Raw genomic sequence first — 130553 nt, 5'->3', positions numbered from 1 at the left:
GGAGTCTGTTTTCTGCCAGCTATTTGTGTGTAGATTGTCTCTCTTCACTGACATAGATTGGCAGCTGTGTTAATGGCTTCTAGGGGAAAAATAACATAGCGAGATCCTCAATGTATGATTAATTTCTTTGTATTTTCCTAAAACAGAGAAAAGAATTAGCACACTACGACTAGCTGTTTCTCCAGGAGATTCAAATAAAAACGTTCCTTTGTTTGGAAACCTGCCAATCTATCTCAGTAGCTATGGATAGGTTTGTTATTAATGCCTGGTTTTGCAGGGGTTAAGAGATGGAATGGAAAGCCTTAGTAAGGTCTGTAATGAGCTGCTCCAGGACATCTGGGAGCACTTACTCTGAGATGATAGGCTGTGTCCTAGAGCTTTTAAACACCCAAAAGCTGTATTCCCTCCCTCTCCTTGACAGCACCTCCAGCCCAATGCCCAGTGGAGAGAGGAAATGAAGACACTTGCCCATCCATATATCTCTTCCAAGGAGCGTACTGAGAGTTAAAGGAAGATTGAACTCCCATGGTCACAGGAAGTAGAATCTACAATTTTATTTAGTGTTTACGTTTTCGATCTGCATGACCTGTGTGTCTTGGGTTCTTCCCTCTCTGAAGCAAGATGAACCCAGCCTCTAGTTTGATTTTTCCAATCATAGCTTCAAAATGAACTTTCCTTCTATCCTAAGTCCTCTAGGAGGCTGTACAGTAATTTCTAGGCTCAAGCAGTTCAGACTTGTCTATGGTTAGAACCAAACAAAGAAGGGAAGATTTTCCTTCCAGTAGTTTGTTTTCTGGATGGATCCTTCCATAATAACTTCTGAGTGGGAAAAAATGGTACTGGAAATCCTTGCAATTTTAGGAGTTTTTCTGACCAATTTAGTTATTTACTGTACGTGCTTCTAGTCCCCCTTTTTCCCCTTTAATCTCTACATCTGGCATTAAGACTACATTATAAAGAAGATCAAAGACACTAATGCAATGTCTGGACAGTTCCTTTGTTCTACTTACCATTTCATCCCTTTGAAGAATTAATTGCAATTTAAATTTGTAAACAAGTGTTTTCCAATTTTAAATAAGAAGCAGTTCTGCTATGCTGTTAGCTGCAATATAACAACGTGGCTAAAGAAGCTGTAACGTCATTTTGTTTACTAGAAGGGTTATACAATTAGAAGATGTTTTCTCACTATTTGATATGAATATTAGATAACAAGGCAGGTATGTTATTTTTAACTGGTTGAGAAACAGAAAAAATAGAGCAGTAAAAGGGCCTCAATTCTTAACAGTTTTGTTAGAATAAAAGATCATCTATGTATTTCCCTAAAATGTTGGAGAATGTACATGAGCAAAAATTTGGTGTTCATGCCTTTAATTTTGCTGTCATTATGGTTAATTCAACAGATATCACTACCAGTAGTGTGGGGTTTGAGGTTTTTGTTGTTGTTGTGCTTTGTTTGTTTGTTTGTTTTAACAAGGTCAACATACAAAAATTAGCCTGATACCTAATACTCTAGAACATGAGCCTGAGATGAATATGGAGAAAATACATAACAAGCACTAATTAAAACACCTTTATCAGATACCTGAATGAGTCTAAAAATCTGTCTTGGATTTTATCATTGTATTCTTTGGTTAGTATAAACTTTGTGGAATAGTTACAGATCCTGTGGTTTAAGTGGCTTATATAATTGCCTTCCTTACAAGTCTAGTAGCAAATGTATGCACAGGTACAGATCAATGCTGAAACAGTTTCTTGCGTGAAATGAGATTTAACAGCAGACTCAAAACTAGTTACTAGGCTCAGCCACAACTACCATGGACTTTGGGAGAAAACTCAAAAATGCCTGTGAAATGTTTCATCATACTGTAACTCCTTGTGCGATTGTTGTATTATCTTGTCATATGAATCTTTCAGAAGATCGCGTTAGATGTGTTCCCCCAGCTATCCACCTCCTACTTTTTCTGTATAAATATCCTAATACAAAGGGTTGTTCGCTCAATTGTTTTGAATTGGATCCTTCTGTGTGACTTGCAGTTCCTAATTACTGATAATCTTATACTTTTCATATTTCCTGCGTGTTTTATCTAATTATATGTGACAGTAAGTACTAAAACTTTCTTTAAAACAAAAGCCAAACAGCTTTTGCACAGATTTATACCTGCTATATGCTTTCCCATGCTTAATGGGGGCTTTCTTTTTTTGTCTTTTGAAGTAACATATGTCCAGACAATCGCTAGTCTGCCTGTTTGTGGAGGATAAATGAGTTAGACATAAATATGTTCTTAATATGATTTGTTGTAGGAATATAAGGTTGTATGAGACCACAGGAACCTTGAGATCTTGTCCCCAGCAATCTTAAGCACCAAGAAGAGGAGCTGTCTGGAAGAGATAATGAGGAGTCTTGCATCTGCCTCTGAGCAGAGTCCTGTGATGGCACATCCCAGAGCTAAGTCTTGACTGAGTCCCTGGACTGAGCTTGATTGCAACTGGAAGAAGTGGAGAGAAGATAATAGGCAGTGAGGACTTCTCAGCTGACCATGGAGTATGAGGGGTGGGAAGTTCATGGAGTAGATTCTAAGACGGCTTTTGCTCCATTGATGCCTCTTGTGTGATTTTTCTGTGGAAGAGAATTGCTGGGCACCAGGCACAGCAACTGAAATTGAATTCAGGAGAATCAGGATTGGTTTGATCTGGATAAGATGTAGGAGGAAAAGAAAATAGATGCTAGTAAGTGGTGGTGTGTGGGCCCTATCCTCATGTCCTGTTAGTGGCCTGTTTGAATGAAACTTGGAAAACCTGTACTTTAGACGAATATGTTGAAAGTAGTGTGCTGTTAGTAAAGGACATAAGAGATACAGGACATCACCAATGCAATGGGTACTTGTGATGGCTGATAATCTGTTGAAAGAAGCTCCTAATTCATTCTAGGAAGCTTGCAACACCTATGCTATAACAGGAAGCGGAAGCTATTCAACTGCTCAGCAACTAAATTGCTCTTCTAAATGACTGGAAAGTTAATTCTTGATTCCACACATGGATATTGGTATAATTTTGAAATTATAGCAGCTGTGCATCAGAACAATTTTAATAACTATCACCATTCCAGTTTTTCCAGTTTTGACCACAGCTAGAAACAAGGCATGATCTTCAATGTTTCTGGCAAGAGTGGGGAAGGGGAGCTGAGAATGCAGCTTTAATGTGCCTCCTCCATGAAGAATCACAGAATCACAGAATGTTAGGGATTGGAAGGGACCTCAAAGGATCATCTAGTCTAATCATAGAATCATAGAATGGTTAGGGCTGGAAGGGACCTTCAAAGGTCATGTAGTCCAACCCCCCTGCAAGGAACAGGGATATCTCCAACTAGATCAGGTTGCTCAGTGCCTCGTCCAACCTGGCCTTGAACGTCTCCAGGGATGGTGCATCCACCACCTCTCTGGGCAACCTATTCCAGTGCTCTACAACTCTCATGGTAAAAAATTTTTTCCTAATATCCAATCTGAATCTACCTCCCTCTATTTTAAAACCATTACCCCTTGTCCTATCACAACAGGCCCTCCTGAACAGCCTCTCCCCATCTTTCCTGTAGGCCCCCTTGAGGTACTGGAAGACTGCTATAAGGTCACCCCGGAGCCTCCTCTTCTCCAGGCTGAACAGCCCCAACTCTTTCAGCCTGTCCTCATAGGAAAGGTGCTCCAGCCCTCTGATCAGCCTGCCTGAGCAGGACCACCTAGAGCAGATCACACAAGAACGCATCCAGGCGGGTTTTGAACATCTCCAGAGAAGGAGACTCCACAACCTCTCTGGGCACTGTTCCAGTGTTCTGTTACCCTTACTGGGAAGTTGTTCTTCCTCATGTTTAAGCAGAACCTCCTATGTTCCAGCTTATATCCATTTCCCCTTGTCCTATCATTGGATGCCACTGAGAAGAGCCTGACTCCATCCTCATGACAGTCACCCTTTACATATTTATAACCATTAATGAGGTCCCCCCTCAGTCTCCTCCAAGCTAAAGAGACCCACCTCCCTCAGCCTTTCCTGGTAAGGGAAATGCTCCACTCCCTTAATCATCTTTGTGGCTCTGCGCTGGACTCTCTCAAGCAGTTCCTTGTCCTTGCACATACACACTAGTCAGGAAAAGGAGAAGCATTGGGAACCTCAGATGGACCTTTTCTTTTTTTCTCCCTTTCTTTTTTTCCTCTTCCTTCTGCTACCAAATATCCATCAAGATTTTGTTCATCTTGAAAATTTCTCAGCTACTTGTAGAACTCCCTTCCCAAAGTGACCAAACCTTCCATGGCTCATAACTAATACCTATGCATCTTCAGGCAAAAACACCATCTCTGGCAGACCAGCTAGCTGTGTGTTGTCGGGTTATGTAGCTGGGCAGGAGAGGAAAATGCCTGCCCAGGATTTTGAGACTGTATGAGAGCAGTACTTATAGCTGGGCTTATATGACATTCTTTGAAGTGCCCTGGAGGGTGCTAGGCTGCTCCTTGGAAACCTGCCCGTAACGGATGGCTACGTCGTTGTCAAGGACTCGCAGTACTCCCCTCGGTCTGGAGACTCTGGTTGTAAGTGTGTGAAAGGACAGTATCTAGAGAGGGAAAGCAGTAACGACGAGAAATGTTCTGTCTTTGCAGTGTAGCACATTGCAGAGATACTCCCAAGCTCTGAGCCACTGGTGTTCCTGTGATCCAAAGCAGAGGTTCTAGCTCGAGGCTCCGGAGCAGTGTGTTACGTTCTCAGCGTGCCTGAGCTGATAAGCTGTGTAACTTGGCATGGCTAACTCGCAGAGAACAGGTTTGTACTGGTGCAACTGTAGCCTGAGTTGGAGCTGGTGGATGCTGACCTGTATTGTGCTCCGTTTCAAATACAATGATGTCCTAATTGTAACTGCTCTGCTCATTGTTGCTGCTTTAGCAATGCCACTGGGTGTGTAGAACTGGACTTTGGTTTAGCGGGATTAAAGCATCATTATGTGTTTGTCTGGGGAGTATCAGATATCTTGCAGTTCTACAATTACTGAGAGTCTCAGTGCAGTGAAGTCAGTTAAATTTAATAACCAGGGATAGGAACCCTGACAGACTGGGTTCTTTTAGTGTGTTTGCTTTTGTGAACATGCAGGTAAAACTGCTTTAGCTCCCTGCACATAAAACCAGTTGGTAGTTTGACAGTAATGATTCTGACCAGGCATATATTTATCCCTTCGTATGGAAAACTAATTTAGCCATTGGGAAATGCTTCACTTTGAAATTTTATACTTTCTATATTTTGTCAGAAAGAGCCTTAACTGAGAGTTAGTAAGTAATAAATATTTTCCCTGATCCTGTAAGTTAGGAGAAAGAATGACAAATTAATTTTACAGCTTCCCCATACTTTCAGTAAGCTATTGGGAAAGCAGGCCTTTGATGTATTATCTGGCCAGATTCACAACTTCCCAACAAGCTTATTTTAATCAACAGCTAATGATAATTTTAATACTGTGATTTAAGATGGCCTAAATTTAAAAGAAGAGATGAGTTTTGCGTAGAGATCAGCAAATGGAAATCGAGGTGCACTGTAAAAGCTGTCATATTCCAATGCTGCAGGAAAGATTTGCCTTGGACATCTCATCAAAATGCCATTCTGTATTTTAGTTTCTGTGAGAAGTTACAGATTATTTATATAACTATAGATACATTATGACTATGTATAGATCTATAGTTACCTATATAGATATATACTATGTATATATATTTAATTCCAGGTGAATTGGAACCAGTTAAGATCCTTCTACCCCCAAAGGAAGAAGCGTGAAACTAACAAGAAGAGCTGTGTTATGTGCTCATAAACTGGATATCTGTACATAACACAGATGAATGTTTGCATTGCTAAAGTGCAAATTTCTTTTTTTCTGGATGAAGTATGTATTTGTTGCAATTGAATGTACCTGGCGAAGTATAAAAATGCAGTGTTATCTTAAAATTCTGGCTTTTAGATGCCTAAATCTGGCACACTTCTATATAGTGTAGAAAAATACTTAGATTCTAGGACTCAGCTCTGACCGTTTAGCTGAATCAACTCGTTCTTGTGTGTGTTTTAGGAATTGTTAGATTAAGTGTGTTTAACAGAATGTGCAGCTAGATTAAACACACTAAATAGGATCCTGCCTTGTTCCTTGATTCTTAAAGAGTTACTTATGTGGTAAAGTCAAGATATATCAGCGATCCCACTGAGCTCTTGTTTTCTATTATCCTTCTGTACTTGGTGCATCTGTAACCAATGTCTGAAAGGACCCTACAGGGAAGGCTGAGAGGAGGCTTTGCTTTCTGCACCGAGTAGAAGGTGGCAGAATATTTTGGGGTCAGCAATGCTAGCAGTAGGAGCTGCTTTACTACCAAAATCATTACGATTTTTATATATATTGGGGTGAATTTTGCTGCGGGTTCCTGTTCTCCTTGGAGACTGCAAAACTAACAAGTCGTCTTATGAGTAGGATAATGTCGATAGCCTGATTTCCTATGGTTTTGTGTCTTGTGGTTGGCTGGCTTCCTGGAATCAAGTTAATACTGTAGTTCCTCCTGAGGCTGTGCTGAACTACTCTGGGTGAGGTGCTGTAAGAACCTCACAGCAGGCGTGCTTTGATGGAATGGATGCTATGGTGCTCAGAAGTACAAACTTGGACTTTTTTTTTCTGTTGCTGTAAAACAGATTTTATGAATGGCCTTTCTTCCCTGTCTGGTTTCTCTGATACCTCATATAAGGATGGGCTCATCTAGTATTCTGTCTGCCTGTGAAATTACTTTAAATCTTCTCTACCAACTGACTGTTTTCATTGGACTTGCTTTAAGAGACCTCTAACTCTGTTTGAAATCTGATACAGGACTCAGTGGTGTTTAGAGGGGAAATAGGGACAGGCACATAAATAATAATTTAAAAAACCACTAAGAAAAACAAAGTCTTGGGAACCTTACCTGCATCTTTTGCTGTGCAGTTGCTTGAAATTGTGGATGCTAAATTCTCTAGGATATAAATCACAGGGACAGAGTTCTGTGTTTACATTCTCGATAGATGGAAAGAGTTCAGATCTCTTCAGCCTCAGGAAGCCTGTTTTCTTCCTGATATGTTATTTTTTTTTATTTTTCCCTTTCCTAAGCTGAAGACTAAGACAGGCAAATTGGAGAAATGGTCTGTGAGGGTAGCCCCAGACAGTGATGAAGAGATCTTTTCAGGTCAGATTCAAGAAATTAGTTTCTGTTGCTCAAGTGGGGAAAAGAGATTGAGAAGTTCTGATGACCTAGCACTAGAAGTGAAACATACTACCGGTACTGATAGACCTGGCGCAGAACTGAAATGGTCAGTCATACGTGGTGAGAGCGTTGCAGTGAAGCTGTCTTCAACAAGGTAAAATGACAGCAGAAAGTGAAGTCCAGGACTGAGAGCTACTAGATGTGGTTGGATCATGAAAGAATGATGGAGGCTGAGAACAGCAAGGGAAGAGAGACACAGTAGGTTGCTCTTGAAAGTGCTCACGTGAGGAAGTTCAGAGCTGACACTGACTGAAAGAAGACTGTGACCCACAGTATGTTGGAGAGATGTCCAGACTGCAGCTGTGAGGTGACTGAAGTGAAGCCTTTGTGAAAGATCAGTGACCATTGAGGAGAACTCTGGTAGTGGCTTGAGCAAGAAGGTGGAGACTGAAGGATCAGACTAGATTTTAGAGGACTTGGATGAGAAGCAAGAGACAAGAATTGGAAGTGGCACTGAATGAGGTTGCAGACAATCATGCAGAAGATTGACATGCATGTGCCATTTTGGAATGGATTAATTTCAGTTCAATCTTGAAGTTTGAACTTGCCCGTTGAGTCTAGTTAAGTATTTTTCAGTTGTCTTTGGTGATTTTGGCCCATGTTAGCTTCCATAACTATCTAACCATTGCCCAGCAATTCTGGCCTCTCCACCTAAGTAATCTCAAATTAATGCTGTTCCTTGAGCACAGATCTGCCTTCTTTTTAGCTCAGTTGCTCCAAGATCGCCTCATCTCACATCTGCCCCATGACTTTCCTTAAGGGTTTTCAGCCTTTACCCTGTCGCCCCTGAGATTCTTTTTGATATTCCCAAGAGTCGCCTTGTACTGCTGCTCCTCTATCCATGAAAAAAGAGACTGCTTTCAAGACCATGGGGACTAAGTTTAGCCTTATTCCCATAGCAACACTATTAATCCTCAAACAAATACCAACAACTGTGTTCAGGGATGGAGGAGTGTTAATAAAGGCAATCTAGGAGTAGTCCTAGTGAATAAATGTGCTTTTCTTTTGTTGTGACTTTGGCAATCTCGGTTTTCCTGGCAAGCTGCTTTGGGTAATAGCTAAGGTATCAACCACTTCTGTATGCTTTCATGTTTTTCTAATGGTTTTGTGCTTAAGGGTGGTGCTGTCTTCTTGCATATAGTGCCAGGCAGGGGTTCAGCACCTGTGTTGCTGCTCTATATCTTCCCACTCGGGGGAGTTTGTAATTAACAAGGCTGAGTTCACCACATCGTGCTCTGCAGTGAAGGCGATGCTATGAATCAGATCAGTTCTGTTCAGTTGAATAGGAGGAAATCCAGCTACACTGGGGAAACTCTAGGTGGAAGAAATGACAGAAAGCTGGAGGGAGCTTTGCTTTCTGCATGAAAATACTAAGTACTCGATTTCAAGTTATTAAATACTCCAGACTTACTGCTTATAACCTCTGTTCCCTACTGCCAAAACTTAACAAAGTTGAATTCTAATCTCTATGTAATAAGAGTATACAGGCCTCTGTAGAACTGGGAAAAAGGCTGTTCTCTTCTGTATTAAGTGGTATACAGATGTCAGGAGTCAGCTGAGATGGATGATTACTCCACTAAGGAACTGAAGTACAGGGAACAGTGTTGTCCCAGATGTGGCCTGAAGGAGAATTTTCTTCCACAGCAGAAACAGATTGAGTACTTTAAAACACGTTCTAAAGAAATGAGAATGTTTTCTGCTATCTCATGTCTTGCATTGTTTTGTTTGCAGACAGTGAAGAATGAAAGGCTCTTAATGGCTGGAACCCCAGCAATCATTCTTCTCTTTACTGAATGATTGGGAGACAGGTTATATTTTGTTTCCTCTGTATGTATTTTACCAGGCAGGCCCAGGTCTCGCAAACATTTATGTGTGTGCTTATCTTGGTTATCATACATACTGATCCTGATCTTGGACACACAGAAGAAAGAGGTAACCGGGTTTGCTTCTGCAAACCGTATACATCTGTGAGACTCTCAAATTGCTGCCATCAGAGATACTTTTAAAGCAAATTTGTCTCAGTAATATACTTCCTGTATTGCTCAGTGTACTATTGCCACTATTCACATCAGTGATCCACGTTAACTAGCTTTCTTATTTTAAAGAAAAAACTTTCTTTTCCCCTTTTTTTTACTTCCGTATTGTTAGAAGCAAGGAAATGACTCATCAGGGACTAGAAGGGTCCAAGGAGATTGTTTTCTGGGAATGAGTGGTGCTTTCACATATTAAGTTGCTTCTGTGCAGACATTACCAACTGATACTTCCAATAGCTTTTCAGAAGCAAAGAGGAGCAGAATCCAAATGACCGTTAGCAGGAAAAGGTTGTTTTGTTTATCTTTGTTTTTTTTCCTAGTGGGTGAATATTATATAATTCTTAGATTTTAGGGGAGGTCAGTATCATAGCTGAAATAATTGATAATGGTTGTCTTGACTTTTTAACTCTTTACTTTAAGGCCTATTGGAAACCCAGTCTTTGCATGAAGCAGATGAAGATGTGGTCACTGATGTTGATTTCACCAATATGATTTCTGAAGAAGAAAAAGAAGAGTTAAAGATTGAGCTAGCCAAGGTAATGAATCTGAATTTCTCTGAGAGTTACTGTTCCTACTTCCTTAAACTGGAAGATCTTGTAGGATGAAGTACACATCATAAAGGTATGCTCTTCCTTTTAAGTAAAATTTTTCTGGGCTACAATAATGTGTAACAATCAATTTCCCTAGATATTTTTTGAAGATTAAATATCTTCTACTTGATAATTGTAGAGAGAAAGTTAAATATACCTTACCATTTTAGTCAAGATGTGTCTTTATAAACCTTCCTTTATAAAGAATGAATTGTGTTCTTCTTACTAGATATATGGTATTGTTGTTACGGTGGTTGTGACACCTGATGGAAAAGATTCTTTGTGTGGTGCTCAGGGGAAAAGCTGATGATGCTGGTTACAGAAGAGACTGATGATGATGGATACAATGATTTCACCACATTTTTGTTTCCTTTGGCACTGATGTGTTTGGAGAGGGTTGTATTTTTGATTTGCATTTGTTGTTTGCTTAAGTAAAGAACTTAAGGAGATGTCATGACACGATGAAGAGGTTTTAAAATAGTACTCAATAACAAGGAGATGGAAGGAAAAAGATGTGAACTATGTGGTTTTTTTATTACAAAGATTACAGAGATTGTCTGGATTCAGTCTACAGTGGGAGAGTGGATTCATTTTTAATTACCGCTGCTGAATACTGCAGAAACAGAAGTGAAACGCCGAAAAGGAAAATGAGAGAATGGGAAAAAGTGAGGGTTTACTTATGAGACAAATAACAGAAATTGCAGCTGTATGAAGGGAGGAGTTGTTTTTGTCTTAATTGAAATAATGAATTTTTAAGACAGTGGGTTGGAACCTTCACATAGCAAGAATAAAATAGCAACCCATTTGAATGCTAGGAAACCCAAGATTTGGGACTGTGAGCGTATACCCTCAAAGTGTAAACTGGCTAGGGAAAAAGCATTCCTTCTAATTGTTCTGCAGTGCTCTGTGAACCATTTGCTGATTTTACACATAGAATCCGTGCACCCAAAGAACAGTTCTTTTGCAGAGACTAAGTCTTGTCTTTCATACAACAGAAATGTTTAAATTGATATTAAGTTGCAATATTAAATACTGTAAGTAGTCTCATTCTTAATGACTCTCAAGTCATTTACCCTGAGTGCTGATTTAGGATTTTCTAGTGAAACAAACCCCAAAAGATTGTTTTTTCACTTTAGTATTTTACCAAGCCTTGTGTTTCTGAGTTGCTAGTTGATCTTTACTTCTTTGCTGATCCTGTCACATCCGTAAATAAGGAGGAAGCTGAAACTTTACATGTTCAGTTCATCACATAGTGATGAGACAGGAGTTGAGATGTTCATTATTGTCTTTCTGTCAGGACCAGAGGCACTGAAACACAGGAGGTTCCCTCTGAACATCAGGAGAAACATTTTCATTGAGTGTGACTGAGCACGAGTGCTGGTTGCCTAGAGAGGTTGTGGAGTCTCTATCCTTGGAGATATTCAAAAGCTGTCTGGTCACAGTCCTGGGCAACTGGATCTAGGTGATCCTACTTGGGCAGGGGAGTTGGACCAGATGACCTCCAGAGGTCCTTTCCAACCTCAGCCATTCTGTGATTCTCTTCTCTTTTCTGGTGAAAGGGACTTAAGAGGCAGATGAAAACAAAGAAAAGAAAGAAACAAAAGGAAAAAAGAACTTTCTGCAACCACCTGAGAATGATATGCTTCTCTCAAGAGAATGAATCTCAAGAGTTTCTGGGCATCCTTCCTACTTGCTGATTCCTGTGGGAGCAGAGAATTCTCAGTGGCTCGTGGCAGAAGTGCTTTAATTCATGTGCCAACATAAGTGAGAGATTGCCTTTCAAATATTATGATCTTGGCTGACCTAGAAATTATTTTCTGAATTGCTCGCAGCAGTTTACTGGCATACAGCTTATGCTTAAAAACAAAATAAACCTGATAATTATGCTAAGAAAGGTTTGGAGAACTTGAATTTAGAGTGAACAAAGTCTAAACTTAAATGAGGCACATGATTCTTAGAAAAGACTGTAAAAAAACGTGTAGGACTGACTCTTTCAGAAAGAAAGCTCTGTGGGAATTGGCTAATGTTTCCTTTTGAAAAGCTGTTAGACTTTACTTTCAAGCCCCCTCTGCTCTGTGGTAGTTTTGTTTTCTTCCATGTCCTTATGTGTTAGGTAATACCTGTTTGAGCCGGTAGGAACAAGCACCTTTCTTCTTATTGTTCTGAAAGGATCAAATCTCTGCAGTGACTGCAATCACTTAATGGTTGATATAACGGGGAGCTGTTGTGAGCACCTGTTGTGCATGTATTTATGCAGAAAAAATACGTTCCATCGCTGTGTTGTGTATCTGCTGTATATATTACCTGTCTTTTTCCTCTTCCTTCTTCCTTCCCCGGCATTAGGAGGGGAACTAGCACTACTGGTTTTCTGACAGGTTTCTCGTATACTCTTTTCCTGTTCTCCTGCTAGTAGTCTCTTTGTACTGGAAGCTTTTCAGAGTGTGGACTAACTCTGTCCTTGTATTTGCCGTCTGCCTAATGCAGCAAGGCTCTGACTCTAATCAAGCCTTGAAATTTCTACAGTGCAGGTGAAATGAGTAACTCCTACAGGGACTTCTAACAGACATTTGAATTAACGGAGGTCAGTCTGACACTTCGGAATAATAACAGAAAATTGTAGCCTGAAACTTTATATAAGGCCAGAAGCTTGTTAGCAGAACAGGTTTTTTTTTTTCTTTTTTCTCTCCCTCCCTCAGCGTGGGGAGCGTGGTACAATGACTCCTGCGTCATGACGGGGGCTGAGGTTTTGAGCTATCTCACTCACTGCTGTCAGTTGTCCTTCCATTATGCTCATCAAAGTAGTCATTTACTCTTTGCTGTCTTCCCCCTCCCATACATTCACAAAAGCAGCTCTCTGGTTTGATCTACAAGCGTTCTAGCTGATGTGCAGGTTCTTAGTTCAGCTATGTGTGTTACTGCATGTTTATTCCCGGTTTGAGGAAAGATGTGAGTACCTTTTTCTGCAAACTTACAGCTCGTTTTATTTATGAATGTCCTTGATGTCTCTGAGTGCTCTTCACCAAAAGAAAAACTTACAAATCAACAAGTACTCCGCCTGCAGGTGTAAAATTTGAGCTGTATGATTTTGGTGCAGAGATGAAGTGCCTCTTATTTTTCGTTATTCTGTTCAGTTACAACTACTTCTCTTTAAAAGGCTACCGTAATAAGGTGCTCAGATTTCCTTACAAATATTTTATGCATTTTAGTATACATGTTATAATACTCAGCAATTTTGAAAAGGCATAACAATTGAATAACAATCACTAGTTTGCTAAATACAATAGCTAATCAAAGTGTAAGAGTCCCACGGATTTGCTTCATTGAGAGACAGTTTTTCTGTATGTTTGCTGTAACTTTCTTTGTGTCTTCTGACATAGAAACGATCATGTGAAAGAACAGCACAGAGAAGATGCAGTCTTGTGGCTTTTTTTGGCAAGCCAATGAAATGAAGGAAAAGATTTCCTTCCTTACAAAGTGAACATCTTTCTGTTGCTGAGTACCTTCTCATAGTTGATCTTCCTACCAGTGATAGGGCTGGTCCTCCCTTGTTACGTTTTTTACCTGTTACATGTTTTCCAGGTTTTCTTGCAGGACACAGCTATGCAGAGGGTCGATGCTCAGTTCTAGCACAGGTGGGTGGATGCATGCCACAGACTGCCTGCCATGGTGGTACCTGTGGTGGTGAGGCGTGTGAGCCTGCCCTGAGGATCCAGGGTATTTCTGAACCACGGCTCCGTGATGTGAGAGGTTTTGTGGCACTGCCCTTTCCAACTTTCTACCTCTACTGTTTTCACCTGCATGCCTCCTGGCTGGTTTTGACAGCACGACCAGGGGGTGCTGTGCTGTGAGCTAGTGTGACGCAGCTATGCAGGGGTGAATCGTGGTGTTGCAACCAGAGACGTGTGTAGCAGCTCACAGGAGCCAGTGGGAGTTCCGTGGGACAGCGCTGGCTCCCAGACCTCCCTGCTAGGGGACCGTGGCCTCTGCTTCTCTGCTGGCTTTGCTGTAGTTGCCTGCTCCTTCTAAAGTTTTTGTCAGCAGATTGTCACACTTCCGGTGTTGGTTGCGTAGCTCGCTTTTTATTTCCTTAAACAACACCTGACAAAGCCTGTCCCACAGGTAGTCCTCACTCCTAAACGGTCATGTCTGCCTTCCTTTCAGCAGTGATGTTTGCCTGTGGTGCATGTCACGGTACTCAGTGGGTGTACTGTATGGGCTGTTTTAATTAATCACTGCCTTCCTCTCTTCATAGAATCATAGAATGGTTAGGGCTGGAAGGGACCTTCAAAGGTCATCTAGTCCAACCCCCCTGCAAGGAACAGGGATATCTCCAACTAGATCAGGTTGCTCAGGGCCTCGCCCAACCTGGCCTTGAACGTCTCCAGGGATGGAGCATCCAACACCTCTCTGGGCTACCTGTTCCAGTGTTCTACAACTCTCATGGTAAAAAATTTTTTCCTTATATCCAGAACTGGACGCAGTAGTCCAGGTGAGGTCTCACGAGGGCAGAGTAGAGGGGGAGAATCACCTCTCTCGACCTGCTGGCCACACTCCTCTTGATGCAGCCCAGGATGCGGTTGGCCTTCTGGGCCGCAAGAGCACATTGCCGGCTCATATTGAGCTTCTCGTCCACCAGTACTCCCAAGTCCTTCTCCTCAGGGCTGCTCTCGATCCATTCACCACCCAGTCTGTATTTGTGCCTGGGATTGCCACGACCCAGATGTAGGACCTTGCATTTGGCCTGGTTGAACTTCATGAGGTTGACACGGGCCCACCTCTCCAGCCTGTCGAGGTCCCTCTGGATGGCATCCCTCCCTTCCAGCGTGTCGACGGCACCACACAGCTTGGTGTCATCAGCGAACTTGCTGAGGGTGCACTCCATGCCACTGTCCACGTCACCGACAAAGATGTTGAAGAGGGCCGGGCCCAACACGGACCCCTGAGGGACGCCACTCGTGACCAGTCTCCACTTGGACATCGAGCCATTGACCACTACTCTCTGAGTGCGGCCATTGAGCCAATTCCTTATCCACCGAGTGGTCCATCCATCAAACCCATTTCTCTCTAGTTTAGAGAGAAGAATGTCATGCAGGACAGTGTCAAAAGCTTTGCACAAGTCCAGGTAGATGACATCCGTTGGTCGACCCTTGTCCACCGATGCTGTCACCCCATCATAAAAGGCCACCAAGTTGGTCAGGCACGATCTGCCTTTGGTGAAGCCATGTTGGCTGTCACCCACCACCTCCTTGCTCTCCATGTGCCTTAGCATGGTTCCCAGGAGAATCTGCTCCATGACCTTGCCAGGCACAGAGGTGAGGCTGACCGGCCTGTAGTTGCCCGGGTCCTCCTTGTTCCCCTTTTTAAAAATGGGGGTTATGTTCCCTCTCTTCCAGTCATCGGGGACCTCGCCAGACCGCCACGACTTCTCAAATACAATGGCCAGTGGCTTGGCAACTTCATCCGCCAGTTCCTTCAGGACCCGCGGATGGATCTCATCAGGTCCCATGGACTTGTGCACCTTCAAGTTCCTCAGCTGTTCCCAAACCTGCTCTTCAAGTACAGTGGGCGGTGGTTCATGGTCACAGTCCCTGCTCGTTCTTTCCACAGCTTGGGTGGTAAGACAAGAGGCTTTATCAGTGAAGACTGAGGCAAAAAAGTCATTGAGTACCTCAGCCTTCTCTATGTCGTGGGTAACCAGAGCACCAGTATCCTTCCGGAGGGGGCCTACATTCTCCTTGGACTTCCTTTTGTCCCCTACATACCTATAGAAGCTTTTCTTATTGCTTTTTATATCCCTTGCCAAATTCAATTCCTTCAGGGCTTTAGCCTTAGTTGTCGTCCACGCGTTCTAGGAACGTCCTGGACTGCCTGTGCCCTGCCATATTGTCTCTCCGACAGATGTCAGGGTGTCTTAGAATCATAGAATGGTTAGGGCTGGAAGGGACCTTCAAAGGTCATCTAGTCCAACCCCCCTGCAAGGAACAGGGATATCTCCAACTAGATCAGGTTGCTCAGGGCCTCATCCCACCTGGCCTTGAACGTCTCCAGGGATGGAGCATCCACCACCTCTCTGGGCAACCTGTTCCAGTGTTCTACAACTCTCATGGTAAAAAATTTTTTTCTAATATCCAATCTGAATCTACCTCCCTCTATTTTAAAACCATTACCCCTTGTCCTATCACATCTGGTCCTCCTGAACAGCCTCTCCCCATCTTTCCTGTAGGCCCCCTTGAGGTACTGGAAGACCGCTATAAGGTCACCCCGGAGCCTCCTCTTCTCCAGGCTGAACAGCCCCAACTCTTTCAGCCTGTCCTCATAGGAAAGGTGCTCCAGCCCTCTTATCATCTTCGTGGCCCTCCTCTGGACCCTCTCCAACTGGTCCATGTCCTTCTTATGTTGGGGGCTCCAGAACTGGACGCAGTACTCCAGGTGAGGTCTCACGAGGGCAGAGTAGAGGGGAAGAATCACCTCTCTTGACCTGCTGGCCACACTCCTCTTGATGCAGCCCAGGACGCGGTTGGCCTTCTGGGCCGCAAGAGCACATTGCCGGCTCATATTGAGCTTCTCGTCCACCAGTACTCCCAAGTCCTTCTCCTCAGGGCTGCTCTCGATCCATTCTCCGCCCAGTCTGTATTTGTGCCTGGGATTGCCACGACCCAGATGTAGGACCTTGCATTTGGCCTGGTTGAACTTCATGAGGTTGACACGGGCCCACCTCTCCAGCCTGTCGAGGTCCCTCTGGATGGCATCCCTCCCTTCTGGAAGACCTTCCCAGATGGTCTTCTCCATCTCCAGCCACTTGTTCCTGCCCCCTGCGCTGTGCCTGCACAGGTACTTATGCGCATCTCTCCGCTGGATCTGGGAACTGATCTGGCTGGAAAATAGCCCTTGTTTTTTCTGTGGTGGCTTTTACCTGGCTCAGCTCTCCCTGGTGAGAAGGGCTGTGCAAACAGCCAGGCCAGGGCACTACATATTTGAGTGGTGTAGCAGTAGGGAAAAGGGATATTTAATTTAACTAAGAAGTACACGTTTAACTGTGCTGGCTTTTGTTTTCTGTTGGGGCCTCATAACGTTTTAATCACTTACTGCCTTGATCCTTAAAACAGGCATAATAAATACGCAGTTTACTGTTCAGCTTACCGTTCAACACGTCCATCAGTATTATTCCAACCAATAGCTGAATCTTTCCGCCTCCGCATTTTACATAGTAGTGTGTGTATCTCATAATATAGATAATACCAGCTGACATTTTTTATTAATAGCAGTTTATCCAAAATGCTCCATTTCACTGAATAAGTACTTTCTGGTTCGTTTTTTATGAGCTCTTTTGTGAGTGTCTACTGGAAAAAAAATGGGAAAGGTTATATGTTAGAGAATTACTGGGATGTTTTTTTTCAGGCATGCCACCATCTCAAAAGGATGTTCAACCCCCTAAAACATACAATTTGCCTTAAAATAATCAAAAAATACAAAACAAGGGAAGATACTTTTTTGTGTTTGTGCACTGGATTTATCTGGACTTCACTGTCTTTCTTCCATATTATTAGTCTGTCCCCGATTTTGGAGACATCTGTCTTTAATTGTGGATTTTTTTCTGGGGTTTCACCTTTGGGTGATTTACATGTTATTCATGTCGGCTAATCCTGGGAAACATAATGTCTTAGGTGCTCAGCTACCCTTCTTGCTTTTGCACATCCTACATAGTAATAGCGGAAAGAAAAAATGGCTGTTAAGCGATTCCTAAGCCCACAAAAAGGAAGAGAGGAACTTTGTATATGATGCATCTTTCCTTATCTTATGTGTAGATGTCACACTTAGGGACATGGTTTAGTGGTGGACTTGGCAGTGTTAGGTTTACAGTTGGACTCGATGATCTTAAAGGTTGTTTCCAACCTAAATGGTTCTATGATTCTGACTCTGTTGTACTTAGAAAGAAGGGAAACGTGAGGACTAGAAGCTGTTGACTTAAGCCCTAGATTCATAATGGAGTCTGCAATTATAAGAGTGGACTTTTCAAAAATGCCTAAGCAGGTGATGCCTGACTTCCATGGGAGTTAGATATGTAACCTGCTTAAATGCTTTTCAGGATCCCACTATAAGTCCCTAATCCTTTCTGCCTGCTTCACAGTCTTCAATCACTGATACCTGGAGCACTTGAGGGAAGAAGGCTTTGTATCTGCCATTATTTTAAAATGATGGAACTTGAGAAGGTTTTTGTAAATTCAAAACCAGACTCTGATCTCTAATTAAAAATAATTTATTATTCTTCATACAGTCAAAAATGTTGTTCATACTTATGCCATTGAGCATATGGTTAATGCTTGCTTAGGGCTGTACAGCTTTAGGTGTCTGTTCAACAGAACAGATGGAAAGTAATTTTAATAGAAGCCCTTAAATGTTTACATATCCAGGTACCTAGTGATCAGCCTAGTGCTAGCCCATATGGAAAGAATTAATGTTTAAGTACCCGTAAGCATACTGATCTTGGTTTAAGTTAAGTTCTTTAGCAGTGTCGCTCAGGTGGACTTGTGCACTAAGGAGTTTGCTGTGGGTGGGAAACAGCTAAAGGGAGCTCTGAACTGCCACTCGAGGAATGCTGACGTTTGTGATTCCTTCTTTCTGAAAGCATTTAACCAGTTATCCTCTCAGAAGAGAAACTCGTGCTGCCTCTTGATAGTGTTTCGTTTGCAGGTTAGGAATATAATGAAGCATAAAGGACATGGCAAGGAATAAAAGAATTTTGGATTATTATGTATCCTACCAGCGAAGTGTTGGCATCACAGGCCAGTGAATACCGGTATCTGCTTCACTGAGGTCATGATTTTGCTTTGTGTTCATAGTCTTGCTGCTTAATTTCTTAGCTGCTTGAATAATTTAGATAGCAGGTAGTGACAAAAGACAAACAGATAGCTGGAGGATTCCAGGGTTAGACTTTTCCCAGAACAATGAGCTTGTAGCCGGTTTTACAGGGAAGCAGAATGGGTGAGTGCGTGAAATAAAAATAATGCTGGTATTAACGTCCTAAATATAGCCCTGGAGGTCAGCAAGTGATTCAGCTGGTGCTTGCCTCTTTCTCTGCAGCCTATGGAGCTAAATCACAGGGAGACTGTGGTTCCAGGGAACTTAACATATGGTAATCAGATACATTACCATATGTTATTCTATTAGCATATGGAGGAAGGAGCACAGTTGGTAAGGGAACTTCTAAACCTGAAGTGAAAGGCAGCTGCTCTGGTGTTGCTTGCCCTTGTTAGCTTCAGTAGCTCTGAGTGCTGCTTGTATTAGTGGCTTGGGAGGCTTCTGAAGGAGGAGTGCTCGCAGGAGTGCTGCCTGAGGTGGGGTCCGGAGCTGGTGGCAGGCTGATTCAGCCGTCCCTTTTCTCTGTCAAGTGTTCTGGTCCTTGCCTTGCTAAAACCCTGGCTTGGTTTATACGTTTGAAATAACGTCCACTGCAAGGAAAATTGTATCCCTCTGTTGGGGCTGAATGGTGTCTTTACAACTTCTCCCAGTTTGGTTAATGACTAGGAACTCTAAAAAGACTAATCTGCTGTGTCATTTGAATGCTTCTATGCTTTGGATAGGACCTGTTCACTCATGTTAACAGTCCATCTGCTACATGTTTTTATTTTACAATTTTGAAATACGTAAGGCTTGAAATATACAGATAAAATTCATGTGACAAGGACGTAACTTTTTATGATACTCAAGTCTTATGCTATCATGCGATTTTTATTTTTTTAACCCGCTCCTAAGAATTTACATCTATTTTTTTCGTGAGTGGATGACTAAAAAGCTGCAAATATGAAGTTAAAAGCCTATGCATTCAAAGAGAGATATCTGCCTGAATTATCCAGTCTTCTCTTGTTCTGCCCATTCCCATTTCACTAGTGAATGGAAAGCTGATGTTTGAGACTTCTAATGTTCTAAGGCAGACTTTGGTCAAGTAGCTCAATAGTCATTTCTGAACTGGAGAATTCTCTCTTATCGGATGCGTGTGTGTGAATGATGGTGCACATATATGACATAGTTTGAGACATTCACTTAATGAAGTGTCAGCTCTGTTCTGGGTATATCTTTGTGATCTCCATAAGCACCTGAATCTCTCTGTCTCTCCAGGCACCTATGAAAAATGCAAATTTTTGGATTAATTTGATCTCTTAACATCTATGTGTTTATCGTTCAGTGAAAACAGGCTAATACCTTTCTCTTTTCTCCTCCCTCTTTGTGTCTCTTAGCTAGAGGATGAAATTTCAACTTTGCGGCAAGTCCTAGCAGCCAAAGAAAAACACCTGGTTGAAATTAAACAAAAGCTTGGCATAAGTCTGATGAATGAACTGAAGCAGAACTTTAGCAAAAGCTGGCATGACATGCAGACAACTTCTGCGTGAGTACAGACCTTGCACAAATTCATTCTTGTATGTTATGTGGCATGTTGGAGGGATTGTCTTGAACCCTGCTATGAAATTTAGCAATCGAAGTACCTGCCGAGAGGAGGAGATGGCGGTGACAAACATATCAATCTTCTTAGAGCAAGGAGACCTGAAAAAAAACCTTCCACAGCAGCAATGTGCTCTGCTACTGGGTTGTATGTCACAAAAATCACAACTAAAACTGTCGTGGCACTGAGAAGTTTATCTTCCTGTCCCATAACACATTCCTACAGTCATGACTGAGGAGAGAAAGGACATTTTTTAATCTCAGTGTATTGTATTTTTCAGCTTCCAAAAGAGATAATGTAAAAAAAAAAAAAAATAAATTACTAAAACCTTAGCAACTATCAAAAAGAATAGTACCATCATCTGAATTATAAAGAGTACTGGCCAGATCAGTTGATGTGTAACTGTTTAATTCCTGCTTTTGGTTATCCAAAAGAAAAAAAAAAAAAAAATTATTGGAGTAACTGTACCATCTTTGGGGTTATCGTAAGTCCTGTGTATGTTGAGTTTTTTGTTATTGTCCAGCAGTGTGTTCTTGGGCAACTCCCTAGCACCTCTCACAGCCTTGGCTTACTACTGTGTGTAATGTGTAACTAGTTCACAAGAGTTCAGTGAAATTCACCTTGTGCAGTGTGTAAGCAGCTTTCGGTTCCCAGGGTGAAAGGTCATGCAGAAATGTGAAGAACTGTTACTCCACTTCTGTTGTTGAAATGATTTTAACTTGAATATTCGATTTTTTTTTTTTTTTTTTGAACCAGACCAAGTATACTGTGGAAATCTGTAGTCTGAGTCAGTTGCTGCCTTCCAGGAGGGTGCCTTTTAAAAATGTATTGTGGTTTAACCCCAGCCAGCAACTAGGCACCACCGAGCTGCTGGCTCACTCCCCTGACCAGTGGGATGGGGGAGAAAATTGGAAAAGTGAGAAAACTCATGGATTGAGATAAAGACAGTTTAATAGGTGAAGCAAAAGCCGTGTGCACAGGCAAAGCAAGACAAGGAATTAATTCACTACTTCTCATGGGCAGACAGATGTTCAGCCATGTCCAGGAAAGCAGGGCTCTGTCACACGTAACTGTAACTTGGGAAGACAAACACTGTTGCTTCCAAAGTCCCCTCTTTCCTTCTTCTTCCCCCAGCTTTATATGTTGAACATGATGTCATATGGTGTGGAGTATCCCTCTGGTTAGTTGAGGTCCGCTGTCCCAGCTGTTTCCCCTCCCAGCTGCTTGTGCACTCTCAGCCTACTCGCTGGTGGGGTGAGAAGTGAAAAAGGCCTTGACTGTAAGCACTGCGCAGCAATAATGAAAACATTTCTGCATTATCCACTCTGTTTTATCACAAATCCAAAACACAGCCCCATGCTAGGTACTGTGAAGAAAATTAACACTATCCCAGCCAAAACCAGCACAAAATGCGCCAGTTCTTGGATGAAGAAGTACGAGAGGGAGGTTATTTGGGCTGCAGCTTGCTGTTGGGAACTAATGGTGCAAAGTTTTTGTCTCACATGAGGAAGGAGTTAAAAATACACTTATGGACATAGTGATGAGACCTATCCTGAATCTGCCACCAAAAAATTTTCAAGCCCAGGACAGGTAGTGTTACTTGTAAGCTTCGGACACTTCTTGCTCTGTACCTCTGATGGAGTATCACTGAAAGAGAGATAGTGAATAAAATTATGAATTCTAAAAGTCTAGGAAGACCACAATAATTGCTGAGGGGCTGGTCTCAGCTTCATACTGATCTTTATACTTACATGTATGAACATACCATGTTCCTCTAAAACATTTTGAGCTGAATTAATAGCAACATTGGTAGAAAGAACCACCCACCTTTCATCAAGTGCTGTCTGAGAAGTTTTCGTTTATTTTTTTTCAGTTGACAACTGAATTTGACATTTAGGGAGAAGCCAGAGTGAGCTGCTCCACAACAGAGCTGAGCTGGGAGTCGACAGCAAGGTAGGCAGGGCAGTGCCATCACCCATGAAGGAGCAGTCCCACAGTACTTGAACAAAGAGAACAGAGCAGGTCCAGTAATAGTAAACGAGGTCAAGCCAAGAGTTCAGATCTGGAGGTGACTCTGTGGTGATAAGCCAGGTCCAAGGTCAAGCCAGAAAGTCAAATCTGTGGGTCAAGATCAGTGAAGTACCTGGTCAGATACAGGCACACCAGTAAGTGTATCTCAGGCAAGGACCAAGGGCGTAAACACAGACTAGGCTTTAGTGTAGCTCCCAAGTGAAAGGGAGATGTGCCTGGCAAGGCTTCTGCCACCTCTTTCTTGCACAGCACTGTCACCACAGTCTTGGCCAAGGTTGCAGAGTTTTGCAGTCGCAGAGCTGGCCTTGAGCCCAGGCAGCTAAACCCATGGGATTGGAGGGGTAAGAGTTTGCAGTGCCTCTTGGTGCATTCAAGGCCCTGACAGAGACTTGGAAAAAATATTTGATAAAATATTTTATAACATTTTTACAATAAAATATTTTATAACATTTTTAAAAATAATTATTCTTTTTATTTTAATGAGAAGTCAAATTAGGTAGAAACCCCTTAACAGAAATGTAGTTTGTATGTCTCCTACCTGAAACTTTTGAATGGTTTCTCAGCTGGGTCTTATATCTCATGACATGTCATTAACAGGAGCACCTGTGCTGGCTTGGTGAGGATGTCTGGCATGTGATAGGAGAGAATAGTCTAGAGGCACTGAGCTTTAGAAGAGAGGAGGGACACAAGACACCTGAACTACAGTTACTGGAAGACACTGGCAACACTTTGAAACAGAAACTTTCGTTTTTACTTGAAATTTGGTAGCAAATTCCAAGACAGCTTTTCATTTTCATTTCACAATGTTGGCAATTTTCATAAGGACAGGAGACTTAAGAGCCTTTATCAGTATGGTGGCTGCTACTTTTTATTTAAGATAACTTTCAAAACTAGCAAGCCATTAGGTGATGAGTGTCCACAAGTAGTTATGTGGAACTGAGTAGCAGGAGTCCATTTGGTGTTCTTGAAAATCCTGATGTCGGTGGTCCAACTGCTGTAGAATTCTGTCTGCCACGCATGCCAGTACACTGATGCCAGTACAAATCATGGTAATCTGGCATTCTTCAGAATGGATGTGTTAAGTAATAAAGGTGATTCATGGCTGCTGCACCAAAATAACAACGGGATAGCATTACTCACCAGGATTCTCTGATTTAGTAAGGATGAAAAGCCTGTTTAAAAAAATAAAAGCTCAGAATATTTACATGCCTGTACTTTAGGCTTCTAAATCCACAATCAATAATTTTAAATTTTAACAAGACCTGTTTTTAAGGAGGCAAATTTCATTTTCACTCAAGTTTTCCTGGGTTTTGTAGCTACTGTGCCTTTCTGTAAGTTAAATCTGCTTGTACTAGGGAACTTTTCAAAGCCATAGAGAACAATTAAGCAGCAAATTTTTGTCCTCTTATTGTTAATAATCTTTTCAAGCTCTCCATTTAGGGATGCATTTTTAGAGTTAAAATGAACTTAGACGCAGAGAGATGGACTTCTCTCAGAAACAGATTATGTTATGATTAAAAAGAAAAAAAAAGTCATAGTTTTCATACTGAGGGAAGGTAGAGCTGGCGGTCAGTGGGCTAATGTCCTTCATAGATTGAAGATTATGTCAAGCTCAACATTAACAGTTCTGTACAAAGTCTGTTTCCTTGTCATTAATTCACGCTTTAAGGTATGCAAAAGCAGTTCTAACTGCCTCTAGTGAGACATTCTAACTGCCTCTAGTGAGAAGGAAGACTCGGGTGACTATAGACTGGTCAGCCTCACCTCAATCCCTGGAAAGATAACGGAACAACTTATCCTTGGTGCTGTCTCTAGGCATATCAAGGATAAGAGGGTCATTAGGGGCAGTCAACATGGCTTCACTAAGGGGAAGTCGTGCTTGACAAACCTGACAGCCTTTTATGAGGACATCACCCAGTGGGTGGATGATGGTAGAGCAGTGGATGTGGTCTATCTTGACTTCAGTAAAGCATTTGACATAGTCTCCCACGGCATCCTCACAGCTAAACTGAGGAAGTGTGCTCTGGATGATCAGATAGTGAGGTGGATTGTGAACTGGCTGAAGGATAGAAGCCAGAGAGTACTGGTCAATGGGATAGAGTCCAGTTGGAGGCCTATATCCAGTGGAGTCCCTCAAGGGTCGGTACTGGGACCAGTATTGTTCAACATATTCATCGATGATTTGGATGAGGGAATAGAGTGCATGGTCAGCAAGTTTGCTCACGACACTAAACTGGGAGGAGTGGCTGACACACCTGATGGCTGTGCTGCCATTTGGAAAAACCTGGATAGGCTGGAGAGTTGGGCAGGGAGAAATTTAATGAAATACAACAAGGGCAAGTGTAGAGTCTTGCATTTGGGTAAGGGCAACCCCATGTACCAGTACAAGTTGGGGAATGAACTGTTGGGGAGCAGCACAGAGGAAAGGGACCTGGGGGTCCTGGTGGACAGCAGGATGACCATGAGGCAGCAATGTGGCCTTGTGGCCAAGAAGGCCAATGGCATCCTGGGCTGTATTAGAAGGGGTGTGGTTAGTAGGTCAAGAGAGATTCTCCTCCCCCTCTACTCGCTCTGGTGAGGCCGCATCTGGAATATTGTGTCCAGTTCTGGGCCCCTCAGTTCAAGAAGGACAGGGAACTGCTTGAGAGAGAGTCCAGCGCAGAGCCACAAAGATGATGGAGTGGAGCATCTCCCTTATGAGGAAAGGCTGAGGGAGCTGGGTCTCTTTAGCTTGGAGAAGAGGAGACTGAGGGGGGACTTCATTAATGTTTATAAACATGTAAAGGGTGACTGCCATGAGGATGAAGCCAGGCTCTTCTCAGTGGCATCCAATGATAGGACAAGGGGAAATGGATATAAGCTGGAACATAGGAGGTTCCGCTTAAACATGAGGAAGAACAACTTCCCAGTAAGGGTAACAACACTGGAACAGGCTTCCCAGAGAGGTTGTGGAGTGTCCTTTTCTGGAGATGTTCCAAACCTGCCTGGACGCATTCTTGTGTGATCTGATCTAGGTGGTCCTGCTCAGGCAGGGGGATTGGACTAGATGATCCTTTGAGGTCCCTTCCAATCCCTAACATTCTGTGATTACATTTGCAACAGTAATATGTAGCTTTTTTTTTTTATCAAGCCAACTTTATCAGCTTTTTTTCTCTAAAGACGACCTGTAATATTGTGTACATTTTTCAGCCTCGTATGAAATACATCTGAAAGTCATTCACTTCTTATGATGACCAGAATCATAATACATTTTTCAAGTTCCTTGTTAGTCTCCTCTGCTATTCTTCAGTGTAAGGATTTTTAGTATAATCTATGTGTTTGGGAAGGCAGGGTGTTCTACTGTCGAGGATATCAGTAACTAGAGAGCAAATGATTGCCTCAAGTTTAATTTGCTTTCATGGTGGTGAGGCATTTAACTGGAATGACTTCCCCCACAAACCTTTTTAAAGATCAGGTTTCCAGTGAATAGAGGTGGGTGGATATTCACTTAGCTTCTAGCAATGCAGGTTTTTTTATTTATATTTTAAACATAGATAATTCTTTCTTATTTAGATTCTAGAAGTAGTGAAATGTTGGCAGATTTTGAGATTATTTATTTTAGCTTAAGAGGTCATTAAAAATGCTTTTACAGGGATATTTACAAAGACCATAGTTGAACTTTTCTAATTAGCGTTTTGCTACAAAGGAAAGGTTTTATGTTACCTGAATGCAGTATGTTTACTTAGTTTAAGCGGTTCGATTGGTGATGCTTCAGTAAAGTTCCCACAGCTCTCTCTAGCCTTCTGTACTTCAGATTTTCACTGCATGGTGCAGTAAGGTAAGAAGATAGCTTCTGTATAGATTGACCTAGTTTTATACAGAATGACAGAATAGTTGAGGTTGGCAGTGATGTCAGAAGACTGTCTAGTCCAACTTCCCCTTTCATAGCAGGGTCAGCTAAAGCAGGGTGCTCAGGACTTTGTCCAGTCAGGCTTTGAGTATCTCCAAGGATGGAGACTCTACAGCCTCTCTGGGCAACCTGTTCCAGTGTTCAATTACCCTTACTGTGAATAACCTTTTTCTTTTGTTTAAATGTTTCTTGCATTCAATTTGTGCCCATTGCCTCTTGCACTTTCACTAGATACCACTGAGAAGAGTCCACTTCTGTCTCTTTCATCAGATTACTTATACACATTGACGAGATCCTCCCATGAGCCTTCTCTTCTCTAGGTTGACCAGTCCCAGCTTTCTCAGCCTTTCCTTGTATGAGAGATGCTCCGATTCCTTAGACATCTTTGTGACCCTTCGCTGGACTTCCTTCAGTGTGTCCTCGTCAGCCTTGTACTGGGGAGTGCAGAACAGGACCCAGCACTCCAGTTGTGGCCTTAATCAGGGCTGAATAGAGGGGAAGGGTCACTTCCCTTGACTCGTTATCACTTTTCCTAATGTGGCCCAGGATACTGTTAGTCACCTTTGCTCTGAGGGCACATTGCTGACTCATGTTCAACTTGCCTACTGGGACCCCAGGTCTTTTTCTGCAAGGCTGCTTTCCAGCTGGTTGATCCCCAGCCTCTACTGGTGCATGAGGTTATTAATCCCAGTCTTCAAGACTCTGCATTTCCCTTTGTGGAACTTTGAGACTCCTGTTGCCCCATTTTTTTCAGACAATCAAGATCCCAAGAATTCAATAGTATTCTTCAATGCAGTCACAAAATTGCATTGCATTATATATGGAGAAGGTTGCAAGGGTTCATTTGTCCTCCTCGCTCAGAGGAAGCAGTAAGAGCATAGATCCACAAGATACTTTGACCTTTGCTAAGCATAGATGTTGTAACCATGCTCAGCTTTTTCTGTCCCTCAGCTTTTAAGTTGGTGCTCTTCTATACACCTTTAGGAAAAAACAGTAGAGTGTTACGGTGTTGTCCTTTTGGAGGTGTTTTGGAACTACTGAGTTTCTAAGGAGCAGTTGTATCTGTAAAATTACCCACTGATAACCTTACTCCAGCTTAATAGTTCCCAGAAGTTCCTTTGTCGTTCTTTCTTGAAATGTTAGTGACTGTTAGAAGACATAAGCTTTCTCAGTTTTAAATGGATAACCTTTCAGCAGAGATAGCTTATGTCTGATTAGTGTTGCTACTAACCTCCCCCCTGCCCCCCAATGCTCTAGACCTTCAAACCACTGTAAGCAGCAGTTCTGCTATGGCAAATGAATTATTAGAATACCTAAAAACTTAAAGAAAACTAATTCTTTTTTCGAGGGCGGTAGTGGTGAAATACCTCAAAGCCCTTATATTTAGTGATTCCAACAAGAGGACTGAGAAGCCTTTGATGTGATGGAAAGTAGACCCATGCAAGAGTGCCATCTAGGATAGGAATCTCACAAAGCTGTGTTTTCAAAAAGACTTTTCAGCTTTTGCCCTCACAAACAAAAATTGGCACTTTGCAGAAATGGAAAATCCCATGAATTAGTGGCCGTAATCAGGAGAACTGTAAGTATCAACTCCAAACAGCATGTCTCCGAGACAGTGCCTGGTGCTTTCTCAGGTGATGGCTGTCTTTTGAAGCCTTTTTAGGAAGGTTTCAATATTGCTCTGCTCTTATGTGTAATGCTGACCTGAGATTCAGGACAAGAGCATTGAACATGTGCTTGGCCTTTCCCTCCAGAGATAGCATAAAGATAGATCTCTTCATTGACTACTAGTTGAAAAGTATGCGAGAAAGCTTAGCTCTGCTGATAGGGAACCTGAGGGCAATTGTATAAGTTTCTACAAATAGTGGGAACTTAACGTTTTGTAGTTGAAATTTCTGCCAGGTGATGAGAAAATAGAAAGTAATTGTTGCACTGCATGTGTTTTAGACTTACAATCTATGGTACCTGCAGTATTCATTAGTATAACTTTAAATATGTAGCAATATGTTCCAGAGGTTCAGAATTTTCTCAGGAAGTCAGATATAATTTGTGGACAACCACAGTCCTACTGTGACTTTTAGGAATTCAGTATACCATGTTCCCACACACATACTTGTTATGAGTGGTCGTACAAGAAGTGTGGGTGTTTCTGTTCGTTGCAATGTGTAATCACCTTTTGACATTTTCTTCTCTAAATTTGCAGGTAAATGTAGCAGTTGTGTAAGTAAAGAAATTGCACGTTGGCTTTAGCAAGCATATTACCTGTGTGTCAACCTGAGCTACGTGGAAGTAAAGGGAGCCGCTCACTTTCACTGAATTTATGTCCTTTGGGTCAGATCAGGCAATGTTCATGCCTTCTTCAAAGATAACTTTTTAATACTTTTCCACAGGTATCTCTGGCCTTGCATTTGGAAGGGTGGAGTAATAAGCTTGGAGAAAGGACTTTGAGAAGTTAACTTAGTTTGTTCTTATTGTCCCTTCTAAAAAATGTATTTCTGCTTGTTTACACCAGAACCTTCAGCTAATGGAAATTCTCTGGCAAGGTCAGGTGATCTGTTCCAGATCAATGAGAATAGTGTTAGTTTCTCAGGGAAAGAATCCACTATAATTATCATTTGACATCAGAAAATATATACACATATATTTATCTGTATGTATGTACACATATGTAACTGTAAGGAGGGCAGGGGAGGTGAGGGGAAGCCTGAGTGTAAGCTGGAATCTCTGAAATGACCAGGAATAAATATATCCAGGAAAAGGTCAGGGGAAAGGGAAGGAAGAGAAAAATAAAGAAAAAGAGGAAAGGAAGTAAAAGGAAAAACAGAAATTGAGCAAAAGGAAAGAGTAATAAGGAAAAGGAGGAATGAAAGGAAAAGGAAGGGAAAAGGAAAGAAGAAAGGGGGAGGAAGAGGAGAAAGGAAGGGGAAGAAAGAAAAAAGAGGCTGGTATATGTTTAATCTGCATAATTTTGTTGATCTAATATATAGTACAGAGCCCATGGGCAGTGTTGTTGGCATAGTTTAAGGTGTGATGAACTGTGATGACGTCGCCTGGAATGTGTTAAGCTCATCTGTGCTTAAGCCAACGTGCTGTGGCTTTTCTACCTGGAGATGAGCTGTACCACAACTGCTTGTTTTTTCCCTGTTCTGTGCTGCATTGGACGAATTCTGCCTTTCACACAATTCTATCCATCATTTTTCCCAAGTTTTTGAAGATTACAGTGCAGGACAACACGGAATTTTTGTCACCTTTGTCTGGCACGTTTCCTGACCCCTGACTCTCTCCAGCCTATGGAACAGTCAGCTTCCATGTGCTGCGCACAGATTTCTGGCTGCAGACAGGTCTCCTACAAGCTGCAGAGGTTTGGTTCCCTCTGCTCTGCCCTTCCTCTCTCTGTGGGGGAGGAACTACCTGGGGCATGCTTCCTTTGACTGGTTTAGGCATATGTACCCATTCAAGTGCCAGCACAGTTTCAATAAATTCTTAACATACCCGGCAAAGGGAAGAATGTCCAATAAGGTACATCTGTCATCATTTCTTTTTGAAGTTAGAATGAATTTCAGGTGAACACAAAAAAACTCCAGCCCCACAACACCTTAGAGTTATTTGTGGGCGAAATGGCAATATGAATGCTCTTAGAGAATGTTTTATGGACGTGTTATCTGCCATTCATACATGCATTTATTTCATTTGAGCATTAGCATAATTACGTTAATGCTGAGCCGTGGTATTCACAGAAGATCAACAGAGAAATAGTTAGAACTGAGAGTTTCTCAGAGACGCAGATGCTTTACATTGATTCCAGAAACACCATTCTTAAGCTGACTAATGGTTTGAAAACTTAAAGCAGCAAGCTCCATAGGGCATGGCTTGTGCTACCAGGCTCTGCTTTACTGTATGGTTTTGTTGTTAGTTGTTTGCATTTTGTTGAATCTTATGTAAGCTTTATCACAGAAGAGGGTTTCTCAAATGGATTGATTTTGCCAGTGAGCGTTGATGGAGAGGCACAATGCTAAATGAAGATGTACTAATTAGCAGATGTACTAATTTTACAGAAGCTGAATTTAAATTATTTATGATTTATTGTAGTAGTTTGAATATGCAGCTTGCCTTGCAAAACATGAATATTATATTTGTAGCCTGCTTCTGCCAGCAGTCCGTGTACTGCACCTATGAAGGAAGGTTAGATTTGCCATGTGAAGGGCAATTCTGTACTGATTTGAGATGAGATCAAATAGCATGCAGTATGATTATCCTGTTTTTTTTTTTTTTTTACCCTGCAGATGATCTTGGTCATTTAAATGTCTTGTTCTCTGACCTCTCTGTATGTCTGCTACCTGGCTATACTCTACATGAAGCACCATTTCTTTCACATGTTGTGTTTTGTGAAACAGTATCTTCTTTTATTTGCTTTCACTGTCTGTAAAAATCAGCTAGTGAGACCTAGTTGTCATATGATAGTACAACCTAAAGGCAGTATACGAAACTGTCAAGTGAAAATGCAGTCAAAATATGCTGCAAATCTACTTTGCCTAATTACAAATGTCACGGTATGGAGATGTGAGTTATCTTTAAAGCTTCTTTTAAATGTGTTGGGCATATTATTGGAATATAGCATATTTTATGATAACATCTAATAACCAGTTTTATAAAAAATTGCTTTTGTTGAAGAAATACTCTGTTTTAAAAAACAAATTGTAATCAGAAGTTGATGGATGAAATTCTTAAGTTAATGCCATATAAAAAGGTAATAATCAAAATGACACAGGTGAGTTTTGTTTACAAGTTTACAATTGTGACAGCAATTCACATTCCTTATTTGTTTAATCCTTCTTGTCTATGCAATACATTATAAATATTTACTGTTAAGTGCTAAGTGAAAAGCATGGAATATGATCCTTGTTAGCCACTACCAGAAATAATTCTGTGCTATGGAGTATGTTTAGATGCCACAAAACCAGAGAAGGTGTTCCTACTCTAACTGCCTAAGTCAAGTAGCCTGTTTCTACTTTTACTAATGCTACTGGTCATCTGGCATAGTGCTGTTAAACTCAGGGAGGCTGTGGTGACTTTGTGTTAGTGTAAGGAAGGCATAGAGCCTAAAGATGTATTTGTGTAAAAATGCACACAGTGGGTTGGGTGGAAGGTGAAGTTTCTTCAATCTCTGTGTCCTAGATTCCCTGAGTTTGTTTCTGCTGGAGCATTTCTCCCTTGAAATTCAGGGTCACTAACCTTATTTCAGCCGATGGATGACTGACTGCTGAGATGCTGTCACCTGTCCTGATGGGCTGAGCAGTCGGTCAGTACTCGCCTAATGATTGCCAGTAATGGCTGCTCAAAGGATGGGAGAGTACGGGTATTGTAGGTGACTTAGCACGCTGGAGCAGTTGGTGGTGTTAGGAGGACTTAAGCCAAACAGTACAGCACTTTTCCCAAAGAATAAATGTTAGTAGGTTTTAACTGGAACAGCCAACTTTATTTCTACTCTGAAAAGTTTCTGAAAATTATGTAAGCTGTGCAGTGCATTAAAACAACACTGCAAACTGATGTGTGTTACATGAGGACATGAAAACTGCTGCTTCAGGTTATTAATGCCAAATACAACTGAGAAGATTCCCAGAGGTCAGAAAGAATATATTGAGGAGATCATTATTACCAGAGTGTTTGGCAAGGTATCAAATGAATGCTGTAAATAGGACAGAACTATGATGATAAAAATATCTGAACCAAAATGCTGTGCTGTATATCAATACAGAACATAAACTAACTACTGAAAGGCAAAGTGCTCTGTGGAAAGATAATTTATTTATGAAAAGGCATAGGGAGGTGCATAATGGTGGAGAGGCAGGGATGAAGGGGTGCTTGATTTTTAAGCTATCAGTGAGCTCTACTAAGCTCACTGATAGCTTCAAAGCGCTACTGCTTCTTGTCTCTGCTGGCAGGTATTGCATGTTGCACTGCATTTTTACCTTTGTTATTCTTTTGTTCGTTAAAGCTCCTCTTCGACGCTGCTGGAGGGAGGGGGGCTTCGTGTCAAAGGTCATTTTTGCTGAAGTTGGTGCTGAAAAAAGACCAGTTGTGTAACAGCGTTAGCTGGATTTACGCTATTATGTAATTTCAAAAGCATTAGGAGCATAAATGCAGTCTCCACGTCTTCCATGAAAGTGGAAGTACTGGGGAGTATGTTGGATTTATAGGATTTACAGAGAAAACAGAATGTTAGCTGGAATGCCAAAATCAGTGTCATTTTAGGCAATTCCCAGAAGGTGTGTTCTGACCCATGTAATGTTCAGAAATACATAGGGGACTCTAACGTTTCTCAATTAAAGTTGAGTCTGTCTGCTGTATGGGGTATTTGGGACTATTCTCTTAAGAGTTACACACAGTGTGAAGAACCTGCAGCAGAAAAGTAATACATGGAGATGTTTTTTCATAAAGCTAAATATGCCCATGAATAAAATGAACTCCAAGGTGTTTTTTAAAAAGAATTAGTTCAGAAGGATATCTGCAAAGTATTTTACTATATACAGTCAACCTTTACATAAATAGGTTGTGCTACCAAGGACCTTTTAGACTTGGAAGTCAAGTCTTGGATTTCATTTTGTCATCAGCAAAATTCCACTTGTGCTGAATGGTTTGGGAAACTTCACTGTTAGGAAAATGTCTAAAGATTTGTGTGCAATAATGTACGCACTTTAAGAAATGCTCATATATATATAAAAACCCCACAGGCATTAGAGTATTAGGGTTTTTTTTCAATGTGCAACACTTATCAAAAAGCTACATGCTCATAGTTTGACTGAAGCATCATGAATGTCAATTTTAAGGATCTTATCCCACTCTAGTTTGTCTGAGAGTGTGTCCACTAACAGCAAGAGAATGACAGCTATTAAACTAGCTAAACTGGAGAATGAGGCCTCAGTGAAATAAGAGCATTGCTGTCTTGCTCTGTCCAGAAACAGACAGCAGGGCTGAGGAGAAAGGAGAGACCAAGTGGAAACAATCTTTTCGGTCTTCTTTGTATTCTGCCAGAAGAAATAAAACAGGCATAACTAGTGCCCCTACCTTTCTAATTATAGATTGTGCTCCTTCTGTTACTGTTGCAGTGATTTTCCCCTTTTTATCGTTCAACATTGTGCATGTGATTGATTCAGCTTATCTAACTCCAGTTTTCTAGAGGTTTGGTACCCTGGTCTAAGTTGCTCCCTGCAGATTACCTTTCTAGTCAGTGAAAACAGAGACAATTACCTTCATAGAAGGAGCCATTTCACTTGGCAGTTTTAGAACTTGTTAGGTCATTAGTCTGTAAGATATTTTATGGCTTAGGAACATAAAATAAAAGTATTTGAAGCGTGGCCAGCAGGTCTAGGGAAATGATTCTGCCCCTCTACTCTGCTCTTGTGAGATCCCACCTGGAATACTGTGTTCAGCTCTGGAGTCCCCAGCACAAGAAGGACGTAGAGTGCTGGAGCGGGTCCAGAGGAGGGCCACGAAGATGATCCGAGGGCTGGAGCACGTCTGCTATGAAGACAGGCTGAGAGAGTTGGGGCTGTTCAGCCTGGAGAAGAGAAGGCTCCGGGGTGATCTTATAGCAGCCTTCCAGTACTTAAAGGGGGCCTACAGGAAAGCTGGAGAGGGACTTTTTACAAGGGTGTGTAGTGATAGGACAAGGGGCAATGGCTTTAAACTGAAAGAGGGCAGATTTAGATTAGATTCATAGATTCATAGATTCATAGATTTCTAGGTTGGAAAAGACCTTAGAGATCATCGAGTCCAACCATCCCTAATCCCCATTAAACCATATCCTCAAGTAGCTCATCCACCCTATTCTTAAACACATCCAGGGATGGGGACTCAACCACTTCCCTGGGCAGCCTATTCCAGTGGCTGACAACCCTTTCAGAGAAGAAATACTTCCTAACATCCAACCTGAATCTCCCCTGACTAAGCTTATGCCCATTTCCTCTTGTTCTATCTCCCATCACTAATGTAAAGAGCCCTTCCCCTAACTCCCCACCATATTTTCTCAAGTATTTATAGGCCGTAATCAGGTCTCCCCTCAGCCTCCTCTTCTCCAGGCTAAACAGCCCCAACTCCCTCAGCCGCTCCTCATAAGTTTTATTTTCCAGCCCCTTGATCAGTTTAGTCGCCCTTCTTTGGACTCGCTCCAGGAGCTCAATATCTCTCTTAAAGCGAGGGGCCCAAAACTGGACACAATATTCCAGGTGCGGCCTCACCAGTGCCGAGTACAGGGGCAGGATCACCTCCCTGCTCCTGCTGGTCACACTATTCTTGATACACGCCAGTATCCCATTGGCCTTTTTGGCCACCTGGGCACACTGCTGGCTCATATCAAGCCGGTAGTCAACCAACACCCCCAGGTCCTTTTCCGCCAGGCAGCTCTCCAGCCACTCCTCCCCGAGCCTATAGCGATGCTTGGGGTTTTTATACCCCAAGTGAAGGACTCTGCACTTGGCCTTATTAAAGCTCATGCCATTGGCCTCAGCCCAACGATCCAGTCTGTTCAAATCCCTCTGAAGGGCCTCCCTACCCTCAAGCAGATCAACACAGCCTCCCAGCTTGGTGTCGTCCGCAAATTTACTGAGGGTACATTCAATCCCCTCATCCAGGTCATTGATAAAGATGTTAAACAGAACTGGACCCAGCACTGAGCCCTGGGGAACCCCACTGGTGACCGGCCTCCAGCCGGATTTAGCCCCATTTACCACCACTCTTTGGGCCCGGCCAAAGATAGATTAGATATAAGGGAGAAATTTTTCACTCTGAGAGTGGTGAGGTACTGGAGCAGGTTGCCCAGAGAAGTTGTAGATGCCCCATCCCCGGAAGTGTTCAAGGCCAGGTTGGATGAGGCTTTGGGCAACCTGGTGTAGTGGAGGGTTTCCCTGCCCATGGCAGGGGAGTTGAAACAGATGATCTTTGAGGTCCCTTCCAACCCAAACCATTCCATGATTTGTGTCGGCGAAAATTATTTGTTCATAGAACGTTGTCTGAAAGAATAGAGCATTACTTGCATCTGCCTTCTGACCTGTGGTTTGTAAAACACAGTCCTAAACAGAGGACCTTCAGCAATAGATACTGCTGAGGCTAAAAAAAGGACCTGACGTAAAATGCGATGTGCCACATGGCAAATAGGAATCTTATCTCATTTTCCCTCCTGCTGCCACAAAATTATATTGCTTTTGTATACCTAAAAGTAAGAAGAAAAGACTCTGTTCCAGGAATTAGGCAGTGGGATTTTTTAATTAATCTCTAGTGTATTTTGGTACACACTTGCAATCTTACAGAGTTTGTTCAAAGGAGAATTAGAACCACTAGAATTGTATTTCTGAATTTTTCACAATCATTTCTTCAGTTCTTGTCTGCCAACGCGCACTACAGGATACAAGACTGATTATAATGTGCTCTCCTTTTGTTACTAGGTCAGTACTTCTAATTCTGAGCTTGTCTGCGTCACTGGGAGTATTGGATAATTTACTCGGAAGGAAGCCTCCGACATGCTCAGAGTTAGTTTACTCAGCAAGAAAGCATCTGTGCAGAAAAGCTTATTGATTACTCTAAGAATGCAATTTAACTGTTCTGAAGAGTCTATGTGGGCCAGAACATATATTCCAGATCAGTAAATTAAGATGATTCTGTGTTTGAATGTGTATGCTCTACGTGAAATGAGTGACTTCTAAAAGGTTTCTGTGCTATTTAGACTACGTGTTCACTGTCTAGATTTTTTTCACCTTCTTTCTCTGTCTTTCCCAAGACATTCTTCCTTGAAATAAATTAAAAAGAAAATAAAATTGTAGCATATGGAAACAGATTTGATTGGTTTTGTCTAATTTGAAATATCAATAAATTATTTTGAAGTGCATCTTTTAAATGTACCTAATATGTGTCTTTTTAAATACTTATCACTATTTCTGTTCTATTTTTTGTTTCTAGTTACAAGAAAACACATGAGACCCTGAGCCATGCAGGACAAAAAGCAACAGCAGCTATCAGCAATGTAGGAACTGCTATCAGCAAGAAGTTTGGAGATATGAGGTATAGGGATCTGCTGCTTCTCTGGTCTTATTTTGAGGACAAAAGTATAAGCTGTCTGTTAGCTCTTCTTTTCTCTCTGTGTTAGTTTGTAAAGGTTCAAGTAGTTTGCAGTCAAAAGTATTTTACAACATTCATGGTTTCGGCCAAAAAGAAAGGGTAATGATGGGTAAAGATATAGTTCTTATTGGAGTCCTGGTTAAAAAAAAAAAAGAAGTGCAATTTGAAATCCTTTTGGAATAACTTTGCAAGCTCAAGGAAGTGTACAAGTAAAATGGAACAAAAAAGTGCTGTTAGATCTTTATTAATCCAATTTTATTCACACATGAATCCTGGAGACCAACATCATCTGAAGAAAATAAGCCTGCCTTGGAGCTGCTTGTGGAAAGAGAAGTCAATAAAATGTTTCAGGCTGTTTTTTATCAGCTTTTTAAAGATGTGCAATGGCAAAGTTTTGTTCTGCGGTTGTATTTTTAAAAAAAAGATGCAATGAAAATAACAGGAGTTGAGGTCAGGAGAAGAACTGAGTAAGTACAACTTAAATGTCAGGCTTTATATGTTGATGTATCTTTAAAAAATGTTGATCTTAAAGTTCCTCAGAATGAGAGCATAAATGAAGAAATTGTACGCTGTAAACCAGCACCTCAGTTTTCAACTTGGTGGCAGGATTACAGGATTTCTTCTCAGGTGTTTCAGGGAGTTGATTTTTTGTGATGAAATAAATAGACATGGGTAACTCTATATTGTTTGAGCTGCAGAATTAGAGTCTCACTTATTAGAGATGTTGGTATGTACTCACTTTTTGGTTATTTTGTAATGAATGAGGTAACCATATCCTAAGAACTGTGTGAATCCATTTTACAGTATCTTAAATATATATGCAGGTTTTTTTTGCTGCAAATGGGTGAAGCATAGCTCTTGGCAGGTAAAACTTTTTTTTTCCACTTTTAAAATTTTTAATCTGAATCTTAAGCCTTTAGAGCCCCTCCTTCATACCCTACCTTTTACATACAGCTTAATAAACCCTCCACAGAAGTACTACTGTTTTTCTAGGTAAAACTAAGAAAGAAAAGTCTTCATCACTGCATTATCTGCTTTACAATGTCTTTTCCCATGTTGCAGTTTGAAATGGAAATCTAGTGAGTCACTTGGAACCAGAGTATGAACATAAACTAAAAATTGTTTGACTCGATGCAGTTAAACATCCATAGGTAGCATATGCCCAGAAAAGGATATAAGAATAAGGAGGTGTGCAGTTACAGTTTCCTAGTACTTTTTTTAGCATTCAGCACTCTGAGAGCTGAAAACTTTCTAAAACAGAGGTTTGAGCTTTCATTTAAAAGTCTTTGAAGGGTTTTTCTTCATGAATTTGCCTTTTTTTTTTTTTTTTTTACTTTATTTTAACTTGTATGAGCTTTTGACATTTGTAACGCCTCCTGTCTGCCCAGATGAACAGATAGTTACATGGTAAAGCATGTCGTTAATTCATTCGTTCATTCATTCCCTATTCTGAGTCTCCCTGGTCTTTCCTTTGATGCCTTCTGGCTCTTCTATTATGAGAAACAGTGAGTGTAGTCCTTCTGCTGTCCTTTATGTCACTCAAGATTTCCTGTGGTTTTATCATATTTCACTTCAGTTCCCTCTTTTCCAGGCTGAGGCTCCAGTTGCCTGAGTTTGTTTCACAAGCCTCTTTCCTACCTTTGTTTATTCTTATTGCCTTCTCTGCATTTATAGTTGTATTCTGTATTTTTGAGAAATGCACCAGATGCATTAGCTGCATGTGGCACCAACATACCCTCTGTTTCATTTTATATTCTTTCCTAACACTACCTCCTGTAACAAAGACAAGCCCAGTGCTCAGTGAACAGCTCCTGTTGCTGCTTCCATGCTTTAGATGCTACAGCAGTGACCAGAATTGGTGTGTGCAAATACCTTGAACGCTGGCTCTTCATCATAGAGGGAAGGATGGCTCTCACAGTTCAGTACTTCTCGGGTTCTGATGTTTGTGCTTTGCATAGGGTGTGAGATTAACTGCAAAGGCAGAAATACCTTCACTGTAATAGAGCATGTTTTTCCTTTAATATTTCCCTTAATTAATGACTGCTACCAAATTCCTTTGTCCTACTTGTCAGTACCAGCCCCCACCCCCGTGGTGATCATGCTTCTGACTAGCGCTTGGAAAGCAGATGGGTGGTATTTATCCTGTTAGCCCTTTAGCCAAGGGCTCAAAGTAGAGGCTAAGTCCATAAGCATTTTGATTAATCGAGAAGCTTGTTTCTAGTAGCTTTTTCTGATCAAAATGGTTACCTTGAATCTGGTTGGGAATTTTTCAGGAAAATATGAACTACTAGCACCACCACTTTTTGTGGACACTTGCTGTTTTCAGTTAAGTTCTTGGCACTTGATGATGAAGATGCAAGAGCTATAGCCAATATCCCCTGGTTACATAAAGCATGGAGCGACTTGGGCCTTCTGCACCTGCTGAACATCCTAAATCTGGAGTTATGGTCCGTATGCTTCCCTCAGGCGCAGAGCTGGCCTGAGGTCTTGCCTCAGCTTGGGAAGGTGCAGTTCTGTGTGGGGTCACACTGTAAACCTTATCACTTCAATGACCTGGTTTTAATAATCTTCCCCTCTCCACCTCCAGTGCCAGCCGTGTTTGAGGGAACAAGCTGTAAGGAGGCATGCATTTGTTGTTTCATTGTTTGCTTTTTTGCTAATCCAAATAATTTTATTTCAGTGATCTAGTATATGGATTATCACCGCCCCCTCCCATAATGCTGATTTAAACACACATCAGACTCTGGCTTAATTCTCTTGCTGAGGCATTAAGGCTGATAGTCATCAATGGCATCCAGAACCAAATCCCTGTTCTGCTTTCATTCCAAGCAGGCACTTGAAACTGATTTCTAAAATCCAGATGATCAGCATAATTCCCAGTATGTTCAGCAATCTGGTGTGTTTGACCTTTACCTGCTGCCTGTGGCGATGGTAGTTTTGAAAGGGCTTGTAGTCAGCCTGACTTGAAGCCTTCCTTCTTACCATCCTGGAGGTGTTTAAAAGACGTGTATATGTGACACTTAGGGACATGGTTTAGTGGTGGACTTGGCAGTGTTGGGTTTATGGTTGGACTCAATGATCTTAAAGGTCTTTTCCAAACTAAATGCTGATTCTAGGGTTCTATGATTTGTGAAACAAAATTATGTTTTCCAGGTTGCCTGCTATGTCAATTGCACAGAGCACCACATGAAACACATACATCTCTGTTCTGAAGATGCAGGGTCTTAGTTACTAACCTGAAAGATATTTCACCTTGTATTATCTCTAAATATACTAAAATATCATACATCAGCAACAGACCAGATAGACTCCCCGGATGTGCTATTTTGCTGTGTTAGAATTCAAAAAGATGAAATCTACAAGAAAGAAAGAAAAATGACAGAATTCTGTGTATCCCAGGGAACAGAGAAGCCATCCTTTGGGGACAAAGTGCTTTTGATGAAGCTGCTGTGCTTCTCTTTCATCCCCACCCCAGCTTCCCAGTCTTGCAACTCTCTTAACTTATTTTGTGCATGAATAATCATTAGCATTTTACATCTTCTAAATTTTGTATTATTAGTGCTTGTAAGGTCTCTTTACAGTTGTAATGCATTCTATTTAAAATTACCGTGTTAATTGAAATACCAGAAATGCACATAAAACCAGTATACACATACTTTTGCTTTGGGATACAAATCAGACACTAGTAGTATAGCTAAGATAATAGATTCTTCGTTAATAGCTCTTGTGATTAATGATATGCCATCAGGATTTTTGTTGCCCCTCCACCCCCAGCTCATCTTGTCTCTTTTAACACTTTCTGGTGTGGAGAAGGAAGGCAGAGGGGAGCCTCAGGTCACTCAAGGGCAGTGGCATGGGCTCAGACCTCAGAAGTAGAGGTTACACTAACGTTTCAGTATGTCTTTTGCCACGTGGAACACAGATGTGATATAGGGTTGAGGGTCTCTATCCTTTGCTCCTTTGCATTACTGGTAAAGCTTGGATCTTTATCCAGCAGTCCAGGAGTCGGAAGGCACATGTGAAAAAGGAAAGAAGACTGCAGGAAGGGAGAGCTTGGGGGCATGACTGTGGCAGTTGAATGTGCCTCACAGAGATGACAGAAATCTGGGCAGAAGGCACACGAGGTCCCAGAGGGGTGGAGGAAGGCAAAGGTCATCCCTCTGGAAAGGGGCAAGGAAAGTTCTGGGAAATGCAAAGCAGATACTGGGGGAACACATTTATCTATTATTTCTGAAGCATCTAGAAGTTAGAATGATGGCAAAATCATGAAAGTGTTTGTATGTTGAACTGACAGCACCTGTCATAGAGGACGGAGGGGAGTCAGATAGATGTGATAGAGCTTGACTTTGGTAGGGCTGTCCATACTGTTTTCACAGAACTAGAGAAATACAGTTTAGGTATTGCTGCTTTAGGAGGAAGAGTGCATAGGGAGCTGAAAATTATGTTCAAAGAATGGGTCTCAGTAGCTCAACATAATGCAGGATTTTGCAGGCATCTGTCCTGAGTCTGTTACTCTTCAGCATTTTCATTACTGGTTTAGATGATGGCATCATGTGTACACTTGAAGTCCGCAGATGACTGCAGTGGGAGGCAATACAAGAACTTCAGACAGCAGGAGTAGAATTCAAAATTATTTTACATGATAAAATAAAACTCAGTGTAGGAAAGTGTTAGATCCTCTACTGACAGTTGGAAAAAATTCAAAAGCAGAGATAGGGTGCATTGACCAGCCAGCTTTGCAGATAAGGGCCCAACAGATGCTGGGCTAGTGGCTTAAAGGCAGCAGGAGTCAATGCTCTCATGCTGTCACTGCTGATACAAACTTAATTCCAGCAAGTATGACAGGAGTGTGGTCTGTAAGATTCGGGAGAGAGTTGCTTGGCTCAGCTCTGATGAGGGCTCCGCTGGAGTATTTGGGCCCATGCAAGGGCACCGCCCTTGGAAGGATGTGCAGATGAACTGGAAGGAGTGGAGAGAAAATAACAAAAAAATCATCTTCAGAAAATACAGCCAATGAGAGTGTTTGAACAAGTTGGCTTTTGGGCAAGACAAATGTGGGTGAATAATGAAAGGAGAGGGGGATGTAGTAAGTTAATGTGAGAGGTCAGAAAAAGTGTTCAGCTATAAAGCTGAACAGAGGCACAGGCTATTTCCAAAATCTCTGTATTGGAGGTTTTTAGAAGCAGGTTAAGCCAATATCTGTTGGAGGTGACTCAGGTATAATTGCTTTAGTGCTGTGGGAGTTGATTTTTGCTATGCCTTTATTGTTCTGCCTTTTCGTGGTGTTTTTTCTTTGGGTTTTTTTTTTGTGGTGGTGGAGTTTTTGTACAGCCATTTGCTGTGCAGTTCCAAGATTTCTGTGATCTAGGGGTGTTCTGAGCACTTAAAACTCATCATCATTGAGAGATGAATTCCTTGAAATATTGTAGCTGTCATAGCCAAAACTACCATTCTTAAACATCTGTGTCTCTGATATCCCCTATAAAGGAAATAGTAATGTCTTGCTTCAGAGTGTAATTTCAAAAGCATTTCTTTTGTTGATGGGTGAAGCAGTTGTTTTCACTCATTTCTGCTAACACCCCTTCATTTGTGCAGATTTAGAGCTCTGCGGTAACACAGATTCCTTGTCGTGTGGCGGTACAAGTATCTGCATTCACGTGGAGAAGGGGGTGAATGTTACTGGGAGTCAGCAGGTAGTAAAAGGAGGCTACGTATGGCAACAGAATTACTTAAACTGGTTTAAGCAGAAATGTGTTGTGAAGAGAAATCCATGAATGTCTGAGAAGCACCGATATACGTGATGATGAGCCCTGTAAATAAGCCCTGAAGAAATCAATGCTTTTCTTCAGAGCAAGGTTTGCATCTTGTGCAGTAAATAATGCATTGCACCACGCGTTGAAAAAGGATACGAAAAATAAGTATTGAAGTGATGTTCATTAAGCATGCACCATCTATCTGGCTCACTGCATGAGACAGGTGCTCCCTTGAAGTGGTCTGTAATTAAAGACTGCATCAGTAACACACAGATGAAGGAGAGGCTGTCTGCCTCATCATTTCTCGACTTTGGAACCCTAATGACATCCTTTGAATATTGTATTTCAGTGTGCCTCTCCCAGTTCTGCTGCCTTAATTAAGTTTCTTGTGAGCTGGCAAACAGTGTCAAAGTGTTTCAAGTATTGTTTTCAACAAGGAAGAAGTATTTTAGAAAATGTCGGTTTAGGAATTGAAAGCCCCTTATTTTCTGCATATTGTTCTCAACTGAGGGATGATTAAGAAATCCAGAGGGAAAAAATGACATTCACTGCTGATGTAGATATACAATTCCAGTTCACCTATTCTTTAATGAGGTTAAGGTAGGATTTTGGAAGGGAAACCAGTTAGCGTCGTTTAAACCTGATCTAAAGAAGAGGACACACAGACAAAACTTCCATTCTTCTTTGCACACAGAATAGGTGACTGCGAGCGAAGAAGTGTGTGAAAATTTTTCCTTTGAAGGAATCTCAACTGATCCACATTCCAGTGTGAATTCCAGCATCCAGATTTGAATGCAAATGATTGTATTTTTCTCCTCAGGCAGTTCGACATGCTACAGATATATATGTATATTTTGTTATGTTTTTGTAATACTTTTAACTCTTGCTTTTCTTTCCTCATGCATCCACCACAGATCGCATTCAATTGGGTAAGACGCATTACTCTCCCTGAATACTGTCTCTGTGTTTGACAGGATTTGTTTTATGGAATGTAATGCAGTAACCTCTTTCCTTTCAGCATTGTTATATATGATAAAAACATATGCTACTTAAACTGTAATGCCTCATTTTTACAGCATGGCAAGAATAATGAGGAAAGGACTGGACTAAGTATTTGCCTTGCTCTTGAGTAGCTTAATCTCAAATTCAAATAACTAATGCATTCAAAAGATGTTGCTCTTGGGAAAACCTATTTATTTGTAATTCCATTCTCTCAACCATCTTTTTCTGTCAGAGGCTGGAACATAAACAGCAAACGTTCAGTAAAATTTCTGTTCAGCCTGCAGAGTTTTATAAAGATTGTATAAAGAATTTAATTACCTCCTATTCAATAAAGCAAACGTATATTAGTCATGAAATATACATAGTGACTCTTTTTAAAAGTCTTGAGTCCTGGGGAAATTTCCAATGGTAGGCCAAGTTCTTAACACGATTAAAAGGGTTCTTTATATTTAAAGCTTGGATTTATTGATGCCGTAAAGCACTTTAATATATGATGAATTATAAAAGAATTTTATGTGTGCTGAAAGATTCTGTAAGCGGTCTGGCTTTATGTCAGTTCGCCCAGCAGAGGGACTGAACAGCCCCAAATTCCCCACAGTCCCTCTGGCCTTGCAGCATTGCCACTGCACAGGACAGCTCAAGAACAATTTTTCTGTCTACTTAAGTGGACTCTTACAAGCTAATGTGGACTCTTACTTCGCTGAGAAAGCTTCAAAATGGGGCATTGATTGACCTTCCTTTCTCACTCTGACATGTAACCAAAATGTAATGTTTAGCAACCTTTGTCAGGAAGGATCTCTGTTCTCTGCCTCTGCACTGATCACTGTCACAGACGTGTGTGTTTTTAAAAAAGCTTAATTTTTTAGGCTACTAGTAGATGTTGTCACTGTTCCTATAGCTTGCATCCGTACCTCTTTAAAGAAATAAAAACATGAACTCAGTGAAATGTGCACTTTGTATTCAGATTGTCTGTCACATGCCATCTCTCAGCTGTGTGAATTTAATTTGGCACAATGCAATCTTACTTAGACCTTCATATTTGGAATGTTTTGTTGTAAGAGGAGCAGCCTATGCTGAAATACTTCCAAATTCTTATTTTTGCCTATTTGTCATATGTTACAAGACTAAAATGGCAAATATGCTTGTTTTATTTAACTAGGATTGTTAAAGATTTGCTGCACTTGTGAAATGTTTGGGCTAATCTTTTGTCTTAAAAATGATGTGAAAAATTGAACATGAAACATTTGCATTGTCTGCTGTCAGTTCTATCTGAGCTTAGCAGAAGCCTTAAAATATACAGAACAGCAAACAGTTTGTATGAAATTTCTCTGTCCCACCTGCTTGCCAAACAGCTCTTTCCACACACACCACCTCCCCCATTTCTGAATCTTTAATCCGGGGGAAAAAAAAAATCTTTTTGTGGTGTATATGGACACAGTGCTGCTCTGAATTTGTATAGTTTAGAACAAACACATGTGCTGTTTATATGAGAGCTTTCATTTTTTAATGCTATAATCATGCTTTGCTTGATTGCAGCCAAATGTTAATGTCCCTTAAGTAAAGCTCTCACTGTTCTCAATCAGACCAGACTGCAGCTGTCAGTCACCACGGAAAGTAGCCATGCATGAATTTTTTCAAACAATACGTACCCTTGCAGTGCACAATTTAAAATGTTCAAATGTAAAAGTACTTATGGACAGTTCTTACACTTCAAATAAAGATTCATATTCAGAACAGGCTTGATGCTTCCTAGCAGTAGGGAATAGGTAATGCTACCATAGCAGTGTTGGCTTTGGTGGCTCAGGTGGGAGAATGTGGCTAATGTAAGTCAAGCAGTTAGAATGGGTGGCTATCTGTGAGGTTAAAGGTGTGCAAGATGATTTGGGCATCTTTGAGGGATGCAGAAGCTCCATCCTCTATTTGCCAGCCTTCTGATACTCTTGCTGCTGGGAAGTCTGAGGAGGGAAACGTGGCAGGGAGAGCTGGATGAGAGCTATGGAAAACATCTGTCTACCCTTGGTGATGTCGAGGTGTGAAGGAGGAGGTGAAACGTCCTAGAGAGATGGGGCCTTGCTGGTTCTGCCTTGAACCAGCTCTGCTTATGTTCACAAACCTGAGGTGTGTTGTACTCACCCAACACAGCTTATTGTCTGCCACTGCGGAACACAGAGGTAGCTCTCTCTTGCTTTGCCACACGTTGCATGTCTCTGTAGATAGCAGAGGTCTGTGTCATTTAAATGGATGTTGCCAGGAACTGTTTTGCATATTTCTTTTGAGCCCTATTAAATTGCTGATCAATTGACGTGAGAATATGGTGATAAGGTCTCCAGTGCTGAAAGTGAGCTGGAATTCAGAGGTGAGTTTGAAGTTGATGGCAAGCTGTTGCCATCAGGAGAGGGAGAGTACCAGCACTCTTGAAAATATATGTATTTTTGTCGTGGGTTATGTTGAACCACCCCACACACAGCCAGTCACTCCCCCTCCCCCACCCCCAGGAATGAGGGAGAGAATTAAAGGATAAACGTGAAACCCGTGGGTTGAGATAAGAGTGATTTAATACAGATGATTTAATACAATGTAGGTGCTCACCACCCCTCGTATGCGAAGCCCGTCTCGTCCCGAAAACTGCAAATCCCGGACGAACGCGAGGCCCCGAAATAGAGAGGGGCAGAGAGGGAGAGAAAGAGAGAGAGAGAAAAGAAAAAAAAAACCAGCAGAGCAGCAGCGCAGCAAGCGCAAAAGAGCAAAAGTGCAAAAAGAGCAAAAGCGCAAAAGCCCTTCTTCCCGGCTGACCCTCGCTTTTATACTGGGCATGACGCTGCATGATATGGAATACTAATTGGCCAGTTTGGCCCTCAGTCTTAAGTTCCACACAAATGACAAGGGGAATCGTGTCCCCCTTGTCCCAGCTATGCTCCCCCCTTATCCTGCCGTGTTTCTGTACTCCGCACACTGAAAAGTCCTTGGAGTTTCACTTCCAACCACAAACATCAGCTTGCTATCAACATTCTTCTCAGAGTGAGCCTCTGAGTGAAACCAAAACAGGGAGCTTTTCTGGCTGTTAAAAAAAAAACTCTGTCCCAGCTAAAACTGGGACAATTTTTTTTTTAAGCAATTAAAAAAAATAATGATATGTTATGTTGCAAACTGGATTTTACAGTTTTTTCCTCCTTTTTTTTTGCTTTCATCCCGCAGTTACTCTATTCGCCATTCCATAAGCATGCCTGCGATGAGGTAATATGCTACCCATATTGTATTTGCTATGATGATGTTCAACAGTGTAATGAGGGGGAATTTGTGTATTTTGATCCTGACTCTGCAGTTTTTAGTTGGGAAACTAGTCCCACTGCAATCAATTAAGGCTGTTCATGTAGATAAGGGCTGCAGGATAGACCATCTGTGTTTTTTTCCTTTTAATTGTATTAACTGTTTAATCTCTTGCCTTTGAGTAAACAAAGCAGTTCTGAGATGTATTTGGGTAGTTGATTGTTATTAGGTTTGTATTACTGAATCTGAAATTCAGTTGTTTTGCTCTCTCTAGAACATCATCCAAAGCCCATTAACGTCAGAGATGCTTTCACGCCAGCAGGCTTTGGATCATGCTCCTATGGAGGGATTTTATAGAAGTGCTTTCATATTTTAATGGCTATAATCATACTTTACTTGACTGCAGGCAAATATTGATGTCTGTTCAAGTAAAGCTCCGACTGTTGTCAATAAAATTAGGATCCAGCTTTCTTTTTTCCCCCCTCAGCCTCTAAATATATATGAATATCGCCACTCCCTCCCAAGCATCTGGGGAAAACAAATGTAACTGTATGATGGATACTAACTCATTGAATGTCAGCAGGTGGTTTAAGGCAAGCATTCCCCCATGTGACCTATGGGTCAAATGTAAGTCATAAAACTCAATTTCTCTCTCCTTTTGACCCTTCTCGCCCTATGAAAAGTTTGTCACCTATTTTTACAGAAACTAAAATCGTTATTTTTCCAACTGGCATCACTTTGCCCTTCCTTAAATTAGGGTCAGTTTGACTTAGCCTGACAAGGAATATGATGTAAATGTATTTGCAGAAATAGAGACTATCATCATGCTCTTGGTAAGTGCCCATAATATGCAAAGAGGATGAACTGGAACATTAAAGTTTTAGCAGCCATTAACTTCATCGCTCTGCAGAATGAGGCACAGGCTGCTGCTCATCTTTGCCTTTCCCCTTGGCTGGCACAGAGACATGGGCATCTGCCAGGGTAAAGTGGTTCTGCCTCATTCTTCCACTGTGAGGGTACCCTCCGTTGTGGTCTGGAGGGTCACTGTTATGATTTATTTCATGTAGGAACAAATGGGGAGGTAGTGGGTTTAGTACATCTTGTTGGCCATGTTGTTAGGAGGTACCCTGCCCTGTCAGTGGTGGTAGTTTCTATAATCTCTTTCTGGATATATCACAATACACAGGTGAAAAAAAGCTGAAGAACTAAACACTTGATTCAGTATAATTGCTTCATTATACTGCACTGCACTTAAGGAGATCCCATCACCTTTTTGTTTCGTATGGTAAAGAAACAAGAGGTAAAGTGCAAGAGGAACCCTGCTGGACAACAGTTTCTGAGCTTCAGAGTCTTTGCATAAATTGTGCTATAATTGAGCTCTCGGTTGTCAAGCAAGGAGCAGAGAACCAGGAAGGTCCCCTTTACTCACTGTAGATTTACCCAAGTTCTTTGTGCTGGCTGAACTGCTGGAGGAGGAGGCAAGCTTTCCTGCTCACTCCAGCTTGCCTGCTTCTAGCATGTCTTCCTACATGGGACGGATTATCAGCAGTGGGGAAGCTGCTGCAAAAAGAGGAGAAGAGACATCCATCTAAGTGACTGAAGGGATAACTCTAGTACAGATCTCTGTGGGGATCCAAACTCTCATTGTAAAACAGCATATGCATTACAGTCATAATATTACGTGGCAGATATTAGTTGTGGCCAGTATGTTCTGTTTGCAGGAAGAAATGTAAAAAATCAAATGCATTTAAAATGAGAGAGGGGCTATGTTTCAAGTTTTGAAGCAAGAAAAAGAACAAGGTGGTTAGGCAAGCCAGCAAACCAAATATGTGATTTGCTTTAAGAAGGAAAATCACAACTGTTGCCTTTTTTTTTTTTAACCTATTGTGTTAAGATATGTTCAACTCAGTTTTCTCAAAAACAATGTTGTGTTCTGTTCTACAGGGAATGGAAGGGACAGAAAAGTTTAGCTTTGTCAGAGGGGCACCCTTGGAACAAGTGTCCCTAAAGTCTTTGTCTTTGAAAGCAGCAGGATACAGCAGTCACAGAATCAAGGAGGGGGGGGGTCAGGATTCCTCAAAGGCATTTGGGACCTCCTTCCTATGTAGTTCTAATCTCCTTCATGCTAGCCTCAGGACGTTAAACTGTTGTCTTTTTAATTATGTAGATTATGAACTTGCTCATCGGCTGAAAAAAACCCACGTTAATTTCATTACAGCCACAACACAAATGGATAAAACCATAGAAACGCAGCACTACAGCCAGCGTTCTCTGGTTGTTTTTTCTGACAACATGATGAGTGTATCAGAGGGTAGGTGGGCCAGTCACTACTTGGTTTCAATTACTAGGCAGGTTCTGCTTTTGCAAATTTGTACCTAAAAAATACTCATCTGATTACTGTAATTGGATTTGACTGACAGAGCACAAGTGGCTGTTCATACCGTGTCAGTCTATAGCCCTGTGCTGCCAGCCAGCCTCCATTCGGGCCATTCGGCCTCCATTATTGCCTGGTAAAAACAGATTAAGTTCTGGAGTTACCCCATTCTGTCTGCAACTGACTGTTCTTCTTTCTATTAATTTTCTTTTTCTCCTAGGAATTCTCCAACTTTCAAATCGTTTGAAGAGAAGGTTGAGACCACTGTCACAAGCCTTAAGGTAAAGGTCAGAGACAGAGTTACATGGGTGTGTGTGTTAGTGTCACAACGTAGTTGTCCTTATCATTTGTACAGGAGACCAATTGAATTTACTGTTCCATCAAGAATTTCATGGAACTGCAAGAGCACTAACAGAAAATGAAGGCAATACGCAGACAAACAGTCTGTGCTTTGTTGCTAAGAAATTACTTCTGTTGTCTGCCACAGTAAACAAATGGTCTCAGAAATGCCAAAAATATGGCCATACTGAGATGGTAAGCAGAGGCACCTCGTAAGGTGTGACCATGGTTGATTATGCTGTGCAAGGCAGAGCCATGTGCAGATCGAAGGTCAGAATTTGAAAGCAGTGTGGCCTCATGAGTTTTGTGGGGTGCCCTGCCAGACAGATGCAGCTGTGTGCCTTGCAGACTGCGCTTCCATCCCTGGGCTACACTCCTTTCAATACTGGAGATGTACTCACCAAGCGCTCCTTACTCAGTTGTGATTCACACTACGTGTGTGGCTCTTAGCACTGAACTCGTCTTTCTTTAATGCAGGTGTATTTCCTCTCAAATATCAATGTTTTTTTCTGGATTTAAAATGTCAAAACTATATTGACATATTTGCTGTAAGACAGGAAGATCTGATGGCAAAGCTACCAGTTATCACTAATGGCGCTTGTTAAGGCTCTTATACAGCAGGATAGACCATGGCAAATTTGCAGTGGGCTAATCTTTGCTGCAGGGTAAGGCACATTCAAGGGGGGAACAAAAGAGCTTGTGTCCTAATGGTTCTTACTTATCAGATAAAGTCAAGTGTGCTCATAAAATGTCATTTTACTTTGCTGCAAAAAGATTCCAGCACATGCCAAGTACAGTCTTGTCAGTGGACAAGGGCCAAATTGATCACCCCTCATTTTAGGGGGAATTGAAAATACTAGATTAATGTCAAAGGGCATTGCAACTTGTAAAGCATTAAAAAGGCAAGAAAATGGCCTTCCACTTGGGACAGAAGGACATTCCTTGTTACAGAAAATGCAAATTACAGCTAGAACTGGAGTAGCAGGTACACAGGGAAGGTCTGTCTTTTCCATGCCACTGTGAAATCATACAGCAGATAAATTTTTCCAGTGAGTGCCTGAGGGAAGTAAGCAGCAGAGAGCTTGATTTATTTTTGATTCTAAATAAGCATGTCCATCAAAAAATGCAGAGTTGCTCTATCATTTTCACCTTTTGAATGTTCACTTTTAATTAGTGGTAGGCTGTTCTGACAACTTTAAGTCATGATAGTGTAGGATAATGTCATCTCCATTGCATCACATCAGAGAAGGAACCATCATTGCAGTTTCACAGGTGGGAGGCTGCATCCCAGCCAATACTGGGAGCATCCAAGGAGCTAGAACAAAACACAGACCTCCAGAGCCCCAGCTCAGTGCTTCTTACACCTTCCTGTTCATTCTTTTCACCTTAGCTGCAAATGCTTTCTATACTCAACCTCACTGTAGGAGAAATCAGTCATGCAGTGGGGTGCATCAGCTTGGAAGGTCTGAATTCCCGTCTGCTGCAGTCAAGTGTAATGCTTATCTCTTTATATTCTTATTACTTCTACCTATTTAGATAAGAGATGCAGCTCATTGGAACACTTGAGGTCTGAAGTGGACTTTTTTTTTTTCTTTTTTCACCACTCACAAGTTAGAAGAAACTACATTGGAGAAGTGCAGCACTTTTTGTACCCATTTAGTTATTTAGTCACTAAACCTACTCTGAGGGCTCTCAGTAGTACTTCTAGCTCCCAAATTTGCTTCTAGATTACTCTGGACTCCACAAATCCATTCCTCCTATGCTTAGGCCAGCCTGTGATAGGGACAGCTTAAGCCTTTTGCCTTGCTTTGAGGGGTAGAGGGTAAATGTGAGTGATGTCCTTTCTGCATCAGGGGAGGGGTGTCTGTTTTCAGTCACCACAGTGTTTCATTCAGAAAGAGAAAAAGTTAATTCAAACTGCATAGCTCTGAAGACTGTTTCTTTTCACAGTGATCTGATTGAGGAGCCTGATCTTATTTTGCTGATTAAGCAAAGGCATTCTTCTAGAGGAGACTATTTGTCGTGCCAGCTCTTAGCCTAGCATGTCTTCAGGGTGCTCTTAGATCAACTTTTAAGGAATTTTAGTTAAGCAGGACAAAATGAAAAAGCCTTGAGTCTGAAGTCATCTTAGACATCCCGTGAAACCTTCATTGTCCAGCTTTATTGGCAAACCCACTAACATTTTCTGAAATACTTTCTGTCTGTATTCTCTTTCTTTCTTTCATTTCTTTGTGCAAATGGAGAAAGGAAGCTGAAGTCATGGACCTAGGGTGTCACTCACATAGGTTGGGGACAACTGGGAATGTCTAAGCACTTTTCCCTGCCTCTGTTCCAAGGCTTGCAAGATTAGGAAGAATGTAGTGAGGGGGTGATCATAGACTGTCCCTTCAATTCTAGGATCCTGTTGTGATCTGAAAAAGTGGAGAACTTCCCAAAGAGGTTTTTGACAAAAGAACAGCAGTAGCGTTATCATCTTCCCCTCCGCTCCCCCCTGCCTCCACATATTAGTTACAGATCATCAGTGGTCCTACAATGTTCTGCAGTTGGCCAAAATGGATGTTCAGATTTCATACATTTGAAAGTCAAATTTCAAATTAGATGTTATTTGCTCTTGAGTTTGGACTTGCAGCTTTCTTAGAAGAGTGTATTAGTTCAGCTTCCCCTGGAAAACAACAAGACCTGGGTGCCCAGCTCTCTTCAACTTCCTGAAAACTAGAACACTGATGAATTAAATGTTTGCTGTAAACACTGGGGTATTGGCCGGAGGCATTCAGTAAAGTGACTTAGATCATTCTTGTTTTCAGATGGAAGAGTAGGCAGAAAAGCAAATCTGCATTACTGTTTCTGATTTTGAGGTGTCCAAATTCAGACACGCCTCATCTGAGTCATTTGAAAAAGCGCAGGAATAGTCTACTTTCACAATCACTTTCATCAGTCTGAATCAATGTTCTTTTGAGAATTTTGCCATTAAAACTTAATAGTAGTTTTGCTAGACAGTGGCTGCCTTTTCAGGGCAAGTTTTGGGCCAACCAACATTTAACAATATATATATTTTGCATTGCTCTTTGCAAAAATCTGTGATGGACCGATACTTTCTCAGAGTCAGCACAGCCCACTAGACTGGATACAGATTTTTACCTCTTGAGATGGGAACTTTTAGTAACTCTGACTCAAACTGTTGGAGCGAATAGCAAGCCTACTACTACCTTCTTTTATTGAACTTTCAAGCTAGTCAAGCTCCTGTGCTTGCTGATGAAACAAAGGATTACATAGGATTAACCCTTTGGAAACTTAGGACACAAAGTTCATTTAATTAAAATAATCTTCCTAAGCATTCAGTAGCTGACAGGCTGGAAGAATGCCAGCTTGTCTTTAAGTCCTGCTGCAGTTCTAGGATGGTGCAAAAAGTTTTGCTCTATTTTCAGGCTTGGTAATGAACTTCGAGCAGGCATATCGGTGAGCCAAACCACAAATGAGTGTTCACTTACCAGGACAACCCAGTCAATGCAGCTTTGTCTCTTCATCACTTAGTCTCGATCATTTCTGAATCTTTAGATAAACCTCCGTCTTTGTTAGGAAAATTCTACTTCAGATATTTAGTCATAATGCTTTTTATTTTTAATACTTACATTTACAAATTCAGCAAACTGAAGCATTTTGAAAGTAGATTACTTGGGAGCACATTGTCATGTTTCATTAATGGAATTTGGTATCTCTTCCTCCCCGTTCCTCCCAGGAAAATGCTACTGGCAGTTTTATATATCAGTGTCTAGGTGGCTGCAAGTACCTAAAGGGAGTGTCCTGGTTTCAGTTAGGGGACAAGTTGCTGGTTTTGTTCTTTCCTTCTATATTTCTTCTACTGTCCAAAATCCCAGTACTGTTTATGTATTTTGAGAGCAGCTGTGTTACCATTGCTGGCAGATGGGCCACTTTACTCAGCAAATGAACCAGTTCATTTTAATATCCATCTCTTACTCAGCCTGTATAGAACTGGAAAACAGTGAAAGCAGTGTAAGCTGCTCATGTTAAAAAACAAATGCACTAAGTTTACTGGTAGGATTCAGGATCCTGCCTGGGGTCTACTTAGGGGCTGGTTCCTTTAAGCAGAAGATAAATGCCACTGGCAGATTTTATGATTGCAGCCTAGAAGTATAGAAATTGTGGGAGGAGAGCGGTTGCTTTATTTGACTGTTTCTATTGCTTTTGTTCTAAGAAAAACCCAGCCCCACGTGTTCTGTGCCTGCTTTGAACAGTTCCCAGCCCTCCACGGCCATGGGTGGAATGCAAACAGGACTTGCTACAGTGTGACCAGAGGAACATGCTGTTCTCTTTGTTTGCCTTGTTTCAGACCAAGGTTGGTGGGACAAGCCACACAGGGGGCAGTTTTGAAGAAGTTCTCAGCTCTACAGCCCACGCCAGTGCTCAGAGCTCTCTTGCTGGCACCCGACTCCCTGAGAGTGAAGAAGAGCTTCAGTGTTAGACCGCAGGTCCTCCTGAGCCTCACATGCCTCTCTTCAGAGACTTGCCCAGCCAGTCATTTTCAGACCTCCCTCTCAACTCGACTTGTGCAACGAGGTTTTGTCAGCTTTCGAAGATTGCCTCCCTGGCCTTGTGCTGGAGAAACATTTCCTCTCTCTATTTATATTTCAGATGGGCTGTTTTATCATGAGGTACGTTGTACAACACAAGCCACACGAGTCATTGATTTATAATGCTCTAAATTCTATGTTAAGTGACCAAAATAGTTTTCATTTTCACATAACTTCCTTCCAACAATCTCCCAATCTCTATTTCCTACTTCTTTTAGTTTACTGTTTTCTATCTGTCAGTTTCCAACTCCCCTTTCAGTGCCACATCAGACAGATGGACTTAGAGCTGTGCAAAGATTTCTACTGCCAGCAATAGTCCATATACCAGCTGTCTGCCAGCCCTACCAGGTGCCCTTTGCTCAGGAGTGTCTGACCATCATCTATTTCTTGATGGAATTAAATCCCTTATTGTCACAAAAAGTTTTTTCTCCTTCACTGGTACAGTCTGGTATTACCCTCCACCTATTAGTCAGCAGAGTTAAGCAGGACGGGAAGAGACACCCAGTTATTCACATAGAAATGGAACTGATCACAGCTGCTGAGTTAAGGTGATCATTGCTGCAGGAAAAGCTTCAGTTTAAAAATATGTTCCATTGCTTGCTCTCTGTGGTTTGATAAGACTTGATAGTATGAGTTAATTACAAAGGGGAGTGGAGCGGAGGGAACTTCTAATAATTTTGCCTCCACATAGAATCATAGAATAGAATCATAGAATGGTTAGGGTTGGAAGGGACCTCAAAGATCATCTAGTTCCAACTCCCCTGCCATGGGCAGGGAAAACCCTTCACTACACCAGGTTGCCCAAAGCCTCATCCATCCTGGCCTTGAATGCTTCCAGGGATGGGGCATCCACAGCTTCTCTGGGCAACCTGTTCCAGTGCCTCACCACCCTCTGAGTGAAAAATTTCTTCCTCATATCTAATGTAAATCTCCCCTCTTTCAGTTTAAAGCCATTGCCCCTTGTCCTATCACTACACGCCCTTGTAAAAAATCCCTCTCCAGCTTTCCTGTAGGCCCCCTTTAAGTACTGGAAGGCTGCTATGAGATCACCCCAGAGTGATCACCCTCAAAAATAAGGGAAGGTGTATTTATGAGCCTCAGTCACGATAACAGCCTTAAGTGAAAGAATACAGACCCAACAATTGGCTAAAGGTGTGCCACAGGTTAGAGCCCACCGCCTTCAGTCTGCAAATCAGAGCTGCTGGCGCAAACCCCCTTCTCCTACAATGCACAGGAGGAGCAGGTTCTTCACTTTTGGTGTCAAATTCTACATGCCAGGACACAATTCCACCAGCCGCATTGTATCTGCTTCAGCACCAAGAGCTAATCATCCCTCAGCTTTGCTTCAGCATGTTTTCTTGCATCCTTTTAACATTTTCTTCCTAAGAAAAGAGCAGCGTGCACTTGTGACACTCTTTTGCTGTCTCGTGAGCACGTGTCAGTCTGCATGTTGCATTATTCAGTTCACCAGACTGAGACGAGCACAACTTTATCAATAAAGTATAAACAAGATGGAAAACAGTCTGGCTTCTTTCAAAATGGATGCTTTTCTTGAGCATAAGCCAAAGCTTCAAATCAGCGTTAGTGAGTTTGACATTACAGATGGCTTAAAATCATGTGAGGAATCTTGGCTTTAAGTGATTTTTTTCCTGTGTGGCTTTTGTTATAGTTTTTACAAACTTGGAAGTCCTTTCATAGTGTTCTACTGGACTTAAGTTCTTTAGACATTTATATCAAATGCCTCTTTAGTGTGATTTTTAGCATGGAAGCAAATCTAATTAGTTTTTTTTAGTACAGTTTTCTTGAGACAGTTTGCTAGCTTATTTTATGTGGCTTTGTGCATAAATGTGGATTTATTTAACTAAAGAAGATATTAATGGTCAGCTTAGTTTGTGTAAATGAAGTTATTGATATTCTTATTAAAAATAAATTTCTCTCTTACTCTTTTTCACTTTGTGGTGTTTTTAATTTTGTGTATTTACCAGTATTACTGTGCATCTCTAGGCCTTGCTATGTCATAGAATCATAGAATAGAATCATAGAATGGTTAGGGTTGGAAGGGACCTTAATGATCATCTAGTTCCAAGGCCCCCTGCCATGGGCAGGGAAACCCTCCACTACACCAGGTTGCCCAAAGCCTCGTCCAACCTGGCCTTGAACACTGCCAGGGATGGGGCATCCACAACTTCTCTGGGCAACCTGTTCCACTGCCTCACCACTCTCTGAGTGAAAAATTTCTTTCTTATATCTAACCTAAATCTGCCCTCTTTCAGTTTAAATCCATTGCCCCTTGTCGTATCACTACACACCCTTGTAAAAAATCCCTCTCCAGCTTTCCTGTAGGCCCCCTTTAGGTACTGGAAAGCTGCTATAAGATCACCCCGGAGCCTTCTCTTCTCCAGGCTGAACAGCCCCAACTCTCTCAGCCTGTCTTCATAGCACAGGTGCTCCAGCCCTCTGATCATCTTCGTGGCCCTCCTCTGGACTCGTTCCAGTAGCTCCATGTCCTTCTTGTGCTGGGGACTCCAGAGCTGAACACAGTATTCCAGGTGGGGTCTCATGAGAGCTGAGTAGACGGGCAGAATCACTTCCCTCGACCTGCTGGCCACACTCCTTTTGATACAGCCCAAGATACGGTTGGCTTTCTGGGCTGCCAGCGCACATTGCCGGCTCATGTTGAACTTCTGCATGTCACTGCAGAGTATCGAGGTAAACTGCAAGAACATAATCTGTCATTACTAGTTTTTAAAAATCTGTCCAGTCCCTTCTGGACCTGAAATTCCCCATGGAAAGCTGTGGCCCAAGTTTTGAAGTTGTTGAGGTTCAAAGGAGAAAAATGATTGAACGAAGTTCAGTAGAAGTGGAACACAGGGCAGAAAATAGGTCTGAAACTATTGACCACGGCCAGCAGCCAAAGCAAGGTTAAAACATGGGGTCCAAGCACTATCACCTCCTACAGGACGCTGATTTAGACCTCATTTTATTTATATATGTATGTATATACACTTACACACATTAAAATGCTTCTCGGAAAGCAGTAAACTGCTTTGAACTACGTTTATTAAGAGCATAATTTAAAGAGCTTGTGTGAGTATGACTGTTAGTGGAGGCAGGATGCCCAGATAAGCTTCTCTTCCATATAAATCCTTACAAGTTATTGTCACTACAGCAGCTGCCACTATGTGTAGGCTCAATGCCGACACAGATCAGGAGAAAAACAGGAGGCGATTTCCTCTCACAGGTCGCACGCCCAGGGCATAGCACACTTTTCCTGCATGTGAACGGTGCACTTTGGTACTGCACTAGGAAGCCTGAAGCCCCACAGGCTATTTGCTAACCTTTCTATCAACCTGTCACCACAGCGTATGCTTTCTGATGGGGCTTTCTTCTCCAGTCTCTTTCCAACCAGCTCCTCTTTCTAGTAAAACACAGTGCCCAAAACTGACACACAACTGCACCTGCAGCGAGCAGATGGGGTTGTAATTTTCCATAAAGTACCTGCTAGAGTTCTTTAAACAAAACCAATCCCCACACAAAGCACACTCAAACCACGTCTGTTTCCCAGGATAACGTTTACCTTTCTTGCACTGCTGACTGGGGTTCAGCACTCCATCCCCTGGCTCCCCTGCAGAATGGTGTATGGCAAGCCAGTACAGCCTCCTGCTGCGTTGGAGGAACCGACTGTTCCTGCCGGGGTAGCACTTGTGCTGTATCTGTCAAACATCCTTTTAGGGCCGCTTTTCTTGCTTGTCAAGAACGTTCCCAGTTCTGCCTGCCAATGCACCTGTAGCTCTTTCATGGTTGGCCTTCAATGCAAACTAATGGAGCCTATGATTGGTACGCATCTCGGTGGGGTAAAAACTGAAGAAAGCTCATTGGGCCCCACAGGGCACAACGGCTGCCTTGCGCGGTTCCCTGAGCACAGCAGCATCCCACGTCTCACCTGGGCCAAAATGCTCCACAGCTTTTGTGCACCGTACCGGCCGCTAAGACAAGGGCTCCCGGCATCTCTGCACAGCACTCTGTGCCTCTGCCAAGGGCACCTGCCGCAAGACAGTGGGAGCTTCAGCCAGGCTCCCGAGATCCGCACAAAGCAGGCTTTTCCTGGAGTCACGGAGCTAAACCACCTGCCTTTAAAGGGGATGACAACTGGATTTAGTTTTATGCTGCCTCATTTGACATGAGGCTGAAGACAGAGAAGCTAGCTCCAGGTCTCTACCATCTGATTTTTCCAGGTGCAAACTTTCCGTATCCGGTAATTGTGACATCGCCCTATCTCCAGCGGCACACATAACGCTACAGGTGATCGTGCAGACACTGGCCTCGTCATGGCGTTTACCACCACTGAAGCTTTACTTCCCCATATTATACTTCACATCAGCATTAATACTTCTGCCAAAAACTGTCACTTACAGTGGAATCAGTACCAGCGTGTAACAGTGTGAACAAGGGACGGCAGCTTCACATGGGCTTTTGCACTGGACTGCACGAGCCCAAGGCCCCTCCCAACCTCAGCTATTCTGTGATTACCCGTTACCTGTGCAGAGCCTGTAAAATTGCCAGTCTGGGGCGAGAGGGTGTCAGGAATACTGGCCTTACGGAAACACCAGCACTGTTCCCTGATACAACACGTGAACAGTGGAGAAATTGTATGAAACAGTAAACGTATTGAGCAAATGTAATTAATGAGATAACCAGTTCTATCCATCATCACTTCTTAAGGCTTATGCACTCTAAAGAAATCTCATCTCTAAGTCTGGCTCTGCCAAGAGCTTCTCGAGAAACGTGCTCATTGGTCTCACTTCTGGGCACAGTAAAAAGATACTAACCCACTTGATACAGAAGTACTTAAATCCAAACATACTCAGAAGTCACAAAACAAGACTACCTGGGCCAGTCAGTGCATTACATGAAAGATTAGACTGCAATCAGCTAAGTTCTAAACTTACCTGAATTTCCCTAGGGGAGAATCTATTTGTAACTGAGAGTGCATCAATCAGAGGCTGATTAAAAAAAAAACCACAAAACATTCTAAACATTTGGTCCTTGACACAACCTCTGATCTGGAAGGGCACTCACTATTCTACCTGCTTCTATCTAAGTGGTCCTGAGATTCTGAGCAGTGAATGCACAGGAAAAAATCTGCTGGCAGAATTAGTGACGTTACAGGAGGAAAAATAAAGCACAGAATGTAAACCAAAATATTTATTATAGCTACAGAGTTTAGGAACACCTCAGGAATGTGGATTAGATGCAGCAGCTATTTTTTCATTTCTTTCTGTGTTAATCAGAGATACAAGCTGGAGCATTTCTGGGTGAACAAACTTCCCTGCAAAACAAAAGAAAGGGAAAGTTAATTAAAAAATACTCTAATTTCCCTATGTGTGAAAGGTTGGCTGTGAAAGGTTAACAGTGACAACTTTAGGCTCAAAATAAACGCCAAATTATTCTTTTAAGCAATAAAGTACTCCCATTTTACTCCACCTATGGAATAACTGTAAGAGTAGTTACAGCTATTTTTCCCCCAAACTTATAGAATTATTTCATGCTCTATTAAGACTTAAGAGGTGAAAAAAGGATGCACCCGGACTGGGACAATGCCATGCTGTGTATCCTACTGCAGGAAACCACCCCAATTACAGATGCACGTAGAGTATAAGCTGTAGGCTTTACTGAGACACCAGCTTAGTTGAAGTTACTGAGTTCTAGTGGGAGGGCAAAGATGTCAATTAGAATATTAAGTATTCCAGCTATGCTGATGTTGTCCTTTTTTCCCTTCTTCCCTAATCAAATTACTGCAATTTTCAGAGAGCTGCTTATTTCCCTGAGGAGTCACCCAAGTATAAACGGGACTTGTCGGAGGCTGTGTCTGGCGATCGCTGATCTCCTCTCCCCAAGTTTGTCTGTCCCTAGTGTTTCCCAGGATAGGATGACTTGAAGTCGCAGTGCTCTTCTGGTGTTCAACTCCCTTGCTAAAATAATTTTTTATATATGTATTATTTTACCTATTCTTCCTTTCCACTATCGGTTTATTTTGGAAGGAGGAAAAGCAATGGACAGAGTAAAAAGTAATACAATTGCACCTAAAAGATTTCACTGATCTGGTTCTGACACGTACCTTGGGCAGGTCACACAAGAGCACAAGGTCACACAGGAATAACAAATTTTACTTCAGTGGTTCATGAAACACTAACACAGTAGAAAGAAGCTGCTGACAGAGCATCAGTGAAGACTGAAGCCTTCTTTATAGCCCCTCTGATGGTACTGGGAGATCCTTAAACACATGTAAGTGTAATGAAAGCTGGGCCTCTCTCTAGGTAAAAAGTGATGTAAAAGGAACTTGGCATAAATGAACTTCAGGTTCAATACATACAGATAGATGTAAGGTATTTTCACACTGCAGTTAAATTTCCCAAAAAATATTTAGAGTGCTTAAGCCATGAGTAAAATAACTAGTTGTCACTTGCTCTGAATGTCTGTCAGACAAAAAGGCAATTTATATATTTAATTTCATTTAGGAAAGAAAAAAAAGAGCCCAAATGTCCTACCAGCAGTGGAATCGTAAAAATCCTGCAGTCTGCCAGGGGTGTTCTCCAACTCTTCATACTCAAATGCTTGCAGTATCATCTCACACTGATCCAACTGCTTTACAAACTTGGCTTCTGCAGTACACTGGTTTTCATATTCCTGAACAGATTTGCAGTTATAAGAAAAAAGTTTTGTTGTTCTGAAACAGAGTATTAGAAGCTTTTTATACATCTGGAATTTTCTTCATTAGTACAAGCCACTCCATAAATATTCACGACAGTTACACCTTTCCCTCTTTTTTTAAGACAGCTATTCAGCAAAACACTTGAAATAAGTACGTGCTAAATTTCTATTAAATGTAATAGGACTTCAGAATACAATTATTTTGCATATTCTAACTTAAAAGCATACCAAGTGTTTTGGCTGAGTCAGGGATGATACGGAGACAACCCTACACGATATACAAGTTAAATAATAGGTTCCACTATATAAAGATCTTTTCAGGCCTGGCTAAGGCTATAAATTACCACAGTGTGTGCCTATGCATTAGCACCACCTACTTTTAAGACCTTTTTGGCACTTTTCTTCACCACTTATTGTTTTTATAAGGAGCTGTTCTTTACATTTCTCCTGTCACTCCTTCTCAATCTCTTTGGTCTCATCTGTCTGAGCTGCTTATGTCTTTATGTCTTTCCTAGGAGACAGGGAGGGGAGTCATTAAGGGGTTTCCTCCCCTTCGGACTTTAAGTCCTTTAATGTCTTGGCTATCTTTTCCCTCTCTCTAGTCATCATTAATATGTATTTGTGAGCCATTCACATTTCTAGTCAACTTAAACAATTTTGCTGTCATTTGCTTCCTGTGATGGTTGCAGATGGGTCTGACATTTCATTTTTTCTTTTCCAACTCTACTGCATTGTATTGGATGTCTCTTCAGCTGGACTTCTCCTGACTTGCAAAACCAACTGCAGAAAAAGCCTTCTTTCTGCGCAGGTCGCCATCACCTTGATACCCTGGGCAGGTCTGACCCCATTCATCATCACCACCACCAACACTCAGACACGAGGGGTAAGTCCACACTGGGCCCATCTGTGCTTTCCGATCCACACAACCCATGACGCACAGCAGTGCTGCAGATGAGCGCAACAAAAGCACAGGAAGAGTTTTTCCTGCTGACCAAAGAACATGGCATCTCCTTCTGCATCTTAAGAAGACAACAGTGGGTGTGGGTGTCATTCACAGTGGCATGATGCTGGGTTGCAATTCTAGCACAGTGATGCTCAGGTAAGTGTCACAGTCGTTTCTTTGTCCTACATACTATTAGGAGCCTGTTTGCTCTTATGCTTATTGCTTTATCTTTGAAAGTCAGAGATCCACATTTTGATAGCTGTGATTAATTCACATACTACTGTATTTGGATTTGAATGATGCTTTGAATTTTTGATTACATTTTCATCATTATTTTAGTAATCCATTTAATTTCAACATTTTTACCTTCCTTTCCTTCTTGCAATCTGAGCTTTGCCTTATCTTTAAATTGTTTAAATACTACTACTTATTTTCTTAAATCTATTTATTCCTACTCTTATTTTTTGGCCCCCAAAGAGAACAAACTCTTGGCAGCGTTACAAAGGAGAACTTCAGGAGAGGGAGAACTATGGCATTTGCTTGCAAAGGTCTGTCCCACCTCCAGCAATTAATTGAGAGTATCAATCTGTTACCAACCTCTTTGTGCCATACAACCCACCAGATCTTATTCATACTTCAGCTCACGTTAACCTCAAGAAACATCAGCTATTACATGTGCAACTGCGCACGGTGCTGAAATAAACACTTGGTGTTTCCTCCCCGCAGGTGTTTAAGAGCGCGAAATAACGGTGTACTCTGGAAAAACAGTAACTGGTCTCTCAGAAACACCACAGTCTGGCTTTTAAAGATTACTCCTGTGCTTTTGCTCTTGAAAATAAAAAAGCACAACAGAGCTGAAGTGCGCTGACTCATTTACTTTAATGTTTTTTCAAACATATTCTGGATTAAGTTATAAAGCGAAAACATATCGGAGGCATGTTTCTGCTGCCTTTCTCCCCTACACTACAGTTGCAGAGTGCCCACCAATACAGCCCAAAGCGATGGTCCTTGTAAGGCTGAAAGGGCAAGAGGGGCAGAGATGAGGGCACAGCAGCGCAGGAAGGACTTGCTAAGAGCATCAACAGATCTGTCCCAGCTACTGTTCAGCTCTGGGCCGTAACTTCCTTCACCCTCAAAAAGAAATCAGAGGAAAATGCCTCTGGCTAGCTGAGAGCAGAGTATCATACCAAGTGATCAGGCTTCTTATTTTCTGCCTTTTTTTCTTCTTTTTAAGAAACACCTTGTTGTTCCACTTAAAATAAGACTAGAGGGACTACACGTGAATATTAGATTTTCAGGTTACACTCGCTGCTCTGTGGGTTATGCTCACATTGCTGCATTGGCAAGTCAATGCCAGTAAGTTATCCTGAAGGTAGAAACAAATGATCAAAAGTGTGCATATGTTAAATTATGGTTAATGAGAAAGAAAAAGCTAACGTGCTGAAGAACTAACTACATACTGAACCAGCTCTTATACAATCATAAGAGAAGACTGAGGTAAAGAAAAAATATATGCAAAAAAAAAAAGTCCAACAGGACTAATCTTCTCTCTCAAAACCTGCTTTTCCTCAATTATAACAGCCTCCTGAGGGAGAAGGAACCAGTGCTCACTAAACAAATGCACACACATTATTTCCCAGATCTGATCATGCTAGTTTACCCCCTTTACCTTGAATTATAGCACTGAAAACCCATTCCCAGTGCCAGTTTCACCACACAACTACAGCAAGAAAAATATCCCAAACAAAAGGGTGCTGTGACAAAAGGCAGAAATCAGCTGCAAATATCTGGAATTTAAATACAGTCCGAGTGGAAAAGTAAGAATATCAGTGTAAAATACAGTGTCAGGTCACAGAGTCCAAGAAACAAATAATGCTTTGTTTGCAACAACATGCGAACAAGAGATTGTGCATGCGCTTGTCCTCGTGCGGCTGCACACCAGGAAAATATAAAGCACAGTAATTATAAATTTGAATTGTTTGGCAATAATCTAATCATCCCTAGATCTTGTGAATTAACAGCACAAGTTCATATCAGAAGGTTAAATCACCTTCAGATACAGAAGATACTTTCCAATACAAACATGTAAGGTACCCAAGACCCTCCAGCAGTCTGTGCTGTTTGTAGAAAAGCACTGTTCTGTATCAATAGATCACATTTAAGTTTAAATCAGAAGTTACTACTAAATATTTTAGCCTAATGGGCTATATAATAAAGAAATGAAAGCCCATAATTATTACTTGCATAAAAAGTAGAAAATACTCCATCAAACTACATCATCAGCTCCCATTATTTTTTTCGGTGTTAAAAGATCATGAGCTGCAAATGGCCAGATGTGAACAAAAGAGATAATGCAGTAAAAAAAGCAGTTTCACATCCAAGAGGGCTGGATGCAGAGGACAAATTCTTCCTTCAGTTGCACAAACCAAGCCCTGGACAGGTCCGTCTAGAACTCTGAGAAGCCAAAAGGCAGAAGCTGGTTATTTTACCAAAGTTTGAGGTTTCTTTTTGAAAAGGATTCCAAAATGACCTCGACTCATTCCGTTAAGCTTTAAGTCCCAAGGAAATTAATCTAACTTGCTTGAGGTCAAAATAAGACATGATACAGTTTCATAGATAAACAGGAAGAAGACAGTGGGTCACCCTGAATTTTAGCAAAAGATTAAAAGAATGCAAGCTTACTTCCCAGAGTTCATAGATTTCTTTTCTGAGATCCTCTGATAGAAGCTGGGTCAGTTGTTGCATAGCTGCCTGAAAAAAATGAAGCCAATTTAATTTACCCTTTTTTTGAGCAAGCACATTTTTATCATATTTTTTTGAAGAATTAACTACTTGTTACCAAGTTTGTAGAAAGATATGCTACACAGCATGTTATTCTAAAGAGCATGTGTACATAAATCTGCCAGAGAAACAGTAGGACTGCTCAGTGGAGGATCTTTCCTGGGAGCTCCTTAAGTGAATTGTCAGAAAACAAAAGCAAAACAACCTGAAAGAGCATCCAGTATCTTCAAGAGTCCATAAAGAAGCCCAGAGAAAACTAGCAAGTCAAATTCCAGGGAACTGCTGTCAATTACCAGCTCTGCCTTCCAGATTTAACTAGTGGAGGCAACATTTGAACTTAATAGGTTATAGGTGCAGCTCATAAAAGCAGCCTCAAAATACTAACTCCTAGTGTTGACAAGCAACTGCCCCCTCCCAAACACTCAACTAGCACATTTCCACCAACAGGGCTGAGAACAGCCACTGACTGTCAGGCAGGCAACACAACACAAGCCTTTAGAAATCTCCAATTTTGAAAAACAGACAAAAACAATCTGTTTAATACTCTGCAACAATAAAACACAACGCTCCCAGACTAAGATACCATTTGCTCAACAACAAGAAAATCTTGGTACAAGGTTTAGCACAGTATCAAACTGATGCTATTACCAGCAAGCAGAAATTGTTCTGCATGCTCTTTGCACTCTCCCAGCAGATCAGTCTCATTTCTGTGCTCTATCTACTGTTTTCCTAGTAACACTAAGGGCTGCCTTTGAAGCAATCGACATCACGGGCAAGACAAAAGTTTTGTGCCGCAATTATTTGTCCATACAGGGTATGGTTTCACAATATGGCTCAATTGAATCAGCTGCTCCTCACCACCAAAGCATCAAGGTCTCATTCCTTCCCACCTCCTTCCAGCTCTGGAGCTCATCAGATTTCAAGGCTAGCAGGCCAAAATTACTTACCTGGCAAAAAAAAACAACCCACAAACAATACCAAAGAAAAACCCAACCTTTTTTTTTTTAAAAAAAAAAAAAAAAGTCAATTTTCTGCTGTCTTAGCTTTGGTGAGACTAGCTGATTAAACTTACTAAAACTTCAGAACCAGCTCAACATCAGCAAAGGGGAAAAAAAAAGGAGAACTCTGCAGCAGAAGCGGCATATTGATAATTCAGCTCAAGCCACCTCATGAAAACGTTTAAAAACCCCTGGTGTATTTTTAAAACAAAGTATTTCAGAGCCAGCCTAAATGTTTAATGCTTGACCCTTCTTCCCACTAAGTCAACAGCAAAGCCCTCACCAAGTAAAACAGAAGGAGCTGCAAACACTTAAGAAAACTTCTTAAACATACTTGGGCATCAAAATATCTTTTTCATTGCCTAAATACAAATGAGAATTCACTCTAGGCAAAGTTGAAACCTGATCCTCGGTGACAAAACAACTTTTGGAGGCTTCCAGGAAAGAAGGTTTTTTTTCTGTTTGTTTAGTGTAAGAACGCACTAGGAAGCACACTGAAAAAAAAAAATACCAAAATTGCAGTCAGTAAAGATAGTACTTCAAGAACACTGAATACCCCTTTGACCTTTAATTTCCACTTTCTTAGCAAAGTGCTTGCTCCTAGAGCTAGTCATAGGCCCCCCAGCCCCAAGTTTTAAACAGATAAACATAAAAGCGGGTGGGGTGGAAATAATCACGCAACGTTTTTTGCACTTTTTGAAGAGCTAATTGTAGCCTCTAAAGAGTTTCTGCGGCATCACGTTGCCCTCTAGCTGTGGCTGGAGGAGTGGTTTACATTTTCTTCAAATAATGCAACAAACCAGCAATGACAAACCAACAGTTTGGATACATACATGGCCAAAAATAAAATAACTCTAGGCACACTGCACTCAGACTCGTGACCTGTGCACCTGTGTCGGGAGTCCTGTGCAAACGGTTTAACTAAAGCCTCTGTCAAAACCACACAATCTGGCACCACACAAACGATCCGCACGAACTGTCATCCACCCTAAGTGCACCCACTCCCTGCTCCCCACCTCTTGGTGAGGCTGGTCAACACGACTCACCCAGGCTACCAAAAATCCAGCTAGTTCAGGAATAAACGGCCAACATGAAGATTACTTCCTAGGTTCTCCTTCCTAACTTTGTACTTGGTGATGTTGCATGTACAAAAATCATGAGTTGAAAACTTCAGTTGTTCATGGCATACTTGTCCAATGCCAATGACAGTATTATGTCGCTTAGAGGGTCTCTTCACTATCACCAGAACACTAGAAACATGCAGTGCAGAACACTTTGTAGATATGGCTTCACATCCTATGTCCATACCTCTTCTCTCCTGTGTTTCTCCTCTTTTGAGATGTTATCTGCAGGAGCAATATCTCCAACAATGCATTCAGCCATATCGTGAACCAAAGCTAACCGTATGCATCTGACAAGAAGCAAAGACAGAATAATTAGTTTTCCATCATTTAAAATTATATCTTGTTATTGAGAAAGCTAAGAGACTGTAATTTATCCTCTGTATATATTTTGCAGGGTGTGGCTGTTTTCTAATTTTACAAAACATTTCTCACTTCTTTGCTAAGGGAAGTAGTCTCCACCTCAATATGATTTTAGTTCTTGATTCCTAACTACTCCTGCTTGTAAATGTAGATTCAAGAATAAATCCAGTTTGTACAAGAGCATAGCACTCAAAAATAACGTACTTGGCTTTTTGAGCCACTGTGATACATTATACACTTTGCATTAATGCTGCAACAGGCAGAAGGTAATCTGACTGGAGCTATCCCAAACTGAGTATATAATCTAACACTCACAGCTCTGTAGCTGTGTCAGTCTCCAGCAGAATACTCGAAAAAGCCTTCATTATTTTCATCAGCTCCTGAAGGGACAAAGTAAGCATGATGCCATACTAGACTGGACAACTCATTCAAGGCTAATGATGCTTACTCTCCTACGCTATGTGACTTCTAAGGCTCCTTACTGCTGCTGAGTGCTAAGTAAGTCTGTGGGAATCCACGCGGTGTATGGCTTTGCCTTTGCTGTTTGTTGCTTCAAACTGTGTTTTGAGTGTATTCAGCTCGCTTACTGATGGCTTGAAAGAAGGCCAGCTCAGAGCCTCTGCATTAATGACTTGACCCAGCACCTGGAATTTAGCAATAAAATTCTTTAGCTCCTTTCAGCTCTCCTGGTAAACAGCATTCTGTCCAAAAGATGGAGGGCAGAGAAGAAGAGAAAGGATTTCAAACTCCTTCAGTGTGTTTTAAAAGCTCTTTCTCAGGACAACAGCTATTTTAAGCGCTTTGGTTGCAGCTCTCCCATGACATGAGCAGATGGTCATGATAACCAGAGGCAGCCTTACCTGTCCTTGTTAAGGCTCTTGTCTTCGGTCACCAAGGCCATCATCGCCATCCTGTACATGTGATCGGACACACTCTCTGGCTTCGCCACGTTCCTGTACACCCATCCCGTCCGAGGCACTCTCTGTGCGAGCGGAGCGTCACAGAAAGGCAAGGGTTAAAACCTCAGGTTGTGAAAGGCCTCACTTGGGAGACGCCGGCAGAAACTGTGTCCCACCGTGACCGCCGTGCTTCAGCGAGCTTTGATGCCCCCGGGAAGCGCCTTCCCGAAGGACCGGGCTCCCAGGGGCTGCGGGGGCGGAAGGCCTCGGCATTGCCGGCCAGAGGCACGGAACACGCGCTGCCCCAAGAGGCACCAGGCGCCCTCCCCGGCCTCACGCTGCTCCCGGCGAAGCGCCGGGCCGCCCCCGCCCTCCGCCGGCCGGCGCCCGCCTTTCCCCGCGGCACCCCCGCGCCGCGGCCGGCTGTCGCCGCTTCGCCAGCGCCACGGCGGGCCGGCCATCACAGCCCGCAGGCCCCGGCTCTGCGCTGCCCGTCCGCGGCGGCCGAGCCGGGAGCCACCAACCGCGCCGCCGCCTCCACCCCGGCGGCTGCTGGGGAAACGCGCCCGAGGGCCCGGCCCGCCCGGCGGGAAGGCCGCGGGCAGCCACGCCGCCAGCCGCGGCGGCCGCGGGCCCACAGCAGGCGCGCTGCCCCGCCGAGGCGGGCCCTGCCCCGCCCCGCTCCCGCGGCCCCCGCGCTCACCTTCAGCTGCCCCAGCAGCCGCAGGAAGGGCAGCAGGCCGCCGCTCGCCCCCGCCGCCATCCGCCGCTCGGCAGCCGCCGCCCGCTCCTCCTCCTCCTCCTGCCGGCCCGTGCGGCTGCTCGGGGCGGCGCCGGGGAACGGAGCGGAGCGGCTGGCCGGGCGCCCTCCCCGCCCCGGCAGCCAGGGCCCCGTTGGCGCAGGCGGGAAGGGGGATATGCGGGGTACGGGTGCCAGGTGCGTGGCGGAACCGTGTTCCCAGCGCTCCGGCTCCGCAGGGGTTAATTAACCACAAACGGCGCTTTAATAATAACGACTCGGATCGCGATTGCAGGGAGAAAAAGCAGCAAGAGAAGGCGGGCTGGGCTGCGGTGGGAAGGGCAAAAGCAAAGCAGAGAGCCAACCCATTTCTTCCCAGCTGGTGTCAATGGAAGAGCTTGTTCAGCCTTAGGGTCAGGGCTGAGCGTTTCTCCTTGTTTGCGTTTCTCCTTGAACATGTTAAGGCTTCCATCAGCCCAGTCCTAAAGCTTCTCAAAATCTCTCAGAACTGAAGCTCTACCGTTTAATGTATCAGTTCTCCCCCTAACTTGGCGTTATCTTAAAATATGCTGAGGCTGCATCCTGTCCCATGGTCCAGGTTTTTGATGAGCACAATGAATTATATGGCCCTAGTAACAGCCCCTAGAGAACTCAGCTTCTTATGGGCCTTCAGGCAGATTGCCAAGCCCCCACTTGCCACCCACTGAGCCCGTCAGCCTAGGCAGTTTTCAATGCATCTAACAGCCAACTTGGTCATGCCATATTTCCGCAGTTTGTGAGTGAAAGTACTGCAAGAAATTATTTCAAAAGCTGTACTGAAGTCCAGATCTATTGTGTCCACTGCTCCCTCCTCATCCATGTAGCCAGCCGTTTCATCATAGGATGCGATCAGGTTGGCCAAGTGCGCTTTGTCCTTCATGAATCCATGCCAGCTGTTCTTGATCACCCTCTTGTCCTTTACAGGTCTCTTTCTGATAGAGCTTCATCAACATGCTTTCTGTATCTTGCAGTCTCTCTGGCTGCAAACTGAATCTTTGATTTTCTGAACGGTTGTCAGATATCTTTGGAGCTCAGATAATCATGAAAACACAGAGTAATTTAATAATTTGAATTTTAAATAAGATGTTGTATCTAGTTCAAGAATATTATTTTTAAGGCTAGCTGATAACAGATGCTTCATCTTTTAACCCTTCCTAAATCTTTCTGTTCGATGTACGTTTAGTATTCATAGCTCTTTAAATCCAGTCATCTGTTTACTTTTGCAAATTCTTTCACAATTCTTTCATATAGATGAGTCTTATACAGCCCACATGAAGAGGCATGATTTTCAGTTTTATTGTGTGACCACTTCTTTGCCACTGCTGTCCTTAAGATACGTTTCTAGAACAAACTTCTATGACATTAATGAGGCTGGGCTCGCAGACCCCAACCTTGTCTGTCCGTTTAGTTTAGAAAATGCTATCAAAAGCAGCACACTCACGTTCACAGATGGATTTTCTAAGGCACTTGATATCTCTGCTCCATTTGAACCTGTTGGACCAGTGAATGCTCTAGAGAGCTGAGGTTTCCCATGGTGTTAGGAAGAACAGAAAGCTGCTAAGTAACAGGATGGCAACAACATCATCTAACATCGTGGTGGAGAACAATTTCTTGGGCATCAGCTATAAATAATGTCTCGGTTTATGTTTTTCAGCACAGAATTTCTTTGAAAGTGTGCACTAACATATATGTTATTTATGTGGGATAAGATGCACGCATGAGATTTGTAACTTGTACTTACTATAATGGTGTTATTATTTTGTATTCGTATTTATGTAATTTTTGTATTCATGTAATTTTTAAATATTTGTAATATTTTGTAGTGTTTGTATGTAGGTAATTAAATGTATTTTTGTACTATTTATGTAATTTAATTTTTGTAATATTTTTATCTGTGTAATTCTTCTGCATGCAATTGTTATGCTTATTTACACTAGTGGTCCACCCATCTGTCATTCTGGGACAGCACTAGAGGTGTAATTTGTGGCTTTTCCAAGTACTTATCATGTGCATCCTATGTAGTAGTAGATGCATAGAATCACTGTAGGCTGGAGGACCATAATATAGTACAAATTTTAGCTCTATTAAAATCTAGCGTGATTTTATTCTTTCTGAAAACAGAAACAAATTTCGGACGCTCAGCTCCTTGCAATTTTAAGCAGCTTTTTTATTTAATTCAGAAACTTTAGCAAGGATTTGCAAAGTCTCCCTACTGGATATTAAGATAGTGTTAATGCTTAAGTCTCAATCTTCCACCAGTCTCAGATTTTTTTTTCTCCCGTCTTTTGCTGGAACAGATGGCAATTCCAAAGGAGAACTACCAATTTAGTTGTTTTGTTACCGCAGGGTAATTATTGTTTGGTAGCTGGAGATGGCGCTCTCTGCCCACAAATCTCTGCCTCGACCACATTTGCGGCTACCCAATGCCAGGCTCAAATTGTGCTTCAATTTCTTTACGAAAATAGCACCGGGGAAAAGGGGATGTTTGACACACTTGGCACAGTAATATGAAAATCATCTCCACATATGCCAGACTACTGGGGACAGACCCATTAGCCACTCATAAGGTAGATCTTAATCAGCTTGTGCTTTACGTAATACAACACTAACCCCGCACTTGGGATTTTGAAAACTCTTACGTGTTCCACCAACATGGGCACTGCAAACCTGGTGTTGGCAAAATATCTTCAGGCAAAGTAATTAATTGATTGGATTCATTTGTTATGATCTGGCAGAAAAAAAAAAAAAAGAAAAAAAAGTTGTGTAGCTCCCAGGATATAGCAAAATGCAGGCTGTCGGAGCAGGTGAGAGAGCCACCACGCATTGGTGCCTGTGCCAAGGGCTCTGCATCTTCTGCTGAGACTTACTCTATGGCTCAAGCAGGCAAGGTCATGGGAAGTAGGTTAACATTGATACTGTTAACTATGGCCTGGTTATTATCTGCAAATATTGGCCAAGTCCATCCTAGGGCTAAGCAAGTCATAGTTTGTGCTGGGCATTGACTCTCATTTGAACCACAGAGCCTAATGTTTCAGGAGGGTCCGGCCTTTGGGTTTGGGCAGGAATGCAGGCATCTGTGTGCTGCCTGTGGGAGCAATGGCTGTCGCCAGGCTTTGTTGAGTTTCAGTTCCAAACGTGTGCATGGGAATTGATTAATACCATAAAATGCACGTGGCCTGTAAGTTGGCTAGGCTTCCCTTGTGTGGCCATCGTTAGGGGATGCTGCTGTGAAGGTCAGTAGATGTAACCAGTGCTGATGGTCTGTTTCTTGATGCTTGTAGAGCTCAGGAGCTCTTCTGATGTTACGGTGTCGGAAAACCTGCCAAGTCCAACAGGCTGTGTTTGGGGGGTTCACCCAGCTGCCCCTGTCCTCGTGCCAGGGGCAGGCAATCCCAGTGTGTAAGCCATCGGTCATTTACGGAGTGACCCATCAGGCTGTTTTCCCTCCTGGGACCTCGCACATCAGCTGTGGCTGCGCTGTGTGACCCACTCACAGATGCACAGTGCGGAGGGAGGGGGCCGTGGAAGCGGAGCGCTGCTCCAGCTGCCCTTTCCCAGGGGTAATGCAGCAGCCCTGGCACACAAGGCACTACACCGGATCCACCACATCAAAAAAAGTGAGGGGACAAAAAGGAAATGGGAACAGCAAGGAGCTTGCTTCAGCCTTTGGTGAAACGTGTGCAGAAGGCTGAGGGGACAGTACACTTATGGTAGCCTTCCTATAGTCAGCAATAGCTGACCAGAGTAGCCCTGTTCAGTGTAGGTAACGTGTAGCATCACTACCAGAAAGAACAAAACATTCTTCTCACTGTTGTTGCACAACATCTTGGGATTTCTGTGACTAACAAGAGATATTCTATCAAACCCTTGGGATTAGCCTATCTAAACCTACAAAATGAAGAAAAAGTGGTCTTCCCTTATTTGTGTACTAGATCTGCAGAGCCAGAAGTAGGAGTTTAGAACAGCATATTTAACAAACAAACAAACAAAAAAGTCAGTTTAAGAGCAAATCAATCTTACATGAGCAGAACATTTCTAATGTAAAAAGGCAGCTGAATTAGAGGATTAGGCCACTCTGCTCGATTAACATCATTTGATCTTCTGCTATTGAAAAGCCACTGGGCTTCTCAGAGAATGGAAGCATTCAAACTTTAAATGAAACCACAAGCCTGGCTTAGAAAAAAACTGCTAAACTGAAAACAACTTGCCTTGCTTCAGTAATTGTCAGTTTCTCTCTGCTGCTAGGGGATGCATCCAAATCAGGATTTAGAAATCCCTCACAATTCGATACAACAAAGAAGGACTGCAGAACTGAATGAGGGCATCTCAGACACTACCTGGGAGAGGCTCACGGCATGTGAAGCTTGCCTTGCTTTGCCATATTGTGTTTATTTCTTGTTTAAAGGTGGAAAGAAGATACAAAACAACTTGTTTGTTGTTTCTTTTCTTTTTAACACATTCGCTGTCAGTTTTGCCTTTTTAACTTTTTGGGGAGGAGTAGATGACAAAAAAAAAATTAGGCTCACCCTGGGCCACAAGACCCACTAAGGATCTTAGTGGTACCCACTGATGACATTTGCTAAGAAAGAAAGAGAGGAAGGGAGTTCTAGTCACATTTGTTAATTTTTAAAATGATATTTGTTTTCAGTTGACTGACTAATGAACATTTTTAATAAAGGAAACTTTTATTAAAGTTTTGACTCTTGCTTGGGAACCTCCAAGCAAAATCGTAACAGACCAGCCTTCATCTTCTGGAATTTTCTAAGGTAAAATAAGAAGGAAGGAACTTTTATATGATATAAATAAGTGCTTTATCGCTGAAAACACCAAGAACAACAGTAAACCTCACATTTAAAAAATCCTCTGGCTACCTCTCATATCTTTTCTATTAAAAAATTTATACTGTTTTCACTTATTGTACTTAAATGAGTTTTGAAAGGATTTTTACAGTCCCCTGACACTGTCAACACTTAGTAAAGTAAATAGTAAGCAGACAGAAATTAAAGAATTTATTTCCTATCTCTAATGACCTGATGATCAATTTGATCAAAGGCTTTTTCTATGCTCTTTGGAAAGTATTAACCAGTATTCATGAGCAGTCTCTTTGTTTTTATGACTTGAAAAAATGCTTGTTTAAGATTCATGATGTTATTTTCGGTTATAGTGTTATTTCAGTTGCTATATATGGAGAAAAGCAATATTTTAAAATATAGAAAAGCTGTGAATATTCTTGTCGTTCCTCCCCAATCATGCTTTTAGGCACTGCGCGTTCATACAAGGAGCACGCAGATCCTGCTCAAAGTCTACTGCATTTTGAGCAGTCTTCCAAATGTCAGCCAGGTCAGACGCTGCTTAGCTTCCAAAATCAGATGTGATTGGGTATGTAACAATGTAAAGAAAAATAAACCCTGGAAGGCACTCTGGATTATAATGTACACTTTTTTTCTGACACGCAAGAAAGAACAAAATGGAAGTTTTATCACAGCTCTGCTTCCTTTTGAGTGCCCCCACCCACCCTTATTACTGTGAGCAGTGTTTTCTCAAAATAAAGGCACACTGATTTGTTTGTTATTTTAGGCTCTGAGAAGAAGGTCAGGCTGGAATGCTGTCCAAATATACGCCTCGGGTCCCATTAAGGACCTGTAAGCGTACTTATCTCCATCCGTTGCAAACCAGTTCATTGTCTTCCAGGGAGAGCTCATAGAATCATAGAATCATAGAATGGTTTGGGTTGGAAGGGACCTCAAAGGTCATCTAGTTCCAATCCCCCTGCCATGTGCAGGGACACCCTCCACTACACCAGGTTGCCTAAAGCCTCATCCAGCCTGGCCTTGAACACTTCCAGGGATGGGGCATCCATGATAGTCTGTAACTCTGTGTATCGCTTATAGCTGTACATGCTCGGGCATCCCTGCAGCTTTAGATCAGCTGCTTAATTCCTGCCGGTTCTCACACAAGGATACACGCATGGAATTAGCTGCATTAGCCTCACGCTCCCCCACCGCTCGGCTATTATTTTGCCGTCTGGTGGCACGGCTCTGCAGCCTCCCTTCCCTTCTGCACGGCAGCTGCAGCTGGGCAACCCGATCTGTGCTCTGCCAGCCCCGCGGGGATGGGGATGTGATGTGTGATGTGGGGGGGTCCAGGCCTGAGGCCACAGGGCTCTGCTGCAGGGGCTGGGAGGGGGCTGCTCAGGGCAGGACCCGTAGCCATAGCTGGGGCCGTGCTCCCTCCTCTCTCCTGTGACCGATGCAGCTCCTGCACTAATAATAATAATAAAAAAATCAGCTTGCTATTTTTGTCCAAATATTTGAGCTCCTCAGACATCCCTGGATGAAACGCACCAGCTATTGGCATGCTCTTGCTAATCCAAGGGAACCTTTGCACAGGCCTCTGCTTTCTAACCCGAGACTGACTCTAATTATCCATTATTTTGTCTTCCTCCCTGCGAGCCTCTCGCCGAATGCATTGTGCCACCCAGCATATTAGTCAATCATCCCAGCTTACGGAGCGCTATACTTTACATCTTGGCTTCGGCGTCATTCATGTGCACCGAGCGGAGACGGCAAGCAGTTTTAAGACGCTGGGCAGACTTAAGCATGCTAGGGCCTGTCTGTCCCTATAGTAAATAGCTTTGCTGACATTTAAGCTGCACATGGCTTGATGTTAGGTCAAACAAAAATGTCACACTATAATCACTTTTTAAATAGCTGTTTCCGGCTCAGTTAGTACTGTATAGTTCCAGAAGAGAAAGCACTTACAAGCTGACAGACAGAAAGAGGAACCGTCTGTATAGGATGTTTGCCTAATCCCATCCCTGCCCTTGCCTGTCAGGCTTGGAGGCTTTGTTTGTTTAAAAAAAAAAACCAAACGCGTATACTATTTAATGTCACCGTACTTTTCAGCTGGGCAGACTCTAAAGAAAACTCAGGAATAAGTTCTGGGGAGAGCCCTTTGATGTAGCTGTGAGGGGTTTGGGTGGCCCTGAGAATACTCTGCCCTCGGCAGCATTTGGGGCTGATACCGTGTCTTGATGGGGGGGCACTATGTTGCTGAGGTGCCATTGCTGGGAGGAGACATGTAGGTAAAATCCTAATGAGCTTTGACAGCTGAAAATGTTTTCACATTCCCTGATACCACTCCTTAAATTAGGCTCTACCTCTGAACTGCTCTGTGGCGGACATGGATGACAGGGCAAGTTGTGTGAGACTAGGTTCTCCTCCCCGCCACCCCCGTTTGGTGTGACTGTCTCCATAGACTTTCAGTGATGCTCTGGCATTCTGTCCTGCCCTCAATGTGCACCAGTATTCCCATGGGGCATGACGATGGCTTGCCACGGGGCACAGCAGTACTCCCCAGGGGCCTGGTCCCCTGGCCACACAAATGGGGCAATGGGGCTGTGGTGAGGCTGAGGTGTGTAGGCGACTTTCCTCTCCCCAGCCCAAAAATGACTGGAGGAAATAACTGCAGCCCACCGTTTGGAGACATGTCTGAGGCGGCTCCTTCTCATCACTCTCTCCCACTTTCCCAAAACCGGCCATGTGTGAAATGCTACCCACCTGCAGCTTTTGTCTTTTGCCCCAGAAGCGCGCCTGGTAGTGGATGGCAGTAGTCAGAAGGTGACAGCGTTTTCCATCGTGGAACAGTTGTAGAAGGCAAAGCACGAAAGATCTACAAAGATGAATGACAATGCGTGACCATTTGGCCAGGAAGAACCGTGTTGGAGGAGCTGTGGAAACTTGTGAGGGAACAGAACAGTCTTGTCGTCAGGGGTTTAGTGGGAAGAAAGAAATCAGTCTTTCTTAACTTCCACTGTAACCCTTTTCTTCTTAACTTGGTGTCTGTCTCTATTATTTCTAACAATCTGGGAGGCTGAGAAGGTGCTATAGACATGACCAAATGTCACCATGAGAGTCGAGTCCAAGCCTCGAACACCCCTGACTGCTGCATCACCGAGGCTGCTGACCCTGATTGTAGGTCCTGCTTGTAAGTCCTTTCCTCTCTTTATGAGGTTGGAACGGCGGCACCAACCTGAGCATGTCGACATGGGGATTTCCTGCTATGTGGATTTGCCTCAATATTCTGAAGCAATGTGTCTGCTATACTTTTTAAGTCGAGAAGCAAGTTTATTCCTGTAGAAGTATCTCTCCAAGCTGCGTTTAAACAGTGAGCAGTAAATCCTCGCACATTCCTCATTTCACATAATAGTTACAGCATGTGGTGACCACTGTCTAATCGCGTGATAATGAAGACGAGAGATAAGCAAAACCCTTCCACACTGTGGAAGATAAGCTTTTGCCAAGTGCAGTTACAAACTATGGGGCACTGTGGAGGGGTTGCTGAGAAAAGTATTACAGGCTCCAAGAGGTAGGGCAAGATAATATTTTGTTTACAACTACCCAACAGTTCTTAACCCAGAAGTAACTTTTGTTACAGCTCCAATTTGTATCAGCAAATCCTTTTCTTTTAGGCGCAGTTTAACAGCTGGGAACGATTGTGCTCTTGCTCAGACGCTGATGTGGAGGCAAGTGGTTGCAGTTGCCTTCAACCTCAGGGGAGCCACTTTGGGGCTAGTGGAGAGTTCATCCTGGCTAGGATCTGGGTAAGGGAGAAACAAAGGGATGGAGTATATGCAGTGCGCAGCAGATTTATGAGAAATGACCATGCATTCCAAGCCCAACCACTTCTCCCTGTTTTAGGCCATCCGCCAGTACGAAGAACGGGGAGCCAACTGTGGGTGAGCTTTCCTGAGACAGAATAAAAAATAGCATGCACTGAAAAACGAATGCTGTGATTTGTGATCTTATGTCATACAGATTAGCCAGCCAAGGGGACTTGGACTGGGAAAAGAAAAGGCCCCACTAGTGGTTCAGACAGAGACTTGCTAAACACAAGATTACACTTCGTGTTGTGGAGTTTTTCGTTCTCGTACAAAACACAGTGCAGGATAGGGGTAGGCAATGGCAGTTTTGTTGCATGTTACATGTAAAATCATATAAAATCATCATGTGTACCATGGTGAACCATCAATGAAATGCGACATTTAGAACTGTAAGCTATCTCCCTTTGTTTTGTCTGTTCATTGTAAAATAAAAGACAACTCAGGCAAGGGAAAATATTATTTAGTTTTACAGTACTTTAAATACACTGAGGCATTCAGCTGAAAGATGCTTTCTAGGAAATTAGAATTGTATGATTGAATATTATTTAAACTATGACAGTTAAAAACACTTCCTTTCTGTTGTACAGCACATACACAATATTCGGAGTATGTGGTTAGCAGACATGTTCTTGCAACAGGACACATCATTCTTGTTAATGAAGATCACAGAATCACAGAATGGTTGAGGTTGGAGGGAACCTCTGGAGCTCATCTGGTCCAACCTCCCTGCTCAAAGCAGGGTCAGCTAGGGCAGGTTGCCCAGGACCAGGTCCATATGGCTTTTGACTGTCTCCAAGGATGAAGACTCCATAATCTCTCTGGGCATCTTCAGTGATAAAATATCATCCTTTTGTACCACCTTTAATAAGAGAGAAACTTCCCATATGCAGCTGTTTAAATGAAAAAAGAAAAAGACACGCTAGAATGAGAACTAAAAAGATGTTAACATTTACACTTTTTGCTTTGCTGACTCCACATTCTTTAGTTTTATGTAAAAATTTATGCAAGGATTTTATGAAGTGCTTCTTTACACCCATAATTTTACTGTTTCTTTGGAAGTGGATCATAAATCCTCAAAATTGTTTTAAAGCTAAGACATGCAGCCATGTACCATTGACATTCTCAGGGATTTTTCAGTATTACAGGTTGTCTTCTGAGGTACAACTGTTTTTCATATCCTGTATTTTTCATATGGGAAATCTAATACAGTACTATCAACTTGAATTTCTGCTGTGCAGAAGAATACTGATTTTGACTCACCTGCGTTTTAAACCAAGGTTCTTTATCACCTGGTGAGGCAAGTGTGCAGATCCTTACTGGAATTATTTTTTTTTCCGAAAAGCTCCTTCATTTGGACACTTGGTCATGAATATATTCTATATTTTAATGCAAATTTATAATCCATTTACAGGTTGTGTGGACATATCTAAATAGAAGACGTGCTTTTTTGTGAAGTGTGCATCTCGATTAGGCTCTTTGACCCAGTACATTAGCAGATGTTGTGTATGCCTTCCTAGGTGCAGTTGTGTGTCTCCCCTGTGAGAATGTGTATGTTGGTTTTTTATTGCTTCGCTAAGAGCAAAATTACTGAATGTTTTCATAAGCAGAGGAGCAGGATCCCTGTCAGAGGGAGCTCCAAATGTGAAAGTGGCACAGCATGCATATGAAGACTGAAGAAAGCATTTCAAGATTGCTGGTAGGTGCAATATCCCAGTGCAAGGCACCCTGATAAATTGCCGTGCAAGAGTGTTCCACTGCAGGGCACTGACAGGTCGGTGCGGTGACATGGGGAAGATGACAGCAATGCTTGAACTATGATTCAACGTGAAAAATATTCGCTGCTTTTTGGCTGTTTGGAGGGTTGTTCCAGATAATGCTACAAGAGAGTCACATTATAAAATTGTTGGGATGAGATCTGTAATTATCTTGGATAACGTAGTTGGCTGACTTTTGTAAACTAGTTACTGCGCAATGCACAATTCACAATAAAACCTACCCCAATAAAATGTCTGTATATTGGCTTCTTTGTCTAGCTGCTTTTTTTTTTTTTGGTTAATGGGTTTGATTTTTACAAAGCTTGTCAGTAAGATTCCTGCTGTCCCAAAGTTCTGGGTTTTTTACTATGTGAGTGTTTCAATCAAACCGAATGCAACAACTTAAAGAGGTGTCGATGGCTGCTGAGCTGGGGCGGCCTGGCTGTCTGAATTAACTGGTAGAAAGGGGAGTCTTCTACTTGGCTGACTGAAGTTCTGCTCTGCTAATTTAGTGACGACTTCTTCCTCAGCCTCGGTTCATGGCTTAAAGTTGTGTACCTTCCCTGGTGTGGATTGTGACTCTACTAAAAGTAAGCTTTTTTTTTTAAAAAAAAAAAGTTATTCTAAGGGGCAACTGTAAATCCCCCCCCAAATCCCTGATTTCACAAGTATTTTGGATTTTTTTTTTTTTTTTTTTTACACTAGGTTGTCAGTTATTCATTGTTGTTGTTTGACTTTCTCTTGTGAACATTCTGGTATAAAAGGGGAAAAAAAAGATAAGCATGTGCAGAAAAGTGAAAGATAAATCCTTACTTTCTCACAAAACTCATTTTCCATGATCTAAGATTTATTTCCTTTATTTTTTCAGTTCTCTTTTTTCTTGATTTTTTTCTTTTTTTCTTTTTGAATTTTTTGCCCCATTTTTTTTTGCAACTTCCTGCTTCCTCATAACTTAGCTCCTAGCAGCTATGTTATAAGGTAAGCATTTTAGATAAATACTATTCTGAAAGGAAAAAGTGTTCTGTTCAAGAAAAGCTGCAAAACCGAGTTTGTCGGCATAGCAAAAAACGCTGGTCGCACCCTTCACCATTTGTACATCAGGAATGTTTTAGTATCTGAACTAGAAGGCTAAAGTACTATCAAGCAACAATATTTCAGATAACTGAATTTGGGGTTTTGTGGGTAATTTTGCGGTCATTGCGTGGTAATTAAGGGCTAGTCTTAGATTTTAACTTTTCTTTTTTGAAATACAAACTCTTTTTTCACACAGATTTATCAGATATCTCTTCTCTTGTAGCCGATGGCCAAGACACTCAGTTTATGATTGATTTACAAGTTTAGATATGAAGTTACCATTCCATTTCATGCAATTTTTTGCTTTGAATTTGTGATTTGCCACATGTGAAAAGGGAAGATCTTCTACAGTAAGCAGCTGCCATACAATCCTGCATTTCATTCCTACAAAGGGCTTACACGGCCTCCCTGCTGGAAGCCTATTCCCATTCAGGGAGTCCTTAGACCCAAGGAAACATTTTCTTCACCTCCGTGAAGCTGTGAGAAACAGACTGTACTGTGCTAAATACAGTTTGTTGGCATCAGTCTGAAATTTATTCTGTTCATTTTTTCTGTTTTCTTTGTGGAAACATTTCAGCAACCTTTGCTGTTGGCTTCTTGGCTGCAATATTCCTGAAAAGGTAGACCTTTTGTGACTTGCAAAACACGGAAATGGGAGTTTCAACGAACCATTGGAAGCAGTGCCTCCAAAACTTTCTTTGCAAGTGTTTTTCAGCCATCCGGAAGAGCACAGAAAATGCCACGGTCACAGTCTGTGATGAATGTAGCTCAGATACAGGCTCACAGCGAATCTTAAACAACCTTCTGGCCAAAAATATTCTGGAAAAGATGTCATGAATAATTTTTAATAATAAATAATCTTTGTGAGCTGAACACTTCACAACAAGAAATGACAAATATGTCGCTTTTAAAATACACTTGTTGGAAATCATTTTCAATCAATCAATCGGCCTTGTCAAAAATAGCCTATGAAAAAAATTATGAAGAGCACTTCTATTTTGGGAATGGTCTTCACTGCTCCAGTATCAAATACTTTCCAAAAAATGTGGTAAAGAAGGCTCTCAAGCCAAAATCTTTAGGATACGTCCAAACCCAGTGCAGTTGTGCAAGTTTAATTCAGCACTATTGTATCATTATTCTCAATGTATTTCTCACAAATGAAATAAAACATTTAAATGTTTTATCCAAAGCATTGCTGTGTCTTTTTCTTTGCTGATAAGATGCCTCTGTTTAAATTTCTCCCTCGTTCAGTCCTTAAAAACTCTTTATGTTCTGGGGAGGATGGGCAGCGGGAGCATGTGTTATCTATCACCGCTATAGCTGGGTGTGAGAACTGGAAGAAATACTTATTTTCAAATCAACAGAGTACTTTGAACTCAGGGATTTCTTTTTATTTTTTAATTAAAATAGGAACATTAGGTCATGAGCTATCATTCTGAAATTAAATAAATATTTCTGAAAATATTTTTTTTCTCAATTCTATCTCTATTTTTCATCCAAAACTATTTGCTGGATTTGACATCAATTCTTGCATAGTTTTAACCTATGTCTGCTTCTACTGACAAACTGCATAAGTAAAAAAACTACTTACTCTAAAGCTATCACTTGCATATTACAAATGTATCTGGTGCTTGAACAATAGTAATGGTTAAAAACATAGTCAATTTATCACTCAATCCCATGGCATGAAACCATGTTTTCTTTTTAAAGAAGAATATATATGTATATGTTCTCCCATTTGCTTTTGAATCACTCGTTGCTGCTGCTTGATCACAAATTTTAATTATGGAGACAATCTCCCAGACCCTGCTAGTAATTAATTGCTGTAACTTGTGTGTGCCTTTGTGAAGCCCGCAATGCGCCTGCAGATAATCAACTAATTAACACTTCTATGCAAGTGAAATGGATTTCAGATTATTGATATCTTCCCCCTCCCCTCTACTGTCCACATGCATTTTGCTTAGGCATTAGGGATGCCGCATTGCTTACCAAACCAGATAGCCTTGTCTTTCTCCCTCCACTGTTCGGAAAGGGTTTAATCCAAGTCAGGCTGCTGAGCTGCTGCACCTGCCCTCGTGCTGCTGTGCTGTGCTGTGGGGAGAGAAGCCTTTTCAATGACAGAATCGGCGTTTTATATAAAACAAGGGAATCGTAAAGAGCGTTTGGGAAGAACAGAAGTAGCAGTTTATAATCAGAGGTAACACTGCTTGAGAGTCTGTGCTGGTGTTAAGAGTCTGCAGATGTATCCCAGGTCACTAAATCATCAGCTCAGAGGACTAAAGGGAAAAAATGTGACCACTGATATCCAGTGTATATGGGCACAAACTAGGAAATCCAGAGGAATCTGTAACATGGTGTATTACAAGCAGCAAAGAGGTGCAAACTAGTCCTGTGACCTGCTTATCTGCAGAAAGCTGGGACTGGATCCAGCCACTTTGATCCTCTGAGAAAGGAGGGAATGCAGCAACATGTACAGCTAATTTGGTAGAGTTCACCTAGAGTACAGCTCCAGTGGCAAGGCGGGCTGGGCGGCGTGACCTGGCTGCCACGCGGGGAGAGCCGCCCACCTGCCCGAAGAACGATGCTTCTCTTTGGCAACTGAGTGCCTTTCCACGGAGGGGGATTTTTGTCTTCTCGGTTACTTTAAGAAAAAAATAAATGCCTTGCACTTCTTCTGCTTCAAAGAGCGACTCACCTCTTGAGTACAGTAGTCTCCTCTTTCCACCAATGTATTTGGAAATCTTTACAGCATTGCACTGGAGCCAGTGCTACTTCGATGCTTTATTTCTCAGAGGCACAGCAAGTATGGAACACATTACCTTACCGGGGAAAATCCTGACTTGGATTATTGCTTTGGCACTTTCCAAGTGGTCTTCTCTCACTGTATCCCAAAGTGCCTCATGGAGTAATAAATTACATTACCCGCAACCAGTATGACCTCAGTAAGATCCACCTACAGCCAGGAATAGCTCCATGTTACTGTCAGTTAATTAGTGGTGGTATTTGTTAACTGAGGAAGTGAGAGCCAGGAAGCTATCCTTTACTTTCTGCGGCTGGTGTTGTGGGATGGCACGAAAGCCATCTAACCAGTCACTGGCAGCTGGCCGAAGGAAGATTAGGTATCTCCAGGATTTTGTCCTCTGGTCCATGAGAGGAGCATGGTGCACACACAGCCAACCCTGCATGCACAGCACGTGCATGGTCACGCTTGGGGTTGTGATCCCACCTTCCTGCAAGCATGACCTGAGCTCCTAACACCTTAAGCTGTGCACCGCTCTGACCCTAAACCTTAAGCCTGTGTAATTTGATGGGGGTGGCTCCACAGTCCTGCAACCTGGTGCCCTACCAGTTCTGGCTAAGGCTTGTTCCTGGAGCATATAGCGACTGGTACGTCCAAGCACACCCAGTGCGTTGATATAGCATTAGGCAAACCCAGTTAAGCTGTTTGCTGCCTTTCTGTGTGCCATTCAAGGACCCTTTCTGGGAACGGCAATCAAAGAGTTCATATTCTGACACGAAACAAAAAAGACATCAATGCTTGTGCAGCCTGACATTGTTAGTGCCTGGCCTTAATTCTTGAAGCCTAAGTGACGAACTGAGATGCATGCTGAAGGAGAGCTGGAGGAGCTCCAGAGGAAGAAGCCCGAGCTGCCTCTCTAGCTGGAAATGCTGGGGTGGGGAGTGCTGCCGACAGCACGCAGAGGGGCTGCTGCTGCTCACTGTCCCACACACGGCACAGCCAGTGCCCAGCAGTGCCCCTCTAGCCGAAGGCATCCTTCCCCCACAAGCAGAACCTGAGCTGAGGCATGAGGACGGTTTTGGTCCATGTGGAAGGCAGGCAGAGCACAGCAGGGATGTGTGTGAGCCTGACTGCAGCTGTCAGTCTCCAGACCTTGTAGATAGGCAGATGTGCTCTGAGAGACTTCTCCCTGAATGCTAGCTTTCTTGGTCTTCCTACTCCTTCCTGTCTTTTGACACCTCTCTGACAGCCTACAGGGCTCTTTAGTATCACTCCTTGTTCCATTCAGAGTTCATTCACCCCTCTTAACCCCCTTTACTCTGTCAGCAACCTTCCTCACCCTCCCACAGACAGCAGACACCCAGTTCCCTCCTAGAGAGCTTTTCTCTTTTTTTTTTAACATGTGAAAAATGCCTTCATGCTTTTCCTCTCCTCATCCTCTCTGCTCCACACCACATATTCTGGAAGTCACCTTCAGACCACACTGGAGTGTTACCTCTATTGCCCAGGGCTGGGATCATGTTACAGCTTTCCTCTTCTCACTAAAGATGTGTGCTCTGATTTGAACTTCTCCAGAGTTCAGGGATGTTTGGAATCCGGGCTTTTGGCTTGGACCCTTGTTGGTGCCTCGTGTCGGCATCTGGGAGTTGACAGAAGTTGTTTGCAGCCAGGGCAGCCAGGCCTGCGGGATGCAAGTGGCTGAGAATAAAAGAAAAAAATCGCAGCACTCTAATGAACAAATTAAAACTGGCCCTGTAATGAATTGCGTAGCTTTTGGAGGCATACCAGCACCTCTTTCTTTCCACCCAAGCCACAGGTCAGGCAGCGCTTGCCTGGCTGCTGGAAATCCCAACAAGCAAGGAGATTTCAGGAGGCCAGGGTCACACTCTGGCCCGATGGCACACACTTTCATTTCTTGCTTTCCCTACAAGGGACCGGGCTAGGAGATGTTGACAGAGAAATGCCTCTCAGTGAGATAGCCCCGTTTGGCATGTGGCTGCTTTCCATTTGCCACGGCTCTGGGGAGGCTGGGCTGCGGGAGAGCAGAGACAACAGTTTTTGCTTTTTCCTGATTTTACTGGAGTAGGGTTGGACAGCTTGGCTCTGCCTCCAGGTGAGGATTCAACATGCACAGGGTGCGGGGAGGAAGACAAGACTTGTTTCGAAGCCCTTGCCAAAGCCCTTGTGTCCCCTCCCAGGTGGCATGGTCACATCTCCGGGCAGCGCGGCGTCATGTCCCTCGGGAGCACGCCGGCCAGGCTGCCCAGGGCTGGGTGCTCCCCATGGCCCCAGCCACTGCTCGGGGAGGGGTCCCGCGGCACCGGCCGGGTGTCCGTGCAAGCGTCGGTGAGCCCGCCGGTGCCAAGGCAAGCAGGGCTGTCATTTTCCGTCCTTCTGCCTGCAGGAGCCGAAAGCTCCCTTCCTTCCTGCCCTTTCCTCCCGGCACAAAACAGGCAGCTGAGAGCGGGGCCAGCAGGGCAGGGAGAGCTGGCGGCCCCGGTGCCCCTGCTCGGAGGGAGCTGTTGCAGCCCAGGCTATTTTTAACCTGTTTTTGTTGCACGCTGGTGGTCGCGTCCCCCGTTACTTTCTTCCTCCTGCGTGTCTCTGCAGCTCCTTCCTGCCGCCGGGAGATGTGTGAGCTATATCTGGCCTGGGAAATGGGCGGCAGGCGGTATTTTTAAACCATCCAGGCCCTCAGTTTGCAGCCCGCTCTGACGCAGCCGATCCGACCTCGCGAGTTTCTCATGGGAATGCCGGCTGCCCGGCAGCAGCCTGCGACGCTCAGGCTGGTTATTTTTTGCCCTCCAGGACGCAGCCCCGGGGGCGCAGGCTGACATCCCGGGACCTGGGAAGCAGCACACCCCGTGCGTGAGCCAGGGAGGGTTTGGGCACGGCTGTGGTCACGATGCGGCTTTCTGGATGTCGGCCGCAGGGCTGTGGAATGAAACAGCTCTTCCAAGCTGTTTCATCTTCCAACGCGGCAAACGTCTCCTGCAAAACCCGTGTCTCAGCTCAAAGTTCGTACCCTCTGTGGAAACGGTATCGCTCCATAATATTTGGAAGTCAGCACTGCCATATTTGTTTTCGTTTGGTGCATCACTCGGTCCCCCGTGTGATCTCCGTGCCCTTCGCAAGGAGGCTTGGGGAAGGCGATGTCCAGGGTGGTGCTCGGGCTATGCAAAAGCCCCGAGTGGGTGGGTGGGGGGAAACAAGCCAAGCAGAAGGTAATTTCCAGGCCACTGGGAAGGCTGGGAGTGAAAGGTGATGTTGCTGCGTCCTGCACTGTGCTGCTCACACATTGGCCCTCCAGAAATAAGGCAGATTGATTAAAAAAATAAAAGGAGGGAGGGTGGGGAGAACAGAAGACTGAAAGTCCTAAAATAAGCCAAGGACATCAAAATCAGATGGAAGGTGGGGGAAGCAGGTTTATAGTGATGAAACCCTGGTCAATACACATCTGGTATACAAAAGACTGAATAAAAACACAGGAAGAAATATTTGGGAGTAAATCCTTTGACTGGCTCTGCTTGCCCAACAGACCTTTGTCCTTGCCTCTTCTTCTACAGCAAAAATTGTCCCTGAGTAAAAAGGTATTGCTAAGCACAAAAAGTTTCCTTATAAATTATTTTTCTCATTGCCACCATTTAATTTCTGTTTTACATTCTACTGAGAGAAAGTAAAATGCTGTTTTGATACTCTTTGCTGGAAACATCTTGCCCAAAAACATTCATTGAGCATTTTCACTGTGAGAAAGGGCATGAGCCACTTGTATTGTCTACAGCATGAACATGCTTTTTTCTAATGGTGCTATTTTTTTGTTGAAGTTCTTTCAGAAGATAAATAATATGTTTTAGTCATTCACAACCCAGTAGATTAAAAATTCTCTTCATCAGATTTTCTTCTGTGAGAAAATCATGTCTCTCCCTGTGTTCTTTCAGTATTTATGACGCATATAGACTCAAATTAAATAACCACTATCTGAAGTATCTTGTATATGACCTTACTACTGCAGAAGAACGGACTTGCCTACAGGCATATATTTGCAAATATATTTGTGTTCCTATATAAACACATACTTTTATCTACTAATGTCTTTTGTACTGTGTTTTCTCAGTACGAATCACTGGCAGTGAGGAAGCTTACTCTACATCTTTGGGATGCAGTCGATTCTCATAGATTTCACTGGGCTTTGGACCAGGCCCTTCTAAAGCCAATTTTATTTGAGATGTTTGATTCCAGGTTCATGAAAGTAACTGTAATTTGTGAAGAGTATCCTTTCAGGCTTTAAAGATTTACATGGTTTAAGGAATGCTAATCAGTGTTTATACAGTAATAATTTGACCTCTGCACTGCTCATAAATTTAATTTAATTGATAATAAGGCACAATATTTCAGTCTGTCAAAAAGTGAAGGATCTCAGATATTGTCAGAAAGCCACTGGTTTTGGTACCATGACACTAGGCAGTATTATGGAGCAGGCTAATTTCTCAGGGCCAATCGGATCAGTGTAGGAAAGCCTCTGTGTTCAGGAACCTGTTTTTCAAGGGTGATTAAATCCTTGGATTTATAAACTTTTAGGTAAAAATAACAACACTGAGGGTTTGAGTTTAGCAGGATTAAAAGACAGCATGAGATGTATTTATCACCAATAGGTAAGACAAAGGAGACAGATAAATCTTCATAACTCCACTGCTGAGAACCACCCCCAGGAACAACTTAAGATCCTGGTGATGTTAGTAAAGATGCATTCTCATTTATTAAAGAAAATTCAGGATAAAACTCTGTCAAAGGTGAAATATTAGATTAGGTAAAGTAAGGATTTTATCTTGCTTGGCTTGTTATTTTCCAAGTAGATGTTTGCTCGTGAAAACTGGGTTTTTTCTTAATGTGTCACCATGTGAAAACTTGGCTCTAATTGTTTTCTTTCTATCAGAGAAGGCCTTAAAGAACACACATTATTTTGGGATCAAAATGGTTTTGTCATTCCAGAGATACTTTCCCAAGTGTTCCCATGACATGCAGTGGTCAGTGGACTTCTAATTCTGCAGATGTCAATTAGAAAACAAGGCCTAAGAGGAAGTTCATTTCTGGGCAGCGAGAGCACATCGTGGGTGGCCGTCGACGCCACAAAGCCTACGACTTCAGCCACCTGAGAAATTAAATAATGAACCCTGACTGAGGAAGCTTGTGGGCATTACATCATTCACACATGAAAACAAAAAATAGATTTATAGGGCACACGGGTGGCTGTGACATCACCAGCGGCCAATCTAGAAGTCTCAGCTGTGTCCAACAGACTAATGCCCTTTAATACCAGTCTTTGTAGAAGGGGATCCCACAAACCTACCTCTCTGCTTTGGCGTTCTGTTTTTCGGTTGTTGCTACGGATTGACTGTGACATAGTGACTCTGGGCTGAATTGCCTAAGCTGCAGCTGTACGGGGTGTGCTTTGCATTGGAGGCATAGGATGTACACCGGGTGTTTTTCCAAACAAGCGTAGCCCTGGAGAGATGAACTGCTGCGTCAATTTTAACGGGGATTGGGAACCGACTCAAGGGATTTCTAGAGATCTGATGTACTTGAAATATTTTATTATGGTGGTACTGGCTGCTCAGAAGTTGGGATAGCACTATTCTGTTTCAGAAATTATCCTAAAGAGTAACTAATGTTCAAAAAACCAATTATCTGGAAAAAAAAAGTATTGCCTAACACAAAAGCTTGAGAACTAATAGCTTATGGTAGTAGCTAAGCAGCAACAGAGCTGCAGCCAGCGGTGGCAGAGGGCATCGCTGTGGTGCTCCTCATTGGGAATGGTGAGAGAAGAGCCCTAAGACTGGCTTCAAACAAAGGAGGAATCAGGTGATTTTGCAAGGAGAAGGACAGCGAGGCTGATCAGCCACAGGGATAGCAAAAAGAGGAGGCACGCAGGAGGCAACGGGATCCTTGGGGACAGTAGTTATTCCTCAGGGTCTTGGCCTCCATGTATGCAAAGGCAGCTATGGGTCCTTCCGAGTGTAATCCATCTCTGTTGCTTTAGACTCCGCAACTCCTCCCTCACTCCAAAACGCACCCGTTGCCTCAGGGAGTGAGTGGGATCACATCCTTGAAAAAGCACCCTCTGCACATTGACCCTGGGCAGTCTCTCTGAAAGCATCTCTGAGCTTTTAAAGAAAACTTCGGTTCGGGCTCAAGCAAGAGAAAACAAACATTGTGCGGTTCCAGCGTTCCATCCCTCGATGTAAGCCAGATGTCACAGCTGGTTCATGCAACCGCTCTCGGTGTGGCAGCCATGACCTCCTGCCACACGCTGCAAAAGAGCAGCACTCAGGGACGAGCCCAGTAGCTGTCTCCATGCCTTTTGCTTTCATATTTAGACTCAAAATATGTTTCCTGGTCTTTGATATCCTCACTCCTCTCTCTCTCTCCTTTCTTTCTTCCCCTCCTCTCTCTTCCCTCCCACCTTGAGACTTGGCACACAGCGCACTACCCGAGGAGCAAAAAGAAGGGGGATAGAAAAGAAAAAAAAACACCGAGAAATTGAAAAGAGGAAAGAAAAAAAGCCCGTGTCCCTTTGTTTGTTTCTAAGGCAACAGGTAGGAGATGCAGAGCGCTGGCATCTCCCCAGCTGCACGCCCGCCGTGTCGGGGCTGCTCGGTGCCCCACGGGGACTGGTGGGAGGCTGTCTGTCTGTCAGCACGGGCGCTGGGGAAATGGTGTGAAACAAATAAGCCTCGCTTGGGCTCCCATGTCAGCTCTTTGTGCTGGGCTCCGGTCGCGGCTGCCCAATCCCCGGCTCCGCTTGCCGGGCGACTGGAGGCAGACGAGCCGGCAGGCAGGTGAAAAACGTGTCTCAGGCGGCCTCATGTGCCAACCAAAAGGCTGAGACATGTTAAAATAACAGGGCTTGAAATAAATTACTTCCTTCTCCCAGGGCTGCAGCTGGGTCAGGCAGGAAGGGGAACAGGATTATCACTTCAGGAAAGAGAAGATGCATTTGGCAGTTACAAATTTTACTGAAATAGATAAAAGAGAAGGCTTTTCCTTCCATTTTTCCTTTCGGTCTCCGAACTTCCTTCACCTGCCTCTCCATTGTAAGCAATCATTGTGGGACAACCCGTGAAGCTGGGGTCACGGTCCAGTAGCTGGGGCAGGAGGACACACAGATCAAAATGAGTTGAAGATGAGCAATGCTGAACTCAGCTGAGTTGCGTAGGCTCTTCTGAAAGCCATCCTGGGGAACCTTCAGAGCCTTGTGGGTGTAGGTAAGGGCATGAGCTAAAGCAGAAAGAGGCTTGTGGAGAGGCTGGATGACTGAGAGCAGCCCTGAGGAGAAGGACTTGAGGGTGTTGGTTGATGAGAAGCTCAACATGAGCTGGCAAAGTACACTTGCAGCCCAGAAAGCCAACCATATCCTGGGCTGCATCCAAAGAAGCGTGGCCAACAGGTTAAGGGAGGTGATTCTGCCCCCCTACTCTGCTCTTGTGAGACTCCACCTGCAGTACTGCGTTCAGCTCTGTGTTGGGCCTCACCCCAACACAAGAAGGACATGAACCTGTTGGAGCAGGTCCAGAGGAGGACCACGAAGACGATCTGAGGGCTGGAGCACCTCTCCTAAGAAGACACACTGAGAGAGTTGTTGTTGTTCAGCCTGGAGAAGAGAAGGCTCTGGGGAGACCTTCTAGCAGTCTTCCAGTACCTAAAGGGCACCTACAGGGAAGCTGGAGAGGGACTTTTTGCAAGGGGATGTAGTGATAGAACAAGGGCCAATGGCTTTAAACTGACAGAGGTTAGATTTAGATCAGATCTAAGGCAGAACTTCTTCACTCTGAGGGTGGTAAGGCACTGGAACAGTTGTGGATGCCTCATCCCTGGAAACGTTCAAGGCCAGGCTGGATGAGGCTTTGAGCAACCTGATCTGGGGGAAGATGTCCCTGCCCATCGCAGAGAGTTTGGAACTAGACGATCTTTAAGGTGCCTTCCGACCCAAACCATTCTATGATTCTATGATTCTATGACAGCAGCCTGCAGGCTGGGTCTTGCCCCTCCCTCAGCAGGAGAGCAACCTCGACATAAAATCACTGTTGGAGGGGCTGGCCAGTAGCGCTATTCCTGCCCTTCCACCCGATTAGGATTGGAATACATTTTCATACAGACAGGTCTCTGAGCTAGGCTGTTGGCATGTACAGGAACATGGCAGATAAAGATGGAAGTTGTGATAAAAATGTGACAGAGGTGTCTGAGGCAAGAGAAGATTTACTAGAGGCCAGCTATGAGGGCTTGGCCCCTTCCCTGCCTTTCCTTCTCTTACTGGTGGGGGAACAATATCCTCCACCATGTGATGTGGGCTATGGAACCAGCCCCAACCCTATAGACTGAGGATGGCATCATGGTCTGTCTCACTGGTTACGACCTTGGTGCTCCAGCCCCGGCTTTGCTTGGATGCTTTAGAAGACTACAGTTTATTGGAGAGGTTTCATTGAGATGACCTGCCTTCATTTACTCAGAAATATTGAGCATCCAAATTCCTATTGTCTTCAAAACTAACGAGACTTGTAGAAAGCTCTGTGGAATTTATTTCTGAGGTTTTCTGAAATACTAAGCAGCTGACCTGTCTTCATAACTCTTGCACTAAATTTCAGAAAAAGCCCAATCAGTATCCTGAACACTTTTTAACAATAAATTTCACTTCATCTGACTTCAGCTAATGTCAGCAGAACCACTGGTACCTGAAAGAAAACTAAGTTGTTTGCAGGGTCCGTAGACAGAGCTGGAGTGCTATGCCCAGCAATAAATAATGCAACTGCTGAGTAATCTGTGACACCAGCAATAATACCAGAGTTCAAAGTACCAGTCTTTGTGCTTTCAAAACCCACCATAGGTGTTTCTCTGCCGGCAGGTGTGTTATAATCCTAGAATTATTGTCAGGGAAATCCAGTAGAACCCTGTTGCAAAGAACGACTATTTCTTTCCTAGATTATGATGATTAAATTTAAACATAGCAATAATAAATCACTTCTTGCTCAGTTTAGTTGAGTCTTCCACATGTAATAATGACTTTTGCAGGCAGAGTGGATTAGGTACGGGTACTGAATAGTGGGCTGTAAATTCTCTGAGACTACATCTCTAAGTATATTTGTGGCTATGGCTGTGTGTCCAGAAGGTGTGAAGCATGTGTGTGAATATGTGCTTGCGGTGGGGGATTTTAATGAAAGCAGTGGCAATAACAGCAAGAAACACAAATACCCTCTCTGTGATGGTTGCAGAGATCCACCAGCATAGCTGCCTATGCCAGCCGTTCTAAGAATTGCCTATTGTGTACATTGTACCCGGGCTAGATTAAACAGATTTGTATCTCTCTCTCTATATATATCTATATATGTATCTGTATGTATGATATATATATATATGTATATATGATATATATATTTGTATATATGATATATATATGAGAGATATGTATCTCTCTCTGTATATATGATATATATATCTATGTATATAACGGATCTATATATATCCAATTAACCTTATATGAATAGGCAAAACCACCAGGAATTCTTATTATATTTACTTACCATTTGTTATATATATATGATGGTTAATAAGTAATTCTTGGAGCAGTAAAACTTTGCTTGTTTTAGAAAGTTTACTCATCTTAGAAAAGCAATGCCTTCTATTTCTAATTTAACACTAAAAAGACATACTTCAAAACGCATTTTGAAACGCTCTTGAGCCAAGTTACTTAGATTTACAAATTAAAAACAAGTGCACGACATTACTGCACTCAAACTCCAGACAGGGTTTAGAAGGTGTCTCGAAAAAGATCATAGATTCATAGGAACAATCTGTTGCCTACAGAGATCTAGAACTTCTGCTCGTTGGAACGATCATGTAAAATGTTATCAGTTGGGTTTTTTTGTGGTTGTTTCTTTTTTACATTTGGAAGATAATATGTCCCAGATCTGTTGTACTTCATCTTTATTTATATCCAAGCCTTTAGTTTCTGCAAATCTTTTATTTTGTAGTATGGCTCCTTTTGAAAGAAGAATCATAAAAGAGAAAATTGATGTTTTCATAGAACGAAAGTACTTCAGCTTGTCAGAGGTAAAGAACCGCACGACATTCTTCTCTCTAAATTAGAGAGGCATGGGTTTGATGGATGGACCACTCGGTGGATAAGGAATTGGCTCAATGGCCGCACTCAGAGAGTAGTGGTCAACGGCTCAATGTCCAAGTGGAGACCGGTCACGAGTGGCGTCCCTCAGGGGTCCGTGTTGGGCCCGGCCCTCTTCAACATCTTTGTCGGCGATGTGGACAGTGGCATGGAGTGCACCCTCAGCAAGTTCGCCGATGACACCAAGCTGTGTGGTGCCGTCGACACGCTGGAAGGGAGGGATGCCATCCAGAGGGACCTTGACAGGCTGGAGAGGTGGGCCCGTACCAACCTCATGAAGTTTAACCAGGCCAAATGCAAGGTCCTACATCTGGGTCGTGGCAATCCCAGGCATAAATACAGACTGGGTGGTGATTGGATCGAGAGCAGCCCTGAGGAGAAGGACTTGGGAGTACTGGTGGACGAGAAGCTCAATATGAGCCGGCAATGTGCTCTTGCGGCCCAGAAGGCCAACCGCGTCCTGGGCTGCATCAAGAGGAGCGTGGCCAGCAGGTCGAGGGAGGTGATTCTCCCCCTCTACTCTGCCCTCGTGAGACCTCACTTGGAGTACTGCGTCCAGTTCTGGAGTCCCCAACATAAGAAGGACATGGACCAGTTGGAGAGGGTCCAGAGGAGGGCCACGAAGATGATAAGAGGGCTGGAGCACCTTTCCTATGAGGACAGGCTGAAAGAGTTGGGGCTGTTCAGCCTGGAGAAGAGGAGGCTCCGGGGTGACCTTATAGCGGTCTTCCAGTACCTCAAGGGGGCCTACAGGAAAGATGGGGAGAGGCTGTTCAGGAGGGCCAGTTATGATAGGACAAGGGGTAATGGTTTTAAAATAGAGGGAGGTAGGTTCAGGTTGGATATTAGGAAAAAATTTTTTACTATGAGAGTGGTAGAACACTGGAACAGGTTGCCCAGAGAGGTGGTGGATGCTCCATCCCTGGAGACGTTCAAGGCCAGGTTGGACAAGGCCCTGAGCAACCTGATCTAGTAGGAGATATCCCTGTTCCTTGCAGGGGGGTTGGACTAGATGACCTTTGAAGGTCCCTTCCAGCCCTAACCATTCTATGATTCTATGATAACCGTAGCTTTTATTTTACTATACGGAGCATGATTACCTCAAAACCCAGTTTATTTTCCAGCACTGAGCTTTCTTATATTCAAGATGTCTTTGTCTGTTTTTCACTGTCATGAGATTGCTTAGGATTTCCCATTTTCTAACAAATCTGCGTGTTGCAGACATGAAACCTTGCCTACACAAGAGAACTCAAACCCCAAGATATTTTCACTTTACAAGATAGATATAAGTAATTCTGCAACAAACATGATGAGCAGTTATAGCATCATAACATTGGGGAACTGTGATGCTTTTCTTGGTAAGAGATAAACAGAAATACACTCTTTACCCTAAACAATACCCACTAAAGACACAAGGGGAACACCTTTGCTTACAGCTTGCTCACAGATCAGGCAAAAGTAACCCACATCTGCGCCATCCCCTTCTTGAGAGACTCCAGCATGATGTGAGCAGCACTGAGTTTATGTTTTCCATGGTGGGAGGGGAGGTAGTAACTGACTATATGACACCAAACTCAGGAAAATGTTGAAGCGTGTCCCAGCTCGAGCACTTGAATAACCACATTACAAGTTAAATGTTCGCACAGAACTGCTTTGCAGGTCTGGCTCATAATATTTGGTGTTTGGCCAAATGCATAAATTAAAAATAACTTTTCCTGACCCTCCTAAGGGCACCAGGACTTTTCTGTCAAAGGAAATACCATTTCGACATCACATACCCTTTGATTGCCCGAAAGGCCTGTACTGAGACATGCTGATTCAAAAGGTGGCTTCTTTTTCACAAAGACGATAATACGTGAGAGCTGCTTATGCATCCGCTGTGCAAGCACCATTGCATTTAGGTCACTGCCTTTACAATGATCGTAATGGAAAAAGACTATTCCCCAAGGTGCGGGGAGAAGGACTGCTTTCTAAGACAATTCCCCTGCAAAGGCTGTTGGAGCAGAGAGTCTCTGTCGTCTTTTTACACCAAGTAGAGGTGCTGAAAAGTTTGCAAGAACAAGTGCTTTGCAGCTGCCCAGGAGGGGGTTCACAGCATCTCTGCTACTTTGGGGGACAGTGCCAGGGCTAGCGCTGAGGACCTTTTGTCCACATGCAGCATAAGCACCGTTACTGACAGTGCTGATGGTTGTGGGACTGTGGAGACCCTATGGCTAGTGTTGAGGTTAGCTCCCTAGGGATGCTCCAGCTAAGGCCCAGAGGACCAGACTTTTTTTTTTTTCTGGGCAAGACAAGGCCTCAGAGACACAGTACAGAGCATCACTGGGGAGGATCCAGGCCAGGGAGATCATTCCCCTGAGAACTAAATGGCCTTTTGAGCAAGACAAGTGCCTTTGGCAGGAGACTCGCTGGCAAGTACATGAAGAAGCAGCCTGCTCCCACACTGGCGACGGAGTCATCGCGAGCAGAATGACAGCCCCTTCCTCCTGTCCCCTGCGTGTCCCGCTTTAGGTTTCACTAGAATAACGCCAACCTTTAAAGTCTTTTAAGAGTTAAAATAATTTACAGATCTTGAAAGATGTGGCATCACCTGATGCTGTGAGAGCAGAGACTGGTAACTATGGAAGACGCAGTGGCAGTACTTGCTTTGTGCCCTTCCTTGTCCTTGTGCCTCCACCTGAGCTGAAGGGACCATCTCTGCGAATGAAAGCCCACTTCTGTTTCCACCGCTGTTTATTACCATCTGAGCTTTGTCTGAAGACACAGGAGGAAGGCAAAACAACTTCAGCTACGATTGTACTCATTACGGAGATTTTCAGAAGCTTGAATGGCTGTTGCTTTACTTTATAAACTGCATCTCACTGCCAGCTTATAAATTACCAGTATTATTATACCTCTCCTTTCAACATTGACTGTACTCTTTGCCCGCCGAAATGAAGATGGAAAGATAGGGGGAGGAACAAATACCATTTTCCAAGGCTGATTCTCATGTTCTCAGGATTTCGTGCCCAATAGCTTTCCAGTCAGTGAGGCATTAAAACACTGAGCTTTCAAGCCAGTAAACGGCAAAAATAATCTGCTGTTTCCCTCAGCACAGAAAGAAGTCTGTCCAGCTGGACTGTTTCTACATATCCTGTCAGGCAGAGAAAGATGTCCACCAATTGTCACCTCCTCCTTTGGCTCCTGAGGCCACTCCACATAATTCACTGAGTGTGCATAGATGTTGCTGGCACGCACGGCAGCGCAAGCAGCAGGGAGGAAAGGAGGCACTACCAGAGGAAACGGAGCATAATGAGAGCACAGCTTAGCAACCTCCCACAAACGTGTATGCACACACACAACTTACACCCTCATGTCATGAAATACGAGAAGGAAGGGAGAAACCGGAGGGCAACGAAGTGTAGCGGGTGTCCAGGGAGAAGAGGCTTGACTGTTGTGGCTTCTTTTCAACCGCAAGGATTTAATGCAATGTTAATCTCTGGTGTTCTTGACATCCCTGATCAGAGTCTTCTGATTTCATCTGAGTCGGCATTTCCAGCACAAACGTCTATTTTCTGTGGGAGAATTGATTCCATGGGAAAAAAAAAAAAAGACCCTACATCTCTGCTGGATACTGATTTTTATTCTCCAATTAATTAAACCAGAAAACTCTTTCCACTCTTGAATGATGGGAATACAAAAAAGCTCAGGGATGGCTGAAGTTGGTTTTAATTCGCTTGATTTCTGGCATTTAAGGGGAAATATAAAAGTGACCAACTTAAGTCTGTTTGAGAAGAGACATTATTTGGAAACAATTAAAAGATTTCAAGTGGATTATCAGCCAGGTGCCTGAGAATCAAATCCTTTGCTATTGATAGCAGCGGCAAAGCTAATCTGGCTCAACAGCAGCAGGCAGCAATCTTTATGTATGGCCACAACCTGATACCTGGTGCTGTGATTATACTGCATTCCCCCAGTTTACCTGGGACTGCATAGAGCCAACACTCAACAAAATCCACCAGGGAACTCTGAGGCTCCTACCTCGCTAGCAGAAAGCTTGTTAAGGCTGTGTGTTGATGCAATTGCTGCGTTTTACACAAGGCATAAGGGCTTCTGCTTCAGAAGAGGAACTGCTGCACTTTTATGCTTCAAAATACAGGGTGACTGTGGCTGTGTCTTTGTATCTGCAGGGGCACTTACCCAAGGTGTGACCAAAAGAATATCTCAGGATTTTTAATTGTTTTCCAAAGCAATACTATATTCCTGTAAGTTTGTCATTGCCATTGAAATAAACAGAACACTGAAGTCTAATTCAAGTGGGCAGTATGTGGATATGTTGAACTGTCAGAGGGAATGAGGGAGAATCGAGCACTATGATTTTATCTACCCCAAATGTTTTTATCCGACTACCTTTCAGAAATCATAACTGTAAGGCAGGGAGGCTGAGTGTCTGTCTAGCTGTCACTCTGATCCCCTGCTCGGTCAGAAAGCTCGTGGAAGTGATTTTGGACCTAAGGAAATACATGTCTACCAAGGGATATACTACTCTCCTACTCTGTTTTTTTATATGTGACGTGGCTCTGTGCTCTTAGACAATGATAAATTTCTGCTGCACGTAACAACCAATGGGCAAAACGACATTTCTTATCATCTCCGAAACGTGATCAGTAGCTGTTTACAAAATCGCAATGAAAGGAGCAAATTATTGGGAATATTATGCAGCAATACCAAAATACTTATGCTTCCCTAAGCTGTAACTGCCTTCTTTGGTCCAAAACCTTTCAAGTAAATATGATCCATTCGTTGATGTGGTTGTCATGTATGATTGACAGTGGGAGTCCAACTGCTGGAAAATGCGCTGTATGTATGCTAAGTGGCAGGTCTGTACATGGCAAAATTATCATTACAAAGAGTGATAGAAAAATGCCCAAATACATAATTATTATCCAGAAAACTATATTTATTACAATGTATTTACTGTGCAGTTTAATGTCATTTTAGCATGGCTATGTGAATAGGATTTAAAGTCACATGGAAAAAAGTTCAAACAAGACAAAACGTAGTGGCTTTAGAGAATAAATTGGGAGTGTAAAGTCATTATTTCTCCCTTCAGGCTATGATCTCTCATGGCCTACTGGAGCAGACTAGTAACCTGAAAGCTGAAAAAAATAGTATGTGTACTTGAAACATGTATCTGAACACTTGGAGTAAGCTATCCTTTGTGCCAAGTTTTCTTTTGCATATGCTGTATGAGAATGGATTGCCTTTGTGATTTTTATCCTAGCTGAAACAAATGCACATGTTGTTCTTATTTGTATGAATGGCTAATCCATTTTAATATGCTGTTTTGACACATGTACATGACTTTTGCAAGTTAATAGAGGTGACTCACATCTGTCATGCCTTCCCTTCAGTACTTTTTCCTCTATACTGGCTCATATTACGGATAACAGGGAAATATATCCTTGTGCCAATGCTAATAACATGGATTGTTTTGAGGCTTGATATGCATCAACTTGGTAGAGTACCAGCAACTCCAACATGCATCCCTTTTGGAATGACCCTCTACGAAATCACCAGTGTATGAAATTCCTTTGGGCATTTTGTCTCACTTCCTCGACTTGCCCCCAAAATGCCTTCTGCTGGAACTTTCTGCATGGGAGTTAGGATGAGGACAACCTTTTGTTACAAGGAATAGTCGGGGAGATTTGTGGTGACTCCTTGGTATTTTTTCTTGCCATAAGGCAAGGGTCAATCAGGCATAAAGTGGCAGCCAGGAACATTTCTTTCCTGCTTTGTTTGTACATGTCTGAACCATTTGTCTGGATATTAATGATTTTCTCTGAAAATAAACAGATAGCCTAGCAAATTGCCTGCAAGTTGGCCCATTAGCCATCAAAAAGAACCAAAGGAAAGGATTCTTTTGGCTTTATCTTATGCACCTAATTTTGGTGCCATTTGCCAGATTCAGAGCAGAAGCCTGAAGTAGGAGCTGTGACTCATCAGTCGGAAGAACGTCTGTCATTCCACTGATTATAGTGGGAGCCTATGGAGTGTCACCTTGGGCAAGAAATGGGTTTCCTCTCTAAAGAAGTCAATAGTTCTACTGAATTTAAACCCAAACTCCAAAACTTATAATCAACATGTTCTTAGGAGAAGTGGATAATCTTGTGCTGCAAGAGATTGGAGAACACCAAAATAAGAGCAATCAAACTATAAGTTTTGGAGGGAAAAAAAAATAAAAGCTCCTGATGGAAACAATATTTTCCTGACCCCTGATTGTTTCCATCTGCACTACACTCTGGCTATCCCATGCGATTGTGGCTGATTAGAGGGGAGGAGGAAAACAATTTTCCAGAAGTATTTTCCTGCACTCATGCAATAAGTACATTCTGGTTCACAATTACTTTGCATGTAAAAGCCAGGTCCTTCTACAGTATTTGTATGAAAAGAGTTATCTAAACAGAGGCTGTGTACAATGTAGCTGCCAAGGTGCTGATCACATGAATGCCATGTGACATAGATTTGGCAAGAATGAGATTAGACTTTTTATCTTGGCCAGATTCCAGAATAAGTAACTAAAGTTGGACAACCTGATTTTCCCTGTTTCAGCAGGAGATACTGAGCGTGATGCTGCTGCTTTATATTTTAGGTAGTTGTTCTCATTATACAACGGGGATATAGAATACTGCCCTCTTGACATCACGTTTCCTCTGGCTCTCCGGAAGTAGAATCGACAACTGATTGTACAGGGCAAACACGCCATCATATGGATCTGCTAACTCTTTCCTAGTGCTGCTTAATAGTGCTTCCTCCCAGTCAGACAAGGGGAACGTCCCCATACCCTCAGCAGGCTTCAATCTGGAATACTTTCTATTGACTTCAGCAAATTATCTGCTTGCAAAGTTGTTGAAAAGGTCTAAGGAAAAGTTTGTCCCAGGACCATTCAGTCTGAGAAGTAGTACAGAGTGTACTGAAACTCATAACGATATAACACACACTGCTGGATCAGAGATGTTTATTTAATTTTTTCCTGTTGCTGTCGGGAAGCACATGGCATCCTGTCTTCTCATTGCAGGGTGAGTCCTGCAGCAAAGATCAAAGATCAAAAAGAGCTAAGTAGCTGTGACTGACCATTAGACTGTTATTGTCATGGTAGGAAGCACTAGATGTCCTCAAGAGAGGTCTGGGATCCTTTAGGCAAAAGGTCTGTCCCAAAAGTACACCTTACATATGCCTTTGTGTGGGCAAAGACTTCATGCTAACAGCACACGCTATTTGCACTGTTAGTTCTTTTCAGAGCTGCTGGGTAAATGGAGCTGGGCATGAACAAGGGAGACTCTGCGTTGGTCTCTGATTAGAATCAGTGCTTGAGACAATGCTGGTCTCGCGGAGCAGGCATTGGCATGGAGTTAGGATTCCTAGGAGATGGAAATGACTTTTTCTCCCAGGGCTGCCATTCCCATTAACTGGAGACATGAGAAACCCCGCCCTGCTACAAATTTGACTTGATATCAGACTCATTACTCAAGTTTCCTTCATTCAGGCAGTGTGACAGGCAGCAGAATACTGGCCCAACATCAAGCAATGGGTATAGCACCCTGCAGCTAGGATCCAAAAGCCACTAGCCAGTCTCTATATATAAACAAAATACTTCTAAAATATAGTATAATGCATTTGCTAACTAGCTGCATAGATGTCTGTACGCATTTCATACGTATGCACAGTAACCTCTACGCTGCAAAAATAGCTGACCACGAAAATATCCTCATCATTGCTGCTGGAGCTCTTCCTGCTTGCAGGCATTTCCAGCTAAAGCTGCAGGTCTCTTTGGGCTAGCTAGGTTGTAGACTTCTTGCTTTCATTAACCTGTCAACGTCCACACTCCTTGTCGTCACTCAGCATCGTTGCTTAATGCTGAACCATTGGTAGCTGACAGGTTCCCTGCTGGTAGTTGGGTACCATGTTTCTGAGCAGCAAAGCCCCGGCTTACATCCCAACTGGTCTTATAGCAAGTTGGGGTTTTGCCTGTAAATAAAAACTAGGTTATAACCCAAATCTGTACTGTCTGAAAACCAAGTTGCCATTTAGTGCGGGGTTACAGCATAGCACAGGACTGCCTCTTCGGGCCAGGCACCGGCAGCTGCTCTCTGTTGATCTCTCTGCCCAGGGGGGTCGAGCACTCATTTCGGAGCAGGTCAGTGATGGATCTGCTACCTCCTCCCACCAAACACTCCCAAAGGGAGCCGAGCCTCCTGTGTGAACCTCTCACCAGAGCTCGAGCAGGCTACTGGAAATCAGCCCACACCCGTGGTGAGCTCTGCAACACGAGTGCTGTGCTGATGAGTACCCTGGGCTCAGCAGCTAGAAAAGCTGGGGGAAAATTCAGTAAACTGGTATTGTGCAAGATCCACGGTTCTGTAGGGTCCAGATAAGCTTCACGTTGACAGTGAATTTGTTTGAAAATGATGCCTAGAAGGTACAGAGGTACAAGTTCACATGAACCGACATGAAAGAAAAAAGGGGTTCAGTTTTAGCATTAATCATGATGTGTCACAATTTAGCATGAAACTTTCCTAGACTCCTTCTGACATGAAACTAGGCATTAAAACCACCAAAGTGTCTTTTAAGTGCAGGTTTTAAAGACTTGGAAATGGCCCTAAAACAGAGTATGTCATAGGCTTGCAGTAAAAAACCTTCTGGCTTATCTGCAGGTATTTCTTAATATTAATCCAGTCTACAGTCACTCAAGGCTTTAATTGATATCAGAGGGAATTGTCCTGAAAAATTATTTTACAAAATCTGTAAAGGCTGTTTGATTTAATTCATTTTTAATTACCTCCCTCCTCCCCTCTTCCCGCACCAAATCTGTTAATTTCATCTTTGCTTCGGTCATGTTGTAACCCCTAGTACTTCTCAATGCTGCTTAAAGAGGGATTTAGATGAAAGTGCTTTGTGGAATATGGCTTTTGTCAGAGTTAGCAGAGCTACTAAAATTCCATTTTTTCAGTTTTAATTCTGACATTTCTCTGCAGGCTACTACAAAGTACCAATACACACCTGCAAGTCCATGCAAAAACATCCCAACAACCCCAACCAAAAAATAGTGCAGGCAAATGAACTAGATTGTAGATTAATTAAAAATTACTTTTGAAAAGTGTCATAAAGCAGGCCTGTCAATTCATGTCCATTTATGTTTGCATGCATTTTCATTCATATATTTTATTTGCTGTTCAGGCTCTATCCACTTTTTCTATTTAATTAAATAGAATATTTTCTTCCAAAATGCTTAATATGCCAAAAACTAATGACAGTCAAACCTATGGACAAACAGACCCCATTTTCAGTGGGACAAATTCACCTTCTGACAGAAACTCGTGATAGCAGCCTTCCAGTACTTAAAGGAGGCCTACAGGAAAGATGGGGAGGGACTTTTTCTCAGGGTGTGTAGTGATAGGACAAGGGACAATGGTTTTAAACTGAAAGAGAGTAGATTTAGATTTGATATTACAAAGAAATTTTTTACTGTAGTGGTGGTGAGACACAGTAACGGGTTGCCCAGAGAAATTGTGATGCCTCATCCTTGGAAGTGTTCAAGGCCAGGTTGGATGAGGCTTTGAGCAACCTGATCTAGTGGAAGGTGTCCCTGCCTGTGGCAGGAGGGTTGGATTGGAACTAGATGATCTTAGAGGTCCCTTCCAACCCAAACCATTCTGTGATTCTATGACTCTATGAAATTACACGACACATAAATGTTAGCCAATATACACAGCAACGTTGCCTTAGTGTCATCGATTCTAAGTGATTCACGTCAAAAAAACCACCAAAATAACCAGTGTAGAAAAGGCAATTTTCCAAAATTCCTAGAAGGTTGTGATGTCAATGTATTATACAACAAGTAATATTGAGCGTTTCCTCAGCAATATTATTTGAACATCTAGGGGCACATGCTGCATACTCAAATAATTAGCTTCTCTCTCAAGTCAGAGCTGTGGCATGATTTAGATAAATGATCATAAAAATATAGTGGTACAATTTTTTCTTTGACATTACTTTATCATTATGGTATGCTGCATTTATTGGTGAAACAAATACCACGCTTATCCAAGATTTAGATAGCTCTGTACTGCATGTCTTATCACCTGCTTTGTTATTCTTTGTTTCATGTGATTATTTTTTTGTAGCTGTTGGAAACCTCAGCAGAGTGGTGAGACATATCTGCTGCCCTATTTTCCTTTTAACTATGAAATTATGTTCATTTTTAATGCATAGTTTCTTTATGTGAAAAGGCTATTCCAAATGTTGAAGATCTCACCAAAGATACCACCAAGTCTTCTCCTCTTAACATTGAATTGGCCCGGCTCCGTCAGCATCTCCTCAGAAGTCCTATGCTAAAGCCCATGACCAATTTTGTGGCCTTTGCTGGACTGGCTCCAGAATGTCCAAGTGGAGACCGGTCACGAGTGGCGTCCCTCAGGGGTCCGTGTTGGGCCCGGCCCTCTTCAACATCTTTGTCGGTGACGTGGACAGTGGCATGGAGTGCACCCTCAGCAAGTTCGCCGATGACACCAAGCTGTGTGGTGCCGTCGACACGCTGGAAGGGAGGGATGCCATCCAGAGGGACCTTGACAGGCTGGAGAGGTGGGCCTGTGAGAACCTCATGAAGTTTAACCAGGCCAAATGCAAGGTCCTACATCTGGGTCGTGGCAATCCCAGGCATAAATACAGACTGGGTGGTGATTGGATCGAGAGCAGCCCTGAGGAGAAGGACTTGGGAGTACTGGTGGATGAGAAGCTCAATATGAGCCGGCAATGTGCTCTTGCGGCCCAGAAGGCCAACCGCGTCCTGGGCTGCATCAAGAGGAGCGTGGCCAGCAGATCGAGGGAGGTGATTCTCCCCCTGTACTCTGCCCTCGTGAGACCTCACTTGGAGTACTGCGTCCAGTTCTGGAGTCCCCAACATAAGAAGGACATGGACCAGTTGGAGAGGGTCCAGAGGAGGGCCACGAAGATGATCCGAGGGCTGGAGCACCTTTCCTATGAGGACAGGCTGAAAGAGTTGGGGCTGTTCAGCCTGGAGAAGAGGAGGCTCCGGGGTGACCTTATAGCGGTCTTCCAGTACCTCAAGGGGGCCTACAGGAAAGATGGGGAGAGGCTGTTCAGGAGGGCCAGTTATGATAGGACAAGGGGTAATGGTTTTAAAATAGAGGGAGGTAGGTTCAGGTTGGATATTAGGAAAAAATTTTTTACTATGAGAGTGGTAGAACACTGGAACAGGTTGCCCAGAGAGGTGGTGGATGCTCCATCCCTGGAGACGTTCAAGGCCAGGTTGGACAAGGCCCTGAGCAACCTGATCTAGTTGGAGATATCCCTGTTCCTTGCAGGGGGGTTGGACTAGATGACCTTTGAAGGTCCCTTCCAGCCCTAACCATTCTATGATTCTATGATTCTATGTCCATGTCTCCCTTGCACTGGGCAGCCTGGAACTGGATCCAATGCTCCAGGGTGCTCTCATCAGTGCTGAGCAGAGAGGGAGGATTGCCTTCCTCGCCCTGCCGGTGACGCTGTCTAATGCAACTCTGTACAAGGTCGATACATACGTGGGTATCTGTAGAAGGCAAAGAGTCCATTGTACTATTCGTTGCACAGGTAGCATAACTAAGCAAGGGCAAAAAAGATAGGGGTGAAAAATTACTTCAACAGCAAGACAGAGCAGGATTTCTGGAAATAGAAACAAAAATGCTTTTTCAGAAAAATGCATTTGAAATACCTGTAACAGTCACTTCAGAAAAAGAGAAGTGATGTGTAAGAGGGATGCTGTGACAAGACTGATACACTGATTTTATACTGACTTCAACATGATAATATCAGAAGATGGAGGAGTGGTACCGTAATAAAACTGGGATCAGAATCACTTGCAGCTTTAAAATTTGCAGTAGTTCATGTAGCAAATAAAGGCAGAATCTTAAGGAGCAAATTAAAACAAAAAATATATAAAGCAAACCTGACAAATCAATGAACAAGAAAAACATGCAAACAACAAATGTACACATTTTTCCTTGTGAGTTTTATCTGAAAGCATCAGAATTTCATCTGCTTCTTTCCCACTTTCAGATAAAATCTTATACGTCATGCCGTTCAACTGCTTATAGAGTGTTTGCACTAAACAGGTATTCACAACAAATAAATACACAATGAATTAAAATAATATCTCTCAAATTGCTGAGACTTCATTTAGAGATACCTTACAATATTTGTTCTCCATTCATGCAGATAATTCCTCAGGAAATAAAATATAGTTGACTTTGAATTCGTAATGTGAAAAATGTGTGTGTGCACACCTTCGTGCACACACAAATATATTTAACGAGCATTTTAATATTGATTTAATGAGTATTATCTCTCCTTGCCTCAGAGTTAGAAATTATTTTCTCTCCTTGCCTCCTTGCCTCTTCTCCTAGAAGAAAGAAGATGACAAACCTTTTCATCTCATTACACGGTGATCACTTCCACCACCACCTCCAAAAGAAGGTAAAATTCTATTCAGGCTTACATACCTGCAAATGGCTTAGAAACGTATGGAACCTGCAAATGGCTTAGAAACGTATGGAACTTACTGAAATTGCTGCTGGTAGAATCATCACAAAAACGGATTACAGAAATGAGGAGCTTTCCTAGGACAGCTTGCCTACTTTCCATGAGACACTTTCCATGAGACTACGCTTTCACCAGCTGTCAATGTCAATTTGCCATTGCAGCAACGTAGAAGACTGTGAGAACCGTGTACATGTGTCAGTCCTAACAAGCTGTAAGGCCACTGAAAGAAGCAAGGGTAAAAATTATATAGAAAAAGTCCTTTATGTGGACAAAGCTTCTGGAAAGTGAAGTGACTTGCCTGGGGCAATGTACAAAATCAAGGGCAACCCAGCTCCACTGCTGGCTGGGCCTGTGCTCATGTCTCAGATGCATATTTCTTGCAGAAGCTCCTCAGCTATGGTCTACAGACTCTCACAGACTTTCTGATTCAACCAGTATGGTTACTCATAACAATTTCATTAAACTATTTCTGTACAGTCTTTTGCTTGTTAGTCTTTCCCCTGGTAGAAGACTATGTTGAAAATAGAATGTTCTATGCTCCACTCCTAAAACAAACAACATGCAGATAAATATGGTGCAAAGCACTTACCACAACTGAAAAATAAACTTCTAACCACAGCGAGGGAGGGGAAAAGAGCTGGGTATTTTGTGGTCCCTGAAGGAAATTGAAATCTGCTTTTTGGTGGAGACATGCTTCAAAAGATGAAACCAACCAAATGGGGAAAATGTCTCTTTTTCTTGGGTATGAGGGCAGCACATATTAATGGTTGCCATAAGTTAAATGGGAAGTACTACTGATATTGTTGTCTGTTTGTTATTAAACAAAATCATTTAAGCTTTGTTCTCTTCTCCAGTGGATTAAAGAAAGACATCACTCAATCAAATCTGATGGAGCTGCGTTTTAGCATATCGCGTCTTGCTACAATATGCTTCAGACAGTGGCTGCTGCAAAACATTTTGTTTAGTGCCTTGTTTATTATTGTTTTTCTAGAGGAAAAATGGTCCCAAACATAATTTATTTTTCTCCACAATTCCAATGGTCTGCTATACTTTAAAAGAAACCAGATGATAAAGGCTTCTTATAAAGTTTTGTGTCTTCTTTAAAGGACTTCACAAGTCAACTGAAATAATTTACAAAAGGAAAAAAAAGAAAGAGAGAAAGAGTCAAAAGGGTGGAAAGCAAGAAGGAAAGAAGGAAAGGAGGAAGGAAAGAAGGAAGGAAGGAAGCAAGCAAGCAAGCAAGCAAGCAAGGAAGGGAGGGAATAATGAGAAAGGAAGGAAGGGAAGGGAAGGGAAGGGAAGGGAAGGGAAGGGAAGGGAAGGGAAGGGAAGGGAAGGGAAGGGAAGGGAAGGGAAGGGAAGGGAAGGGAAGGGAAGGGAAGGGAAGGGAAGGGAAGGGAAGGGAAGGGAGAAGGGGAAGAGAGGAGAGGAGAGGAGAGGAGAGGAGAGGAGAGGAGAGGAGAGGAGAGGAGAGGAGAGGAGAGGAGAGGAGAGGAGAGGAGAGGAGAGGAGAGGAGAGGAGAGGAGAGGAGAGGAGAGGAGAGGAGAGGAGAGGAGAGGAGAGGAGAGGAGAGGAGAAAGACTTTAGGGTAGTTGATGTAGTTAGTGAGTTTATTTTTAAAATTAAAATGACTAGTATTTTCTAGACTGGTGTTAGTATAAACATTCAGAAAGATGTTTGTGTTTGTGTGTACTTCAGAAGTCCCCAAAAGGATTATAAGAAAATGATTTATATATGTTATTGAACCAGACGTTTTCATGTCTCCACAGACTCTCAGATGATTCATGTCCTTTCCTAATGACAATAATACAATAGGCTTTTGGCCACTAGTGAGCAGAGCTGCCTTGGCTGGTGACCTGGAGATGAAATGTTTACTGCCAATCTCCTGGGCAACCATCTCCCCCTACAGGCACCTTTAAATAAATCTTCTCTTCCTTCCTTATTTCCAAAAGACACTTTGGAAATATGCCATCTGAAGCTATTGAGAATACTTCCAAAAATCCTTTTGTTTAAGGCTTGTTTTCATAAGTATTTTGTGTAAGACAGGCAAAGTTTTCTTTCCTTAAATTTGAAGTAGCTTGCAGATCTTAATATGGTTTTCTTCCTTTCATTTCTCAACATCTTATGCCGTAGCCTGTGGCATGGCACTCTGCCCGCGAGCATTCCCGCATTAGACACTGCTTAGGCGCACGAATCCCAGCTGTCATCTCTGCTCCAGGGAGGAACCAAAAATGCAGTACGTGCTCCCAGTCCAGCTTCCTCTTCCACATTGCCTTCCACACCCCAGGTGCACATACCTCTGCAAACCCCATATTAAAACCAAATTCTAAGATAAAAAAGAATGATGGAAATATAAAACTGGTCCTGATCTAGGCTACTGAATACAATTTTAAATGAAGGAGTACGAGAGTAAATTGCTCCACCCATAGCCCAGCATACATATGCAGCATTTATGTATAGAAACGGAGAAAATAGAACCTGACACAAAGCTGTGTTCTTGGGGATCAGCTAATAATCTCCATGTTCAGTAGTCCCAGAAGGCAATGCTTAATGTTCCCATTGGTTTCAGTCAAAGACATGCCCATCTGTTTGCGAAACTGTCATATAAAAACAATGGTTCCAGTTCTCAATGTCTTACTTAGTCCTTTGTGAAACCAGTTACTGGAATTTTTATCTGGGTTAGGAATTCAAAACAGGACAAAATAAATAAGTTCTAATTCAAATTTTAATATGATGAAATACTCAGAATGAAAGTTGAGTCTAGCTTTTTCAATTATTTTTGTAACTTTCAGTGGTAAGAGGAGATCCTTACCATCCTGTTAAATGCTGCACTGTAATACTCACAATATGTAATTTCTCTCTTTACATCTCCAAATATGCTGAGTAAGTTATGTCACTCTATCTTCAGATTTTTAACAGTTTGTATCTCTTAAAGTTATAGATGAAATAACTAAATACGGACTCAGATACATTGTGTTTCAAATTTCAGCCACAGTTTTAGTAAGTCTGTATTCTGCTAAGAAAAGAACAATAAGAAACAGCAAATTCAATTTATAGGGACTATCTGCGCACAGCTTTGTCTTCTCTTTAATCTTCTGATCCACAGATGCCTAAAACAGATGACTGCAACTCAGCGTGTCTACAGCGAGAGCAGCAGCTATGCTCCTTCTGCCATGTGCAGAAAGCTCATCCCTTGGTGGAGGAGATGAGACACTTCCCCTTTAAGCTCCAAAGTTTGAGTTGACTCCCATTGCACTTCCCTTGCTGGTTCAAGACCTGCAGTCTAGTCTCGTCACATCATTGCGTCAGGCTTACCCATGGCCACATCTCTGTATACTGGTCAAGATTGTCTGGGCCAATGCAGCTCATCAGCCAGCCATGCACATGATGGTTCCACACTTAGAGGATTTGGGCTTGACTTATGTCTGAAAATCCAGAGAATTTACATGATACACGTTGCTGACAACCACCAGAGCAGACTGCACACCCCTCCGTCTCTGAGGAAGGCAGTGTCTCACTTTGAGGACATTTAAACTAGAGGGAAAGGGAGAATCGCATCTCGCTTCCCTGATGAGATGGATGCAGCTTCCCATGGGGAGGGCAGAGAGAGCTCCGTTCTCAGCCTTCAGGTAACCTGGTGCTGCTTCCTTGCAGCTGAAGGCAGAAATCGCTTCCGAGAGGTAGCTGAACTCAGTGATTTACCAACCAAGGTTATGTGCACTGTTGCTGTAACAGACAAGGGTTTGCATCCTATGGTAAGTAGGAACTTAGAGGGACCAGGGAGCAAGGGAATGAGGAGGACTGAGCTGAAGGGAAAGGGCGGTCTGGAGCAAATGGAGTTTGCTTTGTTGCTTGCAAATGGTGATCAGGGACAGCCACTGGTAAATGGGTAGTGATACTGATGGTCTGATATTCCTGGGAAGCTCCATAGGAATATTTAGAAAGTGAGCAGTGATCTTCATCAGCATCATGACATGCCAGAAACATATGGACAAAATAGCTATCTTTGTGACTTCTTTCTGTCTATAACGGGAGCCATCACATAGTAGGGGATCTATTCCAGTTTGGATACTCCACTTAAGAGGTTATGAGAACCATCTGTGCTCTGGAGCAGGTGATTTTTAGAATCTGATTTTGATTTCTTGTTTCCATCCAAATCCCAGTGCTAAAAAGAAAGAAAAAATGTGAGACCAAGAGCGCGCGATCCTGTTGTGAGCAAACATCAGAGAAGACAAACAGCATCTGAGGTAAGGGTCTTGCCTTGAGTTACATAAGAAATTCCACAAACAACTCTTGTGTAGGCTCAGGCTTTTGGTCATTTCAGCAGAAATGTTCTCTTAGGATGGCATTTCACAAATGCACGGATCCACAACACAGGGACAGGGACTCAAATCCCACCTGCTTTTTGTGCTGTGATTCATTTGCTGAAATGATTGAGAGTCTCTCTGGTACAAATGGAAACAAATAATTAAATGTCTACTGTAATGTCATTTTCTTTGGATCCAATTCTCAGGATGATAAAGCAACCATATCTTTAATTCACATACCTTCACTTCTGACAAATTTTACAACAGATTATGACAGACTTGGGTGCAGAACTGAACTTTTCAATGACAACACAACACAGAGTCCTCCAAGGAGTCCCTAAAACATTCCTGTAAGTGATCCAGACTATACAAACCTGTTAAACCTGTGGTTATACTGAGCATTGTCTGTGCTGGATGTTCTGGAATAAGCAAATTAGCATTACTTTACTAATGCCTTTGATATAAAGAAAATTGAAATGGAGATATGTGGAATACATAAAAAAAAAAAAAAAATCTTTAGCTGCATAAGGATCATTTCCATGGTTCAAGGTGACCAATTTCTGAGCAAACTGCAACCCTTGATCAAAGTCTCATTTTGAATCAGAAGATCTGTCAAACTCAGAGAAAAGGACTTTTGCTGATGCAATAAACTATGAATACTGCTGACAGCATAGGGGACAGAGAGCAAGGATGCTATGAAGAGTTCTGAACAGTGTTAAAGTGGAGAAGACTGATAGGTTGTTGATCAAGAAAATGAAGAATAGTGTGGGAAGAAACTTCCACAGAGAAAGTGTACAGGAATCTCAAATGCTAAGGATGAATGGATGGATAACAGGCAATTTTTCAGCTTGACATGCCCATTTTCATACAGTGCAGCATGTCTTGAGGTAAAAAGAAAGAAGGAAAACCAAGGAAAATGTGGCTTATGATTACTGGGAGTAATTTTTTAGCTACAGTGAGATGACAGTAATACAGCAACACAGCAAGGATTTTTAAATCATGAAATTACTTAAATATAGCATGCCATGGCAAAGAGCAACAGAATGTGTGAGGATGCCGTCTTTGAAGAAAAGCAGTGGATTTTACATTTTAGAGAACGAGGTATTTCATTAAACTGCTTGTGTATATCATGATCAGATGAGGAGTTGCACAACCTACAGCTTGCTCCAAGACAAATTTGAAGAGACTGGGGCAATGGCTGTTGGCTGGTGTTGTTACAAATCACATACTTGATTGCTCAACAATGCAGTCGTAATTAGAAGAGTAAAGACAACTTTATGGAACAAGAAACTATTTAAGAGTTTTATTCTCCCCAATGGCATGGTGAGAACTGACGAAGCAGAATTTGGTGGCCTCCCTGCATTCCTTCTCACAGGACATTCATGTATGCTCTGTTATAGGCCTGGTGTGGGACTGCAGAGCCTTTTGAGACATCCTCACAGACCCACCGTGGACAGATGGGTCCTAAAGACAGTGATGGAAAGGGGAAAAAAAGGTTTAGTTTTGAGTAAGAGAGTTGGAACCAGTCACATTCACAAAGAATACTAGGAACTCCTCTGATCAGGCAACTCAGCAGGGATCTCTAAGCATGGAAGACAGCTGCAGGATATTAAATGAGCTGCAGTAGCAGCAAACCATTTCTTCTTTTCTGCATTTGCTTTTCTCTTATTGAGCAGCATTACAAGTTTTTCAGACTTTAGTAAGTAAAGAACACGTCTGGTTTGGGAGTCTACTAGAAGAAAGGAAGACCTAGCAAGAAAAAAGCACAATTCTAAAGAACCATCTTCATTATCAGCCCTCAGAACTTAATAGCCAAACAATTTCCTTGGCTCCCAATTTAGTTGTTTCTGGCGTGCAGTGTGTAGAGACACATAAGATTCTTCCTTTATACAGGGCACTTTTGATATTTTTTTGGCAAGAAGACAAAAGATTCATAAGATGGTAGAAAATGGAAGCTGTAAAATATAAGTTTTCATTTTAGACAGAAGGCTGGGAAAAACAGCAGGGAAATATTTCTGTCCTAGTTGGACAAATACGGTCAAGGCCTCAACTGTAGCAGAGGCCGAATATAATTGTCAAGAAGGTTTCCAAGATGGACAACAAGAAGAATAAACTTTGTTCTCACCTTGTGTCTAGTCATGGTGTTTGTATACTAAAACTATGAGGTTCTGGCTGGCTTGATCTTCCATCCTCATGCATTCTATTACATTGCTGTGGATTTTTTGTATGGAGCCTTTTGTAGGCTTGAAAAGAATGCAATACTAGACCTTTTCAGGGTGAAATAGGGTTATCGTGGTATCTGTTAGCACACTCTCTGCACCCAGTAAGCATAGCAAGGTTCTGTGGTTGGCCAAGGTGGAAAAGGGTCTATGATCCAGCACTGCAGGTGCCATGGGTTTTCCAAAGAGGTGAGAAGGCTGCTGAGCAGCTTTGAAAAGAGAAGAGTGCTGCTGGAGATCTTACATATCTCCAGAAGTGAATCCTAGAATTGTAGAAATATAGAGCTGCTAAGTACCACAAGGGGTTACCTATGACCTCCCTTTACTCAGAGGTGGGATGACATTTGCCAAGATAATCTGAATGGCAGGTTTATCTTACCTCCTTTCAAAAATCTCCAGTGGAGGAAACCTGCTACCCTCCCTAGGCTGTATGTGCCTCTGTTTCAATATTTCTTTAATAAGAATTGCGTTTTCCTAATACATAACTTAAATGCCCTTTACTTAAAGTAAATCTGATTATTTCTTGTCCTAAGATTATTGGACATAGTAAGCAATAAATTAGTATTCTTTATAACTGTTTACATGTTAGAAAACTGCCATCATGTCCTCCCTCATTTTTGTCTATTCCAGACTAAACAAACTTTCTTCCTCTGACCCTTCTCATAGGTCAAATTTCCCTAACCTCAGCTCCTTCTTCCTTCTATTCTTCTTATTACATGCTTCACATGGGGTAGCGTCCTGGGGTCTCAAGGTCCCTTCATTTCCCTAGGTGAAGTTCGGACTACTGAGATCTCATCAGAGGAAAAGGAGACAATAACCTCCTGCATTTTACAAATAAAAGCTCTGAAGTTACAGTCCAGAAGTTGTCCTTCTTTGCAGTAACACTGTTCATGTACAATAAATAAAAATAAAAGGTAAGTGGGAATTCCTCCTTTGTCTTGCTGGTGGATGTAAGGATCTTGTGAATTATCCTCAAATTTGGGCCGTAATATCATAAGATATATTGGTCGCATTCATATTTTATGACTTATCTTCAATGTGGTTCAGGAACAAAATTGTACAGTGAAAATATTTTTGCCTCCAGATGGGGCAAGATGGTAGAGTGACAGAGATAGACCTGTAGTACTTTCACAAAGTCAATGTTGTGTTACTTCTTTATGTTCTTATAGCATCCCATACACCACCACTGTAAACATGCTGCTTGAATTTGCAGTGCTTTTGATTTTTTTCAGGTTCTCTCCAGCAGTACGTGTAACACAGTAAAGAGAAATACAAATCTATCTGACAATTAAAGAGAGAATAACATGCAGCTTGGAGTTTAATTTTCAGAAAGTTCATGTGTCAAAGAGTAAGAAATGGCCACTCATCTTTCAGAGTAACTAAGAAGTGCCATTGAAAAAAAAAGAAAAGGAAAAAAAAAGAAAAGGAAAAAAAAAGAAAAAAAAAAGGATTTCTGCAGAGAAAACTCCATACAAAGGTTCTTGTCCTTTTACAGGGGACTTTTGGTACTAGACGTTTCTCTGATGGAAAAATTCAGGCAATTGTGCTCTACCACAGGGAGCAAGTTCAAGAAATAGCTATACTGAAAGATCCTCAAGGAATATTTTTGAGGACATCATCAGGCAGTCTTGTATTGATTACTTGGCTGTCTCAGTGGGGCATTTTCTGTATTCAAAATAATAGCATTCCCTGTAAGTACAGGGATAATAGTGACAGACAGTTTTAAGGCAAACTGTACTAGAACCAGCCTATGAGAAAAGCACATAATAGACAAGACTGCCCCTCAGGCAGTTGCTGTGGATTGAAAGAGATTCAGAAGTTTTTTGGGGTTTTTTGTACTGTTCTTCTTTACTACCCAGGATGAAACTGAGACATTGAAGCTCAGACTTGTAACTTTTTGACTTTTTGAGACCTCACAAAACACCTTGTCTTCTCTATCAATGAAAGATATTTTTGCCAAGTACTTTGTTTCAGATCACCTTAGTTATTATAGGAGTTATCTCACCTATGGCCGTGCTGTTCAAGCTGGTTGTTCAGTTACTGGCTAGCAAAGTCTGGCAAAATGACAGCTCTGAAGAGGCTGGTAGACACAAGTGCAGAGGAAGAGAGAAGCAACTTTTTTTCAGTCTCAGGGTGAAAACAGAAAGTGTTTGAGATGCTGCCCTGGCGTCTGTGTAGTGTCCATAGCTGTAGTATCATTTGGGGCGTTTTGGTTCCATGAATATGAAAAAGAGGGAGGGGGAAGAGAGAAATACTCTGAGCAGAGCATCCTACAGTAGGAAAGTGTCTCAGAAATGCCAGAAAGGCCTGTTTCAAAAGCAACATATTAAAATCCACAGAATGCTCCCCATTTACTTCAGTGGATGCTAGGTCATGTCCTGAGCACACAGATACAGGGATTTACTTAAAGTGTGAATTGCAAAATCTCAAACACCATGAATTAACTAACCCTAGCAATATATCACCGAGATGGAGGAAGAGTTGTTTTTTTTTCCTTTTGTTTGTGATTAGCTGTGTTGAGGACCCGCAGTAATCTTGGGTTTAACTCTACAGCGTTGAAACCGATAACCGTTTAGTCATTGCCATTAGTAATAAGGAAGGGGGAGAAAAGCCCATGTTACAGAGAGACGTTAAACAGGATGGAAGAGGACAGTCTGAAAGTTGTAAATTCTTGAGTACCATTTAGGCCCCTGCACAATTGCTTTTTATTAGAAGCACTTTATGGAAACTCGGGGTTTTGTCACCTAATAGAGAAAGGCCTTCGTTTAGAAGACATGAAAGTTGGGAGACTAAAGGCAAGGCAATCAAAGAAGAGATGTTTAGTTTTGTCCTCTGCATAAGTTGCTCTGGAAAGGCAAAACACATGCAGGGTCATGAGCTGAGTCTTCATTTTGAATATGAAGATATTTCCCACATTTTTCTGTGTTAGCCTTTTATATGTATATCATGAGGTTTCTCATAAACATTATTTATTAGTAGAAGAGTTGCCTCCTGATGTTCCCCTAAAAAGTCCAGAATATCTGGCAGGAGCCTAGTAACCAAAATTCAGCTGCCTTTTGCTAGAACCCCACATGTATACCATCACTGTCTTATCAGACATACACATTTGCACGTAGGACAGCAAAGATGTAAAACTGGGTTTCAATGCTAGACTCATGTTTCTTTCCATGCTCACGAGATTTGCACAAAGGAAACACTGGTGCTCAGACCAGTGAGTTAGATAATTTTGCCTTGGTCACAGACACATTACACTTACTAAGATTTAAGGTAACGTTCTTGTGCGTCATTTAACATCAATTGATTTAGAATAGGGTATGAAGGGACTACTAAGCTTTCATGCATTTTTAAAATGCAGTTCCTAGCCTTTTCTCTACAAAGAAACACAATAAAAATATGAATTATTTCTCCAGGGAGAGGCATAAACAAAGAAATGGGAATAAAGTATTAATTATAATGGTAACGTTAAAAGATAATTAGTGTTTATAAGTCAAGCGTGCGGTTTCATGACTGGCTTAGCCCAGTCAATGAGGAAACCTGTGCCAAAGCCGTGGTCCTTGCTTCACTACCTCCTGTTACACATCTCCCCGCATCCCTTTACTGACAATAGCAATCTTGGGATCACACACTAACTTGGATCAGCTAGGTAAACAAAAGGAAAGTGAGAACAAAAAATATCCCTATCAAACCTCCTCTCTACTTACTGGTGCGTGAGAGTGAAGGAAAAGCTGCAGGAGCTTAAAGGAAAGAAGAAAGATGGAGAAAAATGTTCAAGAGCTTGAGCAAACAACTTCAGTTGATACAAATCTAACACCAATAGATTCAAGTATATTTGTATCAACTGAAGCTGATAAAATCACCCGTTGCTGTCAAATTACTTCTGCAGCTGATCTCCAGTAACTACTGTCTTCATCAGAGCCTCTGTTTCACCTGCTTCTCCACACAGCGATGTGTTTCTTACCTAACATTGCTGTTTTTCCAAGCTGACTAAGAACGCAGGATTGGATTGTTTGACACTGAAATGAATCTAACTATAGCACTTTAACGGTGAGCCATCCAGCCTAATATCTAAGTCAGTCACCCAGATCCTCCTGTAGTCAGTGACGAGACAAGATAGCCAGTTTCAGGTCTGTTTTTAAGACAGGGGAGTAAATCCCCTCGGGGCTGCCAGCCTTTTCTGTGTATTATGACTCCAATGTGCTTAAATTTGATGCCTTTCAGGACAGCATGGGTCAAAAAGTCCAAAAAGTTGTGCTCAGCTTCCAAATGAGAACCTTTTTTTTTTTTTTTCATAAAGAAGCTTGTTAAAAAGAAGCTAGAAGATGCAGCTAAGAATATGGGCATAATAGTGCAGAACTCAGTGCTGAAATCTTGGTTTTGGTTCCTCACTTTTCATCTATCAAGCAAGCCTTGGAAAAGGTTAAAGGGAAGCTGATGTGGTAAAATGGCAAAATAGAGAGCTTTATTAGACACAAGATACTCTTCAGAAAGATGAAATGGTATCCAGGCAAAGAACATACACAGTAAAATGCATTCTAGTATATGGAATATAAAAACATAAGTAAGCCAATAAAGAGCAAGTAGTAAATGCTGAAGGAATCAAAACCAGGACTAAATTCTTCTAGAACATCAGGAAGGAGCAAAATGCTGTCTAGAGAGTCCAGAAGGATAAGTGATGATCACTCAGAGAAGTTAAACGCCATATCAGTGTGTGATGTACTGGTCCTCTTCTATTGAATAGGGTATATGAAAACTGGAAAAGAGCAGTAAAGATGTGAAAGGCATGAAACATCTTCTACAAGAGGAACAACTGAGTAGTAGAAGTCTTCAGGCTGGAAAAGAGATGTGTCTACAGAATCATGAGTGGCTTGAAGAAGATGCTTAGGAATTAACTTTTTCCTGTCTCTTCCAATATATGAACTAGGAACCATCACACAAAGGCAGTAAGATCCAGGTTTGGAGCAAAGAAAAGGAGATGGTTCTTCATGCAACATAGATCTATAGCTGTTCTTGTCCAAGGAAAGAGTTCACATGGGCTCAAAGACAGACTGGATAAGTAGTTGGAGGAAGGATCTATCAAAGGTTCCTAAAGAGACAAACTGCATCAGGTCCTCAAAACTTCTTCTCACCTAAAAAATGTTGGACATGGCAGAGGACTTAGAGAGAGAAGAATCATACATCCTTGTCCTGTCTTTATTTACCCCTAACCATACATTTATGGACTCTATTGGAGAAAGAAGACCAGGTAAGAGGGACATTTGCTCTCAACTAGTGCAGACACTCCTGTGGCCACTCCTGCATCCCATGCTGATAAAGTGAGATGAAAGCACTACCCAAGAGAGGCACCTAATTTTTATACAACTAAACTAAGTAAACTGAAGCCGTCATCTTGTATATGCAAGATGCAGCGATCTGCTCATCTTTTTCTGGTGATTCTTTCTTGAAAAATTGGTTGATCCTTCTTCCATTTTCAAGCAGTTCACAGGGTCACAGAGTCTTGGACAAGTACTAGTGCCCAGTTCTTCCCATCTACTTTCCTCATGTTTTCTTATTAGGTTTTTGGAGGGTTGTTTGTTTGTTGGCTTTTGGTTGGGTGGGTTTTTTTTCATTGTTTTTGTATTTCTCAGGAGAGTAATTTTCTGTTTCCAAATTTTCCACTTCCAATCGACAAATATTATTTCATCTAGTATAATTTTTAATACATAAGCCAATCTAGTGTTGTTGGTTTCCTAGAAGCTAAGCCCTAAGGATTCAAGCAGCATAGTTCAAGAGGTGTACGTGTTTAAATGTATTCTCCCTCTGCATGAGGTAAGGGGTTTGAGCGTGTGTAACATACCTCCATAGCTCTGCAGAACAATATACGCTTCAGCTTCTGCAGCAGCAGCTTGTAAATGCATAATCATGTGTACCAACTGGCAAGGTTCTAGACTGTGAGGTGGGTCTCTGCTATGACATATTTTGAAAATAATTTATACTCAAAGTTTTATATATTAAAGACATTTTCTCACAGACTGGCTGAACAGAAAGCACCAGCTATTTGAGAGCAGTGTCAGAGTCAGGACACGCATTTTTCAGAATAGATTTGTCAATGACTAATAAAATCTTATTTCTAACCCTGATGGACTATACCATGGAAGAACATTGATTAGTTAACCTTATACACACGTGTAGGCAGATGGCTGTCAATGTACTTTAAGGAACACTGCAGGAGTGTCATGAAGAATATGACACCACTACAGAAGCGAACAAATGAAAAGGGCTTTTAAAACCATTAAAAAAAATCAAACTTCACATAGTGGTTCAGGTGTTTTTCTTCTGTTCACTTTTTTGTGTGTGCACGTATGCATACTTCATCAGTGATGGAGGAATTATTTTTGAAAATAGAAGACTGCAACTCCTCAATAAAAGAGCATATACTCTCCAGAAAAAGTGAAAATGTGTAAAGCCTTAAGTCAAGATGTCCTGCTTTTCTTTCCTTCACTGTAAACCTCTCCATCTTACTAAGAATGTCAAAATTTTACCACGGAGGCAATGATGGTATAAGTCAGTTAAAGCCTATGCATGCAGTTAGCTGACATCAGCAAGAGGTGTCATGCTCAAAGTATGTGCAAATAAGATTGCACAAACATCTGGTAGAGAGAAAATTTTTACTTACATCCAGTACTGAGACAGACAGTAAGATTGCTGTCTTCAGAGCTATAAAAAAGAACTCATATGATTATGCTGAACATGTGGTTGCTCAAGGAAGATGTTTCTCAAAGACTGTCAGAAAAGGGAAAACACAACCAGGACTGCTTTCGCATTTCCACGTTTAGTGGTTTACAATAGTGGAATTTGGGGCCTGCTATCTATTATAGTGGAAGGAGTATGTAAGTCATGGCATCATCTGGTTTAAAGGCCCATAGCTGTTGTTCTTTTCCATCTAGGATCAGACAAAGCAGCATGAGGTTCCACGTAATTAAGAGCAACAATCCCACAGCGGCAAGGAAAGCAGAAAAGATTTCATCGAGAAGCAGGACTGACTACAGTACTTTAGAGACATGATTGTAAACAGAAGAAGCAAACCAGAGGACTTTTAACAGGAAAATAGCACCCTGACCCTGTCCAGATTAAACGCTATCAATCAAGTTTAAATTTAGCTCCTGCACGGTCCCAAATGAAAAGAAGGCAGTAGGGGCAAGGAAAGCTTAACGCCTGAGAATATTTGTATTGCACGGCAAGGAAAACAAGCCTAAAGTCAACAAAGGGCAGCCTGTAAAAACAAATAGTCCTGATGAGAACGGTGCTGCCACCAGAAAGCTCATTAGCAGCCAGAAGCAGAAGACCCGTCTCCCCGCTGTTTCTTTGCTGACTGCCCCCAGCCCAGGGCTACCGCAGTGCTTCTGACTCAGCTGCCGCCTCCCTCCTGGCACAACCCCTGAGTACTTGCCAGTACCCACACAATGCACGCCCTCAGCACGGAGAGTGTTTCCCTGGGGTGGGCTAGCCTGGGCTGGGCTATAATGGGAGGCAGGAGTGGAAAAAAAGCAGGAAATATCTGAGTTTTTTTTCAAATAATGGTAATGTATACATACACATATAGTGATTGTCTTTATCTGTTCTAAGATAAACCAGCAGAGGGAAATTTTGGGTGTAAAATGGTGAGAATAAACACTGCCATGCCCACCAGCAAGCACATGGTATTTCAGACATCACGTGAATTCCAAAACCAATGTCCTGTCTGTCATCACCTACTCACTGTGAGGGGAGTCACAGCTGTAGGGCAATGAGACGCTCCATTTCCTCCCAGTGCATGGGAAAACACAGCCGTGCATTTGGACAGAGCTGAAATATTAGGTCACCAGCAAGGAACAAAAAAAACATTTTTTAACCTTGAGAGACAAGACATAATTTTCACAAATTCGCATTTAGGTACCTGAAAATGAGAGTTTGATGATGTCAGAGCCCAGCTACACAGCAGTTGGAGATTTTGCACCTGTGGGCTTTATACAGGTCACAAAGATCTGATTTGGAGATCAAGTTCATCTTAACATGTGGCGGAGAATCAGGTCTCCAAGATGACAAAGTCATATCTGCATGGGTTATAAAGGATGTCAGACATAATTTTTTTTGGTTGCAAATGGCATTTTGTCCTTTCTCTATTCAGACTGCCAAACTGCTGGAAAAATGGACAAAAAGGCAAAAATATCTGTGAAGTTCCTCAAATGTAGCAAGTTGAAAGAGAACCTCTGCTCTCTACAACAATCTGAATACTTTTCTGCATCATCATACCACCTTTTACCTTCCCAGCTCCACTGCCCTGTTTGATTCCTTTCCTTCTCCAAACCCACTCGTGCACAGAAAGCAACTAACACCTGGGCAGTGTTGTAGTGCCTTGATTACTGGTACCTATTTATGTACATAAACACACAACACACAGTCTTTATTTTTCATGGGCTTTGTGGATTTGCCTGTATTAGCTGAAACTGAAGTTAGTAGATGCATGTCAAATGTATTGACCTAGTCACTATCTGTTCCTCATGAAGAAACCCACTGGATTGTGCATAATCTGGAATAGGTGGCAGGGCTAGACCCTATGCAGTTGCTGTATATGCTGGTTCAGACATGTCCTGTGTAAAATCAGTGGCAAAGTTCCAGTCGATTCAGCAGAGAAAACCCTGCTCCAAGGCTGATGCTTCATTTCACTGCCTGTTACCTGTTCTCTCAGGGCAAAATGGGAAGATGAGGCTCCAAATAAAACTCTTGCATCTAAAGCACTTATATTTGTATAACACACTAGTACACAGCTTTGACTTGGCTTCATTTTCTGATGTCTATATCACTTATTTGTCCACTTACTTAGATGCATGCAAAGTAGAAAGGATATCTATCCATCAAACTAGAGGACCTATCCAACATATATACAAATTTAGAAATAAATTTAAATACAGTGTAAGAAAAAAAGCAACTAAGACTTAAATCCAGTCTCTTGGCAAACACATTTAAAGTGAAATAGTAAGAATGTAGAACACTCTTCTATATGCAGTTTTCCTTTTATGAAAGACATAACCTACAGCAGTAGGATTACAATTCTGCAGCTAAAGTATCCAGCACATTTGACAATAAATAAGAAAATTTGAGGTTCAAGAATTTGCAGTGATGCTTATAAATCTATCACTTTAGGGCTTTGATTTCATAAATCTGTAATCTACAACCAGATTTTCTTAAGAGTAGCTTTTATCGTATAGATTGTACAGTTAAACAAGATTCATCCTGACTCCGTTCATGTACTTTTGGGTTTTTGGCATCGCCTTCAATAGCAACAGGAGCTACAGCTGGATTGAGTTTTTTTTGCAAACAGAATGAGGAAATTAAAAACCAGGGCCAGGTACCTATTGTGCTGCATATGTTGAGATGACTTGGAATAAAGAAGAAAGAAAAAAGTGAAATCTACAGTATTAATTTATTTGTTCATAAACAAAACTGATTCCTCAGTGCCTAACAATATTTGCATACTCTTGCTTCAGGTTTAGAACAACGTTCTGTGAAAATGAATTTGAGGGTCTTCCTCTAAAAATATGTCAGATAATAAAAAGAATATATGAAACTAACAAGGAAGAAAGGTTGAAACTTCCCTGTGTTGCTGTGAAAAATGTGGGAAAATCACAGGCAGTATTAGACTGACATATTATTTTCCAGAGGTATTTAAAATAAAGTCTCCTTTGAAATCCCATGAGAAACACCCTTGTCCTGGTATGTCTAATGGAAAGAATGCTGGCAAAAGTCTTCAAAAAGTCACACAAGTTGTAAAATGTCCATAGGTAAAAAACATTAGGTGAGTCCATGCTCTCCTTGCCAGCTCTACAGCATGATACCAGACTGGTATTTACGTTGGAAAAAGGTGCTATCCTGACTTGGCAAATATGAGGAAGAGGAAAGAAAAAGAAAACAGCTACAGGTTGAGGTTATTTCAGGCTCCACACGTGTTCATCCTTGATTGCTCAACATAGGCTGTGAGCAAGCATGCTGGCTCATCTCAGTGCTGGTGGCAAATGCAGTGACAACTGCAGAAAAACACCTCTGTTTTTTCAGGGCTGCAACCAAATTCCTACTGTCCCAGTTTGGCAGCAGGCACCGTAAGATGTGGCGTAGAGCAGTGGGAAGCACCTCCCATGGCTCCAGTTGCATGGCATTGCAGGGTGCCCCGGGGCCAGCCACATGTGCCTCCATGGCCGCAGACCTGAATGGGGATGGAGAAAAAAAAGGCAGAAACGGTAGAAAATTGTGGTAGGCATTCAGGATCTCACACTGTTTCACTGATGTTAAGTAGCCTTCAGACAGCCCCACCAGTAGAAGTGTTTGAAGAACCATTTGGGTGAAGGTACGCCTCCGTGGTGTGCCCGAGCCCAGCCGTAGGAGTGGAGCTGGTAGGTCTTGACCTCCCTCTCCATTCTTTCAGTTGGAGAGGGTCCAGAGGAGGGCCACGAAGATGATAAGAGGGCTGGAGCACCTTTCCTATGAGGACAGGCTGAAAGAGTTGGGGCTGTTCAGCCTGGAGAAGAGGAGGCTCCGGGGTGACCTTATAGCAGTCTTCCAGTACCTCAAGGGGGCCTACAAGAAAGATGGGGAGAGGCTGTTCAGGAGGGCCTGTTGTGATAGGACAAGGGGTAATGGTTTTAAAATAGAGGGAGGTAGATTCAGATTGGATATTAGGAAAAAATTTTTTACCATGAGAGTTGTAGAACACTGGAACAGGTTGCCCAGAGAGGTGGTGGATTTTCCATCCCTGGAGACGTTCAAGGCCAGGTTGGACGAGGCCCTGAGCAACCTGATCTAGTTGGAGATATCCCTGTTCCTTGCAGGGGGGTTGGACTAGATGACCTTTGAAGGTCCCTTCCAGCCCTAACCATTCTATGATTCTATGATTCTCCCAAAGGGCCTGACCACTGTCTGAGGCTGCCTGGCTGCCCTCAGGAGCCAGGAGGCTTCGGGAGCAGGTTTTTTGTATTAAAGCCTTGTCACAGGTCAGTTACTTCCCCTGGTTGTACTTCCCCTAAAAATACCCACGTCTTGTGGCTTCTGTAGTCACATAACTTCATGTCTCTGTTATTCCTTCCCCAGAGGAATGAAATATGTCAAGCTGCTGGCAGTTAAACTGTGTTTAAAGACATTTTTATTTCGTGAATCATATTCAGCGAGATGCTTGTTTTAATTATATTTTAGTGGAGTCCTGTAAGATGCATTCATGAAAGCCTGTCCATAAATAAACATGTATTTAAAAGTCCTTATTTATTTTCCTTGAGTTGATTCCTGCTCCCTTCCCGAGGTGCACAAAAGCTGGGATATACGGTCTCCGCAGCCCAACCGCAAAACCCAGACACCACGTGGTGTCAAACAGCCTCTTCGCACCACTGCTGGGAGGTCTCGCCTGTGCCGCGGCGTTGGAGGGGATGAATGCTCCAGGGCCTCCAAAACGGGAGGCCGCCTCGCCGGCTTTCATGGGACCTCTGGCTGCTGCCGGTCGCCCACAGGCAGCCCCAAGCATGGCTCAGGCTGCCTGGCCATGGTGGCCCTCCTCCCCTCAGCCCCACGCCCTCGGCACTGCCTGCGGAGCCGCCCCATGCTTGACTCCGCCAAACTGGCTGTCTCTTGATGGGAGAAAACAATCTGGGATCAAGGGCAGGAAACTGGATCCGCACGCGCAGGGGAGATGAGAAACTCATGTTTTGCGGCAAGCCCCCTCTGTCGATGCGCTCCGCCCCTCAAGCAAAGAGAAATTAAAATAAAACAAACGAAATAAAAGCAGGTACACCCCGCCAAATTTTTTTTTTGAACCTTTGTGTGAAAAAAATGAAGAGGAGAAAGGAAAGTGTCCAAATGCTTTTCTTTTCCTGGCATCAGTGCGCTCTCCTGCTCCCGTTCCCACGGCGGCTCCAGCACCCTCACCACAAACGCACGCGGCTGTCCAAATACCCGGGAGGTTTAGAGAGAGGTGTGCCACATGGAAAGCCGCTGGCAGAGAGCAGGGGGAGGGCGGCAGCCCTACATGGCTCCGGGCCCCGGCCGCTGCCTGCCTCTGCCTCCTGCCCCTGGCGCATCTGCGTTTCGACACACCAGTGGATACACTGCTGCTGCAGCCCGTGCCGCCTGGAGATATTTTGAGTGACTGAATGTGTTGCTTAGAAGAAAAAAATGGCCTTTGATATGTTTCTCAAAAAGGGGCAATTAAAGAAAAGCCTTCTGAGCTGACTGGTCAGCTGGAAAGCGGCTACCAGTCAGTCCTGCACAGAGCAATGGCCCACTGCCGGGAATGAGTGGAACCATCTGGTCCGGCTGCCCTCAACGGGGGTGTTTAATAGGGATGTGCTCGCGGCTCCGGCGCCTTTGCCCTAGCAACACAACCCAAGTGTTTGTCAACATGTGAGTGACGTGAATGATGGTGCCTTGTCCAAAGAGGTCTGGATTGCGTGAGTGGTTCTTCTTCACAAAAGTCGGTTTCACCACTCACCTCACAAAAAGCCTGAGCAGGAAACTGAGAGCTGGGAGGGAAACTTTCCTGGGAGTCAAAAGCATATTTTCCTTCCAATTGCATAGGAATTGCCCAGCCTTTCAGAGTCGGTGTCATCTAAACTAATAAATAGTACCAGTCTAAAACTGAGGAGAAAGAGCTGCAATTTTAACAAGTGTCTGCTATTTTTAGGTAATAACAGATCTCCTGCAGAAGTACTGGAAACCCACTATGCCCTGCCACTGGATTGTATCAGCTTTCTGAAGGCCTTTCTATTTCCTCAAATCTTTACTGAATTAGGTCTAAAGAAGCTGCTTATATCTCTTCATTGTCTTGCTGTCACTAAGTTTAAATGGAAATCTATTCACTGAAATCCCTTTTTTCATCAGTGATTTTTTCCCAGATTGGATCAGATGTCAATACTATCTTTAATGGGAAAGAGCAGGGTCATGCCTGAACAATGTTGTGTTCTTTTAATGAACAACACAGGTTTCTGCAGCTTCCTTTTCAACCCTTCATGTTCCCACAGCAAAAATCTAATTCCTTAGTGCTATCCCTAATGACACCTTCTTTTTTTCTTCTTCTCTCCATTTCCTGCTGTGGTTCATGTCAAATTGCACATTTTCCCATATCCAACTCATTACACATCTCTGCCTATTAACAATGCAGTTTCTCTCCATAAAAGAAATTGCAGCAAAACTGTTCATAAAAAGGCACAAATACATGAATCCTTTCCATTACCTGGCAGAAAAATGACACAATGGATGAACTTTGCAAGAATTTGTTACTTTTGTGAGACAGAGCCCGGAACTTTCTCATTCAGTGAACAAATCTAACGTAGACAGATCTAGTGGAAGAAAAAAGAAAATTGATTGACTAGATGGAAAGATAAATTCCTAAAAGTCTTTATGCAGTTTCAACCTAATCCAGGCAGCACATAAACTTAAAGAAACTTTATAACCTCAAACTGTAGAGACATTTGAAAGGACTATCATGGGGAATGAACAATAGTATCTTGCCTGTAACAGAATTGGACGGCCAAGTTCCAGTTGACATCAAAGCCTGATCAAGGTCCAGAGATGTGTCTTTCCTTTGTCTAGGTCTTTAGAAGTGCTCAATTAAAAGGTGTTCTTGGAACAGTCTCAAAACTCTACTATGAACTTGCTACCTACAAAAAGCAGCATCACTGGCTTTTGGATTTGGTTCGGTTCGTTTTGTATCAGTTCTTTCAAATAGAAACTTAGCAGTTAGATTGCACAGCTAGATTGTGGAGGACCTGAGCTTGACTTTTCCCTTTCAAATCCCCACTTCCTATGAGGCTGCACTGACTGCCAGACTATAGTTTAGTGTGAGAGGGACTCTCTCCACCTCTTCTGTGCTGGATTCAGAAGATTGGGGAAAAAAAAAAAAAGAGCAATTGGGGAACTCGACTAGCTGCTGATTCCTGCTCCAAGAAGTGTATTTGACGCAATGGCTGTTCCAAGGCAGAAAGTATACCCTCCCTCTGGTCCATTCTAGATGTAGCTATAGGTAGGGTTAGCATGTTAATTTGAGACTGCTCCCTATTTTGGGTGCCACAGGATGGGAAAAACAAGGTGCTACTCGTAAGTGTCCTGCACCCTAGGTTATTGTTGTGTATGTATGGTACAGAGAGTCTGAGGTGCCACAGAGGGATTCTGAATTCCTCTATAGAGTAGAAAATCTGGGCGTTGTGATGCTCAGATTTCTATGTACGTAAGGACAGGACACAGGTTGTAAGACCTAACCCCATGGGCAGATTAACACCTCCTGTGAGGATGGGGAAGTCACCAGCATCACCCAGTGTAGTATGTGGTTGTATCACCCTCCATACGGCCTTCTCCCCACCACCTTCCAGATTCATACAGCCCTGTAGCTCCCACCGCAGACACTGAGAGCCAGGATTTATGTGCAGAAATACCTCCCTTTCTGCAAAGACCGCAAAGTCTCTGTGGGTCCTCTAAGCACCCCTCCAGAAGTTTCTGGTGTCCCTGTAATTTACATTGTAAACTCCCTACAGTGGAGCAGAGGCAGAGTTGAATGCAGAAGGAGAAAGACAGAGAGCAGAGATTGTCAGTAGTATTTCTTGGTAGTCATCAGGGTGCAACATGAGATGTTCCCCATACTGTCCACACTAACATCTGTATACAAGAAACAGAGTGAATTGTAGCCACAGAGGGAGGCGTGTTTTATGTGGTATACTTCTGTTTGGAGTCTGCTGTTCTGGGTGACTTCAGTGCATTTTCACAAGTAAACTATGTTCTTGTGTTTGTATTAAAATGTTAATTCATCTTTTTTAAGTTTTAAGCCGCAGTTTTAAAGAAATGCAAGAAAGACCTTGCCCCTGCAGATGTGTATCAATCTACAAACGTAATATGGCTTGCAATGCCAGTAGGGCTAGTACAGGTTCTTTGATGCTTAAGTACAGGAATTTATGAAGTGTGTTTAGTGTTCTCCCATGTGATCTGGTGAAAATAATGTCAAAAGAGTCGAAAATAGGTTTTGGATGTGACAAACATGAGTACAAAAGGAGAGTCAAGTCTTTAGGACCACTAAATTATATGAACAGATTTCAAAACAGGGAACTGCTACGGTCAGAAAATACTGTAAAATGTTGAAGGGAACTGTAGAAGGAAGGAATTGTTGCATATCATGAAGTGATGAGACTGGTATAAAACAAAACAGGAAGAAGAGTAGCACAAAGTCTTTTGATGAGTCCAATTTATTTAGGCTGAAAAAAAAAAAAAAATGCTGGCAAGACTTGGATGGAGAGTATTGTTTCAAAAATGTCTTACCCTTCACGCAAGTGGGCAATCTAGAAGTGATAAAGCAACTGAAAATTTTCCACCACTATTTTTAATTGAAAAATAAAATTTTAAGTGCATAAGTACACCTAAAAATGATACTATCCTAAAAATGTGAATATTTTACAAAACAAAATCAAAGAAGCAAAAAGCTACAAACCTAGTTATGGTTGGGACAAAAATAGTTATTAATCAAGAATTAAATACTTTTAGGACAAAAGATAATATTCAGAGAGAGAATATTTTATTTAATTTTCAAAGATTTAAAAATTGTTGAATGTACTGCAAAGCTGCCATTAGATTTTATTATATCTTGTGTTAAAGTTTAGGCTATGCAGAGGGAGGTGAAAAGAATGAAAAAGCCATTGTGTCCTATTTGTCTACCTTGCTCTTAGTGATATTTATCCATGATGTCTACATACTGTGTACGTCAGTATTTCATGCTTTGTGCAAATGTTTCTCCATAGACAAAATGCATCTATAAATCATACTTTTAGACTAGTTGGCATGTGCTTCGGGAGCTTTGCTTCTGTGAGTTAAGCATTGCAAGATGAAAAACAGATTATTAAAGGTCAACGTAAAATTTTCTTCTATGTGGAGAGGATGACCAGGGCTGACACTTGCCATGAATCACCCATGAGAAAGATAAAGTAAAGAAGCACCTTGCACACTCCCTCAAGGAAAGACAGGCAGAAGATATAATTGAAAATACTGTTAGAGAGATATGAGTCAAACCAAGACAGGAATGTGCTCACTCCATATTCAGGAAACTAATTTATTACGAGTACTCATGAACAACAGTTGCAGATCCCTCTCTGATCAGAGAAGTACCTCTCTGCTAAGTCCATACTCTCCTCTTCTGCCAGGACTTTCAGCTTCTCCGTGTAGCGTATTTTTCTGAATTAAGCTCTTTTAGTCAGTAAAAGGCTCCATCACTGTGACGTTGATTCTGCTCTCTGTATCTCAAGTCTGAACTTTATTTCTGAAACTACAAATCTGTGACTATTCTTTAAAAAAAAACATTGTATTTTCCTTATCCTTATTTCTACTGCTTTCTCTGAAACATCACTAGGATCTGCCCCTCTAACAATCCTTCGTAACCAAGCCATAATTATTCCCTGTGTCAGCTACTGCAATTCCCATTTTAATGGCCTCCTGAAGCCATAGTCACTAGACTTTAAAGTGCCCAGAAAACTACAGTCAGATCACATTATTTGCCAAGGAGCAAATAATCTCTTCTTTCTTCTCCTAACTTTACTAACTTACTATCCCTCTGCCAAAGAATTAAAATTGAGTGCTAATTCTTCTAACTCACTTGTGGCTCACTCTATATTCAACCTTTGGCCGAAGTATAATTCAGTTCTCCTATCCCAAATTTTTACTTTTTTATCATTCAGGTGGTTCACCTTCTATGAAATACCTACAAGCTAAAGTTAGAAAAGTGGAAAACTTTTCTAGAGATTTATGTGAATTTTCCCAGCTGAAGAGGCAGAAGATGCTTAGACTTTGAAGAAAGATTTCCATTTTGAAAAGGAGGCTGTCAAAAAATCTAGGTTTTTCAATCCTTTCTTGGATTTTCTGTAAGTTCTAGGAATAGAAAAAAAACAGATAAACTTATTAGTGTGATCTCAAGCAGTCCTATGCCTATGTTTTTCCCTCTCTGTTACTGGCTCCTTATCTTGTAGAAGCATGGGAATTAGCTCTTTATTTCCATCTTTCTTTTAGTTTTACACTCCCAAGCTTCTTAGACATCAATACGTCTAGTTCATGACTGTCCTTAAAATGCTGTTCTCCTTCCAGAAAAAAATGTTATCTTAACAATCTTGTATTTCTGTCTTCCAGGCGGTAGTAAATCTATACACAATAAAATTTGTCTTTCATTTTTCTGTATGCTATCTTAACTCTATTTTTTGTACCCTGCCTTATGTCTGCTTATACAATAATTGCTATCTCCACTTCTAACCCATGACATAATGAAGGATGCTGTAATCAATGAAATCATATTCTTTTTAACTAGTAGATGGGTATATTCAAGAGATTGATTTCTGGGTCGATCGATACTTCTTAATAACGGGCTTTTATATCTCCTGATGTTCATGAAATTATAGTGCTAAATTCCTATTCTTAGTTTCATTGCTCCAACAGTCCTAAGCACATCAACCATATGCGGTTGGAAAACTTTAAAATTAAACATCAGAAGAGTAGGGGGAGGAAAGTTTCCTTTTGCCTCTCAAGAAAACGCATTGTTTAATTCATTCAAATATAAACGGAATGCTCATACTAAGCCACTAGGATGTTCCTAATTTCTTAAAGATGTTTCTTCATGGGATGAAGTATCATCTGACCCAATAAACTAACGCTAGCCTGAGCTTGTAGGTTCACAAAAAATAAGCATTGCCCAATAACCTTCCCACTTCCTTTGCTTTTGGTTTTCTCTATGAATGAATCTCTTTAAGGGAAAATGTTAGAATGATATTTTCAGATCTACAGACAATATAGGATCAAACCACAGAATTAAAGTGTTTTTTTAGTCTTAAGATAGCTTTCTTCTCTAAGTATAAAAGAACACTTGAATCAGATCAATTGTTGCCTTTTAATTCAAGTAGAAAGAGAATAAAGTGTTTAAGCATACAGTTTACTGGTATTATTTTAAGAGACAAACATGTTTATCTGATGACTTTTTAAGTTTTATATTAATTGAAACACATTCTAAAAATTACTATGTTTGGCTTATAAGGAGGGTCACAATGTGCTTGCAGTTCATGCAAAAATGTCAGGTGAACTACTAAAATAATGTCATTTTATGGAGGCAGTGCAAACATTGTAATTTTTTAAAAACCCTGAAAAATGCATATTAGCTTAGACTTTACGTAGAAAATAGAAATTCCTCTAAGTGACAAGAAAATGTTAAGCTGCACTTCTCACTGCACTCTTCTGGATGGTTCCACTCCCTTACAGCTTCAGTCAGGGCAAGCTGTGATTTTAAACAACAGTATTTACATTGACGTAGTGGGACTAAACAAGTACTCTTCCCTAATGATGTGAGGGAGTTAAATTGCTTTGCTACTTCTGTTGTCATGCAGCTCTTGTGTTACTGACCATGGAAATAATGAATGCTCAAATGCATCTGGCAGCTTGCATGGCTGTTTTTTTAAATGGACAAAGATGCATCACTGAGGAAAATCCCCAGGAGGAACTGGCTTTGTGAAAGCAAAGGGATTAATTTTAGAATTTTTGATTGATAAAAATGCTTTTTTAATAGGTCTAACTCTCAAAACATCGTCTTTAATTTCTAATATCATCACACTTGTGTTTCAGTAAGTTTGTGGCTGATTTAAGTAGCTAACGAGAAGGCAAGTGAGACTTCAAAATCGAGGTATCTGTTATATAACTAAACAGACATTTTTGATATCTAAACACTGAGGCCACCTTTCTGATTTGT

The 130553-nt window shown here is 42.4% G+C and overlaps 2 protein-coding genes across 2 annotated transcripts; one reads left to right on the top strand and one right to left on the bottom strand.

Moving 5' to 3' along the window:
- Positions 1-9750: 9750 nt before the first annotated feature.
- Positions 9751-53598, top strand: TPD52L1 (TPD52 like 1). The gene is made up of 6 exons (XM_086632099.1): positions 9751-9861; positions 20151-20299; positions 36225-36326; positions 46334-46372; positions 49000-49060; positions 53467-53598. The coding sequence occupies exons 1-6, from the start codon at positions 9814-9816 to the stop codon at positions 53596-53598; spliced, it is 531 nt and encodes a 176-aa protein (XP_086488225.1). The 5' UTR covers positions 9751-9813.
- A 5336-nt stretch (positions 53599-58934) lies between these two features.
- HDDC2 (HD domain containing 2) lies at positions 58935-68286 on the bottom strand. Its single transcript, XM_086632098.1, has 6 exons — positions 68227-68286; positions 67485-67606; positions 66449-66551; positions 64044-64112; positions 60256-60394; positions 58935-59036 (listed from the first exon to the last, which is right to left on the bottom strand). Exons 1-6 carry the CDS (start codon positions 68284-68286, stop codon positions 58942-58944), a joined length of 588 nt encoding a protein of 195 aa, XP_086488224.1. The 3' UTR covers positions 58935-58941.
- Positions 68287-130553: the final 62267 nt, after the last annotated feature.

Source organism: Tauraco erythrolophus, chromosome 2 (genome assembly GCF_009769465.1).
Source record: "Tauraco erythrolophus isolate bTauEry1 chromosome 2, bTauEry1.pri, whole genome shotgun sequence".
Taxonomy (NCBI): domain Eukaryota; kingdom Metazoa; phylum Chordata; class Aves; order Musophagiformes; family Musophagidae; genus Tauraco; species Tauraco erythrolophus.
Note: the sequence above shows the minus strand (reverse complement) of the source record. Positions and strands in the feature narration are given on the sequence as shown.

Bases quoted from the DNA above. Each gene is read 5' to 3' on its own strand.
- TPD52L1 (XM_086632099.1), top strand. From the start codon at position 9,814: ATGATTTCTGAAGAAGAAAAAGAAGAGTTAAAGATTGAGCTAGCCAAG. The intron at 9,862-20,150 runs GTAATGAATCTG...TGTGTCTCTTAG, and splicing joins TAAAGATTGAGCTAGCCAAG to CTAGAGGATGAAATTTCAAC. The intron at 36,327-46,333 runs GTATAGGGATCT...TTCATCCCGCAG, and splicing joins AAGAAGTTTGGAGATATGAG to TTACTCTATTCGCCATTCCA.
- HDDC2 (XM_086632098.1), bottom strand. From the start codon at position 68,286: ATGGCGGCGGGGGCGAGCGGCGGCCTGCTGCCCTTCCTGCGGCTGCTG. The intron at 60,395-64,043 runs GTAAGCTTGCAT...AAATCTGTTCAG, and splicing joins AAATCTATGAACTCTGGGAA to GAATATGAAAACCAGTGTAC. The intron at 59,037-60,255 runs GTAGGACATTTG...TTTGTTTTGCAG, and splicing joins TTTTTACGATTCCACTGCTG to GGAAGTTTGTTCACCCAGAA.